Consider the following 115,299-nt stretch of genomic DNA (forward strand, 5'->3'; position numbering starts at 1 on the left):
AATTGGTTAAACCATCTGTTAAGAGGTGGTAGAAAATGTTGATTGTTTTAGGATCCTGGAGACCCTAAAGGCTTGGGCATTGCAATAGATGGATACCTAAAAGGAAAAAGAGAAATGTTAGGATAAAAAGTTGTATTACAGTAAAGAGCTAGGAGTTAAACTCTGAGGGTACTAGTTCAGTGGATTCCAAGAGGTTGTTGAAAATCTTTTGGGTATACAGCATTGCTTGTTGCATTTCATGCGTTTAAGATAGATTGTCAATGCTGTTGGTGATGTCCACAGTCTTGGTTGCATCTCATCTAAGGGTATGCTTGACCCAGGAATTCCTGGAATTCACTGGAATTCCTTAGTGGTCCAGACAATGCATTGTCCAGGGAGAAATCCAGCTTACGCATGAGTTGCTGCAGTGGTGGGTTCTTCCAAGTTTATATCAGAACATTGTTTAACTTGCGGGACTTCTTCAGATTCTGTGGAAAGGGTCAACTGCAAGGCAGCCTAAAGTCCCAGAGATTGGGCAGTCAGGTTTAGTTCTCCATGACTCTGAGTCAGGCAAAAGGAAGAAAAATTAGAAACATTAGTTTGAAGGACTATAGCCAGATATTGAAGGAAACCAGAAGAATTAACAATTTGGTAAGGATTAACTATTTGAGCAAGGTAACCAAATTCAGTACAATTTATGGGTAGGTACCAGAACTGGTTTTTTCACAGGGTGAGGGCTGGAAGTCACTTAAGTCTCTGACAGACAAGACAGAGTTTGCCTATCTATCAGTTATCTGGAATTTACAAAGAGACATGAAAAAGACATCAAAGATCATGAACTGGGCGGGAATCTGATAACCAGGAAGGATGTGCTGTAAATGACGCATAGTTTTCCATTGAAACACAAAATTTATCTCTATAGTCACCCATCTTTTGATCAAAAATGTTCCCAAAAAGAAGAATTTTTTTTTTTTTTTTTTTTTTTTTTTTGAGACAGAGTCTGGCTGTGGCCCAGGCTGGAGTACAGTGGCAGAATCTCGGCTCACTGCAATCTTCACCTCCCAAGTTCAACCAATTCTCGTGCTTCAGCCTCCCCAGTAGCTGGGAGTTACAGGCACACACCGCCATGCCCGGCTCATTTATATATATATATATATATATATATATATATATATATATATATATATGTATATATTTTTTTTTTTTTTTTTTTCCTTTGAGACGGAGTCTCGCTCTGTTGCCCAGACTAGAGGGCAGTGGCCGGATCTCGGCTCACTGCAAGCTCCGCCTCCCGGCTCCATTCTCCTGCCTCAGCCTCCCGAGTAGCTGCGAATGCAGGCACCCGCCACCTCGCCCGGCTAGTTTTTTTGTATTTTTTAGTAGAGATGGGGTTTCACCGCGTTAGCCAGGATGGTCTCGATCTCCTGACCTCGTGATCCGCCCGTCTCGGCCTCCCAAAGTGCTGGGATTACAGGCTTGAGTCACCGCGCCCGTCCCATTTTTATGTTTTTAGTAGAGACGGGGTTTCGTCATGTTGGCCAGGCTGGTCTCAAACTCCTGGCCTCAAGTGATCTGCCCAGTTTGGCCTCCCAAAGTGCTGGGATTACAGGCACGAGTCACGGCGACTGATCCCTACCTTTTTTTTTTTTTTTTTTTAGACAGGGTCTCTCACTATGTTGCCCAGGCTGGCCTCAAATTCTTGGACTTAAGTGATCTTCCCAGCGCAGCCTCCTGCGTAGTTACCACTACAGGCATGCACCATCACTGTGCCTGCTAAGATTATACTTTTTTATTCTTTTTTTTTCTTTTCTTTTTCTTTTCTTTCTTTTTTTGAGACAAGCTTTTACACCCAGGCTGGAGTGCCAAGGCATGATCTTGGCTCATTGCAACCTCTGCCTCCTGGGCTCAAGTGATCCTCCCACCTCAGCCTCCCGAGTAGCTGGAACTACAGGCATGCATCACCATGGCCAGCTAATTTTTAAATTTTTTATAGAGATGGGTTTCACCATGTTGCCAGGCCAGTTTCAAACTCGTGGGCTCAAGCAATCCACCTGCCTCGGCAAAATAATAAGATTATTCTTGATTGCAAAATAAAACTGGTTAATTGGATTTGACTTGATTATTTATATAGATGTAGTAATAACAACAACTTACCATTTAGACCTTTCTAAATTTGCTTTACTGAATATTTTCAATAAGGATTTGAGAATTAGATTAGACTTTTAAAAGCTTATTGAAGCTAGAAAGCTAAGCCAAGAAGCTAGATTTCACCTGCAGAGGCTATAAATTTAGGAGAATTCTTCTCTTCTTGGGTTTCCCAAATTATCTTCAGGCTCCTGGGCTTGCTGGGAAATAACTTTTCTCTCTCACCTGTAAGGCTAGAATTACTGTAAGCCAGGAACCAGACCAGTTTCCCAAGAGGGCTATGTAAGCACTGGGTCCACAAAGTCAACCTTAGTTCCTTTAAAGTGCCTAGTGATATTAATAAAAATAGCATCATTCTCAAATATGATGTTCCAGGCCAAGGTCTTGGTTGCATAACCAATGCTTCTAGTTATGTCCTTATAACAAGGAGGACAGACTCATTTTCAACCTATCCAGATAACTGTATTGCCATTAGAACAAGAATACTCAGTAACAGTTTCTGAATTTTGGAGTGGTCGAAATGGAAAAAAAAGATCATTTACAAATGTTTTTATTTTAAAAAGCAGAGCCTATTAAACTGTTATGAGTTATAGATAGCTTAAGAGAAAAGAGCAACTGGTTTCTTATATTTCCGAAAACTAGAACATTAAAGCATCAACAATACTCCAAACAAAAATCATAATCATCTCTCATTAGTGCATTTCTTTCAGTGTAATTCATTCATTCCAGTGTAATTAATTCCCGTGTAAGAATTAATGCCCAGTCTTAGATTAGTAGCCTCATGAGTCCACCTACTTCTTGAGTGGCTTCTGGAAATACCTGAACATACCTGACTCAGTCTGCTGGTATGGTCTGAAAGTTGTTTAAGTGATGCCATCAAAAGTCTGTACCTCAAAACATCTAGCATTATCCTTTTCCACAGCACATGAGACAGTCCCTCTTTGCTGAAGATGAAGAATTTAGGCCTGTAGTTGATCATAAGAGCTTTCAGAGGAGCATTAGAGAAAAACAAAAAAATCTGTCTATTGATGTCCAAAGATTAAAAATGATCATGGTTAAATTATTACTGATAATTTTCAAAAGTGGAAGATCTGATGGGTGTTTTTAACAAGAATAGTGCAAGTGAGAAGAACATTTGGGTATTTCTGTGTTATATAAAACAAGATAATAAAGTCAATCCAAAAAAGTGTTTTAGACAAAATATAAGCATAATGATGAAGCCTACTTTTCAAAAAGAGTGGCTATTACATTTAATTTATACATATGGATATGCATGATCTTTATGAAGAAAAAACTCCAGATATAATAATCCTGACATATACTGTACCATGACTATGCCAAGCACATATTTAGAATACATCAAGAATATCAAGTAAAAGGATTCTGTAAGTCTACAGTATGTCCTAATCAGAAGACGCTAGATTCAAATTAAAGAAGTACAGTTGTAGCCAGCATTTTTTAAATAACCGAAATTATGACTAACAACACTATACTGTTGCTTTTTTAATACGAGGCAAAGCCCAGGACTCTGATAAACAGAAACATACCATGGACAGTAAAGGCACGTACAATTCTCCAGCAACTTCCCATACAGCTTACAATTTCTGAAATATTTGTATTAATAACATTTTACCATTTAATCTAGGGAAGACTAATCATAACTTCCTGCTTAGCAATTGCCCCACCCCAAGTTCCATTTAGCAACTATGGGCCAAATATGAATAAGGGCTCTGGGGACTCAAAGGTGAGCGAGACACAATTCCTTTCTCCAGAGATCCTTGTCGTACAGTGTAGTGGGGAAAATACACTAATAGGAGTTACAAGAAGCGCAGACTAGCCACTCTGTGCCCAAACTCAAAGTAGTGAGGAGAATGAGAAAAGGAAAGGTAATGAAGGTGGGTTATGTATGACTTTTGGAGAAATGATCCCTAAATGATTTTATGTAGTTTGAAGAATGAACAGGAAGAGTGAAAGGGTATCTATGTAGACTTCTCTTAAAAGAGTTTCATGGAGTGAGTAGATAGAAAGGTGATGAAGGTATAGACAAGAGATGACCAAGATCCTTAAAGAGACAGAAATCAAGAGCACAAATTAAGAACACTGAAATACAGGCTGGGCGCGATGGCTTACACCTGTAATCCCAGCACTTTGGGAGGCCAAAGCAGGGAAATCACTTGAGTTCAGGAGTTCATGACCAGCCTGGCCAACATGTTGGAACTCCATCTCTATAAAAAATACAGAAATTAGCCGGGTGTGGTGTTGGGCGCCTGTAATCCCAACTACTCAGGAGGCTGAGGCAGGAGAATCTCTTGAACCCAGGAGGTGGAGGTTGTAGTGAGCAGAGATTGTGCCATTGCACTGCAGTTTGGGTGACAGAATGAGACTCAGTCTCAAAAAAATAAAAATAAAATAAAATAAAAAGTAAAATAAATAAATAATAAAAAGCAACTCTGAAATACAAACGTGAATTTTAATGTAAAATGATAGGTAAATTCCTCCCTAATCAGTAGAATTTTCCCAATAATGATGTCCTCTGCCAAGTGTGATTCATATAGTAATTAGAGATTTGAAGATTGGCTATAAATGTTTGAAATAGTTGCCAAAGAAAACAGGAATGAAAAGAATAGTGTCCAAAGACTGTAAAAGCACTTTCCATTGGCACTGATCCCTACCATGTATTGTAGAGATAATATTTCTGGAGACGCCAATCAGGTTCCACATTGGAACCTTCTCTAGCAGGGCCAAAAAGCTATTGTGTTGAATGGAGAAGGCAGATTATGGATGAGTAAAGATGTGAGACCTGGAGTGGACTAAAGAGACATAAATCTAAAGAGGAATCAAAAGAGTGGAGGGCTCTGTGCAATTAATAGTAAGAATAATGGGACAGCCTAAAATAGCTGGAAGGATAGGACCACCCCAGCTCCTACTCTGAACCTAAACTATTAAACAACTCATTCGTTATATTAAATCACTTAATCCTTGCATCCACCCTCTGAGATGAAGTGACATATTTTAGAAGCCACAGGATCCCTGATCTTGTACGGAAAATATTCTTCCTAGAAATTTTTATTAATTTTTTTTTTCTTTTTTGAGATGGAGTCTCACTCTGTCACCCAGGCTAGTGTGCAGTGGCGTGACTCAGCTCACTGTAACCTCCGCCTCCTGGGTTCAAGCGATTCGCCTGTCTCAGCCTCCCAAGTAGCTGGGATTACAGGCACTCACCACCACGCCCAGCTAATTTTTGTATTTTTAGTAGAAATGGGGTTTTGCCATGTTGGCCAGTCTGGTCTCGATCTCCTGACCTCAGGTGATCTGCCCACTACAGCCTCCCAAAGTGCTGGGATTATAGGCATGAGCCACTGTGCCCGGCCTTATTTTAATTTTGTATTGTAGATGGGTCTGCTTCTACAGTAAAGCCTTTTATAGCTAAGGATTAGGGTAATTTACTCAAACATGATTTAAAAAGTTTATTCATTCTCCAGCAAAGTCTTGGTAGAAAAAAAGTTTATTCAGTACAACAACTGATGAATAAATAAATAAAAGGTGGTATAACCAATGAAATATTATTTGGGGACAAAAAATAGTGAAGTACTGATGCATGCTGTAGCACAGAAAAACTTTGGGAAAAAAGCAGCACGTGAAGTAAAAGAAGCCAGACACAAAAGGCAACATATATATTTAATTTACATGAAATGTCCAGAACAGGCAAATCTATAGAGACACAAAGTAGATTATGGCACCTAGGGCTAGCGGAGAGAGGGAGGAGAATGAAGAGTGACCAGGTTTCTTTTAGGGGAGAAGAAAATGTTCTGCAATTAGATTGTGGTGATGGCTGCACAACCTTGTGAATATACTAAAAAATATTGAATTGTATACCTTAAATGTGTAAATTATATGGTACCTGAATTATATCTCAAAGCTGTTTTTTAAAAATTTACTAATTTCATGTTTAAGAGACCTAAAATGTACTAACAACTCAAAACATGATAGTTATTAACAATTTAGTAACCTGCTAGAAAATATTTCAGAATCTATATCTGTTATTCCAAATAATTGTTATTAGTCATATTACAAGAAGATGGGAAATCGGCCATGTACCTAATTGATTGATAAAGAATATTTATTTAAAAAAAACTATGGTATTTTGGTATAATGTAGACTAGCTTTTTTTCTTGGAATTGTATTACTGTAGGATTGTCTTATAATTGATTTATTTCATGGTACTTATACTTCCATAATTCAAATGATTTAAAACCAATTGTATTGAATTTTGCTCTATACTCATATTTTAATGTGACATTGATATTTTGGTCGTCTTATAAAATCATGGTCCATACTTATAAAATCATGCAGTTATTGGTATTTTAATTATAAAACATTGCTGAATCATTTCATCAAAGATTAACAAAATTCTTCACCATGGATTGCTAAACATTAAATTCAATGTGTGGCACCCTTACATGTTTAGATAGATTATCTCCTTAGTTCTTAAATCAGCCTTACATTCTTCTTAGCAGCCTTTGTTTTTTGTCATTAATTCATTCAACAGCTTGTATTGAGTACCTCTTATGTGCCCAGCACTGGGGACATGCAGCGAACAGACACTATCTCTGGGATGTAGGAGTCCAGGAAAGATGTATAATTGAATGAATAATTGCAATAATAGGCATTGTGGCAGCACTTAGTAAAGAGCCCTTAACAGGTATAGAAATCAGAATAGGCATTTCAAGGAAGGTAATGGCAAGGTCAAGACTTGAAAAATGAATAAAAATTAGGAAGGCAATGAGTAGGGTAGTTCAAAGGGATAATAAGCATATTAAAAAGTGCAGAAACCAGTGACATAATCAAGCTTCAAAGGTAACGTTCAATAGTTCAGAGTGGTTTAAGAATTGAGTGCAAAGGAGGAGATACGGCTACAGAGAACTAGACAGGTTTTGAAATGCCTAATAAGCTGGTTTAAGGAATTTGGATCGTCTAAGGGGAATGGAAATCTTGAAGAGTCTTAAGCTTTAAAACAAGATTAAGACCTGTGTTTTTAGAAAGACTAAATATCTTTAGGTACTCTTCGAATCAAGCAACTTCACAAATCCTTATAATCATGATTCCTATGAACCTCAGCTATTATTTCCAAATGTTTGACATTTTTTCCCACTTGAAAAAGAGCTATCCCAAAGGGATAATCTGTCCCTTCCAGCAGCAACCAATCAAATTGCAAGTGGAGCTCCCTTGGTTGAGAGCTTCCAGGTGCACTAGATCAAGAAGAGTAAGAACAACCATTTTTAAAGCTCCTTTTCATTACGCAATGTTCCCTCTGAAGAGATAATGGTACGTTTGCACTATGAAATATTATGTAATCATTAAAAATAAAGAATTAGAGCTATTGACATAGAAAGGTTTCCAGGAAGTATTTCTGACAAGAAATGCAAAATGCAGGAAAGTGTCTCAGCAATCTTGCAACCATAACATCCCACTATATATGTATGTGTATATTAGCATATGTATTGTACATGTTTATATTTGAGTATGATGAACATTAATCACAGTATCCAAGCTGAGTAAAGTTTCTCATTTCCATTTGTTTTATATGTATGTATAAAATATATATTTATATATATTTTGTGTATATATTATATATATATATATTTTTTTAGATAGGGTCTGACTCTGTCACCCAACCTGGAGTGCAGTGTGGTGTAGTCTCCACTCACTGCAACCTCTGCTTCCCAGACTCAAGCAGTTCTCCTGTCTCAGCCTCCTGAGTAGCTGGAACTTATAGATGTGTGCCAGCACACCCGGCTATTTTTCTTTTTCTTTTCTTTTCTTTCTTTTTTTTTTTTTTTTTGAGACAGAGTCTCACTCTCTAGCCCAGGCTGGAGTGCAGTGGCGCAACCTCAGCTCACTGCAACCTCTGACTCCCAGGTTCAAACTATTCTCATGCCTCAGCCTCCTGAGTAGCCGGGATTACAGGCGCGCACCACAACGTGCAGCCAATTTTTTGTATTTTTAGCAGAGGCGGGGTTTCCCCACGTTGCCCAGGCTGGTCTTGAACTCCTGAGCTCAGGCAATCTGCCTGCCTCGGCCTCCCAAACTGCTGGGATTACAGGTGTGAGCCACAACACTGGCCCCGTTATACTGTTATGTAGAAACATGTGCAATTGCACAAAGCAAAACCAAAAGAAGCTAGTAAAAAGAACCCCATCAACCAACTCCTACTAGGAACCTCAGCTTAGTCTTAATTTTTTTTTTTTTTTTTTTTTTTTTTGAGAGGGAGTCTCGCTCTGTCGCGGGCTGGAGTGCAGTGGTGTGATCTCGGCTCACTGCAACCTCCGCTTCCTGTGTTCAAGCGATTCTCCTGCCTCAGCCTCCCGAGTAGCTGGGACTATAGGCGCCCACCACCACGCCCGGCTAATTTTTTGTATTTTTAGTAGAGACGGGGTTTCACCGTGTTAGTCAGGATGGTCTCGATCTCCTGACCTCGTGATCCGCCCGCCTCGGCCTCCCCAAAGTGCTGGGATTATAGGCGTGAACCACCGTGCCCGGCCTAGTCTTGATTTTTAACAAACACACATACACACTGAAGTTTTCTCAGTGTTGCAGTTTGGCCTCCCTGGGAAGCTGACTCTGAGTTGGAGGGTGCAGGGAGTTCATTGAGAAATGCTTTGGGAACCAACCACTGTGGGATATTCTTGCAGAATTGTGCTGAACTGAAACAAAAGGACATTTATATTGACACAGTAGTCAGTCATCGATGTGGGCTTCCTCCTCCCCACACACTTTCACTTTGCAGACGGCAGGTCTACAATCTTCTGAGGGAGAATGCAGCTGGAATAGGAACTGTAAGTTACCAGCAGTCAAAAGGACTTAGTGCTTCAGTCGTGAAGTGGGAAATGAGTAGAACACATATCACAGCATCTACTACAAGTCATTAGCATTTTATAAGGAATCATGATTTAATATACTTATTTGTCCTATTTAGTGCTTTTATCTTAAATTCCAACTTGCTTCATATTAATCACATTTATTACTATTATTAAGATTCAGATCATTTTATAGACCTAGTAGTTAAATATATATATTGTGGTAGCCGGCCTCCATGATAGCCCCCAGTGATCCCTGTCTCCCAGTTCTCTCACCTATGTATAGTTCCCACCACACTGCACTAGGAGTAGTCTGTGTGACCACTGGAATACAGCTGAAGTGATGGCATCTCAGTAATGACATTGAGTTGTAAAAGACACTGCAGCTTTCATCACTCTGTTTTCAGATCCCTTGTTCTGGGTGATGATGCTAGCTACGATAGGCAGGCTCACTGTTGAGGACCTGTGGCTTGCTAATAACATTAATAAGTTTGGAAGTTGATCCTCCAGTCCTACTTGAGTCTTGAGATGACTGCAGCCTCAGCTAAAAACTGGAGAACCCCTGATGCAGAACCACACAGCTAAGTCATTCCCAGATTCCTGATTCTCAGAAATGGTGCGAAATAATAAACATTTTTTGCTTTAACCTGCCTGATTTGGTGGGTAACTTGTTGTGTGGCAATAGATAACTAATACATATATATTTTTAATTATTGAAATATTTCTACCAAATTTCTAGAACTCATGAAGGTATAATTTAAACCAGCTAAAATAAATAAAAGAAGATAAACAATGGAAGATAATTAGGATACTAGAACATTTATGACTATCATACATTTTACTTTGCTAGAATCTAGGTACCTGTGCAGGCAAAGGAATAGTAAGTTTACTGTAGAAACAACATGCATTATATACACCTTTTCTTGTGTCCTATATTAACCCAAGATGATTAAGCTGGTTTAAACATCTGAAGGTTTCTCCTTTTTTTCTTTGTTTTTTAATTTTTTAAAAAGTTAATAATCCTGTAGAAACTCATCTGGAGCTGACTGTCTTCTAGCTTACAATTTATAGAACACAGAACATCAACTTTTATGATGCTCAACAGTCTTCGGGAATCAGTCTTAACAGGTGTGCTACAAATGTCTATTTCCAAGACAACAACGATAACTACATCAATTTCAAACAGGAACGTGTTAAAATAGGACTGTGTGTCAATATTTGTTGAAAACTTAAAATAATCATGAATCAACAACCAAAAAGATAAGATTTAAAGGAAACGGGCCTAACGGATACTATCTAATACTATTACATAATTTTTCCTAAGTACACTAAAACTTTTATTTTGAGTTTATATCACTTAAAAAATTAATTTTTAAATTATTTGATTATTCTTACATCATTGGAGGGCAGTTTTAAAATATTTAAGCAACAAACAGAACTATAATAACTTTTTTTTTTTTTTTTTTGAGACGGAGTCTCGCTCTGTCGGCCAGGCTGGAGTGCAGTGGCTAGATCTCAGCTCACTGCAAGCTCTGCCTCCCGGGTTCACGCCATTCTCCTGCCTCAGCCTCCCGAGTAGCTGGGACTATAGGCGCCCGCCACCTCGCCCAGCTAGTTTTTTGAATTTTTTAGTAGAGACGGGGTTTCATCGGGTTAGCCAGGATGGTCTCGATCTCCTGACCTCGTGATCCGCCCGTCTCAGCCTCCCAAAGTGCTGGGATTACAGGCGTGAGCCACCGCGCCCGGCCAGAACTATAATAACTTTATAAAACTTGGAATAACTCTAAAGAGTTTGCAACAGAGCCCACCTAAACACAACTTTTTTCAGGTTCTAAGAGTCATTCAACCTAATGTTTTTATTTACATATGAGAAAATGAAAGTAATAATAATGATAATATTTTACTGAGGGCTCATATATGTCAAGCAAAGCTCCCACCTAAGCATACACCCCCTCTCCTGATCTTTTCAATTTTGCCTTACCCTTTCCTTTCCAAAGGCAATGATCACTTTCTAATATACCACATAATCTATATCATTTATTAGTCTGGTGTTAGGTTAAGTAATTTACCTACTCCCATGGAGCTTGAGCTGGGTTTAGATTCTAGATTTCCTTACACCTATTTGAGCCTGTTTGAGACCGTCAACAAATGTGTGCCTACTACGCACCACAACACAATCTATCCGTAGGCCAAATTCCTTCTTTTTTTTTTTTTTTTTTTGAGACAGAGTGTTGGTCTGTCATGAAATCCTCCCAGGTTCAAGCAATTCTGCCTCATCTTCCCGAGTAGCTAGGATTACAGGCACCCGCCACCACGCCCAGCTAATTTTTGTTTTTTTAGTAGAGATGGGTTTTCACCATGTTGGCCAGGCTGGTCTCAAATTCCTGATCTCAAGTGATCCCCCTGCCTTGGCCTCCCAAAGTGCTGGGACTATAGGCACGAACCACCATGCCCTGCCTCCAATTGACCCTATCTTACTGGAAATATAAAAAATTTTAAGGAGAAATGTGCTTTAGAAATGATTCTAAAATTTTTTTATTTCCTTAAAGAGAGTATATTTAGAATATGAACCCGTGTTAAGTATTAACTATTTCACGACTAAAATACATATTTTATTGTTTGGCTACTCTAGATATACAGAAATGTGTGAAATAAATGCCCCTTTTAGGATTAGTTCTTTTATCTTAAAATGTTACGTTCACAGTTAACTTGTGATTAGGGACTGGAATTCAGGCAGAGTAAAGACCTGTTTTGGTTTGTGACTCATACTATATAGATTTTGGGTGGTTTGGTGCCTGTGGCACTTCAGGCCTGTAATGGCAAATCATTGCTGGAATGATGATTTTTTTTCCCCTCACTTTTGAAATCCTTCATCAAATGGATAAATGCACTTAAATAACATAACTTATGTAAGCCAAATATTACAAAAATAGATATGGGGTTATGCTGTTAATATGCATTTCCCAGAATTTTTACAAAAGATTTACGTTTAACCAATTACATTTTGATCTCTGTTCTTCCTTATAATTTAATCCCCAAACTCAGCCCTAAATATCAAAGGTGTTTGTATACCAAATTGTTCAAAGTACGTTTATACATTTCCAAATTATTTCTCATTTAATCCAGTTAAATTGTGTAAATTTAAGTCTGAACTCAAGTTATTCATTCCTTCGTTCCCAGAATATTTATAGAGCATGTTTCAAAAAAGCATTTCAATAGGCTGTCACAGAGCTTAGAGTCTATGGGGGTGACAGAAAATTATACAAGCAATTATGACACAGTGATAAGGACACACAATAGGAAAACACTGTACTCTCTGAACACTGAGAATGGCTGAGGAAGGACATGAAAGACAATCAGCTGGGTGAAGGTGGGTGGAAATAAACCACCTTCAAAGAAGAGTGCCATTCACCTTCAAAGAAGAGAACGGCATATGTTTAAAGGGTGAGAGTGTTGCATGGAAGAAGCAAAAGTTCAGTATGGATGGAGTTGGTTGGGGAGGGTCATAACTGAACATCACACTAGAGAGAACACAATTAATTTTCCCCAATACAGAGGCTTCCTGCCTATTTGTCGATGCTTCAAATTCCATTACTTTGCTCACTGGTTTGGTGATGATTCAAACTCGAGCCTTTCATCACGTAATTAAAAATTAAATTTAAACTGCAAAGACACATGGCAGAAATAGCTGCTGAAGCATTAATAACAGAGTATGCCTTTAGCTCAGGCATACAGGTGAGTCTAGAAGTTTAAAATTGGGGCACGAATTTATGAGGGCCAGAATGTTAGCAGTTTATTACTTACACCTTAGACAGATAGATTTCACACTCATCTTCATCTCCTTTTCAGAAGACACAGAAACATTCATAACTGAATGTCTATGTGCAGATACTGGTTCCAGTTGGAAAGTCTTATCCCACCTTCTTTGTTTGTCCTATTTCAACGCATCCTTTCAGGACCCAGCTGAATAACCATCTCCTTAATGAGGCATTCTCAATTTACACAGTTAGTTGTATGCCTTTTGTGCTACCAAAGTACGTCATTCATACCTTTGTAATAGCATTTACTCTGTGGTAATATTCTGTTAACAAGTCTGTCTCCTTACTTAATGACAAACTCCTTCTCTACAGGGACTAGATCTTATTGTCTTGGTATCCCTAGCACCTAGCATTGTAACTAGCCTATCAGACATAAAACTGCTGGGCGTGGTGATGAGTGCCTCTATTCCCACCTACTCAGGAGGCTGAGGCAGGAGGATCATTGGAGGCCACAGTCTGCTATGATGGAGCTTGTGAATAGTCACTGCACACCAGCCTGGACAACATAGTGAGGCCATGTCTCAATCAATCTACTGAAACATAAATCAAATCAGTGGCTAGCAGGGACTGGGGAAGGAGGGGAGAAGACTGATGATAAGACAAGAGGATGATATACTACCCTCTTGATATAGATATATGTCTCGGGGATATATCTCAGGGGTGATATATCTCAGGGGCAGTGGTGGTTATATGATCATATATATTTTTCAAAACTCATCAAACTGTTCACCTAAAAAAGGTAAATTTTACTGTATGCATATTATACACCAAAAAGCATGTTTCATTAAAAAAAACTGTATATGAATAAGGGAATAAACATGAATGAATGAAAGACACAATGAAGCATTTAGCTGAGACTTGCTAGGAGCGCTTACTTTTTTTAAAGTAACATCTGAAACCAGGGCAATGCTTAGCACTAACAGAATTTTAATGGTGGGTATTTTAGGTACACCAGTGAGATTTCTGAATAGAGGCACTTCTATAAATTCTTTACATTATTCTAATTTGCCTAAGTATAAAAGTTACCGGCCAATATCTATCATTCTGAGACAACTTTGGTATTACTTCTAATACAGTATAAGTCATTTATAATTCACAAAAATAAGGTATTCCTTTTGGTATAATTAACTCAAAAGTGCTTTTCCAGTAAGTCTCAGAGATATATTAACAGCAGACAACAAGTCTGCTACAGAAATTTCAAATGAAGCCAAACTCTGAACATGTAGAACTTATAAAATATTTTGGACCTGGCGCGTGGTAGCTCACATCTGTAATCCCAGCACTTTGGGAGGCAGAGGCAGGTGGATCACTCGATCTCAGGAGTTTGAGACCAGCTTGGCCAACGTGGTGAAACACCATCTCTACTAAAAATACAAAAATTAGCCTTGCATAGTGACGTATGCCTGTACTCCCAGCTACTAGGGAGACTGAGGCACAAGGATCGCTTGAACCCAGGAGACAGAGGTTCCAGTGAGCCAAGATAGCACCACTGCACTCCAATCTGGGTGAGGGAGTGAGATTCTGTCTCAAAAAAAAAAAAAGAAAAAAATTGCATTAATTTTGTGATCTTTTGACATGTGCCTTAAGATGATCTATTTATCATGTTATCCTTAGACACCTTTAAAATTGTGATAATCTGACAACAAACTAAACCGATGTTGAGTTAGAGTTGTGATGGGTTACTAACCTGTTTCTCCCTCTCTAAAGACTTAGGTTTAAATTTGTCTTAGGACATAAATTGAAATGTTTACTATTCTAATTTAATCACCAGTGAAATGTGGTGTCTATGCAGGCATGCACATACAGCACCCTCACCTCTCATGAATTTCAATCTCTGCACAGCAATGTAAGGATAGTCCCCTACATAAACATAGTACCATTGTTACACCTAAGCATATGAACAATAATTCCATAATGTCATCTAACATAGAAACGTTATTTAAATTCCTCCAATTGTCCCAACAATGTTTTTTTACATTATAAAAATATTTATTTTAGGAATATTTAGAAACTGGAGGCCTGTGTCGAGCATCATGGTACATTACCTGAAGCAATGTCTAGCATTATGTATAATTCACAGTTATTTCATTTCTTCTTCCATAATTTTCAAACCCAGCATTTTCTACAGCACCCTGGGGCAGTTGGAAACAGCTTATGTTTATTTTCCAGTCTTAGTTCCACTTCTTTCTTACTAGCTAAAACATGGGCTAAGTTACTGCCATGTAAACTTTCCAAGAGTCGATTTCTTCATCTATAACTGAAGAAATAACATTGTCATGATTACAGTCAGGGTTTAATGAAATTATAGATGTCTTTTATAAACTTAATATACTCCATTATTTTATCCTGGATTCTTAGGACACGGACAAATCGATAGCTTTGTTGTAACTAGTCATAGCACAAGCCTGTCTACTGGTAAAATGAAGGGTGAATATGGGGAAATTTCAGAGATTGTTGTAGCTAAATCAACATATATTTATTAAGCACTTACTACACAGAAAGATAGAATAGTAGGCACCTGGGAAACAATACAATTCCTGATTTCCTGAACTTATTATAGTAAGTATTTATGTAAGTATTATCCCTGCTTTACAGTGAGGAACCAGGGCTGAGAAAAATATATATATATATGCCAAGTAGTTACTTCATTGGACTCTATTAGGACCATATATGCAATGTATTTGTAAGTGCCCAGCATAGTTCTTGGTCTTACAAAACTACATTAAGGCCAGGTGCAGTGGCTCATGCATGTAATCCCAGCACTGTGGGAGGCTGAGGCGGGTGGATCACCTGAGGTCAGGAGTTTGAGACCAGCCTAGCCAATATGGTGAAACCTTGTCTCTACTAAAAATACAAAAAAAAACCCCAAAATAGCTGGGAGTGGTGGTGGGCGCCTGTAACCCCAGCTACTTCAGAGGCTGAGGCAGGAGAATCACTTGAACCTGGGAGGTGAGGCTGCAGTGAGCTGAGAGCGCACCACTGCACTCCAGCCCGGGCAACAGAGTGAGACAGGGTGAGACTGGGTTTCAAAAAAAAAAAAAAAACTACACTAAAGCATCATCTAGGGAAAAATTAGTGACCTTCAAAGCAGGTCCTCACCACAATGTGGTTATCATGACAGCTTTGTAGGTCTGGAAATCCTGAGTGATGGTTATTATTGTCCAAAGTTTATTTCATCATCTCCCCCAAGGTAGCTCCTCCTCCACTTTTATTTCCTATCTCAGGAGAACCATCATCCACCTACATCGTTGTCCATTCCAGAATTCTCCTCTCCTCATAATCAGTGCCCCCTATGACATCTCAAACTGTCAGCAAATCCCATCAATTCTATTTTAAGAATTTGTTTCCAAATTTATCTTCTTCTCTCCATCTTCATTAGCACTACCCTAGTCTAGATAACTGTCATGTTTCCCTTGGAATATTACAATGGTATTCTCTCTCCACTTTAGGTGGCCTTTGGTCTGTCATTTGTTTGGTTTTTTTTCCAATAAAATTATTTGAAAAGTTGAAAAATAATATGATTGGCTCCCACATATCTCTCAGATTCACCATTTAACATTTTGCTAAATGTGCTTTATGCCCCTTTTTCTCCATATATATATCTGTAAATTTTTTCCCCTAAACTCTTTGGGTTTTTTGTGGGGGAGGGTGTTGTGGTGGTGGTGGTGTTTGTTTGTTTGTTGAGTCACTCTTCACCCAGGCTGGAATGCAGTGGCGCGATCTCAGCTCACTGCAACCTCCGCCCCCGGGGTTCAAGCAATTCTCAAGCCACAGCCTCCCGTGTAGCTGGGATTACAGGCGCATGCCACCATGCCCAGCTAAATTTTTTGTATTTTTAGTAGAGATGGTGTTTCACTGTGTTGACCAGGCTGGTCTCCAACTCCTGACCTCAAATAATCCACCCTCCTTGGCCTCCCAAAGTGCTGGGATTACAGGTGTGAGCCACCGCACCCAGCCTGCTAAACTCTTTGAAAGTAACTTTGGCAATCTCTCTACCCCTAAATGTTTCAACATGAATATCTAGATAAAGACATTCTCTTACATAAGCATAGTACCATCATTACACCTGTGCATATGAACAATAATTCCATAATATCACTTAACATACAAACTATATTTAAATTTCTCCAATTGTCCCAAAAATGTTTTTACATTATAAAAATATCCTCCTTCTCCCATGTAGACTCCAGTAAATGTCTATATATGGTGTTTGGTTATTAGATTTCTTTAATGTCTTTTCATTTAGAATAGCCCTTGCTTCCAACATTTATTTGTTTATGTTTTTCAAACCTTGCCTTGTTTGACAAGTTCAGTTTAGCTGTCATAAAATGTGCCACATTCTGATTTTGTCTTATTCCTTTTCTTTTTCTTTTTGAGACAGGTTCTGGCTCCATCCTGCAGGCTGGAGTGCAATGGCACAATCTTGGCTCACTGCAACCTCTGCCTCCTGTGCTCAAGAGATCTTCCCAGCTCAGCCTCCAAAGTAGCTGGGACTACAGGCACACACCACCACGCCCAGCTAATTTTTGTAATCTTTTTGTAGAGACAAGGTCTTGCTATATTGCCCAGGTTGACCTTGAGTTCCTGGGCTCAAGCGATCCAACAGCCTCAGCCTCCCAAAGTGCCCGGATTACAGGCATGAGCCACTACACCTGGCCTGATTGCTCCTTTATTATGTTATTTAACTTATACTTATATCTCTTGTATTTCCTGTAGATTGGAAGTAAGATAGAGACCTAACTAGGTTATTCAAAATATTTTTGGCAAAAAATTTTACAACAGTCAGTACTTCTGTAGTAGTTTGGTAGAGATGCCCTAACAAAGTTCCACAGATTGGGTGGTTTAAACAGCAAAAACTTACTATCTCACAATTCTGGAGGCCGGAAGCCTAAGATCAAGGGGTTGTCTGGCTTGGCACCTTCTGAGGGCTTCTCTTTGGCTTGTAGATGGAGATCTTCTGGTGGCTTCACATTTCACATGATCTTTCCTCTGGGTAAGTCTGTGTCCTAATTGCCTCCTTTTTTTTTTTTTTTTTTTCCGAGATGGAGTCTTGCTGCATTGCCCAGGCTGGCCTGCAATGGCGTGATCTTGGCTTACTGCAACTTCCACCTCCTGGGTTCAAGCGATTCTCCTGCCTCAGCCTCCCCAGTAGCTGGGACTACAGGTGCATGTCACCATTCCCATCTAAGTTTTAAATTTTTATTAGACGGGGTTTCACCATGTTGGCCAGGCTGGTCTCAAACTCCTGACCTTAAGTGATCTGCCCACCTTGGCCTCTCAAAGTGTTAGGATTACAGGCGTGAGCCACCATGCCCAGCCCCTAATCTCCTCTTCTGATAAGGACACCAATCATATTGAATTAGGGTCTACCCATATGATCTCATTTTTTCTTCATTACCTCTTTAAAGGCACTGCCTCCAAATATAGTCACATTCTGAGGAACTGGGTTAGGACTTCGACATACAGATTTTAGAGATACACACTTCATCCCATAACAACTTGTTGCTGCATTGCATCAGGAGGCATATAATGTCAAGTTTGCTGGATCTCTCCATTGTAAGGATTCTCTTCGTAATTAGTAAATCATCTGTGGGATGAAAACTTGAAGACCTTCGTGTGACTGTCTTGTTCCCCACCATCCTTTCACCCATGAATTTTGCCATCCATTAATGATCCTTGCCCAAATTATTATTTTAAAGGGGCAAAGCAGTGGTTTGCCAATCATTTCTCTCTACATGTGTTAACTGTCATTTTTTCTGTAAAAAGAGGCCTTCAGTTGCTCTGCATTCCAAATTAATATTTGTACAACATTAGTCAACTTAACTATAGCTGCCTAAAAAACTATTGATATTTTCCCCCACCCTGAGGATTAAGTACAAACTCCTTTACATAGCCTCTCTCTCTCTTTTTTTTTTTTTTTTACAGATAAGCAGTTTTTTTTTAATTCATCCTCCTCCTCTTCTTCCTTCTTGTCTTCTTCATCTTCCTCTTCCACCTCTTTCCAGGCAATTTTAGCAGGACCCTTTGCACCATCAAACTTTCCTTTATACTTATAGTCAGCAACATCCTTCTCACATACTTCTCCTTCAGCTTGGCTGCCTTAGTGATGTAAGGCTGCTGTCATTTAAGTTATTCCACATCTCACCCAGCTTTTCTTGCCACATCTCCAATAGAGATGCCAAGGTTTGTGGATTTGATCTTGGGGAGGAATTCTGAACAGAATAGGAAGAACCCAGAAGGTGGCCTTTGGGGGCATTAGGTTCCTTCTCCTTCTTGCCTCTCTTAGCTGGTCCATAATCCTTCATTTTCCAATCATAGCGTTCTTTATCCACCTTGGCCGTTTCATCGAATTTAGACTTCTCTTTCCCAGACATCGTCTTCCACCTCTCGGAGCACTTCTTGGAAAATTCTGCAAAATTGACAAGGACTTCTGGGTTTTTCTTCTTATGTTCTTCTCTGCACGTCTGCCCAAAGAAAGCAAAAGCAGAGATCTTGCCCTTTCGTTTCTTGGGGTCAAGAAACCAAGAATGTATTGTTCGCTAGGCTACATAACCTCTTAAGTACTTCAGCCTCTTCTCTCCTTGTCTCTATTTTACCTTCTCTACTGGTTTACTTCTACTCATCTTTCATAACTCAGCTGTCACTTTTCCCTGGCTGCTTCTACAAAAATTGTAAGAGTGCTCTAGCACTATACTTCCACTATCATAGCATATTTTGTGCTATTTTGTAATTTAAGGTCTTCTCACTGACTGAGCTATCTGAGGAGAGGAATCTCCTAAGTCTTGTTTATTCTTACATGTCTCAGCATCTCTTATAGTCCTTGGCACAGAGTAGGCCCGGAATAAAGATTAAATTAATTAATGGGAGTTAGGCACCATATACAAATCTATGTACACTGTAATTTATAACTGATTTATGAAATTTGCAAGAGTAACTTTTAGTTTTTTAAAAAACTAAAAAAACTTTAGTTTTTAAATTGGCAAAAATTGTATATATTTATGGTATACAACATGATGTTTTGACATATTAATATATTGTGGAATGGCTAATCAAGCTTATTAACATATGCATCACTTCACATATTTAGCATTGCTTTGTGGTAAAAACACTTAAAAATCTACTCTCAACAATTTTCAAGTATACAATATATACAAGGAGAATTTTAATTAAAAGGTTTTTTTTTTCCACTTTATTTGCTTTCTGGGAGCTTAATTCCTAAGTAAGAAAAAATTCCACTCTAAAAATAAGAATTATTTAGGTAGTCCTAGCTATATGCCAGTCCCGGCCCTAAGCATGAATTATTTCAAATTTAATTCACAGAAATCCTTTAGCATAGGTACTATTTTCCCAATATTACAGATGAGGGAATTGAGAGAATATCACACAGCTAGTAGACAGAAGACACGGGATTTGCACTCAGGTATCTCTAATTTCATAATGACTTTGTAATTTAGAAATTACATTTTTTTTTTTTTTTTTTTTTTTTTTTGTGGAGGTGCCAGGGAATGATCGTGGGACCTCACACTGAAATTACTTTCTTAAGAGTTCATTTTCCTCATTATAGCTGACTATAATGTGTCATTTTATGATCATTTGTGGAAGCCCATGTTTTTGATTCAGTAATACTTCCACCTTCAAGAGAACAGACATGTACAACATAAGGCATTTACACTATTAGCAAATACCTAAGTAGGAACAGTCTAGACGACATACATTGTGCAAAAAATGTAAAATGTTAACATGTAACTTATTCCCAGAACTGTGATTTGATTACATCTAAGTAGATATGGCAGTAAGAGAATTTTGAATTACGTTTAATGTTTGTAGAATTTTAAATGACTGGAAAAAGAAATAATTTGTTTTCTCTTGGAATCTTTTTGTAAAGACCATTTCAAGAAGAAAAAATGTATATGTACAGGATTAGGGTGATTACAGTGATCCTGTTTGAGTTAAATATATTGTGAAACCTGACTTTTGCAAAATGACACATATAAGAGGATAATTTTCAAGATAAGGGTTACTACAACAAAGATAAATACTACAAGTACCCATGTGATGAAATTTGGATATAGATATATGAATTTAATGACTCAAAGTATCAAACACGATCCTGACATTGTGGGTACGTACAACAAAATGGTGACTATAAAGGAAGGGCGTGATGGCTCAAGCTCATAATCCTAGTACTTTGGAAGGCTGAGGTGTGCTGATTGCCTGAGCTCAGGTGTTCAAGACCAGCCTGGGCAACATGGCAAAACGCTGTCACTACTAATAATGCAGAAATTAGCTGGGCATGGTGGCATGTACCTGTAGTCCCAGCTACTCAGAAGGCTGAGGCAGAAGAATCGCTTGAACTTGGGAGGCAGAATTGCAGTGAGCCCAGCCGAGATCATGCCATTGCACTCCAGCCTGGGCAGCAGAGCAAGACTGCCTCAAAAAAAAAAAAAAAAAAAAAAAAAAAAAAAAAAAAAAAAAAAAAGTGACTATATAACATAATGAGGAAACTGAATTGCAAGGCCACTAGAAGAGAAAATGTAAAATCCTGTGTATATGTCAGCATGAACTCAACTTGCCAGTTGAGAGTATCCTGAAAATTTAAGATATGCATAAGCAGAAAAAAGAAGGGAAAACATAGGATTTAAAAATCAGGTGAAGAAGAGATACAGGCCAGGCGTGGTGGCTTATGCCTGTAATCCCAGCACTTTGAGAGACCAAGGTGGGCGGATCACAAGGTCGGGAGTTCCAGACAAGCCTGGCCAATATGGTGAAACCTTGTCTCTACCAAAAATACAAAAAGAATTAGCTGGGTGTGGTGGCACATGCCTGTAATCCCAGCTACTCGGGAGGCTGAGGCAGGAGAATTGCTTGAATCTGGGAGGTAGAGGTTGCAGTGAGCCAAGATCACGCCACTGCACCCCAGCCTGGGCGACAGAGTAAGACTCCATTTCAAAAAAAAAAAGAGTTACAATATGGAATTTGTTCTTCAAGTTCTAAAAAATCAAGCATGATGTAATTTATTTAGAATTTAAATCCTACTTTTTTTTAAGAAAACAAATTATGTTAGTTAGCAAAACATGGCAGATAGTTACCAAACCAAAAGTATGAAAATTTTCAGTATTTTTCAGTTTCCTAAATTGGTAATGATAGTTGCTAGAAGTTTTAAGTTTAAGAAGGCACATATGTGGATGTAATCACCATGAATTCTACCAGAGTTATGAGGATTGTGGACATCTTTGTCAGAATTTCTTAATGTGAAGCTCACAGAGCACTAGGGTTCCATGAGCCCCCTGAAATTATGTGCCACCTGTCATGTGCATATGTAGCTTTTTTTTTTTTGGAAGGGGTTTGTGACTTTTAAAAATCTGGGTTCCTAAAAGAGGTTTATAACCATGCCCTCTACCTTCCCAAATTAAGAATCATTACTTAAAGAAGTATTTGCTTACCAATTGGTAATATTTGGCTTACTTTCTTGTTACCAAGGAAGAAAGATTTTTAGTTTTATGACTTGGCATCTTGTCTTTTCCATTTTATATTCACGTGTGGGAGATAAGGTTAGTTTACACAAGTTTCCATTACCAACTAGGTGTGGTTTACATTTCTAAGATATCAAGTTAAGAAAGAATCCAAGTTTACAAATCTCATTTTTAATCTCTGTTGCTGTTCGTTTTTTTGTTTGGTTTCTTAATCAACTCAGTTCAATTTTGGAAGGGCTGCTGCTTCCTCAAACTGCTTCATGGTTTTATTTTGGTAAGTATGAAGCAAAAAGAAATCACAGTAAAATTCCCACAGTCTTTTCTCCTGTTTAAGAAATTTGAGGATTCTATCAAACATTTTCACTGAGCCCATTTAAAACCAACAGGTAATTAATATGATTTTTGCAGCCATACATAAGTATTTTAATTTAAACGGTGAATTCTGTAGGGCATGGTGGTCTATAAGCCCAACACTTTGTATGGTTGAGGTGGGAGGATTGCTTGAGTCCAGGAGTTCAAAGCCAACCAGGGCAGCACAGTGAGACACCATGTCTAGAAAAAAATACAAAAATTAGCTGGGTGTGGTGGTGTGCAACATTAGTCCCAGCTACTCAGGGGGCTGAGATGGGAGGAGCTCCTGAGTCTGGGAAGATCGAGGCTACAGTGAGCCATGATCACTGCACTCCAGCCTGGGTGACAGAGTGAGACCCTGTCTAAAATAATAATAAAAGAACAGAAAAAGAATAAAAGAAAGGTGAATTCTATCCCCATAGGGACCCTTTAAGCAATATTTTATTCTAACCACATTTGAGTTGCCCTGCTGACAAAATTCTGTTTTATGGTCTGTATTTTAGGAAGTTTCTCTTAATGGCCATGTTTAATCCCATAAAGTCCTTTAACAAAAATTAGAAATAATGATGCTTTTCTATGATTCAGTAGCTATTTCTAAAGAAGAGATGCCTTTAATCTCATTTATACTCCTGAGAAAGAAGAATTAGACACTATTGTGGGAAATAATTTTTATGCAAAAGAAGATAAAGTATGAGGACACAAAGTATATTAAAAGATGATTTCTAGACTGAACTACTCAAAACTTGACAAAAAGAGCATAAGATTTTCAGGCAGTTTTTGAGTATGGGGATTTTAAGATAGAAAAAAAGAAAACATTTTAATTTTAACTGGAAGAATTGTTACACTCAAGACAAAAATGTAGAAAATATTTGGATATGTTTCAATTATCTAATACTGCATGACAAACCACTCCCAAAATTTAATGGCTTAGAACAATAGCCATTTTATCCTATCTCATGATTTTGTAAATGAGCCAGGCTTGCTAAGTAATTCCAATTTATACTTTTTTTCTCATTTACTAGTTGGAATACTTTTATAAAAAAACACTTTCCCTTACCTCTTCTTCAATTACCTGGTAGAAGCCTTCAAAGAGTAAAGACAGGATAAAGCTTGATTCTTTCCATCTGTTTATCAGTTTTCATGATAATAAATTGTTTTCCTTTCACCCTCCAAAGTCAACCAGTTTAAAGAAAAAATCAGTAAGAACTCCTGGATTACAACGTATTTGATGGCTTTCAAATCACTGCAATTTTTAATCACATTGAAGCTCAAACTGCCCCATCTTTGGCCCATAGGAACCTCAAGTTGACCTCTGAATCCTTTTGACATGATATTAATGGCCTTTGATAATTTCCTTGCTTTTTGGTATAGGAAGATATTTCAGTCTCACCTTGTGCATTTTCCATTGCATACTGTAATCTGCTCTTTTTCCAAGAAGTCCAGGTTTCTGTTAGCAGTAAATGATATTCAAAGAGTATGATCATGGTGCTAGGGCTGTGTACTGGGCTAGTCACTTCCTAGGGCTTTTCAGTGGACAAAGATGGGAAACAAACACACACTGTGTCTGTGTGTGTATCAAATCTCATAAATTCATATTGATATTTCCAATTTAAATAAAACACCATTCCACTTGCACTCTAGGATGTGTACTATAACCTCTCTATTACATCTCTATTTCCTTTCTTCTACTCTGAGAATTGTGGTTCTCAAAAAAAAAAAAAAAAAGAAAGAATAGAATTAGAATATAATTATTAATTTGCTGTACCCAACAATATACACACACTGGTCTCAGAATAGCAACACTAAATACACTTCAACTGTTTTACTGAAAACCACTTAAACATTTTTTTCATATGTTCCTGTCATTCTTTGCCTTTTAGGAGGTGAACCTTGACAGATCATATAACCATTATAAACTGTATTCTCTTTCTTTTAAACATCATATTATCTTTGTTCTGCAAGTAACTACGTAGTTAATGCTCTATACCTATCCTTACAACATTGTCTCTATAGACATTTCAGTTTGGCGAAGCTTATTCTCTGATAGATACCTCAGTAGTACTCATGGAAACAATATCTGCAGAATTTTACCTGATAGTAGTGTGTGCCTTTATATTTGGAAGGCACTTTTGCTTGATATAAAATTCTTGGATCACATTTTATTATTTTAAATCCTAGATGTCCAAGAAACTTTTTTATTTTCCTTTAAAATCTAAATTTTAATAGAAATGTCTTAGGGTTGGCCATCGTGTTGGTATGCTTAGCTAAATGATGTGTTCTTTCAATATATAGTTTTAAATCCTTATAGTTTTCAGGACTTTTTTTTTGAATTATAGTTTTTAGTTATTCTACTCCTTTGCTTTGGTTTTCTTCTGTAATAACTCCTATTATAATTATATTGGATCTTCTTTGTTTATCTTCAATAATTATTTTTTTCAATCTATTTACCTTTCTATTTCTATTTTTAAAGTATTTTCCCTTTCCACCCTATATTTCTCTAAAGGCATCATCTGTTATGTTTACCTATCTATCTGTTAGGTCTACTTTCATCTCCATTTCTAAAATATATATTTTTTTTCTCTTCCTTTCTTGAGATCTGTCACCTCTTTTCTGAGATTTATGAACTCTGATTTATGTTGTACTTTTGTGACATATATCACTTGAATGGTAGTTTGCCTTACATTTTATTTGTGGTTATCTGTATGCTTATACAATTTATCTAGGTATTAATATCATTAATTCACACAACAAATATTCACTGATCCTCTACTATGTGCAGGTGTTATAGTCTGAAGTTGAGCCACAGTAGCCAATCACTAGATAAATGAGAGATAAAAGCTTATTGCTTTATGCAACTAAAATTTTGTAGTTTGTTATACAACAATAGCTGACTAACACAACATATTTATAATCATTAAGTCATGTGTTTAGTCTCAACAGAATGCTTTCACACCATGAATTCACCATATTGAAATTCTCATTTTGACATTGTCAGCTGGATTTATGTCTTTAGGAATATTTTAAGGAAGATATATTTTCAGGAAATTAAAAGTTTGAATTTTTTTCTTCCACAAATGAATATTTGTGATCTAGAAAATTATTGAGTCACAATCCTTTTCCCCAAATCCTTATAAATGTTGCATCATTACTTTCTGACATTTAACAAAAAAACTTTTGCTTGATTTCTTTCCCTTTGTAGGCTGTAGATTTTTTTCTGAAAAATGCTTGCAAGACATTTTTTAAATTCTTGAAATTAAAACAAATTCTGCAGGATATTTTTATGGTATAGTCTCTTTCAATAGATTCTGCCTTGACTTCATTAAGCTCTTTCACCTGCAGACTAAATGAAAGCCCATGAACATTTTCTATTATGTTTTTCATTATTTCTTTTTTTTTTAGCATGTGTGGATGAGTATGTATGATTGTTTACACCTATTATTCAAAGGTTCACTCTCACTTCTCTGAATCTTATATTTATCATTTCTTTAATTTCATTGACTTCTTTTTTTTTTTTTTTTTTTTTTTTTTTGAGATGGAATCTCGCTCTGTCACCAAGGCTGGAGTGCAGTGGCATAATATGGCTCACTGCAACCTTTGCCTCCTGGGTTCAAGCAATTCTCCTGCCTCAGCCTCCTGAGTAGCTGGGGCTACAGGCACGTGCCACCACACCTGCCTAATTCACCGATTTCATCTATTGTCTGCAACAGATCTTTCCTTCATGACTCTCAGAATAAACTAACTCCACCAACACCTTGAGAGTAGACATCTAGCCTCCAGAACCGTGAGGAAATAAATTTCTGTTATTTCAGTCATCCAGGCTGTTACTATATCAGCACTAGCAAACTAACACATCTCCTTAAACTTTTACTTCACTTTCAAAGAAAACCCGGATCATGAATCATTATAATTCTCCCAGGTCAATGAAGGTTGCAGAAAAATCCTACCCTTAGAACTGGTCAAGAGGGGTCCCTATCCTGGTCTAGTGCTTTAAAGAGCAAAATCTAGTTATTTCCTGCTATGTATTGCCCTAAAGGAATCTTTGGGACCAAGAAGACATGTTCATTCAGAACTTGTGCCTTCACTTTTAGACAATAATTCGAGTACCTGGTCCCTAAAATTCTTTGCTCACACAGCCCCAAGAAGTCTAACAGTGACTTTTCCCGAGGTCCTCCCTACCGAGGGCAAACAGTGCTTTCAGTATCTATAATCCTAGGGCAAAAATGTAGCCAAAAGGCCCCAAGGTCCAAGAGGTGACAAAGGAGTGGGAGAGCAGTAAGTTTGCCAAATAACATACAAGACAACTTGTTAAATTTGCGTTTCAGATAAACAACAAATAATGTCTTAGTATCAATTCCAAGTATTTCATCAGACAAATGTATACTAAGAATATATCCATTGTTTATTTAAAATTCAGATTTAACTGTGCGTCCCTTTTTTAAAAAAACAAATATGGTAACCCTAGTTGGGGGCCAGAGTTGGGTGTCCATATGCTGGGCATCTATATGCATAATCACATGGCCCATTATGATATCATTTCTGATAACATTAGTATCAAATTGAGTATGAAAAGGTGACACTAGGAAGGCAGGATATATGAGCCAACCAGTTCTCTTTCATTAGCCCATATTCTGACACAATAGAAATTCTAAATTCAACTTGGCTTCCCTGGTATTTTCAAAATAGGAAGAACATACGTAACTTTTACATTTTGTTAGCTATATTTATAATGTTTGAATATTTAGGTATTTTTATTTATGTGGTTCATTTTCAATCTTGTCCCAGCTATAATGTCAAGAGGTGGTACTGTTGCAGAAAAGCACTCTAAGAGTCAATATTATTGTTAATCACATTTAAAGAATGATGAAACTAAGACTTAGAAAGGTCATTCAGCTAGAGGAGTCTGTTTTCAATTTCAGATTTCGCTAAATAGAATCAAATTGTCTTCATCACCAAAAATAATTTACTACTTATAAGTAAATACATTATTTTTTTCTTTTCTTTTTCTTTCAATCATGGCTCACTGCAGCCTTGATGCCCCCAACCCACCTCCCCCCACCCCCACCGCCAGGCTAACATGGCAAAATCCCATCTCTACAAAAAATGTAAAAATTAGCCAGGCATGGAGACAAGTACCTGTAGTTACAACTACTTGAGAAGCTGAGATGGGAAGATCGCTTGAGCCTGGGAGGTCAAGGCCACAGTGAGGCGAAATTGAACCACTGAACTCCAGCCTGGGTAACAGACTGAGACCCTGTCTCAAAAAAAAAAAAAAAAAAAAAAGAGAGAGAGACAAAGTCTCCCTTTGTTGCCCAGGCTGGTCTTGAACTCCTGGCCACAAGTGGTCCTCCCACCTCAGTCTCCCAAAGTGCTAAAATTACAGGTATGAGCCGCTGTGCCTGGCCATAAGTAAATATATTCTGATCATATAATTTAATATGCATGCATAAACTAATGCATTTCATGGAATACTAAAGACAGGTATAAAGGAAGTCCTAATTGTTCAGGCTTTGACCCTGAGTTTTATGGGCCCAAACACCGGATTTTACAAATGTGCCCGCACTTGATAAAACTGTGGGTATGTGTTGTAAATATACAATTCACAACACTGACTTATAAAACAGACTGCCAATTTAAGTTTACAATGGCTAATGTATCTGGCAGAATGATCATTTGTAGCAATTCCTCTTTATGGGAAATGCCAACCAGAGGATCAAATTATAACTCAGAAAATTGCTTGTCTAATGTTGGAACAAAGGGAGTGTATCTTAGTTGTTTTTTTGAGACAGGGTCTTGCTCTATCACCCAGGCCAGAGTGCAGTGGTGCAAACATGGCTCGCTGTAGCCTCGACCTCCCAGGCTCAGGTGATCCTCCTGCCTCAGCCCCCAAAGTAGCTGGGACTACAGACGTGTGCCATCATGCCTGGATAAGTTCGTATTTTTTTTAGAGATGGGGTCTCACTATGTTGCCCAGGCTGGTCCCAAACTCTGGGTTCAAGCGATCCACCTGCCTTGGACTCCCAAAGTGCTGAGATTACAGACGTGAGCCACTGCTCTTAGCCCAGGAGTATACTTTTTGTTTGTTTGTTTGTTTTTTCTGAGATGGAGTCTCGCTCTGTTGCCCAGGCTGTAGTGCAGTGGCACGATCTCAGCTCACTGAAAACTCCGCCTCCCGGGTTCACGCCATTCTCCCGTCTCAGCCTCCCCAGTAGCTGCGACTATAGGCACCCCCCACCAGCCCAGCTAATTGTTTGTATTTTCGTATTTTTTGTATTTTTAGTTGAGACGGGGTTTCACCGTCTTAGCCAGGATGGTCGCTATCTCCTGACCTCGTGATCCGCCCGCCTCGGCCTCCCAAAGTGCTGTGATTACAGGCGTGAGCCACTGCGCCCGGCCAGGAGTATATATTTTTAAGGTAATATTTCCATCAAGATCGGTGAATTACATGCAAAAGAAAGGAAATCAGTATATCGAAATGGTATCTGCATTCTCATGTTTGTTGCAGCACTATTCACAACAGCCAAGATTTGGAAGCAACTTAAGTGTCCATTAACAGGTGAATGAGTAAGAAAAATGAGGTGCATATATGCCATTAAAAAAAATGAGATCCTGTCATTTGCAACACGGATGGAACTGGAGGTCATTATATTAAAGGAAATAAGACAGGCACAGAAAACCAAACTTGGTATGTTCTCATTTATTATATTTTGGGAGCTAAAAAAATTAAAACAATTGAAGGCATGAGAAACAGGGTAGAAGATGGCTGGGAAGGGTAGTGTGGGGCGTCGGAGGGCCTCGGTGGTCGGTGAGCATGGTTAAAGGGTACAAAAATACAGTTAGAATGAATAAGATCTAGTATAGCACAACAGCATGACTATAGTCAACAACAATTTATTGTATTTTTATTTTTATTTTTTGAGACGGAGTCTTGCTCTGTTGCTAGTCTGGAGTGCAGTGAAGTGATATCGGCTCACTGCAATCTCCGCATCTCAGGTTCAAGCTATTCTCCTGCCTTAGCCTCCCGAGTAGCTGAGATTACAGGCGCCTGCCACTACGCCCGGCTAATTTTTTGTATATTTAGTAGAGATGTGGTTTCACCATGTTGGCCAGGCTGGTCTCGAACTCCTCACCTTGTGATTCGCCTGCCTCAGCCCCTCAAAGTGCTGGGATTCAGCCGTGAGCCGCCGTTCCCAGTTTATTGTACATTTTTAAATGACTAAAATAACTGGATTGTTTGAAACACAAAGGGTAAACGCTTGTGATGGATACCCCACTCACCCTGATATGATTATTACACATTGCATGCCTGTATCAAAATATCTTATGTACCCCATAAATATGCACCTACTATGTACCCGCAAACATTAAAAATTAAAAATTTTTTTAAAATAAATTAATTAATCGAATTCCACTCTAAGAATAATCAAGCCGAAAGTGAGGAATTACTTCAAATGCTTTGAAGCGGCTTCTTATCCCTCACTAATTACCAATACATTTGCAGGTCTTGGTTTCTTTGCTTTGTAAACAGGCTTCTTGTAAGGAGTGGGATTATACACTTAAAATGCTTGGCACAATATTATTACTATTATGCTATCTACATTATAGATGAAACACTACAGATTATAATACATACAATATATACTAATTGTATTATATATATTTTTTGTCATTATGCTATTTACTATTGTTTTATTTGATAACTCTGTAGCTAACTTAACAGGACAGACAAAGGTACAGATCAATCTGGCCCTTACAAGCCGGCAGAGACGGGTACGAATTACCATGACAACAGCGCGCGCCTAGACATTTTCGGCTCGCGCGTTGTTTGGAGAGAAAAAGCCTAGGCTGCGTGTTGCGTCATCATTACGCGCTCGTAAGGTTTATCCGTGCTGTTTTGGAAGGTCCCGGCACGGCTACCGTCGGCCCACGCCAGGAATTATTTTTTTATTTTCAACCTTTGTTACATAGCTCTGAGGCTACAAGATCGTAAGTACTGAGGGAAGAAAAAACAAGCGAGCGATTGAACATTAAAAAGATGCCTTAGCATACACTCCACCTCTGAACCTTCCTGTGTGCTTTTAATCCTATCAGCTTCCTCTCAGCTGGGATCGCGCCGCGTCAACTTCCGGGCGGGTGCCCGCCAGCACGGCCTCCGCCGCTCCCCTTCTTTGGCCCCTTTGTGTCCCCGCAGTGTCGAGGCGCGGGCCCTGGCAGGTCCTTTCTCGAGGCAGGGGGCACGGTAGCACAGGGAGCCTCTCTTTGTGGGCGGGCGCGAGGCCCGCTAGGGGGTTATACTGGGGAACGTGCCTGCGCGTGCTGGGGTAAGAGGAGGTTGCACGAGGGTCAGCTCGTGGTTTCAGTAAGGAGGGGCGGGCGGGGGAGGCGGACGAAGGGGAGTGAAAAGCAATGGAAATTTTGAAAAGATACCCCTCGTCCACCTTGTAATCGTTGTGGCCTAACAATGAAGCGCAGCCATAATAGTCCTGAGCCACTGGCATGTTTGCGGGCCCTTTATTGCCTTGGGAATAAACTGCTGTGGCATTGTATTTTATATTGTTTTCATGGTCTCTTTTCCTTTCTTTATTTTTCCCCTGCAGATAGTTCATTTAAAGCCCCCATCCCTGCAAGGTGGTTGTTTCTATCAATATGAATCTTTTCAACCTGGACCGTTTTCGCTTTGAGAAAAGGAATAAGATTGAGGAAGCGCCCGAAGCAACCCCTCAACCTTCCCAGCCTGGCCCTTCTTCACCAATTTCTCTTAGTGCTGAAGAAGAGAATGCTGAAGGAGAAGTTAGCAGGGCAAACACTCCTGATTCAGATATAACTGAAAAAACAGGTGAGTTACAATGTTGAAATTGATGTGACATCAAAGACAGTTTTTAAAAGATGAAAAGCAGAGGGGATTAACATTTTTATTCTTGATGTCATATATATTGATGCATTGTCCTGCGGTGTGCCCTTTTAAATTCAGCTTTGGGACTGCCGTAAACACCATGTACCCTCAACTGAGCATCCATCCGTTGTTGCTTCACTTTTATATGAGTTCTTGGAATATGGCCCCATGGTGGAAGTTGAAATTAGAATTTAGGTCATCCATAGGTCAGAATGGTTGCTACTGGAAGAGCCATGTGAGTGATTCAGTTCTATGATAAACTTTGAGGCTATTTGGCCAGACAGTTTCATTCATTCCAGTATTCCCTCAAAATATTGATCATCTACTACGAGCTAGACATTGAGCAAGGTGCCTAAAGACAACCTCTGTACACAAGGGAAGATCAAATCACATCAAGTTATTGCATCCACCTGACTTCCTGGATGTCCTCAGGATGCAAATGAGTAATTGGTATTCTTCATGGTGAATGAACATTTTTAACCTCATCAGCAGATTGTCAGAGACAAAAGGATTTGAGGATAAGCCAAAAATTAAGATTTCCACTGGAATCTATGTTCATTGAACAGTTAACTATTAGAGGAATATATCTGAGCTCTTGTTGTATTATAGGCATAGTGATAAGTGCTTCACATTCTGTCATTTAATTTGCACAATAATCCTACAAGATAGGTATTACTGACATTGAGGTTAATGTGAAATGAGATTCAGAGAGGTTATTAGGAACTTGGTAGAGCCTGAACTCAAGTCCTGGCAGTATGATTCCTGAGCATAAACTCAATAGTTTTATAGTTTCTTATGAAAGGTGAAAGGAATGTTAGAAGTTGTATTTTGATATTTATTTCAGTAATATCTTTTTTATGCAAAACTGTTTCGTAAACAGCTTTTAACCTAATGTAGGCTGAAAGATTGGTAACACCCACGTTTATCCTTAGTATCTTTTTGTTTGCTACTCTTCTCCTTAAATGTAATAATGATGGCAGATCCTCTACAAATTATCATTAGAATAACATTTTTAAATACTTTGGTGTAATTGGAACTTGGCGGAATGATTTGGTAGATTGGGTTAGGAGTCAGATTTACAAAGGCTTTGTCTAAGTAGTTTTGCATTTAAATGCTATAGGGAACAACTGAAGGATTTTAAGCACCAGGATTTTAAACCCTGTATCTACTCTTTGAATAGATATTTGACATCCAGGTATTTTAATGCTTTTCCAATGAATATATTCATCTGTTTCCTCTGTGGTTAGACAGGGCGGACAGGCCAAGGTTTTTACACGGGATTTTGAGTCCATAGAAGCTTATGCTTTTTCATTTTGGTTAAATGTGGGACATTGGACAAGTGACTTGAAATCTGTGATCCACAATTTTTTCTTCTCTGAAAGTAAAAACAGTTTATAAACTGGATTTCAGTGGAATGTTTTAGTTATTTATCAGTATTGGTCATGTGAAATCTTTAATTTCCTTTATTGATCAGAAGATATTTTTCTGTTTTTATTTCTTTCTTATGAGACCACTCATTTTCTCTTTATTGGGACTTTTTTCCGTACATAAATTCTGCTTAGAAACTGAGATTGCTTTAGGAATTACATGGTCAGCCTTGATGGCTTTGGGAAATAAGAAAACTAAGTTTGTTCTAGGAATGTTGAGGACTAATCTTTGTAGGAGTGGAGCACTTTGCTTTAATAAAAGATTGTTGTAAATGATACTATGAACTTTGGAGAATCTTGAAAACTGAGAAGTTTAGATTTTACATAGTAAGTGTTAGGTATCCATTGAAGACCTTACAGATTGAATGAGGAAATGATGAAAAAGTTTTGAAAGTCAGTTTAGCAGTAGTGACTAATACACACTGATTGAGGGTAGGGATTGAAGGGAAAGAAATCATTTAGGCAACTCCCATAATCTGAGGTTAATGATAGCTGTAGAAATGGAGAAGAAGGAGATAGAGAGATTTCAAAGTAGCTAAGGGCAGGGTTTAGATCCCTGATAGGAATGAGATAAGATGAATGGTAAGATTTTTATGCGGGGTGGCTGAAGCCTGTAATCCCAGCACTTTGGGATACAGAGGTGGGCAGATCACCTGAGGTCAGGAGTTCAAGACCAGCCTGACCAAAACCCCGTCTCTACTAACAATACAAAAATTAGCCAGGCATGGTAGAGCGTGCCTGTAATCCCTGCCGCTTGGGAGGCTGAGGCACAAGAATTGCTTCAACCTAGGAGGCAGAGGTTGCAGTGAGCCTAGATCATGCCACTGCACTCCCGCCTGGGGGACAGAGTGAGACTGTATCTCAAAAAAAAAAAAAAAAAAAAAAAGGGTAAATGTCTTTAGGAATTCAAGAATTCAAGTAAGAATCAAAGGTCCTGCCAGGCGTGACCTCGGGAGGCCAAGGCGGGCTGATTACCTGAGGTCAGGAGTTCAAGACCAGCCTGACCAACATGGAGAATCCCAGTCTGTACTAAAAATGCAAAATTAGCCGGGTATGGTGGTGCATGCCTGTAATCCCAGCTACTGGGGAGGCTGAGGCAGGAAAATCGCTTGAACCCTGGAAGCGGAGGTTTTGGTGAGCAGAGATCGTGCCATTGCACTCCAGCCTGGGCGACAAGAGCAAAACTCCGTCTCAAAAAAAAAAAAAAAAAAGTTCCTGCCCCCAGGTGCTAATTTAGCATGGGCTCTAGGGGGAACTGAGGAAGCGGGGATTCAGAATTGAGTGTTGGATCTCTGGAAAGTACAGGATACTGAAGTTAGACTTTAAGGTCGGTACTAGAGATGAAGACTGGTGAATTATGAGTAGGATATGACTGTTGACCTTACTTTAACATGTGGAAACTTTTCATACTGCCATTTTGGGATAATGCTATGTTAGTTTATTTACAGTAAAGTGTCAGGTCAAACTAAGTTAGCTTACAGGACAGAAATTGTATGTAGTAGAAGTTACCTGTAATCACTCTTTTTTGACTAATCCTGTTATTTTATCTAGTGAGTTGACTTCATTTCCTACGACCCTCCTTTAGTTACTGTGCCACCACCACATAGTTTCTTGAATCTGTCCAGCAAGGTCCCATTTTGCTTCTTCCAGTTTGCTCTTTTGCCTGGAAAACTCTTCCTGCTGATATTTGCATATGATTCAGATGCTTTGTTTCATTAAATCTCAGTAAAATGTCACCTTTTTTAGAAGACCTTCTTTGATCACCCTGTGAAATAGCCAGCCACCCACCCCAGCCCATTCTACCTCAGCTTTACTGTGATTTTTCTTTCTAGTGTTTATCACTAGCTAACCTTTCATTTTATAGCTGTGTATCACTAGCTAACATTACATTATATAGTTGTGTCTCCCCTGTTAGAATGTATGATTCATGAGAGCAGGACCTTATCTGTCATGTTCACCTATTTATCTCCATTGTTCAGGGCAATGACTGGCTTGTGGTAGGCCCTCAAGTGCATTGAAGTAAAGATTATTGCATGATGAGTGGGTTATTAGTACTTTATACATTTCTTTAAATTTATTATTTATTTGTTTTTAGACAGTCTCACTGTGTTACCCAGGCTAGAGTGCATTGGCAGAATCTCGGCTCGCTGCAAACTCCACCTCCTGGATTCAAGTGATTCTCATGCCTCAGCTTCCCGAGGAGCTGGGACTACAGGTGCCTGCCACTATGCCCAGCTAATTTTTGTATTTTTTGTATAGATGGGGTTTCACTGTTGGCCAGGCTAGTGTCAAACTCCTGACCTCCAGCGATCCACGTGCCTTGGCCTCCCAAAGTGCTAGGATTATAGGCATGAGCCACCATGCCTAGCCCTATACCTATTTATTTATTATTGTTATTTTTTTGAGATGGAGTCTTGCGCTGTTGCCCAGGCTGGAGTGCAGTGGCACGATCTTGGCTCACTGCAACCTCCGCCTCCTGGGTTCAAACAATTCTCCTGCCTCAGCCTCCCAAATAGCTGTGACTACAGTTGTGCACCACCACACCCGGCTAATTTTTGTATTTTTAGTAGAGACAGGGTTTCACCATGTTAGCCAGGCTAGTCTCGAGCTCCTGACCTCAGGCAATCTGCCTCCTCGCCCTCCCAAAGTGCTGGGATTACAGACGTGAGCCACCACGCCCATATTTTAAAAATACGACCTTAAAATAGTCCCTTTAGCCATCAAGCATTCTTTGGCTATGGTTGCTTGAAGCTTCTTTTGGTACAGGACATCTTCTCTAATGCCCCTCTAAATCCCAACCAGCCTTTGGATTTGAGGGCATACACTTAACCTCTGCCCCCTGATTTATTTTACTCTTCTCGGTGCCCAAAGTTGTCAATGATTGTTATTTACACATTATTTCTCCTTTTTTTCTTTGACTTTTGGGAGTACAGTGAGTTTGGAGGGATTGAAATAATGGCAGGTGAAAGGGAAGAGAGATCCTACTATATTTTATGAATAAAGAATAAAAATGAGTGAAGCCTGATCCTCCAAGAGCACCAGGAGAAAATGGTATGTAAATATATAGTTAAAATAGTATGGTGTGATAAAACCATATAATAGGGCAAAATACTAAGCAAAGTAGAATCACTATCTATAATTCACAAATGATTAAATTATCCATTCTTCAGGGGAGGATCACAAAAAGTCGCGGAGATACGACTTTTGGAGTGGACTCTAAATAATGAAATCATTGTTTCCTGGGGGAACAAATGACAAGAGAGTTAAAAATATATGTTGCCTCGAAGAGTCTAATATGTGTATGGAGGGTCGGGGGGGATTATAGAACAGGAGGTTTTAGACAATATAGATGAAACCGAAAAGATAGAAATGTAAACTGTTGGGTTGTGAGGGGCCTTTATATCCTGTATCAGGGAAGATAGATCTTATTCGGTACACATCATAGAGCATTTCATTATGGAAAGGTTATTAGTGAAGCTGTTGTATTAATTGAAGTCTCAATGTAGGGAAATGATTATAAAGATAACAGAGGAGGCAACTGAGGGGAGTTGTAAATGATATGCATTTGATGATATTAGGTGATCAGTTGAATGTGGAGGATTTACAGATAACTCAAATGTTCCTTGCTTGGACAGCTGGAGGATTGACACCATGGACTGAAATAAGAGGTGAGTTTAGGAGAAAGATACTAAAAAGTATGCTGTGTTTGCATTATCCATCCTGTTTTAGTACCGAGGTAGTGGATGGTTGAATATTAGAGTTTAGAGCTCAGAGAGTGGTCTAAACCTTAGAAGTCAACTTGGGACTCATCGTTATGGTAGTTAACAAAAAGTGTCCTAAGCAGAGTGTACAATAAAAGACATCATTTGACAACGAGCAAAGGCAGGAAAACCGATGAAAAATTTGGAGGATAACTAGAATAGTCATAGAAAATGATAGTGTCCTGGATACCTAAATACATAGTTTGGTATTTAGTTGTCCAGTAACAAATCCTGTAGAGAAGTCAAGTTGAGTGGGGCCTGATATTGACCAGTTTCCTTGGAAATTAAAAGCGTTTAACAGTTTCAGTAGAATGGGTGATGAGATAGAGATTATTCATTCAGGAAGAGAGAAATAGGTAACTTGATTGGGAAGCAACGTCAGGAAAAGATGTTTCAGGATTATTGAAAATTGAGTGTTTTTTTGTTTTGCTTTGTTTTGTTTTTGAGCCAGAGTATCGCTCGTTTCCTTCCTTTTTAAGACGGAATAATATTTCACTGTTTGCCATAGACAAATTTTACATTTTTATGCGGTCAGCTTGTTCATCCTTCCCTGTAAGTCTTCTGCATTCCCCATTACCACACTATAAATATACTCCAGTTTCCCAGGCTGGAGTGGCAGTGGCAGGATCTCGGCTCACTGCAATCTCCGCCTCCCATGTTCACGCCATTCTTCTGCCTCAGCCTCCCAAGAAGCTGGGACTACAGGCGTCCGCCACCACACCTGGCTAATTTTTGTTTTTTGTATTTTTAGTAGAAACGCAGTTTCACCATGTTAGGCAGGATGGGTCTCAATCTCCTGACCTTGTGATCCGCCCACCTCGGCCTCCTAAAGTGGTGGCATTATAGGCATGAGCCACTGCATCTGGCTGAGCGTATTTATTAACCAAGGGCAAGAAGCTAGTGGAAAGGGAAGGACTGAGGGAGGGAGGTATCTGAAGAGAGACATCAAGTCATCCATGGGAACTGAAGAACAGTTGGGCTGTTTAACTGTGCAAAAGAATAAAGACATATTTTACCTGGGGGGGATAATTGAAGGAGATAAAAATAGATGGGTTCATAGATTATTGTGGTGTTGGAGGAATGGAGGAAAGTTTTAGTGTATGTTTGATGAATTTATTTTTTTTTGCTGAAATAGATTTAGTCCTCTAGCGTGGTTGCCTCTTCAAGGTGATTGTCCTACTGAAAGTAGCACTTGTTGGTAAGTGAGAGACATTTTTAAAACTATACCAGTCATCAAAAGGATTTCTTGAGAGTATTGCTGTGCCACATACAGATTGTATGATCGTGAGTAAAAAGTCAACTGTGTTTGGATCTTACTCTCTTTTCCTGGCTATGCTTAGTTTTCTGTATTCCTTGCCCACATTAAAATGGTTATTATCCTTTGAATGATGAAACTGAATGTATCATTTTAGCTTCATAATTCCATGACCATTGCGCAATACTCAGTCTTTTTGTGTGGTATCTGTGACCAAAATGTGAATCATCGTTAAACCTGTAGATAGTCATTCTGGTTTCTTAATGTCTGTTAATGTTAAGCAATACTTGGTTAAAGGGTTAGTGCTGAATTGTTGTAACAGAAAGTACAATAAGTACTCAAACGTAAGTAGAAATCTTAAGTGCATTTTAAATGTACATTTATTTGGCTGGGCACAGTGGCTCATACCTATGGAGTCCCATACTTTGGGAGACCAAGGTGGGAGGATTGCTTGACACCATGAGTTCAAGACCAGCCTGGGCAACGTAGTGAGACCCTGTCTCTACAAAAAATGAAAAAATTAGCCAGGCATGGTGGTGTGCACCTGTAGTCCTAACCGCTCGGGAGGCTGAGACAGGAGAATTGCTTGAGCCCAGGAATTTGAGGTTACAGTGAGCTATGATCACTACACTGCATTCCAGCCCGGGCGACACAGTGAGATCCCCAAAATCTCCCAAAAAGGGGGGCTGGTGGGGGCAGGGGGATATAAGTATTATTTTAGTCATTGCCACTTCACCCTACACAAAAATTTCACTGGTTTGTATCAGACTACATCTTGGTTTTCTGATGTCTGCTTTTTCATACCTGTTTAAAATATTGCAAACCTTTATTATCTTTAATAGGCAGAAGTATGTTATTGTTGCTTTTTCTGTATTTTTAAAGTTAAGTATGTTTTCATAAATTTACTGGCCATTTGGATTTTTTGTGTTTCTTTATGCTTTTCTGTTTTTCTAATAAATGTCTCTTTCTGATAAATTATTTGTAAGTATTTTTTAAATTCCATGTGTCTTAGTCTGTTTGAGCTGCTGTAACTACCATGGACTGGGTAGCTTATAAACAGTAGAAATCTACTCTGACAGTTTTGGAGGCTGGGAAGTCCAAAATCAAGGTGCTGCAAGATTAGGTATCTGAGGGCCGTATTCCTAGACCACGATCTTTTTGCTGTAATCCCATATGGCTGAATGAGTGAGGGGTCTCTTGGGCCTCTTTTATAAGGGCACTAATCCCATTCATGAGTACTCTGCCCCCATCACCTAATGGCCCTTCCTCCTTCCAGCAAATGTCACCCACTAATACCATTACCATAGTGGTTAAGATTTCAACATACCGTTTTGGGGAGTGGGGCACAAACAGACCATAGCTCCCCCTTTGTTATTTGCCATAGAAAAATTTTGCATTTTTTTTACATTTTTTTAAAATGTAAAAATTAAAAAAAATTTTACATTTTTTTACTCGGTCAGCTTGTTCTTCCTTTCCTCTAAGTCTTCTGCATTCCCCATTGCCACACTATAAATATACTCATTCATATTTTCCTCTAGTATGTGTGTTAATTTTAAAAATTGTGATAAAATACACATAAGAAAATTTACTGTCTCAACCGTTTTTAAGTGTACAGTTCAGTGCATTCAGTTCAATACATATACATTGTCATGCAGCCATTCTCCAGAACTCTTTTTATCTTGTGAAACTGAAACTCTATACGCATTGAGCAACTACTCCCCATTTCTGGATTCCGCCAGCCCTTGGCAGCCACCGTTTATGTCGTCTTTTTATGAATTTGACTATTCTAAGTATCTCATTAAAGTGGAATCATCACTTAGCATAACATCCCCAGGATCCATCCATGTTGTAGCATATATCAGAATTTCCTTCCTTTTTAAGACGGAGTAGTATTTCACTGTGTGTATATACACATTTTGTTTGTCCATTCATCCATCAGTGCACACTTGGATTGCTTCCACATCTTGGCTGTTGTGAATTGTATTGCAGTGAACATGAATGTGTAAATATCTCTTTGAAACCCTGCTTTCAGTTCTTTTGGTTGTGTATCCGGAAGTGGTATTGCTGGATCATATGGTAATTCTATTTTTAATTTTTTGCATAACCTCCATACTGTTTTCCATAGTTGCTCCACCATTTTACATTTCTGCCGACGGTGTAGTGGGTTCCAGTTTCTCTACATCCTCTCCAAACTTGTTATTTTCTGTGTTTTTGATAATAGCTAACATAATGGGCATGAAAAGTTATCTCACTGTGGGTTTTGTGTTGAATTTTAACTTTAAATCTCATCTGAATTTTATTTCATTATAGGGACTAAAGAAAAGATGATATTGTTTTCTCCTATGTTCGTTATTCACCGGTTACTAGTCAGTTTTTCATTTATTGAAAAATCCTTTTTCTTGCATTAAAACGTCATCATTATAGTCTAAAATTCCCATGTCTGTTTGCATCTTTGGGTCTGTTAATCTGTTCCTCTAATCTTAATATACCGGATTATTTTAATTTTTATGGTGTTATATATTTGATGTATCTTAGATTTTGATGTGTTTTTGTTGTTGTCGTCGTTTTCTCTTTGACCCGAAAGTTGTTTAGAAACAATTTTTATGGGATTTTGTCCCTCTTTAAAAAATTTCCAACTGGCAGAAATTTTGCTTGCATATTTTTGTTAACATTTACTTCTAATTTCACTGTTTAGTGACCAGAGAATGTGGTCTGTAGTATATCTTCTTTGGGGGAAATCAGATTTTCTTTGTGGCCTAATATTAATTTCTGTAAAAATTCAAGGTGCTTGGAAAGAAGACATAATCTAAGTACAGATTTAATTATATGTCAAATAATAGATGAGTTTTATTATATCTTTGTTTTTCAAACTGTGGATCATTAACGTTTATTGTGTCATAAGATCAATTTCTTGGGTCCTGACTAAATATGTATAACTACAATTTTTAATGGAGTAGAACAAACAGAAAATTACCAAAGTGTATTACTTATAGTAAGAGCTTCTCACATTTTCTTTCAGTTACACTTGCAAATCTAACAATCTGTGTGCTTAGGATCATAATCTGAAATATGTCCCTTACAGTGGGTTTCAGTCAAAAATGTTTGAAAAACACTGTTCTATATCTTGTTTATTTTTGTGGTCTTGCTTTATTAAGAGCATGGAGAAAAGTTAATGCTTCGTATTTGTCTCTTGACTCTTTGCCTTATATATCCTGCAATGTTTATGCATTTCGTTACTAGTATGGAGTTGAGATAACGTCAGTTATATTTTTATTGTAGGTATAAAGTCTGTTTGGGTTTTACAGTTTTGCCTTGTTCAATATTAATTGCATGACTTTCTTTTCCTTTACGTTTTAATTAATTTTTTTTTTTTTTTTTTTTGAGACAGAGTCTTACTCTGTCCGCCACGCTGGAGTGCAGTGGGGTGATCTCTCTTACTGCAACCGCCACCTGGGCTCAACTGATCCTCCTGCCTCAGCCTCCTGAGTAGCTGGGACCACAGGCGTGCACCATGCCCAGCTAATTTTTGTATTTTTGGTGGAGACAGGGTTTCACCATGTTACCCAGGCTGGTCTCAAACTCCTGACCTCAAGTGATCCACCTGCCTTGGCCTCCCGAAGTGTTGGGATTACCGCGCCCAGCCTCCTTTATGTTTCACCCTTTCTTTTGGCTTAAATTTGAAATGGGATTTTTTTCCCTCATTTCATCTTAGAACAATGTATTAGAAACTACTCTTTAATCTTATATTTAGTGTATTACTTTTCTAGAGTATTTATTAGAGAGTTTGATTCATCTTTTGTTAGGATAGTGAAGGTATTTTCCTGTCTACTATGATATGCAAATTAAGACTACAGATTTTACAGTCTATTGTTTTGGTAATAACTCTTTTGAGACAGTGTCTCACTCTGTCACCCAGACTGGAGTGTGGTGGTAGGATCACGGCTCACGGCAACCTCTGCCTCCTGGGTTCAAGCAGTTCTCGTGCCTCAGCCTCCCAGGTAGCTGGAATTACAGATGTGCGCCACCATGCCTGGCTGATTTTTGTGTTTTTAGTAGAGACAGGGTTTCACCATGTTGACCAGGCTGGTCTTGAACTCCTGACCTCAAGTGGTCTCCCCACGTCGGCCTCCCAAATTGCTGGGATTACAGGTGTGAGCCATTGTGCCTGGCCGTATTTTGATAATCTTCTAGGAGGGCAAATATATGATGTGTTTTAGTTGGTATTTGAAGGAATTGTCTTGAAAATCAATTGCCATGTAAAGGATTGAACAGGGTAGAGCAATACATGATTTGAATATCGGAAATGGCAGGGATTTATAATTCTGTAGGACAGGTGTAAAGGTTTAGATGTTTTTTTATTTTGGGAGATTGCCTTTGTTTATGGATTATCAGATTAATTTAAACTATTTCTATGTGAATTCATAATCTCCCACTAGTGATTTTTTGTTTGAAGGAACCTTGATCTTGGACCATTGAAAACGTAAAACCAGTGGCAAGCTTGAGTGCTTGTTTTATGGTAGACTTAGATACGAGAATGGGTAAAGGGTACTGGATAAACTTGGGATATAAGATTGTCTTCTTTTATGCATACTACTCATACCACTAGTGGGAAATTTCATTTAGAATTACTCCCTAGGGCTATGGAGTCTTCCTGCGTATGCTGATGATGTAGGTTCCCATTACCTTTGGTAATAAGAAAGTATCTTTAAAACAAGTTAGCCTTTCCTATTGTTTTTATATGAAAGGACAGGCTGTTTTCTCTCCTGTTGATTTAGCATTTTGTGTATTCTCTCATTGCACAAATTACGCTTATAACATAGTTACTCATGTACAGGGCTACTTCACTCCTATTTCAAAAGGGCAAGTTGAACTGTAACTTGCCATTGTTTTCCTTTAATATCCCCCACCTCTTGGTACAATGCCTTAAACACAGACCATATTCAGCATATGTCAGAATTGAATAGTAGCAGGTGTCTTTTCTTTATAACTGTTTCTGCTTTTCCCTGTTCTTTCCTCTGTTTTTGTAGTTTTCTTTTTTGCTTCCTGTCTCCTTTATGGTACTACTTAAAAGTGCTTATTTGCTTTGAATTAAAAAGCATCATTGCAGCAGAAATATCTTTTTGGCCATTAACTCTTAGCTATTTTGCTATTGCTTACTTCTAAAAATAGTTCAAATAAACAAATCTTGTGTTCAGCACTATTCTAATTCTGATTATTGACTATATCAGTAAGTTCATATAAACAGCTTTTACTGTATCCCGTCAGTTTCCTTTATTTATTTATTTATTTTTATTTTTATATTTTTGAGACGGAGTCTTTCTCTATTGCCCAGGCTAGAGTGCAGTGGCGTGATCTCAGCTCGCTGCAGCCTCCGTCTCCCAGGTTGAAGCAATTCTCCCACCTCAGCCTCCCAAGTAGCTGGGGCTACAGGCATGTGCCACCACACCTGGCTAATTTTTGTATTTTTAGTAGAGACAGGGTTTCACCATGTTGGCCAGATTGCTCTCGAACTCCTGACCTGAAGTGATTTGCCCGTCTTGGCCTCCCAAAGTGCTGGGATTATAGGCATGAGCCACTGCACCTGGCCCTCATCAGTTTTCAGAGTGTGGTCTGTGAACTTTTCAGTGTTCCCTGAGGCCTTCTGAGGGTGTCCACAAGGTCAAAACTACTGTCATAATAATATTAAGACACTGCTTGCCTTTTTCACTAGATTGATATTTGCACTCATGGTGCAGAAGCAATCATAGGTAAAATTACTGGTGCCTTAGCACCAGAGATCAAGGTGAGGCTCTAGACTGTTCTAGTAGTCAGTTTTTCTTAAAATTGTGTAAATGCTGGTTTCACTTAAAGAGTCTTGATGAAGCAGTAAAAATTAGTAATTTTTTTTAAATCTCAACTTAAGAGATGTCTTTTTAGTATTTTGTGAAACAAAATGTGAAGTACACGTTACCGTATACTGTACAGCAGTGATCTCAAGGGAAGACATTTGAGCAGTTGCTTTGCACTAACCAGTCACTTTTCTTTCCCAGAACACTGATTCACAAAGTATAGTTCTACAAACCTAGGAATTTGGCAGATGTTTTCTCAAAATGAACAAAGTGGTACAAAGAAAACAACACAGTATGTATTGCCAGTGATAAAACCCCAGTTTTCAAAGGAAAGTTTGAATTTTGGAAAACTAGTGTCCACAGCTGTGAGTTTGACAGCTTCCAGATACTTAGACATTTCTGATAAGATCAATGGTGATACTAACCAAAGTAATTTTTTAATATAATATCATGAAATATGTCAACATTTGGAAAATGAAAGATGTGTATTACTCAGTGAACCGGTATTTTCCAAATGACCAAAGCACAGTGTTGGGAAATAATACATGGTTAACGGTTTTAATGTAGTAGAATGCAAAATGTTTTTTCTTATGGTTCCTGATTCCACATTGCAACTAACTCTAAGAAGTTACCACTTGTCAAGTTTGGGTTTAGTATCAAAGAAAAATATTCACAATAATCTAAAAAGGCTATGAAAGTACCCCCTCCCTTCTCCAACTACTTTGTGAGGCATATTTTTTTCATAAAATGAAATGAAAATAATATATTGCAACAGATTAAAGGTAGAAACAGATACGAGAATCCAACCATCTTGTATTAAACCTGAGATTTTGATAAATATAGTGTCACTCATCTGACTAAATAAATTACTTGTGGTGGGGATATATAGTTTTCATGAAGATGTTGTAGGGGAGCCAGAGATCACTTCCAATTCCCCTTTAGCTCTTATATGGGCTCTTTTGGCTGAATCTAGAAACCAGATCAACACCAGGAAGATTACAAAAGAAAAGCATACCATTTTATTAGGTTTATATGTACATGGAGATCTACCCGAGAGAAATCAGAAGAACTGACCAAAACAAATGCTTTTTTACTTTTTAGACAAAGAACAATAAATTTGAGAAGAAATGATAGGCCAAAGGGGATCTGGCAATGGGCAGCAAACTTTTAGGGGAGTCACTAGGAGACATGTGGGGGGTGTGAAACTGTTGGAAAGTAAGTGTTACTTTGGTAAATATATTTAATCAGGTCTGTTGCAACCCCGAATTCTCAGTCAGTGGTGATAAGGGCTATAGTTTCGCCTTGGTACAGGGAGGGTACCCCTCCCAGAGAAGCCTCCTTGACTTGCTGCATGCAAGAAGAGACGAGTCAGCTACCCATTTCTGCAACTACAATTTCTCAGGTGTTGTCAATTCATATCAATGGTTGGGCATATTTCAAAATGACATCTTTCATGACTTCAGTATATTATGTTAATATGTGAAATGTTTGGTTTTAGATAAATAAATATTTAAACGTTCACTTTTAATTTTATTTTCAAGTATGGTAAGTATCAGAAATACAACTGACTTAAGGAAAAATTCTTTGGGACTTAGAGTACGAAGGGGTTCTGAGTTGAAGAAATGTTGTATCATAGCTTTCCCTCACCGCCCCCCCCCCCCCCCCCCAGTTATACTATTTCTTCTGTTAATCACTTGCCAAGCAGGCTGTGAGGATGGCACTTGGTTCAGTACAGTGTACATGTTTAATGTATATATTTTGAGACTATATTATTACATATCTGATAAGTGCTAAGTAGTTAAATACATAATGGGAAGTAAGCCAAATTTATTTTTTTTCTGTGTTCTTTTTCTGTTCTGTTAACTAAGCATATTAAAGGTTAATTTTAAAAATGAGGGCTGGGCATGGTGGCTCACGCCTGTAATCCCAACATTTCAGGAGGCTGAGGTGGGCGGATCACCTGATGTCAGGAGTTTGACACTAGCCTGGCAAACATGGTGAAACCCTGTCTCTACAAAAAACACAAAAATGAGCCAGGCGTGGTGGCAGGCGCCTGTAATCCCAGCTACTAGGGAGGCCGAAGCAGGAGAATCACTTGAACTCAGGAGGCAGAGATTGCAGTGAGCTGAGATCATGCCACTGCATTCCAGCCTGGGCGACAGAGCAAGACTCCATCTCAAAAAAAATAAAATAAAAATGTGTATGTCTTCACCATGTATTTTGTACTATAGTCTGTGTAAGGGAGAAAAACAAAGAAAAGGTCAATAAAAAATCATGTTCAGAATGTTCTAGTTCTCCTAATCCTCACTAATAAAATATTAGGCCCCCCCACAGGTGAAAAGATTGTTCTTCATTTTTGGTCTGCAGTCCAATGCTCTACTCCCTCCTGTCTTCATTTTTAATAAAGAGGACGTGGTGGCTCACATCTGTAATCCCAGCACTTTGGGAGGCTGAGGCGTGTGGATCACAAGGTCAGGGGTTTGAGACCAGCCTGGCAAATACGATGAAACTCCATCTCTCCTAAAAATACAAAAATTAGCTGGATGTGGGGGCGGGCACCGGTAGCCCCAGCCACTCAGGAGGCTGAGGCAGAAGAATCTCACTTGAGCCCAGGAGGTGGAGGTTGCAGTGAGCTGAGATCACGCCACTGCAGTCTAGCCTGGATGACAGAGCGAGACTCTGTCTTAAAAATAAATAACCTTTCGAGCCTCTACCCTGTCCGCCGCGCGTTAGAGAGGCCAAGACGGCCGATGAGATTGCCAAGGCTCAGCCTGGTGGCGACACAATCTTCGGGAAGATCATGCGCAAGGAAATACCAGACAAAATCATTTTTGAGGATGACCGGTGCCTTGCTTTCCACAACGTTTCCCCTCAAGCACCAACACATTTTCTGGTGATACCCCAGAAACATATATCCCAGATTTCTGCAGCAGAAGATGATGATGAAAGTCTTGGACACTTAATAATTGTTGGCAAGAAATGTGCTGCTGATCTGGGCCTCAAGGGTTATCGAATGGTGGTGAATGAAGGTTCAGTTGGTGGACGGTCTGTCTATCACGTTCATCTCCGTGTTCTTGGAGGTCGGCAGATGCATTGGCCTGGTTAAGCACATTTTGGGGATAATTTTCTCTTCTCTAGGCAATAATGAAGTTAGGCAAGTTGCAGTGTGTTAAGTAACACACTTATTTTTGCCTGTGTATGGAGCGATTCAAGAAATAACTTTAAACCACATACATAATAAAAGACATTGTTGCATGGCTAAATAAGTAAAAATAGAGTTTTTAAGGAAAACTGGACAATTCATTTTCTCGTTGCCTTTTTTTTTTTTTTTTTTTTTAAGACAGAGTTAAGCTCTTGTTGTCCAGGCTGGAGTGCAATGCTGCCATCCTGGCTCACTGCAGTCTCTGCCTCCCGGGTTCAGGTGATTCTCCTGCTTCAGCCTCCCAAGTAGCTGGAACTGCAGACGCACACCACTACTCCCGGCTAATTTTTTTTTTTTTTTTTAGTGGAGACAAGGTTTCACCACCTTGGCCGGGTTGATCTTGAACTCCTGACCTCAGGTGATCCACCCACCTCGGCCTCCTAAAGTGCTGGGATTACAGGCGTGAGCCACCGCACCCGGCCTCTCATAGCCTTTCTAAAGTGTCAGAAAGTAGGACTTTGTCATTTAAGTGTTCAATTGACATGCATTAGCTTTAGTTCCCATTTTTGATACAGTAAAGATCTAAATTTTTAGTTATATGTATTTTTAGATTTGTGATTATCAGGAACACTTTGTAAAATCAGAGTCTAAAGTACCTCTATACTTACTGTATAGGAGTTTGGACTGTAATTTTGTTACTTTGTATGTGATGATTATATGTAGGTTTCTTCATGTTTGTCGCAATTAACATGGCTGTGACTTATTCCAATACAGAGTTGTTTGCTCAACTTGCATGCAATGTTTATAAAATTGTTCCTTTGGGAAAAAGTATGATTTGCTTTTTGCTATTGTTCCTAGGACTTCTTTGTAGGAAATAGAGAAATGTTTGTGTTTTGGTTTTCTCCAGAGCAAATAGTAGTTGTGTAGTACTTGGTTATTGTTACAGGTTGAGTATCCCTTATCTGAAGTTCTTGGGACCAGAAATGTTTCTCATTTTAGATTTTGGAATATTTGCATATACATAATGAGATTGGGAATGGAACCCAAGTCTAAACACAACTGATCTGTATTTCACATACACCAAGTTTGTGCATGAAACGAAGTTTTTACAGCATTTTTGATTATATGAGATCAGATGTGGAATTTTCCACTCTTGGAGTCATGTCAGTTCTCAAAAGATTTCAGATTTTAGAACATTTTTTATTTTGGGTTTTTGGATCAGAATGTTCAGTCTGTATTTACAGATATGGCTCGTGAGCCTCAGTAATGATCATTATAATTTAGTGTTACAATTTAATGGAGGTGACTAAGAGTTTTAGGGTATAACAGTTCAGACTTTTGGACTTGGATTTCAGATCTGCTTTCTCCTGTATGACTTTGGGCAAGTTGCTTTTTCTCTCAGGGTTTATTTCTCTCACGAGGGATATGTGTCCCTCGTGATTATTGTAAAGATTAAATGTTTGTTATATTTGAAGATTTGCTAATGACCTATGAGAGAGTTAATGACAGCTATCATTTTTAACCTTTGCACTAAAGATTCAACTGATTATTGCTTTTTAAAATTAATTTCCCAGACTAGGCACTATGTTTACTTTAATATGACTCCCTTCAATCTGATCCTTTCCTCCTAAAATATGTAAGGGTAAATGGTGGTTTTATTGGGAAAAGGGAAAGTAATATTGGAATTCACCCCTTGGAGAGAAGAGATCTTGGTGTAATACTTTATTGACCTGTTTTGAACAGACAGATGATACCAGTCACACTAGTTTTCTAGAACTTCCATAACAAAATGCTACAGATTCGGCGACTTAAATTTATTTTTCACAATTCTGGAGCTTAGAAGTCCAAGATCAACTTGGCATGTGTTTTCTTCTTAGGCTTCTTGGCTTGTAAAGTGATCTCTTGACTGCCTTGTCTTCAAATGGCCTTTCCTTCTTTTGCATCCCTGGTGTATCTCCCTTTTCTTAAAAGGACATCAATCATATTGGACTCAAGAGCTCATCCTGTAGGCCTCATTTTAACGTAATCCTTTTGAGGGTCCAATCTCCAAATACAGTCACAAAGAATAGGGCCCACGTGACCTCAATTAAACCTTAATTACCTTTTTAGAGGCCTTATCTCCAAATACAGTTACATTTTGAGGTATGGTGATTGGGACTTATGAATGATGAGGAGGAGTACACAGTTCAGCCCCTACACCACGTAAACATAAGAGCTAATGTTAGTGGGATGCTGGCTATGTGCCAATTACTGAACTAAATGCTTTGCATATATAATCTGATTTTATATGCATATTAACTTTGTGATTATTAGTATCTGTTTTACAGAGGAGGAAATCAAGGCTTAGAGAAATTAATAAGATGAAGAGCTGGGATTGAAATTTTTGGGCTATGGTGTTCATGCTGTCTCAAGCAAAACCTAAGTGCTACAAAAGCACAAGAGAAAAGGATTAGAATATAAAACACAAACCTATGTTTATTTTGCAATTTCCAGTGAAGTCTTGTTAGTAAACAACCTGTGAAACAGAAAATTTAACACCAGCCCTGGTTGGCGATTAAGTTTTTTCTTTAAAAGGTGGTGGGAATTTTGGTTTTTAGGTTGGAAACAATGAATGAAATTTGAGATTTTAGCACATGATTGTAATTAACAACAGATTTGTTTTCCAGTTGCTGAAAACATTTTTCTCCTTTTTATTCTCTTGCAGAAGATTCTAGTGTTCCAGAAACTCCAGATAATGAGAGAAAAGCAAGTATATCATATTTCAAAAATCAAAGAGGAATACAGTATATTGATTTGTCTTCTGATAGTGAAGATGTCGTTTCCCCAAATTGCTCCAATACAGTTCAAGAGAAAGCATTCAGCAAAGATACAGTGATTATTGTGTAAGCTGATTAATAGATTTATTGTATTTGCATGTGTACAAGATTTTCCAAGGAAAACCCTACCTAATTTGAGATATTTTGGTGACTTCCCTTTTTTTTTTTTTTTTTTGCCCTACCTGCCTTTCTTGGCCACATCTTGGTTATTTTCTCTAACTTATAGATGTGGAGAGGTACAATGTGTGTGTTTTCTGGATAACAGTGATTTTTTTGGGGGGGTGGAGGAGGTGGGGTTAACAGTGATTTTGAGAGCAGATACTTAATTTCCTTATTATAGAAGTTTAAAAGAATTATTTAATCAGTACCTTTGATCACATATAACTGCTTTATGATTTATTCTTCAGTCCATGAATCAAGTCATTTTAACATGTTTATTGGAAACACTCTGAGCTAGACACTGTTTTATGATTAGGAATATAACAGTGAACAAACCATCCCCAGCTTCCTTTCTGCCCTCACACAGCTTATATTCTAGTCAGATAGAAAAGTAATAAATGAAAGCTATAGTATGTCAAAAGGTAAGTATTATGGGCAAAGGGAAGAGGAATAGGGAGCTAGGGTCAGGGAATGGTTTCTTTTTTTTTCTTTTTTTCTAGACATGCGGTCTTGCCGTGTTGACCAGGCTGCTCTTGGACTCCTGGCCTCAAGCACTCATGCCATCTCGGCCTCCCAAAGTGCTGGGATTACAGGCGTTAGACACTACACCTGGCTCAAGGGTCAGGGAATGGTTTCTAAAGAGCATGGTCAGAAAAGCCTCAATTGAGAAGACAGTGCTTGATTAAGAAGATAGTGCCAGAACAAAGACATAAAGGGAGTGAGAAAGTGAACCATGTAGATGTAGGGGAAAGAGTATTCCAGGCATTGGGAATATCATGTTCAGTGACTGTATTATGCCTAGTGTTTTGAGGGAGAGACATGATGCAGAGTGAAGGATCTGAAGTCATATCGTAAATGATGAAATGAAGGATGGGCTTCATCACATTAGTTCCATAGGCTGTTTGGTTTTCATTCTGACTGAGATGGGAATTCCTGGGAGAATGTTGAACCGAGAGGTAAAATTATCTGAGTTAGTTGTTTAAAAGGTCTTAATGACTGTAAGGGAGCGGTAGTAAAAGCATAAATATTGTTGTGATAAGCCATCAAAAAATGATGGAGACTTAGATGAGGCTAGTGCCTGTGGTAGGGATAATAAGTGGTTAGATTCTGGAATATACTTTGAAGGTGAAGCAAGAGAGGATTTGTTGCTGGGGATCATGTGGATTGGGAGATAAAGGAGTCAAGGATCATCCTAAGATTTTTGGACTGAGCGTACTGGAAGGATGGAGTTACTAGGTACTGAGATAAAGGTGGCTTTCTGGTGTGGGTGGGCAAACACCTTTTGAAGGAAAGTTAGCAATTCATTCTTGAACATGCTGTGATTGGGAACACTCCTAGACATCTGAATAGAGATGTCAAGTAGGTATAATTAGGTTTGGGACATTTGAGTTCTGGGGAGAGATTACATGTCTGAATTTACTAGTTGACAGAGTATTGGTTTGCTATTTAAAGCCATATGATTAGATGAAATCAGTGTAAGGGACACTAGTACAGTATGGCTGAAGAAGGGAAGTCCTCTTGGTTGAAATACTGAGGCTAGGGGAACTCTGGATTTTTAGGGTCAGGGAGATGAGAAGAAACTTGTAGAAGGTTCTAAGAAGGAGCAGCCATTGAGGTAAAAGGCTACACGGTCTTGTAGAAGTTAAGTGAAGATAAAGTGTTGTAAGAAAGAGCAAGAGATCAGGACTGTCTACTTCTGATAAGATGAGGACTTCATCTTAAAATGAACTTTTCACATGAAGCTGTGATAAACATGCCTCATTCTGAAATTTACTCCAAGATAAAATGTAGGGAAGATCCTGCATGGTTAACCCTGAGGAAAATTGGCATATTTTGGGAAAATTGTAGAAAAATTGCAAAAAAGTAATGCATTATCAACTCCCACAGTCTTTTCAGAATTACCCATTGTTAGCATTTTCCGACAATTGCATTGTCACTTTCTTCGTAAACAGCAATTATTACTGAACACTTTGCCTGTAGTATTTTCTCATTTATCTCCTAAAAACAAGGTCATTCATTCATTTGCATATTAACAGTAATATTTCAAACCCAGAAATACCAGTTAACACTAATACAATACTATTATCTTATACACATTTCATATTTCATTTTGCCAGTTGTACCAATAATGTCCTTTGAGCATTGCTACTCAAAATACTGATTTATAAATGAGGAATATGTCTTAGAATGCAAATCAGGTACTGATTCCTTCACCAAGAATATTTGCAGTGAAAAAAAAAAAGACAACTGAAGTAAGCAATGTGCTCAGTAACGTAGTTGTTTACGTTCTGTTGCTTGTTCCTTATGTTGTCATGGACAGACTACAGTTGGAGAACTAGCAGTCAGTCCCTGGACCGTATTTTCAGTAGTACTTTGTAGTAATTTTTTTTTTTTTTTTACATTGGATTTAGTTTGTCATGTCTCTTTAAACTCATTTACTCTGAAACTATTTCTCAGTCTTTTTTTGTTTCTCAGGATACTGACCCTTGAAGATAATAGGCCAGGCTTTTTTAGGATCTTTCTAAATTTGGGTTTAATGTTTCTTCATGGTTAAATTTAGGTTAAGTGGAAAGGATAGTACATACTATTAACTAAATGATCTTGTGTCCTCAGTGTGTCATAGCACCCTGAGGCATGTGTCAGGAGGCACATGATATCCATTTGTCCCATTATTGCTGAACTTTGATGACTCAATTAACGTGGCCCCTGCTAGGTTTCGTCTATCAAGTTACCATTTTTCCCTTTGTAATAGATAAGTTATCTGTGGAGAGATATTTTGAGACTGGGTAATAGTCCTATTCCCTAGCCAGCTTTCACTCAGTAGTTTTAGTATTTATTGATTTTTGCCTGATTAATTTATGATAATGATGGTTGCAAAATGATGGTATACTAACCAGTGTTCTAGACCTTATACTTGTATTTGGTAGTCTGTAAAGAAATGTTCCCTTTTCTCCCCATTTACACATTTATTTATGTGGTGCAATAAATATCAAAATGAAATTATATATGTGTACTTATTCAGTGGTTTATAATTTATTACTGTTATTCTTCATTTTGGTGCACAAATTTCTCAGTTTTGACAGATGAGGGCCCCTTCAAACAGGCTGTTGTGTTTGTGTGAGGGATTCCTATCATTTTCCTTTCTGGAAGAAGGTATTCCAGACTTGTACTTCTCCTACCTCAAGCCTGAAATTAAAATTAGCTATTTCTCCAAGTAGTTCTGGTTCTTTTTAGTAGGAAATGATACTCGGAAATCGAGAAACTTGTTTTGTGTTCTTTCTTTGCTGCCGATGAGGTAGGAATTAATGTCACTGCCCTTTCTGCGGAAGGACCTAGGAAATACTGGGGTGTAGGGGGTTGGAGTTAGGGAGAGAGAAAAAGAAATATGTGAAAATATGTGTGTGTGTGTGTTTTTTAATCATTTGTTTATAATGATACTGATAATTCTAATCTGTCACTACAGGGCTTTTCTTTGCCTCTCATTCTGTGTTGTCTTCTGACAGTGAGAACCCTGACGTCTACCAGTGTCAGTGTATTTACTAATCTGCTCAGTCATCAAGTATGCATAAAATAGTTTTAGAATAGCTACACCCATACTACTTGACCATTAAGCCCACTAAGTAGAGTTTAAGATTTGTTTATAAGTTTTATTTTTGTCTTTAGATTGAGGGTATACAGTCAGTGCACTTGGATTATTAATTAATTTAAATGTTTTGTTATTCATTTGAAATACCCTTAATTAGTTTGTATTCCTTTTAGGGTTTTTTCCTTGTTCTTTTCTTTTAAATTTTACTTTCAAATTTTTAAAATATGAATAAGATTCCAAAAATCAAAACTTTACAAAGAATATACTCAAGAAAAGTATCACTCCCTCACTCTCTTTCCTATCCCTTCTCCTTTCAAACCTTAGAACTAATCAGTTTGTTTAGTTTATTGTCATACTTTCGTGTATTTTTTTCTTGTTTCTTACACAAAAGATAGCATACTACTTGTGTGTATATTCATTTGTTCTTTATTTACTTAGCATTTATGTATGTATCTCCTGGAAATCATATCAGTTCTAGAAATTTTTACTATTTTTTGCAGCTCCATAGTTCTACATCGTGTGAACGTTCCTTATTTTACTCATTCATTCCCCATGTATGGGCATTTTGGTTATCAGTTTCTTAACCTCGACATTTATTGACATTTGGAGTCAGATAATTCGTTGTTGTGAGGCGCTGTCCTGTACGTTTAGGATGATTAGTTAAGAATCTCTGACATCACCCCACCAGATGCCAGTAGCATTTCCCTAGTCGAGACAATCAGAAATATCTCCAGACATTGCCATATATCCTCTTGCAGCAAAACTACCCCCTGCCCAACTTTGAGAACCCACTGATGTAGATGCTAGAAACTCTGGCAGTAGATAAAATCTCCTAGGAAGCATTCATAGACAAGAAAGAACTGAAGACAGAATCGTAGGCAGCTTCAGCAATTGAAGGTGAACAAAGGAAGAAGAGTCTGTTAAGGAGATTCAGAAGGACAGACTGAAAGGTGAAAGGAAAATTAGAAGTAACGTTGCAGAATCCATGAGGTGGGGGTGGGGCCAAATATTCAAGGGTATATTTGTCAACAATGTACAGGACAACAAAGGAAAACTTAGATAAGCTATGAAAAGTTTTTATTCCATTCAGCAGTTTAGAAGACATTATTGTCCTTAGAGCAGTTTCACTAAGTAGTTGTGCGAAAGAAATAAAAACAGTAAGTTTGACAACTCCATAAGAAAGGAGGTAGAAGATCAGTCTAATAAAATCTGTGAAGTAGAGGAGAATTGGCTTTTTTTTTTTTTTTTTCCTGCTGTGTCCATAGTGCCTGGAAACCCTGGCACATGGAATTAATTTGAATTAATTAATGCAGTTTTGAGCAGATTGCCGGCTGGGGAGGAAGAGCTTATGAAGAGAGAGAAGATTCAGGAGAAAGATAGTAGATAGTTAAAGCAGAGTCTTGTAGATGTAGAAAGGATTCAGGAGAAAGATAGTAGATAGTTAAAGCAGAGTCTTGTAGATGTAGAAAGGATTCAGGAGAAAGATAGTAGATAGTTAAAGCAGAGTCTTGTAGATGTAGAAAGGACTAGAATGCCTTAGTAGTGAGAGGGGACTTTGTCTTTAACAGGAAGGTACTTCTTTATCTTAGACTGGAAAAAAGAACAAGTGGTCAACTCTGTTGTTTTTACAGGTTTTTTTCTTTTAAAGTTTCAAGCATATAAGAAAATGAAGTAGTATATAATGAACACCTGTGTACCTTCCACCGGGATTTAACAGTTGTTTTCCATATTTGTTTATTGTGTCGTCTGTTACTATTTTTAGCTGAAGTGTTTTAAATTACGGACATCCCAGCATTTCTCCCTTATTACTGGTTATGTATCTGCCATCTATCAGTGAACAATTCTCTAGTATCATTTAATTTGCACCTTATGTTCAGATTCCATGTATTTTATAGCTGATTTTTTTTTAAAACCAAGACCTAAATTACATTTGGCTATTAGGCTTCAACTGTGTTAATCTAGAATGGGCCACTCCCCTTTTCTACTTCTCTAAAGAGATCAACTCTTTCCTCAGAAAAAATAGGTTTTTCTTTTTCTTTTCTTTCTTTTTTTTTTTTTTAAAGACAGAGTCTTGCTCTGTTGCCCAGGCTATAGTGCAGTGTTGTGATCTCGGCTCACTGCAACCTCTGCTTCCCGGGTTCAAGCGATTCTTGTGTCTCAGCGTCCCTAGTAGCTGGGATTACAAGCACTGCCACCCCGCCCAGCTAATTTTTTTAATTTTTAGTGGGTGGAGTTTCGCCATATTGGCCAGGCAGGTCTTGAACTCCATACCTCAGGTAATCCACCCGCATCAGCCTCCCAAAGTGCTGGGATTACAGGTGTGAGCCACCGCACCCGGCTGGTTTTTCTTTTTCTTCATGACATTATTTTCTATCACTTGTATTTCTTGTAATCTGGAAGATAAATCCAAGCCATGATGATCCTCATGGTCAACATCAATATTTAATACAACATGAGGCACGTGAATTTGTTAGATCAGTGAGTCTGATCACTGGGTAAGCCAGAAGAGTAAGTATCTTTGGTAAGCCAAAAGAGTAAATATCTTTGAAAGTGGTTATCCAGGGCAGGAATTATAAAGGAATTTCAACCTGAATGCCTTCATTTTCTCAGTCAGCTAAGAGGCAAAGTCAAGTAGGGAGCAGGGAATATAGAGAGGCATAATGAAAATTCAAAGTTGAGTACATCAGGAATGAGAAGTCTAGGTATAATAATGCAAAGGAAATACATGTGATTGTCTTCAAATTTTGAAGGACAGGCATAGTGATGAAGAGGTGATTGTCTTCAAATTTTGAAGGACAGGCATAGTGATGAAGGGGTGTATTTGCCTCGTTACTTTAGAGCAGTTTCTCAGAGCTGATCTCAGGAAGTCAACCTAGAAGCTTTTGAAATACATACTCTGGCTAGGCGCAGTGGCTCACACCTATTAGTCCAGCACTTTGGAAGGCCAAGGCGGGCGGATCACTTGAGCCTAGGAGTTCGAGACAAGCCTGGGAAACATGGAGAAACCCTGTCTGTACAAAAAACACAGAAAAATTAGCCAGGTGTGGTAGCAAGCACCTGTGGTCCTAGCGACTCAAGAGACTGAGGTGGGAGGATTGCTAGAGCCTGGGAGGCACAGGTTGCCATGAGCCAAGATGGCACCACTGCACAACAGCCTGGGTGACAGAGAGTGGAACCCTGTCTCAAAAAAAAAAAAAAGGCCACATATATTCCTGATCTTTGGGAATTTGCTTTTAGATGTTCTTAAGCATCACATATTGTGCCATAAAGGACACAACAGAAATAATGTAAGTACATATAGAGAAATTGCATATTCTGGTTATGTGTCTGAGAGAGCTATTCAGAAATAGAATTAGCAGCATAGCAAAGTCTGAGTTTGCTGATGTTAAGAATATACCTGAGTATAGACCCATCTTGCTTTCATTCTCTGGTCTCTAGCACTTATATTCATTTGTTACTATTCTAGTTCTGATCTCTAGAATGCCTACCATGTTTGAAAACCAAAATTTCAAAATGAGATTTTTTCGTCTAGGAAATAAATGAGTAAAATTTGACTCAAAATACCTTTTATAAAGGATAAACATATAAAGTTAAATCGAACAGGAATAAAGTTAGTTGTTGTAGAATAAATCCTTATATGAAATAAATGTTCTTTGTTTGCTCAGGAAATGTTTTGTTTCTGGCAGAGATTCCCTTATTGAATGGAACCATTCTGATTTTAGCAGTTAGATCCTGATCACACCTAGGTAGGCCTGAAAATTACTTTATCTTTGTATCTGTTCAATCTTCATAATTTCTCAGGAGCACCATAACTTCGTCTGATATGGAGAGTATTGGTGAAAGAAGATGAATAAAGAGGAAGTGGGCATGCAATAAATGTGTGCGAATCCTAACAAAATAAATACTAGAAGTTCCTTTTGTTCTTTTCCATCCCAGCTCAGGGTTGAGATTTTTTTCAGTGTATACTGACGTTGGTAATGTAGGTTTTTCACATAACTACACTGAAATGGAAAAAAAAGTTCCCTTTCTGACAAGTATAGATTACATTTACTATTGAAAAGAACTGCAGATGTGTTGTACTATGTATAGACATAGACAGTATAATGAAATAACATTAGTGATACGTTAAAAATGTTTTTTCCTCCTCTAAAAATATTTTTAGTTCTGAGCCATCCGAAGATGAAGAGTCCCAAGGCCTTCCCTCCATGGCACGTAGAAATGATGATATTTCAGAATTGGAAGACCTTTCGGAATTGGAAGATCTTAAAGATGCTAAACTTCAGACTTTGAAGGAACTTTTTCCACAAAGAAGTGACAGTGATTTACTTAAGGTTATATTCTTTTATAGTAATTGGTTGTTGTAGCTGTAATGATGATAAAATCTCTCCTGCATCCAGTGCTATAGTTAGTAGTGGATAGTCATTTTTCTAAAGATATCTTATGTTTGAAGATAACTATTAAATTTAAAGGAAGTAAATGCTAGAAATTTATTGAAAGTCTTAACTTTTTGATAGATGAGGTTATTCATTTGTAAATAATGCAGTAACTATAGCCTTAGTAGCAAACATAGGTTGTGAGTTTTTTTGTTTGAGTGTTTCTAAAATGCATAACCTCCCCATTTCCATTAGAAATACTCAGAAATGTCAGGAACCACTCCATAAAACTGTGACAAGCGTTTGCAGTGACATTTAGTGCCCTGAAGCCAGCAATGCTAAACACCCTACAGTACAAAGGACAGTTCTGCGTAACTAAGGATAGTCCTGCCAGTAGCACTCTTGCTGAGAAATACTGATTTAACTACAGAAACAAAGTAAAGGAGTATGGTTGAACTGTAAAGTGATGTTAAGGTATCTCTAATTATAAGAGTAAAAAAAAATTTGACCAGTTAAGTTTTAGGTAGAGAATAAATTTCTGAAGATTAATAAACAATCTATTCCTAGCTCTGTCACTTATTTGTTGAATTATCTTAGGGGAATCATTTAATTGCAGGTCCTTTGTATTTTCATCTTTGTATCTGTCATCGCTACTACCACTACCAGTTCTCCTCCCCACAATATGAGACTTAGGAGTTACCATATCTGTATGGACTAGGCACATAACTTTTAAGTGGTAACTATAGAGTACATACTCTTTTAGAAAGAGGTAGCTGCTGTCTGGCTCCAGCAGGACATGGCCATGTGAACTATCAGTGATAGCCCATTTTTACTGGATGCTCAGATTTTTCAAATAAAGCCATAAGGCTGGATTTTTGTTGAGGGTTGGTCACCACTTTAACAGCTATATTCCTATGCCTAAAATCAGCCATTTAAAATGTACAATTTAGTGGTTTTTACTATATTTATGAAATAATGCAACTGTCACCATAATCTTAGTACATTTCAATGATACCCAAAAGAAACCTTGTATCCATTAGCAGTCACTCTCCAGTTTCGTCACTCTCCAGTTTTCCTCTCTCTCCCAGCTCCAGGCAACCACCAATCTATTTTTTTTTTCCTTCCTATTATTGATATTTCTTATAAATGGGACCAAATATCTGATATTTTGTGACTGGCTGCTTTCACCTAGTGGAAGAGATTCATCGCTGTTGCAGCATGTACTTTGTTCCTTTTAATGCTAACTAATTTAAAAAAAGATAAAAATAAACATGCAGTTCAAGCCAAACAAAACATGTCTATGAACCATAGGTGGTCCTCTGCCTGCCAGTTTGAACTCTTAAGTGTAGATTACATTATTTTTATTCTATGTTATTTTTGACATGAGTCCACTGGATTTTTCCCCCACACCATTTTGATAACCGTCTTACTATTAGCTAAATGAAACTTTAGTGATATCTTGAGTCTGCATTTTCTGTGACAGCAGTGTTACTTGTCTGCTAATGTGATTCTTTTTATTTTTTTTAATGGAAACAAATGTAGACCCAAGGGCTAACATATTTTAAAGCATTAATAAAGAAAGAGCTTCCAATAGAATAAACATGGAGTATTAAAATATTTAACATAAAGGGCCAAATCTCAGTTTAAAAATACTTTCACTTGATTGCCAATTTTTAATGTAGTTCAAAGAGTTGTTTTTTCTTGTAAAAATATCTCTAATTTTGTAATTTTATTGGAAAAATAAGACTGATATGTATAATTTCCCTGCATGTTTCATTAATCAGTATCTGAAATTGGGAAATTTAGCATATCACACACTCCAAAGCAGAGCACTCTCTTGAGGTAATCTGTATTTCAAGTGATCCCCTTCAGTTCTAGAGATTTAAAGGTAATGTTTATAAATTACTCAACAAAAGGTTTTAAATCCATATAAAAGAATTCAAGAGGTTGTGAAATAGTTCTAGGCTTGCTAAGAATATGCTTTGGCTATTTTGAAAATGAAGAGGGGCCAGTAGGATATATCTGAGCCTCCAAGATTAGGAAAAATTAATATGGAAGAGAGCACTTTAATTTGAGGCTACTTGATTTAATACAAAAAGTACCTTGTTTAAAAGTAAGATCTTTTTAAAACTAACTCATTTGAAATATGGGAAACTATAACAGGAGAAAAATAGGGGATTTTAGTTTCTTCTGAAATCTAAAATTACTGAACAGTGTGTTAGAATAATGTCGTGCAAGTAATATATGCGTATGTTCTTGAAAAATTCAAACAATTCGGAAATAGAGTAAAATTTAAGAGCCCTTATCCCGTTTATCTTGAGCAGTGTTAGATTTTTTTAAAAGAGTAGAATTGTCCTTTTTCCCCTAGAAATTTAAAAATTTAAAAAAATATAAATAGATGTCAGTCTCCTCTTTCCCCTTTCTGTCTCCATCTGACACACACACGTACACAAATGTGAGCATGCACACACACGCACAGAGTGCCTACATGTTAAGTGTTAAGTAGGACATTTTGTGTAAAACTTTGTAATTAAAATAGAAAAAACCTGGAATATACTGTATATATGTGATTATATTTTAATTTTTCCTTTATAGTAAGGATGAGTCAACCTGATACATTGTAAAATACACTTAAAGTTCAGATCTTTTACGTAAAACAGATTTTCTGAAAATTTATCATAGGACTTAATGAACTTAAACTGTGACACACATACTTTCCTAACATGTTTATATTTAATATATTTGTTTTTGAATATTTCAGTAACAAACAGTTCTTAAAGTGCTGATTTAAAACATTAATCTTTTCTCGTTCTGTTAGTTGATTGAATCAACAAGCACTATGGATGGGGCAATTGCTGCTGCCTTGCTGATGTTTGGTGATGCAGGTATGCCTGACTTAATTTTAAGCCTTGTCGATTTATTGTTACATCATCATAATAGTACCTTCTCATTAATATTGCTCCACAGTTTATCAAACACTTTTATGAATTGTTATAGGAACCTGTGAGGTATTAATAGTTTCAGATTTTTTCCCTAGAAAGGAAAGAAGTTTCTCATTGATAATTTTACTGCTTTTCTACCAAATGTCATAACAGTGAAGTTTTGACAGGATATATTTTCTTTCTTTTTAAAGTATAATTTCTAGTTGCATTGTGGTTTTATTATAGGTTTACAAATCTTAGTAGGAACATAATGTCTTAGGGAAAGTTGTAGCTGGTAATCAGCATTTCTTCATTTAGTAAATATTTTTTCGTGTTTTGGGGCTTGGGATACAAAAATAAATGTATTTGAATGAGCTTGCAATATAGAAGCATGTCCAATTTTTTAATAATTTTTTTTTTAACTTGCACCTACCAAAAAAAAAAAAGTAAAAATCACCTGACCCTACTAAAAAAGTATTTAAAGTAAATAGTTAAAGCAAACCCACACTTCATTAACCACCCTTAAATTATAATCACCTTTTATGTCATTCTCAACTTTTTTCCTGCTTGTATACACTGGTATACAACACACATACATTAGGTTACAAAATGTAAATATATTGGTTTGCATCTTTTAAAAAATCATTTAATAATTTGTCATGGATAGCTTCACATTCTTCTGTGACTACCCACAGGATTAGTTTATTAACTGTTTCCCTATTAATTAGCACTTACATTTTCATTATTGTAGTACTAAAGTAAATGTCCTTATACGTAAATAGAACAAAGATTTATGTTATTTATGTAGGCTAAATTTCAAATTAGGATGCTAAAGCAAAGTGTATGCACATTTTAAATTTTAATATGTATTTCCATGTCCTTTTGTTAAAGGTTATGCCAGTTTATGCTTTTATCAACAGTATGTTTGTGAATGCTCATTTTTTCTAAGTGGATTCTTTCTACTTTTAATTTTTTTTAAGTTTAAAATATGTACAAAAATAGAAAACAGTATGTGTTCCCATGGACCCATCCATTCTTCAATAATTATCTACCTAATTTTTCTTCCACTAAGTGGATTGTATTTGAGTAGACGTCTACATAAGATTTTATTTTATCCATATGAAATATTTTAAATCTTTAATTTCCTCCAGTTTGAGCAAGGAGACAGTATTTTGTGGGTGCTACCTACGCAAAGTATCAAGATTCTTTTTTGTCTTCTATTTATTATTATTAGCTGTGTGACCATCAGCAGTGTTGCTGACTCTTCTGTCTTTGTTTCCTTAGCAGTAAAATAGTATATAATGCCAAACTCAGAGGTTGTTGTGAAGAACTAACAATGTATACTTCTTATTAGGGTGCCTGGTACATAGTGAGTACATACCAAGTGTTAGCAGCTATTTGTTTAAGGGTCATCTGATGATTAAAGAAAAGTTACAGGAGAATGTTACATTACTGCGTCCCTAGCACTTATTTTAAAAGCCTCTGAGCTAGGATTATGCCACTGCACTCCAGCCTGGGTGACAGAGCAAGACCTTGTCTCAAAAAAAAATAACCTCCTGAAAAATTACAGGCTCAGTGAACATTTGTTGAGCTACAAAATGCTTGGGAAGTTTTGCAGCTTCCCAATACATTCTTGCTCTCAGATTATCTCGTTAGTCCATAAACATTTCATTACAAACAGGTTGTGGAATTACTTTATTCCACAGTAGCATCTAATCTTTTTTCTCTTGAGCAATTCATCTTATTCAACTTGTTCATTAATTTCACAAATATTTATTATGCTGCTTTACTAGGTAGCACAGGCTGTAGCTGTGGCTTAGGTACTGAGGCTACATGAGGAAACAAAGTGGATACAACCTCTGCCCTCACAGAGTTTACAATCCTCACTAAATTTATTTGGCTTCAGCTGAGTTTTTTCTTACTCTTCCATTGTACTTCAGATTATTTCATTTAAAAAAAAATTGTTAAGTGGCAAATTACAAGGAAACAAAAATTTAGGATTTTCTTGTTTTTTAATTAAACTTCCATGCTGTGTCATGGAACAGACAGAACAATCTCATCAGACATCTTCATTTTCAGTGCAGTGTACTTTGTGGTAGTATATAGAATGACAGCTTTGTCTAACCTTGAAGATAAGGTTAATCTTCAATATACTATGTCTTTAAGACAGGAAACTATACTTGCCATTTTAGGACAGTTTTCAACAAAAGACCTTTTCAAATACCTGTAAGTGATCTTTAACAGATCTGCAAATTGTGACAGTTCACATTTTTTTTTTTTTTTTTTAACTACAAATTGCAGTCTTAATAGACAGCTATCAGCCTGCATATTAAACACTAGGGATGTTTTTGTGCTGTTTCTTTTGAAGTTTTTGTTTTTGAATATGAAATTACAGAAACAAAAAAATGTATATCCAAAGTTTTTTCACAAAGAGTATGAATTTATTGATATTGTCAGGAGTCTCTCTAGCTGTTCTGTTGTGTTCTTTTTTTATTTTTTATTTTGAGACAGGACCTCACTCTGTCACCCAGACTGGAGTGCAGTGGTGCAGTCTCAGCTCACTACAACTTCTGCCTCCCAGGCTGAAGTGATCCTCACACCTCAGCCTTCCAAGTAGCTGGGACTACAGGCATGCACCACCACGCCCAGCTAATTTTTGTTGTTTTAGTAGAGGTGGGGTTTCACCATATTGCCAAGGCTGATCTTGAACTTCTGAGCCCCAGCGATCCGCCCACCTCAGCCTCCCAAAGTACTGGGATTACAAGCATGAGCTCTGCACCTGGCTTCTGTTCTGTTCTTTTTAGGAAAGAATTCAGCATGTCTAGGTGATGTGGCAAAATTATCTGATTTGAAGCTTTTTTTTTCAGAATTAAAATATTACATTTAGAATATTGTGGTTAGTATTTGTACTGACAAGAATACTGTGCTTTAAAATGTTAATAACATTCCATTTTATTTTGTAATAGCCATGTTAATGAAATTTTTAAGCTGACACGTATGTATTTATTTCAACTTCATAGTTAGGGCTCTGATATAATTAATGCTGAAATCTTAAACCTTTGTAGTCTTTAGCAGGTGCTTTCATAGTAGCACAGCAATATGTCTGACAAATTTGTTCTCTGAAAGCAAAAGTATTTAAGAAATAGGTAAATGTATACAAAATGTATACGAGCATACATAAGTAGCATATGTAGCTCAAGTTTGTTGTCTTCCAGTCATGACAATGTGCAAATTTCCTGTTACTGCTGTACCCTGTGTTATATTCTCTTGTTTTTACATTAAAAGCATTTGTTGCTTAAGCTCTCTGTATCTCTATCCTCATTTGTGAAATAAAAATGTTACCTACTTTGTAGGTTTGTTTGTGAAAAGTAAATGAAACAATAGTTTATAAAAGACCTTGCGCAAAGCCTGGTATATAGTAGACACAGAAATTACTGGTTTCTGTGATGGTATTCAGATAACTTAAACTTGGTGGGGGTCAACTTTATTTCACTGCTCAACACTCAGCCACTGGGAAGAAACCCTCCCTCCTAATGTTGCTCTGTAGAATTACTCATTAATTTAGAAATATGTATTTTTAGATTAAATAATGTGATGGTTTATGAATATAGTATTACAGTGATTTCTACTTCTGAAAGACTGCAAAGAATGTTGACTTTTTTTTTTTCAATTCGGTCATATGTAGAACAACAAACACTGGGACTGATATCAAGAGAACTGTCTAGTAATTCATTATAATACATTTTTGCCTTTGTTTTACATTAAATTGATTTTTTTGCTGTTTCTGTGCAAAGTTTGAGTGTGCTGCTCTGCTTTAAAAGGTGGTGGGCCCAGGAAAAGAAAATTATCTTCTTCTTCAGAGCCATATGAGGAAGATGAATTTAATGATGATCAATCTATAAAAAAGACAAGACTGGATCATGTAAGTTTACATTTGAATTACAGTATCAAAATTGGCTGCTTAACTTTAGAATATGTTGAGTTTGTGGATATTATTAGACCTGAAAATCCACCTAAATGAATTCCTTTCTTTCACAACTAAGGGAATTTATGTCTACATTTAATTTGTGACTGTTTTTGCTTTTTAATTTATCCAGTATGAAGCCTGTTTAAGCACAGACTATTTTGTGTCTGTGGATATCAGACCTGAAAATTTGTCTAAATGAATCATTCTTTTCTTTCACAACTAAGCCAGATAATTTATGCTTCTATATAATTTGTGACTGTTTTTGCTTTCTTTTAAATTTATCCAGTATTAATTGCTTATCTCTGCCCTCTTCATTACATTGGGTTCTCTGAACTGTGTGTGTATTAATCTCCAAATTTCCCCTTTTTATAAGGACAACAGTCAGATTAGGTCCCGCTCTAATGACCTCATTTTAACTTGAATATCTCACTAATGACCCTGTCTCCAATAAGGTCACATTCTGAAGTACTGGGCAGCAGGACTTCAACATATGAATTTGGAGGGGACACAACCCATAATAGTGGTGTTTCCCGAAGCAGGTAGATAGGGAAGGCAAATTCATACTTAGAGTAGGTTATCTGTTACTGTGTCTTTCATGATGAATTATGAAGGTCTAATCATCCTGCCGTCAGACAGTTGACTGAATCTCCCAAGGAATGGTGCTATAATGGGGACTCATTGTTGGCCTCTGTTCCTTGCAGGTTAAGCACTGACCGTAGCAGTAGCCAGATTAATCTTGGTGTAGAAAGTCTTACCTTGTTGACTTGCATGCACAGACTCAAACCCAGTTGCCATGGCCATTTGTAAATGGGCCTATTGAGCAGGCATTCAAGTGGCTGTGGACTTAACTGGTGTTCACAAAATGGGTGATCTTGTATACCTGATCTTTAAAAATTTTCTCTGCCACATGTGCACCCTTGGTTGAACATTCACATGAATACCATTATCCTTGTATTCTATTCTCAGTTTACCTTCTTTTTTTGTTTTGTTTTTGAGACAGAGTCTCACTCTGGCCCAGGCTGGAGTACAGTGGTGTGATCTTGGCTCACTGCAACCTCTACCTCCTGGGTTCAAGCAATTCTCGTGCCTCAGCCTCCCGAGTAGCTGGGATTACAGGCATGCAGCACCATGCCCAGCTATTTTTTTTTTTTTTTTTTTAATTTTTTTGTAGAGATGGGTTTACACCAAGACCAGGCTGGTCTTGAACTCCTGACTTCAAGTGATCCACCCACCTAAGCCCCCCAAAGCACTGAGATTACAGGTGTGATCCACCACGCCTGGCTGTATTCTCAGAATAACTTATATTCTGAGTTGTTCAACAATGTGCCTCTTCCCCAGACTTCCTGGTTACCAGTTTTTCAGTCTTGTTCTTCTCGTTAGCCTCTGTCCATGATATATTGCTGATCTCTACCCCTGGCCGTCTCTTGGTACACAAAATGGGCAACAAGATGTACTGCCCAAAGTTGTACACAGGGCTACTCTCTGAGTTGGATTTATATTATAGCAGTTGTTCATTTGGCTGGTTCTAAAATTATGCAAATCTTTTGTAAAGTCAGGCCAATTCAGGCTGGGTGCAGTGGCTTATACCTATAATCCCAGCACCTTGGGAGGCCGAGGCAGAAGGATTGTTTGAGCCCGAGTTCAAGACCAGCCTGAGCAATATAGTGGGACTCCCGTCTCTGCAAAAAAAAAAAAAAAAAAAAAAAAATTTAGTTAGCTAGGCATGCTTACAGGCAGCTTGTAATCTCAGCTACTTGGAGGCTGAGGAGGAAGGATTACTTGAGCCCAGAAGGTTGAGGCTTCAGTGAGCCATAATTATGCCACTGCACTCCAGTGCAGTGTTATGAGACCTGTCTCATAACAAACACATGAAGTTTAAAGATTTCTCCCCTCTTTATCAGGTCATAAAGAATTTTCTCTTTTTTTTCCCGAGACATAGTCCCACCCTGTCACCCAGGCATGATCTCGGCTCACTGAAACCTCTGCCTCCTGGGTTCAAGTGATTCTCCTGCCTCAGCCTCCCACGTAGCTGGGATTACAGGCGTCCACCACGCTTAGTTAATTTTTGTGTTTTTAGTAGAGACAGGGTTTCACCATATTAGCCAGGCTGATCTCAAACTCCTGACCTCAAGTGATCCGCCTGCCTTGGCCTCCCAAAGTGCTGGGATTACAGGCGGGAGCCACTGTGCCCAACCTATCGGGTCATAAAGAATTTTTTATAATGCCTCAGGTATTGGTTGAAGAAGGGGCAGCAGTGATGCAGAAGCAGGTACCGTGAGAGTCTGAGACACCTGCACATGCAATTTATTTGTGTCTCTGGAACCTACTCAAGTCCAGTCTCAAGTATACCATTCTACTTGATGGGTTGCTGCTGCCAGTGCTAAGGTTTAGGCTAGGTAAATCAGATACCCGGATCACATAACAACTCAAGTCTCATGGTCATTTGATGTTCTGTGGTCAACTGTTCTGCCTTTTTCAGGATTTATTATAAAGTCATTAGCTATTTCACAAGAATACATCAGTCATTTTTGTTTTTAAAATGTGAATTTATTCCAGTGTTAATACATTAGAGAACAATTTGAGTATAATCCAAAATTTGCCTGTATTTATGTGCAGTTTTGCCCATGAGAAATAGTAGGTGATCATAGAAAATTGCTTCCAGCTGAACCAAGCTACATAGGAAAGCATAAAACACACACGTTTCCAGTATCCACTGGCTGCCTCTTTTTACCATGTATATTATCCTGTTAGGTGGTGATGTGCTATTCTTTGACATTTGTGATCTTTTCTATTTGAAAAAAGCACTCATTCAACATCCCAATCCTATCTCAGCATTCTGGTTCAAAAATGCCACACAGTGCATGCAGAGGGAATGTTTTGAGTATTAAGGAGAAGCTCGAAACAAGAGAACATTTGGAAAGAAATAAGAACATATGATAGATCCCAAGCAAGAGATATAAAGGAATCCACATTATGGACCATCAAAGATAATGCCACAAAAATTAAAGTGTATGTATGGCTGGACCAGGTTCAAGTGCTGGAAAGTCAGTAAGAGCAAGGCCTAAAGAAACAGAAGAAAAGGAAAGATTGTCAAATATTTGGATTCAAGACCAAAGGGTGATAAACTAAGGGACAACCTTTCCCGTATAGATCTTTGTAATTATATACATAGACCTAAAATAGAAGTCGCTGTACCCTGCATAAGTGGCTCCTTTTAGTGCCAGTAGTGGTTGCTTTAATGATTTTAAACAATGCTATAGTTTCCTAAGCCTTTGGCTGTCGGACATAACCATTAGTGTAGATATGAAAGCTGCAAAAGAGTTTTTCAGCAATGATACAGAAGTAAATTGAAGGCAGCTGTGCATGGTGTTAAATTCTTGGTTTTGATTAAACAAATACCTGTTAAGAACGCATGCCTCGAATAACCCAAATATGAAAGACAGAAAACATGCTCTGGGATTTAAGGCTCCTAAAGGTGACATAACTGATATTCGGCACCAGTGCTAAATGGAGATTTGAAGCTGAAGCTGAAGCCAATAATATCACTTACCAAACTGTGAGCCTTTTAAAAGAAATTGTTAAAGTCAGCCTTTGAGGTTCGTGTCAGGTATAGCAAAATGTATGGATGACTGCCCACATTTGCATTTATATTTTTACTTAGTTCTCTGTTAAAGAGGGTGAATGCCCCAAAACTTTAAAAACACACACACACACACACACACACTTTAAAAATTCTTACAGTGTATCAAGCTCTCTCTCTCCAAAAGCAGATTTCAACCTATATTACATTCTTCCTTTTGCCTCCAAAAACTGCCTCTCTGATAATAGCCCCTTTTTAAAGGTGTGATAGCAGTGTTTATAGCTTACTATTTTAAAGTGAACATTTAAGATATTAATTGATGTTATCTAAGGCAGGGATGCAGAAGTGGTTATAGAATGTTGGAAGAGGTTTAACATTGCAATGTCATTGTTGAAGCCTGGAGTAATATACCAAGAGTGTTTGTGTTATGTGTGGCAGAAATTTGCCTTTGACTTGATTCTTTATTTTGAAGAATTTGATCCTTCAGAAAAATTTTAAAAGTTTAAAACAAGCTATATTGATCTAAGAAAGCAGTTTGGACTTGGAGCAGTCAAAAATGAGGATGTTGAAAAGTTTCTGGGGTCCTATCCTGATGATCTAACCGCAGAAAACATTCAGCAACTTGCCGCTGTTGGCTGTGTGAATGCAGAAGATGATGATGACAGTGATGATGAAAGTCAGAAGTCTGTACGCCATGACATAATACAAGTGATCAGTTGTTTTAAATGCTGTGAAAAAAGTCGGACTGCCTTGAAGATAATGGCTTTACTGCTGAAGATATTAGGATAGTCTTGTATGGCATCTGGACGAATTTGGAACCATACAGGCAGCTTTAGTGTAAAAGGAGGAGGCCGGCAACACCACAAAAATTTTATTTATTCTTTATATTTTAAATTAGTACAGCCGATGTAACACAAGGACAGTGAGCTACAACCTTCTGTATCTGGTGTTACACATTTCCATTCATTTTCAGATAACCCATCTTCTACCACTTCACAATAACTCATAAGCTGTAACCTTGCCAATGTCCACAAGCAAACTTCAGCTCATATTTATTGTAGTATTTATGTGTTAACTATTTAGTGTGTGTAAAATTGTGGTATCATTTTTGTTAGATTTCCTTTTCTTTTTATGTGTCACTGATGAAGTTTTTAACATTGTATCTCTAACAGTTTTTCTCCTAACAGCTATTTTTACTTTAACAATTTTACATAGTGTAGTAATTTTTGGAAATGCATGTGTCACAGCAAAAGTGACTCTGGTCAATAGAAGAGGATATGATGATCTTTCTTTAAAACTCTCTGCAACGATTTTCCCATTTGGGCTTGCCAGAGACTTCATATGATATCCTTACCTGCGACAGATTCTTGGATAATCATTGCATCTGCTGGTTTCATGAAACTCAAATGGCAGAGTACCTTGTATTGCACTCTGGACCTGGTACAGAGCCCTCTCTTAACCCAGGCCCCATTCATAACTGACAATCTTTTTTTTTTTTTTTTTTTTTTTTTTTTGAGATAGAATCTCCCACTGTTGCCCAGGCTGGAGTGCAATGGCATAATCTTGGCTCACTGCAACCTCTGCCTCCTGGGTTCAAGCAATTCTCCCACCTCAGCCTCCCGAGTAGCTGGGATTACAGGTGCCTGCCACCATGCCGGGCTAATTTTTTGTATTTTTAGTAGAAACAGTGTTTCACTATGTTGGCCAGACTGGTCTGAAACTCCTGACTTCGTGATCCACCCGCCTCGGCCTCCCAAAGTGCTGGGATTGTAGTCGTGAGCCACCAAGCCCAGCCATAACTGACAATCTTAAGAGGTATTTTATAAAATCAATCAAGCAGTACACACCCGAATGAAGTATATCTTGCCTCCAGTGTGCAGGGAGCTCCCAATGTCCAAACAGTCTAAAGAGGCAGATAGGTGCAGCCTTTCTTTTCTTAAGAGTGGAGTTTGCAACATGCTCCAGACTACACTCCCATAAAAGTGATGGGCCTCAGAGTGAGGATGGTCATTCCTTCACCCTGATACGTGGCATGTACGTATCTGACCAGTACCATTGAAAATACCCACTACCTGTTTATCAAGTCCAGTCAACATGATGTCTTCAGTATAGTGGATCAAGTGATACTCTCTGGACTCTGCAAAACCATCGAAGTCCGTGAGTACTGTATTATTTGAGAGAGCCAGGAAAGTTACTATAACTCTGAAGACTGAAGGTGTATCATTAAACCTGCCAGGATAAAAACAGATTGCTTCCGTTTGATCCAACTGGGAAAGGGGAAAAAGCAAGTGCTTGATTGATAACTGCATAGCCATATTGATTTGCTCCAGCAAAAATACCACATCCTGTAAAGCAGCTGCAGGTGGAGTTTGATTGTTTATGATACTCTTAAATAATTCTCCCAAGACTCATCTACTTTTTGTATAGGTCAAGGAGGCATCTTACATTGGGATGAGATGGTGATGTCAATATCTGCAGTTCCTTTCAGGCTGTAGTACTTGTTTATTATTGTTGTTTTGATTGAGAGGGACAATTCTAGGGACTTGGATTTGGTGTTTCCTGTAATAGTGGCCCATACCTCATGGGTCAGGGAACTAATATAATAGGGGATTTCTGCCAGTGCCAAATATGTCTGTTCCAACTATGATTCTGAAGATGGAAAAATAAGCACTGAGTTGAATCATATCCCTTGGGCCCGCTGAGACAGATAGGGGCCCAAACTTTATCAACTAGCTTTTGTAAAGCGTCTGTGTAACCTCCTGTACCACGTGAGTATATTCAGTCACCAGGAATTAGAGCTGGCAGAAGTGTGGGATCCAAGAGCAAACAGCACATGATAGGCACACCATCTACTAAATATTGTGCTATCATATATTTGATTCCCAAGAGCTGTTTACTCTTTTCCAAATAATTTTATTGAGGTGAAATTCATGTAGCATTAAATTAACCATTTTAGAGTGAACTATTTAATGCTATTTAGTACATTTACAATGTTGTATACCATCATTCCTGTCTAGTTCCAAATGCTGTCATCACCACATAATAGTATGCTATACCCATTAAGCAGTTTCTCCCCATTCCCTCCTCCCCCTAACCCCTGGCAATCACCAATCTGCCTTCAGTCTCTGGATTTACCTGTTCAGAACATTTCACATAGGTGGAATTATATAATATGTAACCTTTTATGTCTAGCCTCTTATTTTTTAATTTCAGAAAAATGTGTTTTGTTTTTATGTTTTATGTTTTCATACTTTTATATATGAAATTGGGGTATATATGCAAGTTTGTTACAGAGGTATATTGCGTGATGCTGAAGTTTGAAGTGTGAATGAATCTATCACCCAGATAGTAAGCATAGTACTCAGTAGGTAGTTTTCCTTAACCCTTCCCCCACATCCTCCCTCCACGTTCTTATGTTCCCCAGTGTCTGTTGTTCTCATTTTTATGAACATGTGTACCCAGTGTTTAGCTCCCATTTATAAGTGAGAAATGTGGTATTTGATTTTCTGATTTCACATTAGCTGGCTTAGGATAATGGTTTCCAGCTACATCCATGTTGCTGTGAAGGACATGATTTTGTTCTTTTTTTATTAGCCTCTTACGTAACATAATGCTTTCAAATATACTACAATGTTCATTCGTGTTGCAGTATGTATCAATACTTCATTCTTTTTTTATGACTTAGTAATATTCCATTTTATGTGTTTACCACAATTTGTTTGTCCATTGATGCACATTTGATATATTAACAAATGAACAACTGAAGTTTAGGAAACACGTAGTGAAAAAGCAGTGGTCTAGAGTTAGATACTTGCATCTGTTCCCTCCTCAGCTGGTTGTTATTCATCTGTGAGCTTTAAAATACTGTTCTTGGAATTTCAGTGTGCCTGGGCTGTAAAAGGTGGCAGTATGAATTTCTGAGGATTTTGAAATGTTTTCTCCAGATGTGTTTCACCAATATGTCTTATTATTCCTCTGCTCAAAATCCTGTTGCTTCTGAAAAAAAGATTAACCTTAGGCTTTATTCCATGTTAGCTCTGTTTTAATTCTTCATCCTTGTAACCTATCTACATTCTCTGCACTGGAGCCCAAGTGGACCAATTGCTATTATGAAACACATGCAGTTTTCTTCTTGAGTCCAAATATCCATAGCATTTTACTGGTCTCTGTTTTATGAAATTTTATTTTACTCCATTGTGCAGAGGAGGTATCAGAATTTAGTTACTTCTATCTAAGGTATTGAAAGAGAAAAATAGCAATTCAGTTGTTGGATAATAAAGGAGGTTGAAGAAGACGACTATATTTTTCTCCATCTTGTGTGTGTAGCATGTGGTACAGTTCTAAGCAGAGTAGACAAATGCTTTTTGATTGACTAGAATTTTTCGTATGCATGAACACAAGGAGTCTTTTCTTTTTGCTTAAATGTGGACTTTAACCATTTTCTTCAAGTGAAGTTAAGTGACAGAGAAGAAGGAAAAGTGAGACTATAGCCACAATTCTCATGTTAATCTGTTTGGTTTATACATTATTTAGTTCCACTTGAATTCCTTTTATCATTCTTTCAGTTTTATGTTGTGACTGAGTAGTTAATATTTAAGCCATTCTGTGAATCTAGAGTGAACTAAAAGTAAACTCTTCTCAGAATTTGAAATTTATAGGTGGGTATATAATAGTGAACATAGATGAGATATTTTTGTATCCTTTTAAAATTTACCATTGTCTTGGAGAAGACATCAGTATACTTGAATTATATTGAGTTAATTTGAGGATCATTCTAGCTTTTAGCAGATTTATCTCATTTTAAGCACTGAGAATAAAGTTTGAGTTACTGCATATGCAGAGTCTTTCAGTGATCTTAAGTTAGCAGTATTTTTTATCCTTAAAGACATAAATTTGTTAATGTTCACAGAAACAAACATTTTGGATTCTTCTGATTGATTGTGATAATTATCAGATTAAGTCAAAATACAATTATAATTGCCTTAAGACCATTGTTATTGATTTCTCTTAAATTTTTTTCTTTTTTCTTCCCCATTAGGGAGAGGAATCAAATGAGTCTGCAGAATCTAGCAGTAATTGGGAAAAGCAGGAAAGTATTGTATTGAAATTGCAAAAGGAATTTCCCAATTTTGATAAACAGGTGAGTAGTCGTGTATGAAAATTTAATCAGCGTATACTAAGTGTTTTTATTATAAAATAGTGTTAGAGTTCAACCACATAAAAGCTTAGGGTGAGTTTTGCATTCCTCTAATTAAATGTTCTTCTTTTATCAATGTTATAAAGTATTTTCATGCTGTTTATTTATGTTGTTTACCTTGTTTACTATAGTATCTATACTATATCCCTAAGTCATTAAAAAATAACCATAATAAAAATTGTGAACTCATTTGTAACATGTAAGTCATCTAGAAAGTCATCTGTAACCCTGCCCCATCAAGTAACTGCTTAGTTTTTTTCATGTTCTCATTCTTGAAATTTCTTATAAGAATTTAAAAAGTATTCCATTTCAGTGTCTTAATATTTCATAAGCTTTCTTCTACTTCCCAGATAGTAAGAATATTTTCAGAGTCATTAAAGACTCATGCCACACATGCTGTTGCTAAAAGGCCCTCTGTTTAATCCCATGATCATATATAGAAGCACATATTTATTTAGCATTTAGAGTACACTAACACTTGCATTGACTTATTTGAGTATATATGCTCAGATAGTACATCTACTAAATTCTGATGAGCTGAATGCAAAATCTTGTTGCCATATTGGTTCATTACCTATGTTGAAACTACATGTTTTGAAGTTGGCAGTTTGTAAAAGCCTAGCTGCATATTGAAATTCCATTTTAATTGAGCAAACACTTCTTGATCCTCTAGTGTACACAGTACTTCATAGTGAGAGTTAGAAATGCAATAAAAATGTCAAGTTTTCTTTCCTTTGAAGACTATTGTGTATTTGTGGAGGTGAAATTACACAGAAAGCATTTGTAAAGGAACGTAGAAACAAGTGCAAAATAATCAGATATGAATTCTCTGTTTTCAAGTGATTAACTTATTTTTAAAAGAGCATAGACATTTTCTGCAAGTTGCTAATTTGAGATTTTTAACAAAAAGATAAATGACTTATTTCTAGGAACTAAGAGAAGTACTCAAGGAACATGAATGGATGTACACAGAAGCTTTAGAATCTCTAAAAGTGTTTGCAGAAGACCAAGGTAATTATTCTGTGTCATAGAAAATACATACTTCTCATTATAGTCTATATTTTGGTGTATAAGAACATGGTATATAAGAAAACCTATTAGCTGTTAATCAGAGGGTGGGATTGCAAAAGATGTTGAAAGTAATGATGTAAAAACATTCTTTAACAACCAGTTTTTAAATGTTTTGACCTGCCTGTTCTTTATTGTAATGTAAAACAAAACAATAAATATCTATTTGTTCAGCCTTTCTTGATAGTTAAGACTACTTTTAAACTGCCATGTTTTATTTAGTGTAAAAGAAACTTCTTAACAACTGTCAGGATGGATCTTGTGATTGGTGGTATCATGTCATTACTGTAATATAGATGTCTTAGCCTATACTTGCACAGATATCAAAAGCACTAGCATCAAAAACTTAAGGATATCATAGGCATGAATGCATTTTAGAACACTCAATTCTAGGAACCAAATGATAGAGAAGAGGTGGTAAGGAAGAGTTGAGTCATACATGTTTAGTAACATACCTAAGGAAGAATCAAGTAGACCAGCTCTTCATAATTGCAAAGCCAGTTTTAAAAGCCCAGCATGGTAGCTTTAGGTGTTTCGGATTTTTTTTTTTTTTAATAAATTGTTTTAAAAGAAAGGCTGTACTGCCAATGGTCTTGATGGCACAGAAAATGATTTTCTGTGGCAAAAAGAAAGCCACCAAATCTAAGTTTGAAAAATGAGTCAAAAGAGCCATGTTATGAATGTGAAAAGATTTGAGGAATACTTTAGCCAATTTATTTTGCTTATTTTTTTATAAATGCACACAAAAAAAGGTATGATAATCTGTAAGTCTAATAGCTGAGTAAGTAAAAATTTCTGAATAAAGTATTGTATTATAGATTGGTACATGTTTTCTCACTGGTACATAAAATAATGGTGTACCTTCATTCACAGGCATCTTAGAATTCTGTAAACTGATAGTGATAAAGTAGTGGGGCTTTTTGGTAATACCATATTTGCATAATTTTTTTTTTTTTTTTTTTGAGACGGAGTTTCGCTCTGTCACCCAGGCTGGAGTGTAATGACACAATCTCGGCTCACTGCAACCTCCACCTCCCAGATGCATGTGATTCTCTGGCCTCAGCCTCCTGAGTAGCTGGGATTACAGGCAAGCAACACCATGCCTGGCTAATTTTTATATTTTTAGTAGAGACGGGGTTTCACCATGTTGGTCAAGCTGGTCTCGAACTCCTGACCTTGTGATCTGCCCACCTCAACCTCCCAAAGTGCTGGGATTACAGGTGTGAGCCACCATGCCCAGACTATTTGAATAATTTTTTAAGTAACGATGAAACTTAGAATATTGAAGGTAGTATTGGAAAATTATGGATAGTTGAAACATACACACTTTTTATTAGTAAGCTTTATAGTAGTGTAAGCATCGTTCTGCTATGTTTAGTGTTGGCATAGTTGAGTGGGGCTGCTAAGAATATCTGAGACATGATACATATATGTAGCTGCCATTTATGTTCTCAGGACCTTTGTCAGAAAAGAGAAATTTATGTTTAATTCATTTAAAAAACAAGTTATCGCCTGCTTTTGAAATGAATTGTTTAACTTCAAATTTTACTTAAGTATTTTTAAAGTGTATCAAATTTAACAATAAATTGTGGTTGAATTCTTCTGTATTCAAAAGGAATAGGTAAATGTTTTAAGTTTTTATTTGAAATCTTTATGTATTTCTAATTTAGTTACTGTTTTGTCTTTTGTATGCAGATATGCAGTATGCATCACAAAGTGAGGTTCCAAATGGAAAAGAAGTTTCTTCAAGAAGTCAAAATTACCCTAAAAATGCAACTAAAACAAAACTAAAACAGAAATTTTCAATGAAAGCACAAAATGGCTTTAACAAGAAACGTAAAAAAAATGTATTTAATCCAAAGAGAGTTGTTGAAGACTCTGAATATGATTCAGGTTCTGATGTCGGTAGTTCATTAGATGAGGACTATAGTAGTGGTGAAGAAGTGATGGAGGATGGCTATAAAGGTAAAATTCTTCACTTCCTTCAAGATGCTTCAATTGGTGAACTTACTTTGATTCCTCAGTGTTCTCAGAAGAAGGCTCAGAAGATAACAGAGCTCCGGCCCTTTAATAGTTGGGAGACTCTGGTAAGGCTTTATTCTTTTTTTCCCCTGTATGTGTGTGTGTATTTAATTCACAGTACCGGTTATAGTCAAGTTGTCTTCAGCCCAGGGAAGCATAGATGGGTGGCCTTATCCTGTGTAAAGTCAAACATTACTTTCATGGTAAGCCAATAGTATTTCAAATAGTGTCATATGACCTAATTTTGAATGAATTAAGGGGTGATTTTCCTGAAAAAACCCAAGCTGATTGGCTGGGAATACTGTCACTCATTCTTTTGCATAGAAACTTGGTTCATTTCACTGCAGAAGAAGAAATTAGAGCTTACATTTAGGAAGGAGTTGTTTGCTAGCCTGTTCTGATCTGTTACTGCTGAGACACCATGCAGAAAGCAAGAATGTGGCAGAAATTTTACTACAACTACTTGAAGAGCAATAGCAACGGCCAGGGGAGCTCCATGATTCAAAATGCCAGCCTAAGTGTTTTATGCTTCACCACAAAAGAAGCAATTGTTTATTTTCTTTTTTTCTTCTAAAAGTGACAGCTCAATCTCTAACATGTTTTTCTTGGTTAAACAACGCGGCCATTTTATGGAGTGTAGCAGGCTGCAGCGTTTTTAATTGGAAAGATAGAAAAATTTCTGGAAGCTTAGAATTCAAGCGTTAGGTGAAGGGAAGGCATAAGCACTGGTAAGTACACTTTGCATGATCATTTTCTGAAATTTGACTTTCTATAAACAGGTTTTATCCAGAATACCTGCATTTTGAGTTTTATGAATACCAATAGTCATCAAATCTTATTCATACAGATAAATATAAGAACTCTTAAATTTTGCTTCAACTCTTGTGTGAGCTTTTATGGCAGGAATTATATATAGGCCTGTTGTAAAAGCAATATGGATGATTTTTTACAGCTTTAAAAGATGCAGCAACTCTTGATGCTTTATAAAATTTTTTAGGAAGTTTTATTCCCTAAATTAGGGAGCAAAGTTGCTTTTGTGATTAATTTTATACTTGTAACACATCTAAATGAGCGTTAAATCCCTTGATAAGTGTCTCGAAGTGGCAGTAGGGGACAGTCCCTGAACAATGGTTGTAAATGCATTTTTTAAAATTAAAATATTTGAGAAATACAGAAACAACATTAATAATATTCCGTAGCTTTAAAAAATAATAATAAAACCATTCGTTTTGCCTGAAGCCTTTGCTTTTCCAGAGAACATCTGTCAAAGCAGGCCCTTTCAAAACTTGTTTGACTTTGCCTGAGTGATTTATTTGTTAAAGTATTTGCTGAAGGGCTTTCTTGTTCTTCTTTTCTTCCTTTTCTTCTTTCTTTTAATCTTTAATGGTCTTCTATGTTGTTGCAGAATTGGGTTGCTCAGGCTTGTTGGGATTCTAATTTATTTAATAAGATATGCAATTATCTGCACTAGTTTGTTTAGTTGCTGTAACTACTTGCCCGCATATCTTATAGTAAAAGTAAATTATACAATTTTACCAGAGGTATATGTGCCAGATGTTTTTAAAAAATATTCGCAACTTAACGTGTAGAAATCTTATTTCCCCTACTAATTAATCAGCAGAGTTTAAATTAGTCTTGACATGAATTTGGAGATTATGCATTACTTGCTTAAACCTCCTAACATCTTGCCCCTTTCTAAAAGTTGAACATAAGGACTATATTGTTTGTTCTAACCATCCGTCCAAATGTGAAATATTTTATGTAACAGTCTAAACATATCTGAAAAGTAAACTTTCTACTTGAATTCAGTGAGTACAGTGGTTTGCCATCCTTAGCAAAGTAGGTGAATGAGCTTTTTCAAATTAATAGTGTAAATTAGCAAGTAAATATGTATATGCTTTAAATTTTAATTTGCTTAGAACTTTGAGCTTCTACTTTAAAAATCTTTAGAATTTTAAATATGACTTATTTATAGGGTACTTTTTTAGCCCAAACCCTACCCTAGAGCAGATTTAATATCTTAATAAAATTATCAAAACAAAAGTCAATATTATGAATATTTTAGTTAAAAGCTATATAATTTGCTGCTTCTCTGTTAATCAGTGAGGTTTGATAATGTACCTGTAAACAACTTCAAAAGGAAACAAAAGCCAAAAAAATTGTTTTGTGTTGGTAGCTGCCATATTTAGAAATTTCTATGAGAATTCGTTGAGGTTTTAATCATATTGCTCAGTCATATTTTAGTGACCAAGATATTAAATACATTAAGAACAACCTGCTAACAACTAGTCTTTTCTTGAAATCATTGTTTAATCTTATTTAGTCTTAAGAATTGGAGAATTTCTATTTACAGACTGTGAAATTCATAAATATTTCATTAAAAAATGCATACTTGAGCCCATGAATAAAGTATATATATACAATAGTAATTTTTGTTAAAAGTGAGGTTTCTTTACCAATGGTGATTATTAAATGATTAAATGTAATTAGTATTTCATTGTCTTATAAAAGTAATTTGAATGTGAAAATTATGTTAGTTGTGACTTTTAAAACAACGTTTGAAAAGTTGTAGATCATTGGGTTGTTTTCAAGGTAGTAGACATATAAATGTAATATAAGTGTAATAGATATGATATATAAAATGTAAGTATAATATACTTATTAATATCACCTACTTGGTAATCTAATTACAGTAATTTTAAATCTAGAGGTTACTACCTTTCTATACTATTATGACTTATTTGTCAGATAATTAATGCTTTTTGAAACTAAAACACTCCAGATATTCTAGTCACCCTCATTTTACATGAGGAAAGTTTGATTTTTTTTTTAAGTATATTACCTAAGAAGATATTTATGCTTGCAGCTTTATAATCATTTTTTTCTATGAGTCAAAATTTAAATATTGTTTTTAAATTTTTCTGCATGATTTTTTCCATTTTACTTAACAATTTTTCTGCATGACAGCAGTAATGTAGGTGCCCATTGTGAGAAAACCTCATCATTAAATCAAGTAGGCTTCAGAAATATAGCAAGCCAAAAATGTCATTAGTTTAAAAACTTGTACTGTTATTGTGTTAAAATTGGAATTTTTATTGCCAAATCTCACACAGTTGATGGCATCAGTTCACCATCCACTTACTGGATTTTTGTCTAGCCTTGCACACAGTAGGGTAGGGAATATTATGTCTGTGAAAAATCTAACTGTGTTGCATCTTTATATGTTAATCAGATTAGTAATGTTTTTATGCTGACCAATGCAACATGCATCAGTAACTCAACCTGAAAACTTTCATATATGCATCTAATTTGTTAACATTTAGATCAGTGTAGATCCAGTCTTCCTTGGCTAATAACCAAGCAGCTCAGGTTTAGTCCATGTCAAACACTATACTCCTCATTGTATTACTCTCATCTGCTAGACTGCGGATTTTCTTTTTTAGTTTTTGTTTTGTTTTGTTTTGAGACAGAGTTTCGCTCTTGTCGCTCAGGCTGGAGTGTAATGGCATGATCTCAGCTCACTGCAACCTCCACCTCCCAGGTTTAAGCGTTTCTGCTGCCTCAGCCTCCCTAGTAGCTGGGATTACAGGTGCCCGCCACCACGCCTGACTGATTTTTGTATTTGTAGTAGAGATGGAGTTTCACCATGTTGGCCGGGCTGGGCTGGAACTGCTGACCTCAGATGATCCACCTATTGTGGCCTCTCCCAAGTGCTGGGATTACAGGCGTGAGCCACCACACCCGACCCTTTGCTTTGTTTTAACTGGTGATTTCTGTAAAATACTTGGCCTAAATTGGCCACTTAATGCATGGTAATAGGTATTTCTTCTTTCTGGATAAGGTGGCACCAGTGAATTTATTTGTAAGATTACTATATATTCAGGCTTTGTTTTAATTTGTGTAAGTTTGATAATTGTATTAAAACTACAAGTGCATTTTGAGTACTTTGTAGGTTGCTGCCAGGTATTTATAATAATGAATAAGCTTAGGACTCTGTCCTCAGGGCTGTCTTTTGGTAAGTAGGGGTTTAATAATTTGAAAATTAAATCTACTTTTAAACAGTTTCCCCCTTCCCATGGAAATTCAAAAATATCTGTGCAGTAAGAGTGACACACTGTGGCAAGAGAGAGATACTTCAGATGCTGACTATTTTTGAAAGAAAAAAGTCCTTTGAATAGTCACTCGAGGTTTTAGAGAAGAGATCATGATCAGGGCCATATTGATGAGTTTTTTTCATGTAATTATTTAGAAAGTAGCAGTTAGCTTTTTTACTTTCTTCCTTCTGAAAAGAGATTTATCATTTTTTGAAAACGATTTGTTTTACCTAAAATTGAAACAGTATTTGTGGAAATGAAAAAGTAAAGTTTACCCCAAATTCTACCAAGGATACCCACCATTTAAGATGTTTTGAGCATCATCTATTTATGTATACATTTGTATACTTCATACCATGTAAGCAGAATCATCTTTTCTGTGCTTTTCAATAACTTCAGATTTACTATTAGATCCCACATTTATAGGGTACTTTGTATTTCTTAAATCTATTTTGGGGGAAAGTTAAGTAACTTACAGGATTAAGTGGTTTTTGTGTTCCGAAAACAGTAACATGGTGGCAGCAGTGTTCTTACACCTTTCCTTAAGAGAGAGCCCCTCTTTCCCCCTCCCCAAATTAATGAAGATATTAACTATTGGATTTCTTTACTTTCTGTTAATGTTTATACTTTTATTATTTACACATACACTTAGATTAGCAATTCTATAGGCTTGTTCTCCCCCCCCAAAAAAATCTATATCCACCCTTTTCCCCAACCTGTTGCCCACGGTGCAGATAACTTTCATGACTTTTTGTCTGATTGTTCTGATCACCTCCATATCTTTATGTAATATAATTATAATGCATTTTTTGTCATTTTGTCTAAAATGACATTAAGTTGATAGATAATTTATCTACTCAACGTTATAGACAGTAGGATTTAGCTCTGTCTACCTCACTTCACATACCCATTTTCTGTTTCCCAGTTCTATTAATATATGTTAACATGGTGATTTTGAAGATCATTTTTAGTGTCTGCATTGTTAAGACTGCAGATTCCTTTCTTAGATGAACCATATAGTATACTACATGTTTTTTTTTCCTCTCTCATTTTTTTTTCTAGTTATTATTTGTCTTGGTTTTTCTGTTTATTTTCTTATATACTTGTCATTATGTCAACTCTAAAGTCTTTTCCAGTTGCCTAAATTTCCTGTCAGATTTTTTTTTTCTTTTCCTTTTTCTTTTTCTTTTTTCGGACAGTCTCGCTCTGTCACCCAGGCTAGAGTGCAGTGATAAGATCTCAGCTCACTGCAATCTCCGCCTCCCAGGTTCAAGCGATTCTCCTGCCTCACCTTGCTGAGTGGTTGGGATTACAGACCACCACGTTCGGCTAATTTTTGTGTTTTTAGTAGAGACAGAGTTTCACCATGTTGGCCAGGCTGGTCTCGAACTCCTGACCTCAAGTGATCCACTCACCACCACCTCCCAGGGTACTGGGATTACAGGCATGAGCCACTGCACCTGGGCCTGAGATTTTAGACACCTCTGGTAATCTGTCAGTTTCATCTTTTTTAGAAAATCAGGAATTTTATCACCTGCTCCGATTTGGACTAGTTACACTGTAGGCCAGCTTATCAGTTGTGGCCTTAGGATTTCATTTTCCTGACTTCCTGGAGAATCCTTTTGTCTCTCTCATTTTGAATCTCTTGTTTCTGAATTCAGTGCATGCCACTTTTTTTATTGCATTGGTTTTGTAAGTGCATACTAGGTGATAGGTGAATAATATAGTGAAGCTAGATTACCTCATTTTGAATTCATGTCTGCCATTTTCTAACAGCTTACATGTCTGTAAGCAAACATCTGTAAGTGGGGTGTAATTATAGTGCCTACCTGTGGGAAAGTCTAAAAATGAAATGCCGTCAGTTGCCTGACTCTTTGAAAACATTAGCTGCAGATATTCACAATAATTTGCACTGCAAATGTCGTATACATTATTAATGAAATGCTGAGAAACTGTTGTTTTCTGTTTGTCCACTAAGTTCTAGCCGTATTGAATCGAACTTTTTAAAATCAAACCATTCTTCTTTTTTTTTGTTAAATCTCCATGCCCACCCTATAGCTTTTTAAATCAGATTTATGGCCAGGCTTATGGACATATTACCCACAATATATTAAGACTGTTTTAGCCTCCCTTGTGATAGTTTGACAAAGCTCATTCCAGTGGGCTATGAGCAGTGGTATGTTACGACTTTTGGAAAGCGTTGTTTCTTCCTGCCGATAGAAGGGTCAGTATGATGGTGGATGTTGAGGTTATTGAAGCAACAGAGTTAAAAGAATCCTTAATTTTGGAACCAACATACCAAATCTGAATCAATTCTTCAGGTCTTTATTTACATGAGAGATGAGTAACTTTCTTTTATTTAAACCCCTCATATTTTGGGTTTACTGTCACAGCTGAATCAAATCATAGTAAATTCATCATTCAATGAAACTCTTTTTCCTTTGAAAAACTGTCTACTTCTGTTTTACATTCCTGGTTAGTGGGTTGTTATTAGATAGATCTAAATTATAAATCAGCAACAGTCATTTTGATCATCTCTAAAGTTGGTTTACTTGTGTGGGAGGGGAGAGGTAGGGAGTGTTAGGGAGTCCTAAGGAGTTGTTCTGAAATTTCAACTTCAAAATAACCAAGAAGTGAAGTTCAGTTAAAAATCTCATAACCAACCCTTGACTGTTAAAGCATCCTGAAGTAAGAATGACCTCGCACTCCCCTTCATTGCCTCTCCCATTTTGTTATTACAAGAAATTTAAGCACACAATGTTATAGTATAATGAACGCCTATGTGTTTCTTCCATACTTTGTCCACTTCCTTCCATCATATTATGTTGAAGCACATCTCAGATGTCATTTTATCCTTACAATTTTGAATATGTATCTCCTGAAGAAACCGTAACATTCTCATATCTAATAAAAATCATCAGTACTTTCTTAATATCAAAATATTCAGAATTCAAATTTCCAGTTGTCTCATAAATGCCATAGTATTGGTTCATTTGTTTTATAGTTTGTTAGTTTGAATTAGGATCCAAGTAAGGTCAACTCCCTGAGATTGCTTGATAGGTCTTTTAAGTCTTTTAATCTATAGGTTCCTCATCCCCCACTCTCTCCCCTTCTCTTTTTCCAGTTTTTGGTAAAGAAAGTGGGTCATTTGTTCTATAACTCCCCTGTCTAAACTTTTCTGATTGTACCTCCCCAGTGTAGTTTAAGATGTTCCACTGGACTAGTACTTTCTGTAAAATGATAATTAGAAGGTTAAATGGACCCACCAATATTATTACATAGTGATGTGTTCTTTCATCAGAAGACAGTAATATCTGATTGTTACTTTTTGTAACATTACCAGCTGTTGATGCTACATGTCTGAATCCATAATTCATTAGCCATTGTAAAATTAATAGTTTTTATTATTTTTTTATTTTATTTTGAGACAGTCTCTCACTCCGTCACTCAGGCTGGAGTGCAGTGGTGTGATCTTGGCTCACCGCAACCTGTGCCTCCCGGGTTCAAGAAATTCTTGTGCCTCAGCTTCCCGAATCGCTGGGATTACAGTCGTGCACCACCACACCCACTTAATTTTTGTATTTTTAGTAGAGGCAGGGTTTCACTGTGTTGGTCTTGAACTCCTGGAGCCTCAGATGATCCACCCACCTTGGCCCCCAAAGTGCTGGGATTACAGGTGTGAGCCATCATGCCGGCCTGCAAAAATAATATTTTAATACTGTTATTGCTACTTCTTTAGGAATTATCTATAAAAGAACTTCCTTATATCTGCTACTCTAAATGTTGCTGTTTGTATACAAAATTCAGAATAAGTGTTTATTCTTTCCTTTAATTTTCCAGCTCTCAAAATAATAATTGGTCACCCCCACCTTTTAACCCTTTCTTGTGACTTCCAAATGACCATAATTAATTTATGCTCTTAAAAAATAAGTAAAAGGAAGAAAATTTTTTTCATAAATAAAAAGACATCAAACTTAAATGTGTAAATGGGACCACTTAAGTGAATTTGTGATTTATGTCTGCTGTAATTTTTTTATATTAGGAAGTTTCAGCTATGAAGGAAATTTTATATTTCAGAAAGCTGTTCAGTGGCAGAAAATAATGATTGTTTTATAATTAAATAATTTTTATATTACAAAAATCATAAGATTAGATCACAATATACTAATTTTTTCAGAGTTACCTCTTGTATAACAAGCTTTTGAAAATATTTGAAGAATAGTATATTCTTTTTTAAGTGAAAAAGAAATGAGACCTATAATTGCTTTATAAAGATTCAGTGTGCTTCAGCTTCACTTTGAATATATTCACTTAGTGTAATCTAACATTGGTTTTCGTAATAATGGTTGTGTGACTTACATGTTAGGACTCTTCACATTTTACTTTTAATCAGTTTCTCAGAAAATATTGGCTGTTACTTACCACTAAACTCATACTATGCTTAGGCACTAACCTTCAGCAATACAGTAACATCTTTAGATATCTACTGAATTATGAATATGTAATTAGATGAGTATTTACCTCTCTGTGTGCTTATGGCACATATCTTCAAAGCATAACTACTGTGAGTAAAATTACACATTTATAACCACTGTGAATTAGCTATATATTTAATTACTCAGAACTGTCCATGAGAAATACTATAGAAATTATTTACCATGTGGTGTATTTTATACAAATTCATTATAATCAGTGAAAGATTAAGTCTGTCTGTTTGTTTGTTTGTTTGTTTGTTTGTTTTTGAGACAAGGTCTCTATCACCCAGGCTGGAGTGCAGTGGCGTCTTGGCTCATGGCAGCCTCTGACTCCCAGGCTCAAGCCATCATCCCACCTCAGCCTCCTGAGTAGCTGGGACCACAGGCACATGCCACCACACCTTGCTAATTTTTGTATTTTTGGTAGAGACGGAGTTCTGCCATGTTGCCAGGGTGGTCTTGAAATCCTGGGCTCAAACCATACTCCTGCCTTGGCCTCCCAACATGCTGGGATTAGATGAGCCACCGCACCCGGCCAGTTTATTGTTTTTTGTCAGTTAAAACTTACACTTTCCTTTTTGAAATTATTTCTTCCTTGGCTTCTCTGATACCACATCCTACATTTCTTCTTGCTTTGTCTATTTTAAAACGCTTTTAAATGTTGATGTTCTTCAGGGTTTTGCTCTCAGTCTTCTAATCTTGAATTTCATGTGCTTTTCCTTAGGTAATCTCATCAGCATCTTTGACTTTAATGGTCACCTGTGTGGCATCTTTTTCTCCAGCTTATATCTCCTCCCTAAGATATAAATCTTTATTTAACCACTGGCTCTCTCTCCAAAATTTGGTAGCTATCCCAACTTTAATATATCCAGAAAGAGACTTCCCTTGCCAACTTGGTAAATTTTAATCTCAATAGATGGTACTACTAATCTGTTAGCGTTGAAGCCAGAAGTCTGGGAGTTAGGCTTAACTCTTTTCACTCATCTCCCTACACTTAATGGATTCTACTTCCTAAAGATCATAAATCTATCAGTTTCTCTGTGTCCAACACAGGCCACTATTGTCTCTCAACTCAAAGCCACCTTAATAGTTTTTTGCTCTCAAACCTCCTTCACATTACTCTCATAGAGTTCTTTCTAAACAGGAACTCTCTAAAACCCTTCAGTAGCCTTTTGATGCCCGTAAGTTCAGTTTAGAACTCATCAACATGATTCATACCCTTACTGCCTTCCTGTTCAGACTTGTCTGTTGCTTCTCTAGGTTCTGACATCTGAATTTATCTTTCCATTAAAACAGTTCTTTTATTATTTCTGGCTTCTTACTCCATAAGGAATTCCTAGGTCTTAGATTTTATTAGTCTTTTTGTGATGAGTGCCCATGAACTTTTGTTATTTCCCTTGTTTATACCAGTGATTATGCTTGAAATTGTTAACTTGTGTTTCCCAACGATCATAGACCACAAGGACAGGGGCTGTGTCTATCTCCCAGATAATTCAACAGTTAGAGTAATTTCTGTTAAAAAAAAAAAAAAAAAGAAGAACTTAATAAATGGTAGTTGGTTACAGAAAAAAAAGTTTATTTTGAACTTTTAAGGTCTTAAATTATTTTATTTAGGGAGGTACTAGTTACAGTGAAAAGAGCATGGACTTTTTCTCTTACCTAGCTTTGTGATGTTAGAAATTGAACCTTAGTTTTTTCATCTAGATTTGGTAGACTACTATTGGTGGTAGTTATGAGGATTTAATGAGTTACTGAATAAAAGATATCTAATAGTTTCTGGCACCTAAATGGCACATAATGTATATTCATTGCTTATTTTCTGATTAATTTGTTGGGTTTCTCTCACATATACATATATTACACACACATACTACAATCAGCATGAGATTGGTTTTTTGGCCTCTAATTTTTGGTTGCATTGAAAAATAAAAGTATTTTAGCTAAAAGTTCTGGTAGAGCATCCTTAAGACACTGATTCTTATCTATAGTGCTGCTTATGTATAGATCTTTCCCCTGAAAAGCACAAAGTAGGGGGAGTGGGAGATCACATTGTGATTATGAATGTTGTCCCTGTGGAAAATGTAGAGTAGTGTGCAAATAAACTTAGTATTTTACAGTGCCATTTTTGAAGTGCTAAGAATAGATTGGATATTTTGTATATTTCCAAGTTATTCTGGGATAAATATGGAAAATGTATATTGTTATAAACTGTGTTTTATTAAATTATCTTAGTATATCCCTAAAGCACTTAATTACTATTGCTTGAGCTTTTCACTCAACTTAGAAATACTGTGATTACTTACAGTTGTTAATGTGATTCTTGTTATAACTTGGAAAAATATGCTAAATAGGATGACATGAATAAAAATCATGTGTGGTATTTTCCTAATAGATGGTTTTATTTTAGTTTCCTGTATTTAGTTCTGGCTTATAGGATTTTCATTTTTGCCCCAGATATTTCAGTTAGCTTTTGGGCTTTCTCATCCTTCCCACTAAAAATATTTCTTGTCATTTTTTTAGGATATACATTTTCAGCTATCTATCTGAAAAATTCTAATTCTGATATAGCTTTTACATATGAAATATTCAGTGCCTCCTTTTGAAAAATAAATACAACTGTGTTTTGAAAGAAGTTCTGTGAGTTTTCACAGAGAACTGTTTGTAGTGTTATGTTGAAACTAGTTTTTAAATACCTTATCTAATTATTGAATTGGTCATAGTTAACTTTTGATTCATGTAATATCTCTACATGTAATAGTCTCTGGTTAGAAGTAAAATATCAAGTGACAAATAATTGGAGTTTTGAAAACTTGAAGGGCTACACTTTGATGATAGATGTGGAAAAATATCTTTTAAGAAGATTAATCTTAATATGTAATAGTCATAGGAAATGACACATAGAGGTGAGAGATCAGATTTGCAGTGACTACATTTGATACTATTACCTTTGGTATTAGGGAAAAGTGAATTTAAGGTTTTGAAATGTTTTTAAAACCTTCATAGGAGATAGTAACAATTACTTGCTAGCATTTCTCCTATAAGAGATTAGCTGCCAGGGTCAAAGTAACGAGTTTGGGATTATGCATTTTTTGAGGTAAGATATATTTTATTTTAACATAATGAGTTTGATATGTGACAGTAGAATATAAAAGTGAAACATGTAGCAATTCAAATATAAACATGAAGAATCAGATTCTCTTAGTAGTTAACTATAAGCTCATTAAGTAAAGGTTTAAATTATCAAGCTTGTTTTCCTTATACAGAAATCAGGATTGCCTTTCTCTATCTGAACTATTCAATTATTTTTCTTTTTATGCCATAGTTCACAAAGATGTCCAAAACTAATGGCTTATCAGAAGATTTGATATGGCATTGTAAAACACTGATCCAAGAAAGAGATGTAGTTATAAGGCTTATGAACAAATGTGAAGACATTTCAAATAAATTGACCAAACAAGTTACCATGCTTACTGGAAATGGAGGTGGATGGAACATAGAACAACCTTCCATTCTAAACCAAAGGTAATCTTTGTTGAATATATTTATTCATATTTTATCTCAATTGTATAAAATATCTGAACTTATTTATTTCTGTATCATGCCTAGAAAGTGATATGGCAACTAGTGGTAGGAGAGAATCCCCAGATTTTCTGTAATGGCACATAAGTGGACTATGAACTGTTTTTCATTCATTTCCCCCACCCCCAAGTAGGGTATTTTATTCTATCATATCATTATAAATTAAAGGGGGGGTGGTATGATGCTCTATGACCAGTGTCTTTTTTTGCCTGATAACAGATAATTGTTTATATAATCACAGAAAATGAAAAAGTGGTTTTAGCTATTCCTATATACAAATTTGATGTCCTAAAAAAATGTCAGCTGCTTAATTGCATCAGCATAAAAATTGCTTTCCTATCCCATTTTCTTTTTAATCATAAATAAAATGAAATGATATCCCATACTGTGATGAAATGTTTTAAATGCTTTGATAAGGCCAGCTTTTTAAGTCTCCTTTTGGGGTAGAAATACATTAGTAAGAGGAAGGACAGATACTTTGATTAAATAGACCATATAAGTCTACATGTTTCCCCAGTTTGCTACTTTCAATAAAATACTTGCCAGAATTCATGCAAAAAAAAAAAAAAATACCGTCTAGTGGCCTGTACATATTAAAATGGTTTTCATAATTGTGATCACCCACATTTTGCATGTTGTTGGTGGATTGGGGTGGGGGAAATTGTGTTGAATTTCCTTTAAAAGTTTGTATATTTTTAAGTAATTTGGAGACTCAGAACTGTTTAGAATACTTCCCTTTTTTTAAAAATAATATAAAACTGTTAATAGTATGATGGTTATAGTGGCAAAACCATGGAAACAAATGGAGTTCCTAAAATTAGGGAATAATTGAAATGAATTATGGTATAGCCATACTTTGCAATGTTACACAACTTTCAAAATGAGTTACATCTGTTCAGAGTATTTCTGATAGTTAAGATTAGCAGTAGGATCTCATTAAAATTAATTGCCTTAGTTGCTGATTTTATTTACTTCTGATATTTTTCTAAGTTAATGATCAAAGCATATTTGCTGATCATTGGTTAATAATTTAAAATCAAGGTATGGAAAAAAAAACAAGATGATTACTGGCCTTTAATAGTAAGCTACAATCTTTTCTGTGCCCTTCTAGGGTGCTATGGGATGATGTAGGGAAACGTGATGCAGTTCCCACAAAGAAGCTCTTTTCTCTGTTGCATAGAAAGAACTATATCAGCAAATTTCATCTCCTAAAAGTGTAGTTGGAGCTGCTGCTTCTTGTTCTCCAGCATTGGATATGGGGAGTTCTTCACTCTACAAGACTTACCCAGTTGAGTCTACTTTATCATAATTTGGATTTTTAAAAATCAAGTGCTTTATTGCATCACTTAAAAAATTTCTCTCTCAAAACCACATTCACAAAGTCCTGTTACTTGTAAATAGTTTGATCAGGTAATAAACTATCCTCCATTAGACTGAGGATTTTTTAAATGAAATACTTAATAGATGAGAAAAATAGTTGTTTTTTTTTAAGTGCTTGTTGGATCTTATCCAAAGTACAACTTCTAAAACCTGTATAGATAGTCTCTTTAGAGTTTATTTAAGTGCACTTTTAGGGGTTACAATTTGTTATCTTAATTTTTGTTCTTCATCCAGGATAAGAGTTGCATAAGCAATTTTTACTTGGTGTACTGGCCAGGCATTGTGGGTACTTAATATGTACACATTTAAAGTTGTTTCCTTGCTTTAGTAAAGGATTTATTAGGACAGGGGAAAATATTAGACTACCCTGATGAATAACCTGTCATGCTTGCATTTTTCTCTAAACAGAACATATTCTTCGTAACAAAGTTTACTTTGCTACAGACTGTTGCAAATTTATGTGAATTGTAGAAGAAAGTTTGCCTTTTAGAAATATAGATATTCCAGAATTTCTCATGAAAAATAAAATCTCTGTAGGGAAAAGTTAAAGTTTTCATATGTACTTCAAAAGCATTACATTCATAATCTTTATTTTAAAATGTCAAAATTTAAATTGCTTAAAATAGTGAGGGAAAATAAAAAAATCCTTAGTATTTCTCCTGTTTTATTCTTACTATAAACGTAGCCATCTCTAAAACTCTAGTTAATTAATCCATAATTTATCAGCCTTAAACTAAAAAGATTTCTCGCATGTTCAAAATACAATATATTTAATCATGTGTGTCTTGCCTTTTGAGCTAAATCTGCCAAGGTTCTTCTGATCTTGTTCATCCTGAACTTGAGAGCATGGTTCCTACCCTGTTCTTACGCAGGAGCTCTGAGACCATTTGACAGTGATGCGAATGCAAATTAACACTGCAGATGTGGTTTCACTAACTCAAAAGTAGTAGGATGTAAATGTTTTAGTTTGAACATTTTTCTGTCAGTACAAACATGTTGTGGTAGTATTTGCAGCAGCCATGTCATACTTACAGGACATAAACTTTTGGTTGGACAGCATCCCTAACCTGTTTTCTATGAACTACTTTAAACAAGTCTCTCTAGCTCTGTATTTCTTTATTTTAAACTCAAATTTAGCACATCATATGTACTCCTGTTATTTCTATTTTATACCTTTCTCACCTTTGAAAATAATTTTGAAACTAGTTTCTCTGGCAGATTTAAACCCAGTTGAATTTTCAGACTGTGAGGAAATCATAGTAACGCTAGAGGGAATTGTGTTTGTTTTTTTCCCCTAACAAAACAATAACTTCAAAATAGCCTGTTGCCTCATTTTCTTTCATCATCTCAGAAAATCTTTAAATCACTTTTTTCCTTAGTGAGAGAGAAAAAATCTTCAGTTTAGAGATATTTTAGTACTCTGTTGAGAAGAAAGCACTTATTCAGAAGACCTGAGCAAATCCTTTTGTTCTTACCTGTAAATTGGTGGTTCAGATTTATATTCAGTCATGAAAATTCTTAGAAAACTGTGAAGTGTCGAAATAAATGGGAAGTATGATTATATAGCATCTAAATAATAGAACCAACTAGAAAAGAATATAGGTATCCTATTTTTAAATGTTATAATAAATGGGTTCAGAGTCTATCAAAATTACATTTTCTTTGGTCCTTTCACATGCTGAGAAAGGATCTGGAATTGGCAGCAGTTCCATGATAGTAAGCAACAAAGCTACTTGTAATTTAGACAAATCTAACAGAACAGCAAACATATATATACATTAATACTTTATATTTTTATAACATATTTCAATATAATAAAACCGTTTCATTTCCTGATCAAAACACCTTACCATCATTTCTTTCTGATTTTGAATAAAGCAATTTTATTTAAATTTTAAAAATCCATGTAGTAGTTTTTTAGATTTCATCATTTTTTAAAATTTCATGTTATAGTGAGTATTTTGACTGATTATAAATAGACTCTTTTCTCAATATATGTTGGTGATGAAGAATTTCAGTAATTTTTGTTTATTAAGATTTTTTCTTGGCCATTTGTGATAGGTCATATGTTGAGATGGCATGTGTGCCCTCGGCTGCATTTATAAGTGATGTATGTCTACCTTATCAAGTTTCATTAGTCTTAAATTGTGAGCCTTATGTGAATAGGATGACTAAAGCATTGGGAAGGATGCATTAAAATAATGGAGAACTCAGTGTTGTGTTGACTGTAGGATGGGTGGGTCAGGATGAAAGAGAATTTTTTCATTTCTGCTATTTACTGGTTAAGTGCTGAGCTCTGGATCACACCTGGATTGGATACTGACACTACCATTGAAGATACAGATTTGGTTAGCTGCATGACCTTGAGCAGGTTATTTAACTTCTGTGAGCCCCAGTGAACTTCTCATCTGTAAAATGCAGATAATTAATATTTCCTATTTTTAATATGGATTAAATGAAATAATAATGTATATAAAGCCCATAGCATAGTCTGAAATATGGTAAATATTCCAGTTTTAGCATTTACTCTCACCGTTATAGTAGAAAGAATTCTTTTGGACCTGGGAATTAAAATATCTATGATAACATGTTATATTTATTATACTTTTATAGTAGTAGCATAGAAATTACATTGATTGGGAAAGCAAAAGACTTTTTATAAAAATTCAGCAAAAGAATTTAAAGACCTTTGAAATACTGCTTTTTCTCCTACCTATACTTTTAATTGTATTAAATGAGAAATGTTTTATAAGTTGCATACCCCACAGTTAAAACATAGATTCTGATTTAAGATGGACATCATTCAAACTACCTGTTCTTCACTCAGTTCTAATTAATCTTGATTTCAGAGTTTGATCTTTTAACAGTGTATTATATTATAGCTATGTCCAGACCCTTTCCTGTGTGCAAACAGGATATATGCAAGAGGAAATTAAGGGGACAGGATACAAGCTGGAGAATGGGAGGCATGGCCTTGTCCTATGTTTTTGCATTAATGCAAGGTGTTCTAGTGAATATGAGAATAGGTTTTGGAGTGAGATCGGCATCCTGATTTAAAATCTTAGCCTTAACACTTTGTAGCTATGCAACCTCAGGCAAATTAAGTTTTTTTAATCTGTTAAAGTGATTTTAGTAACTACTTTATGGGATTTTTAAAGGGTTAAATGAGGTGACGTTTGAAAAATGATATCTGTGCCTATGTATAATAGATGTTCAATAAATGGTAACTGTTAATAGTTTTTAACCATTCGAACTACTGTTTTCATTCCTTTCTTTTTTTTTCTTTTTTTTTTTGATAATTGAGACAGGGTCTGGCTCTGTCACCCAGGCTGAAGTGCAGTGGCATGATCTCAGCTCACTATAACTTCTGCCTCCCGGGCTCAGGCTCAAGTGATCCTTCCACCTCAGTCTCTCCTAAGTAGCTAATTAGCTGGGACTACAAGCATACATCACCACGCCCGACTAATTTTTTTTGTATTTTTGGTAGAGACAGCGTTTTGTCATGTTGCCCAGGCTGGTCTCGAACTCCTGAGCTCAAGCAATCTGCCCACCACAGCCTCGCAAAATGCTGGGATTACTGGCATGAGCCACTGTTTTCATTCCTTATAACTCTGCCATATTACCTTCCAAACAATTGATTCTCAGGGATTAGTCTGTTTTTGTGTTTCCAAATTAAATAAGGTTTTTGACACTTGCATGCTACTTTCTACTCACTGATGTTCACTGTCCTTAAAACATCAGTGAACATCAGTGAGTAGAAAGTAGCATGCAAGTGTCAAATAATTTTGCTAAACATGTGCTGTGTACATTTGTACATAGTATGCACATAATACACACATACATGCGTGCTCCAGAATTACACATACCACTGATATTAGGAGTGATTGGCACACATTCAGAATGTGTTTATTAAACCTACCTGGCCAAAGTAGCAAATTATGTTTGTGTTTTTTTTGTCTAATACTTTTAAGTTTTTTAATGTGCTAAAAATCAGATCAACACAATTCAATTTTCTAGTGTAAATACTAGCTTAGTAATATATTATCATACTTAATATTCTAATCATTTATGGAATTAATTCGGAGGTACTGTATTATGACCAAATATGGAAATGCTTGATTTTCCTTGCCAGAAGAAATAAATAAGAATAGAGAGTAAAGTTTGGGAAGATCTGAAAAATCATTTATGTCTTGGGTTCATTTTTTTAAGTAGGTGTATATTGTGTCTAACAGTTAAAAGGTAAGATTAGACTTAGGCATTTTAGTTTTTATGTGCATTGTAATAACTAATAGAAAAACTAATAGAAATATAAATGTGTAATATTTGGTAACTCTCTCTTTACCAGTTTGTCACTCAAGCCCTATCAGAAGGTTGGTTTGAATTGGCTGGCATTGGTACATAAACATGGACTTAATGGCATTTTGGCAGATGAAATGGTAAGTGTACTTTATTTCTAGGATTTGTTGTTCAAAATGTCATTAAAAGGTATTCTTGCTGTCATTTAAACAAGAAATTTTTTCTTGCTACTGTAGTTAACTCCTGCCACCTCAGTATCTTATATTTTATCTCATCTTTGTTTTTGATGTAGTTCTACCCTCCTAACTCCTCCCCAAGATGAAGATAGATTTATTGTCTTTCTGATTATCAAATTAGTAAATACATGTTACAAACATAAAAATACAAATTAAAAAATCAAAATCAAAGTCACCTATAATTCCACCACTTAAACAAGAACTAGTTTGGTGTCTTCTTTTCTAGATACTACCTTCTGCAGATGTTGTGTATGTACATGTGTATGCGCATACATATATGTAATATATGTGCTTTTTCTACAGCTGCCTTTAAAATTTTAACTTAGATCCCTGTCCTTGTCAATGAATAAATCCACATATATATCAGCGACATCATTTCAGCTGTTTTATTTTTCTTAGAGGTCTCTCTGGGTCTCTGTTCTTTCTCAAATCACATTTCCTTAAAGCTAAGCTCACTAAGTTTGTTATAGCCAGTAGTCCAGGTGTTGTCATGTGGAAACTTGACCTTTAATCTAACATCTCTATTCCTTCAGCTATACTTTTTTGAAGTATATGTTTAAGATGTTCAGCAAAGAAAATGTTACACTATGTGTTGGATTCCTAAAATAAAAATTAACACAGATAATGATATTTGTTCCCTGTTTAGCCTCTAGAAAAGTAATCTGTAGCATTGTAAGATATTTTCCCATACATATTTCATACTGTCATTGAAACAAAGATAACTGTTTATCTAATAGAAAAGTGAATAATATACACAGGATTTCAAAATAATTACAGAAATTACAGAATATATAGCATTTCAGCTGTGTGGCTTCACTTGGAAATCAGACCTGGGTTTGGGGTCCCCAACTTTGCCTTTTAGGAGCTATCTGATCCTTGCCAATTGACCTAATCTCAAAACTAATAATAAAATATAGATAGTTTTTATCATAAGATTGCATTTGCTATCAAATGAGGTATATATTGTGTGAAACTATTTTTGTAACCTGCAAAGCGCAACACAATATTTATAAGTTGATGGCTTAGTCAGCTAGCATTGCCATAACAAAATACCACAGACTGAGTGACTTAAACAACAGAAATTTGTTCTTCACAATCCTGGAGATGGACAGTCCAAGATCAATGTATTTATTGGTAGCTTGGATTTCTCCTGAGGCCTCTCTTTGACTTGAAGACAGCCACTTTCTTACTCTGTCCTTATGTGGTTCTTTCTGTGTATGTACACATGCCTGGTATTTCTTCTTACAAGGACAGTCATATTGGGTTCAGGCCCCACACTTATGAACTCATTTAGCCTTAAATGAGTTTCCCCTGAAAAGCCCTATCTCTAAATACAGTGACAATTGGGGGTTATGACTTCAACATATGGATTGTCAGTGGCAAGGAGGTGGACATAATTCAGTCCACAACAGTTGAGTAGCATTCAGTTCCCCTGAGGAGCTGTATCTCCTAAGTAGCTTTTTAAAACCGGTATTTTAATGATGTCTAATGTAGTTGCAGTAAAATATACAAATGTACAGTTTAGTGACTTTTTACATATATGTACACCCATGTGACTACTACCCAGAGCAACTTTTCCATTATCCTAGAAAGTTTCTCATGCTTTTTCCAGTTGTTGCTGCTACCACTATTCTTATACCTATTGCCATGGAATTTTTTCTGGTTATACAGTATATGCAGTATACTGTATACTATTTGTTTTTGGTTCATTTGGTGCAACATAATGTTACTGAGGTCCATCTGTGTTCCTACGTATATCAGTAGTTTGTTTGTTTTTGTTTTTGTTTTTTTTTAATTGCCATGTGGGATGGTAGTCCATGGTATAAATACACTGCAATTTGTTGATCTTCTTCTGTTGGATATGGGTATTTAGGTTATTTCTTTTTTCTTTTCTTTTCTTTTGTTCTTTCTTTCTTTCTTTCTTCTTTCTTTTTAGGCAGGGACTTGCTCTGTCGTCCAGGCTGGAGTGCAGTGGCGCGCTCTCAGCTCACTGCAGCCTCGACCTCTTGAGCTTAGGCAATCCATCCACCTGAGTACTCCCGAGTATCTGGGGTCACAGACATTCACCACCATGCCTGGCTAATTTTGTAATTTTTGTAGAGATGGAGTTTTTCCATGTTGCCCAGGCTTGTCTCGAACTCCTGGGCTCAAGTGATCCACCCTCCTCAGCCTCCCCAGGTTCTGGGATTACAGGCACGCACCACGGCACCCAGCCTGTTTTGGTTATTTCCAGTGTTTGGCTATTATGATAAAACTATGAACATTCTACCCAAGTCCTTTTGCCAACATTAACTCTCATATCTCATGATTATATTCTTAAGGGTAGAATTGCTGGGATAGATTAGGCATATGTTTCCTCCATTTAGTCATGGGACATTGCCCTCAAACCATTCAGTGGATATTAAACATTCAGTGTGTATAAGCAATAACCAAAATTATATCCTTTCCTTGCAATGCAAAAAGTCTTCCATATTATGATATATGAACTAGCAATGAAGATCTGTCCATCCTGCTCAGTAAAGTAAGTTATAGCCTCATTTGGAGATTATGAACAATTCTGTCATTTGAGAACTAAGAACGTAGTAGAAATTCCTTTAGAGTTGCATTAGGGGAAATCAAAAGTGAATACAGCGTAGAAGTATTGCTTTTTCTTTTGTATTTTTATGTATTTATTTTTTGTTTGTTTTAAAATTTTATATATTGTCTTTTAAACTTTTTAGGGCCTAGGAAAAACTATTCAAGCCATTGCATTTCTGGCATACCTCTATCAGGAGGGTAATAATGGTCCTCATTTGATCGTTGTTCCAGCTTCAACTATAGGTTTGTAATACTGGAGAAAACTGTATTTAACGTTATCATGTTTCATATAGGTAGAAGAGAGTGTGTGTAAGGGTGTGTGTCGGAGGGGTGCTGTGATTTCAGTTGCGTGACTGAAACAAAAGTTTGTAGAGATGAATATTAATTTTATAGTCTCCTTATACTTTTCTGCTTTGTTTATATATATGTTTGATTATATTGACAGTCTTTTAAAAAGAAAATAACTCAAATGTAAGTCAGTTTTAAATTATAGACCAAGTGCCATTTATATTGGTTTCATAATACTTTTAGTTACTTTTTAAAATGACTAAGAGAAAATGAGCACTTTTAAATGTAAAATTAAACATTTATTGGATGAAGGTATGTAATTAATTCCTACTCATATAACTGTTCCATTCTTTCTCAATTTGTTGGATGCAGAAGTTAGAATAAGAGAATATTTGCACATGTGAATGTAACAAAACCCCTTCTCTTTAAATTGGAGTTTAATAATCAACTGTAAATATATTTGGTCCTCTACCCTTCATTTTGATACCTCACAAAACTTCAGGATCATTTTACATAAGTTTCATAAGGAGTAATATTGTAAAGGGTCTGTGATAAAAGCAATCATCATGGTATTTATATTTTAATTTTTAATTTTTATTTATTTTTTTTAAGACAGTCTTGCTCTGTCACCCAGGCTGGAGTGTAGTGGCACAATCTTGGCTCACTGCAACCTCTGCCTCCCGGGTTCTCGTGCCTCAGCCTCCCAAGTAGCTGGGATTACAGGCGCCCACCACCATGCCTAGCTAATTTTGTATTTTAGTGGAGTTGGGGTTTCACCATGTTGGCCAGGCTGGTCTCAAACTCCTGACCTCAGGTGATCCACCCACCTCAGCTTCCCAAAGTGTTGGGATTACAAGTGTGAGCCACCTTGCCCGGCCAGTATTTGCATTTTATAAAAGACTAATTTCTAAGTAGCACTTGTCAAAGTTTAGTGTTCATTTAACCGTGTGAACATACCCTATTGTAGCAGATGCAAATAATATTTCTTCTGTTCCATAGATAACTGGTTAAGGGAAGTTAATTTATGGTGCCCTACTTTGAAGGTGCTCTGTTACTATGGTAAGAATATGTCATTCTGCTTTTAACTTTGGAAATTAAAAATAAAGTACAGCACAATAAATACAGTCAAAATGTGTTTATTGTTTTTAAACTCTAGGTTCTCAAGAAGAACGTAAACAAATTAGATTTAACATTCATAGTAGATATGAAGATTACAATGTAATTGTGACCACGTAAGTATTGAGAAATTTGGGGAGGGTGGATATTTATGCAGCTCCCAAATTTAAAAAAGAAATTGTAGTAGTACTATGTAGGAAAGTTTATGCTGTTAACTGTAATACAAAAGTCATAGAGTGACTTATGTTGAGGTGTAACACTGGTATACGAAGCTTTTGTAGTACATCACCTCATTAATGGTAACTATAAAAAGGTTTTGCCTACTTATTGGAAAAAGTCGTCTTGTAGTAGTAGTTTCTCAGTAAGCTTAATATTACACTCAGTAAGCGTAAAATTTGAGATATCCCACCAAAATTATTTATATTTTTAACTTATAAATAAGTATCAATAATAAATGCAATGAAATTCATGTTCTCAGTGAAAAATTTGAGTTAGGGCAGAAATAAAAATGAAAAATAAAACCTTGGATAAGTTGACTACTACTTGGTAATAATTGATGTAAATATCTTGCACAGAACTTAATGCTCTTGTGTCACATTTATGATTTGATTTATTTATAGTTCTATTTTAACTGTAGTTATTATTTCTCACTACTGGCTTCTTGTGTAGGAGTCTGTCCTTAAAAAATTCATGCAGAATTTTGTTTTTTCTTAATAAAACAGGCTCCATATGTAGTCTCAAGCTGCTAGCTATTAACTATTATTTATTGGATCTACTCTGCTAGTTTAATAAAATATTATTAGGTTTTAAAGAGAAACATGTTTTAGCTTCATGTTCTTTTTCGTGCTTATTAAAGTATAACACTTCATGGAGCAGATTACTTATAAATTATACCCAAATTGACCTCCTCCCAGGTATGTAGAAGTTGTCCGATTGTAACATTAACATTTTCTTTTTTTTTTTTTTCTTCTTTTTTTGAGACTGAGTCTTGCTCTGTCACCCAGGGTAGAGTGCAGTGGCACGATCTTGGCTCACTGCAACTTCCGCCTCCCAGGTTCACGCCATTCTCCTGCCTCAGCCTCCCGAGTAGCTGGGACTACAGGCACCCGCCACCATGCCTAGCTAATTTTTTATATTTTTAGTAGAGACAGGGTTTTATCATATTAGCCTGGATGGTCTCAATCTCCTGACCTTGTGATCCACCCACCTCAGCCTCCCAAAGTGCTGGGATTACAGGCCTGAGCCACTGCTCCTGGCCTTTTAACATTTTTTTTCAGTTGTGTATTGCAGCTTTCATAACTTGGTTGCAATGTACATCAATAATTATTAAATACAAATGCATCAGTATTTATTTGAGTATCACCGTGTCTAGTGCTGTGCTTTAAGTACTGGCTGTTAGAAATGCGTGAATAAAAAATGATTTCATAAGACATTAAATCTCACTAGACTCCAAGCTCTTAAAAGTATAACTTTAGAGATGTTTTTTCTTTTGGTGACAGATATAACTGTGCGATCAGCAGTTCTGATGACCGTAGTCTGTTTCGACGACTGAAACTTAATTATGCAATTTTTGATGAGGGCCATATGCTGAAGAATATGGGCTCCATTCGCTACCAGCACCTTATGACAATTAATGTAAGAGAATGTTTGTAAAGTTTTCCAAATTACCATAAAATTTTAGATTACATAATTTAATATATGTAGTATTCTTTATTAGCAGAATATGTATTATGTAATTATGTAGTATTCTGTGTTAGCAAGTTTTTTCTGTAAAAGGAAAGATAATAAATATTTCACACTTTATAGACTAGATGGCCTCTGTTACATATTCTTTGATTTTGTTTTTTAACAACTCTTTAAAAAATGAAAAAAAATTCTTAGGTCATAATTTATCTGTTCTATATGTTAAACTTTATAAATAATCTTTCAACACCTCATAAAGGTGATATGAGGACACAAGTTATCTACTTATAAAATAGTAGACCAGCGGTTTTCGTATTCATTGCTATTGATATTAGCAGACATCAATTATCTAAATTACTAATCATTTATCACAGAATGTTAAGTTATTAATATTGGTTATAATTTATCTCTTCTCCCTTCACCTTTCACTGGGGAGGTTAGACATGAAAGGAGTGGCTCTTTAAGAAAAAGCTAATGTAAATTTTACCTTCATTCACAGGCAAATAACCGTTTGCTGCTCACAGGCACACCTGTACAGAATAATCTGTTAGAACTCATGTCGCTGTTGAATTTTGTTATGCCACACATGTTTAGTAGTAGCACCAGTGAAATACGAAGAATGTTTTCCTCTAAGACAGTAAGCATAAATGCATATTTTCTCCAAAATATGTTATTTGTGTTTTATCTGGACCATTCTTCTTTTATGTCTCTTTTGTTTTCATAGTGCATATGCTCTATGAAATAACTTTAATAACTCTATATTTGGATCGGGTTGGAAGTCAGCCAAAATTTAATGGAGAAAAAAAAATAGCGATTTCCCTAATCGATAGCCAGAAGTCTTGGTTAATATCCTAATTTTCTGAAGGATGACAATTTTAAATTGATGAAGAGCTCAAATATATAATATGTGAGGAAAATTTGATCATCACATCATCTGTATCAAAATTGGCTACGTAAATTAGTAACATTCTTTTATGGGTAAACTATAAAACTAGACAAAGCTAGAATATCCAGAAAATGCCTATGCTGAGAAATATATTTTGAAATAAATGTTCATAAAACCAAAGCCACAACTAAAAGTGACAGTAAAGAAATCCTCGTCACAAGAAAAGTTTTGTTACTTCTTTATTGTTTAGGAAAAGTAAGGTATAGCCTTCAAGGACTCCCACATTTTTCAGTATCACAGTGTTTACACTGATTCTTGGCTCTCTTCCACATCACTAATCTTTTGCAAGAATTTTCTGTGATATTCATCCACTGCAAATTAACTGCCTTTTTAACATTTACTAATTTGAATTCCCTCTCAGTTAATGTACAGTGTTTTAAATGGCCTAGCAGATTTTATGAATTACTTTCTATTTTTAGTTCATAATATATGGAGGGCTCCTTCATATCCTAGAACAAAATTCTGCCTCTTAATTCTCCAAAATCACCAGTTTTGAGTAGGTGCTATTCCCCATTTTTAGACCACGTGATTTGCATCAGCCTGCGCTAGATTCCTTTTGGGGCCATTTTCCTCAAAGAAATAGTTTTCTACCCGCCACGCTCCTCCTTACCCACACTTAGACACATTTTTAAATGAGAGTTATCTAGGTAATCCATTCATAACTCATCAGTTGGTGACTTCTGAACACCAATCTAGTACAGTTCAAATTGATTACTTCAGTAGAGTACATGATTATGTATCATGAAACTTCAAAATACATATGGAGCTTCAAGAAGTACGTGGCAGCCCAGAATTCAGATGTGAAGTTCCATCTAGAATGAATCATGTTTCTACAGAAAATAACTCAGACTCTAGTGAGGGAGATTTTAATGTTGTGTAATAATACTGTTATTGCAATAATTTAAATGAATAATTCCTAAAAGGATATGTTTTTATTTTGCTCAGAAATCAGCAGATGAGCAGAGTATATATGAGAAGGAGAGAATAGCACATGCAAAACAAATTATAAAGCCATTTATTCTCAGAAGAGTAAAAGAAGAGGTAATGCTTATCTACATGTTTTTTATTTTTATTGTTTTTAAAACTTAGTTTTCCTCTTTACTGGAACAATTGTCTTAAACTGTTTTTTCTTTCTCAGGTTCTCAAGCAGTTACCCCCGAAGAAAGATCGGATTGAGTTGTGTGCAATGTCGGAGAAGCAGGAGCAACTCTATTTGGGTCTTTTCAACAGATTGAAAAAATCTATCAATAACTTGGGTATAATCTGATTTTCACTATTTTATGTGAAAAAGAATCTTATACTGGGGCTGCATTTTGATTAGTTATATCATGGTATTTGTGCATTTTTAAAAATTATCTGGAATTTGAGGAAGTAATTTAAAAACTTAGTTGATATGTTTCAACAAACAGTTACCCGCTTGGTTTTATTTTTTACTGTGTTCTCTTTGGGTCACAGAGAAAAACACAGAAATGTGCAATGTCATGATGCAGTTGAGGAAAATGGCCAATCATCCTTTATTACATCGCCAATATTACACAGCTGAAAAACTCAAGGAAATGTCTCAGCTTATGCTAAAGGTAAGGATTTCATATTATGTTAACACTAAGCTATAATAAGAGGTTAAGTTGGTAGGCTATAAGATTGGTGAACCCAATGGGCATACTAAACCTTTAACTACGTATTTAGGAAAAACTTTTTGTTTTGAGACCAGGTCTAGATTAAGTTCCAGATGATTTGGGGGACATAAGAACAAAGAAGGACTGATAACCTACATCATAGGTTAGCAGACTATGGCCTTATGGCAGTGACTATTTTTATAAATAAGGTTTTACTATAACACAGTCAGGCCTGTTTTTGTTTTCTGGGACTGCTTTCTCACTACAGGGGCAGAGTTGAGTACTTGCCGTACAGGTCATTTTTCCTACAAAGCCTAAAATATGATCTGGCCCTTTACAGAAACAGTTTGCTAACTCCTAGTCTAGACTTCCATAATGCACTTCTTTTTCATTTTATTTCTTCTTTATAGTTTTAGCAATCACTGTTTATTTTTGCCTCTTTCTTTAACATTTTATCCTTATTTATTTATCCTTACTGATCTTTGTGTTGAAAGCAACTTATTTTCTTTCTTTTCTTTTTTTTATCTTTTTTTTTTTTTTTTTGAGATAGACTTCTGCTTTTGTCACCCAGGCTGGAGTACAATGGCACAATCTCTGCTCACTGCAACCTCCACCTCCCAGGTTCAAGTGATTGTCCTGCTTCAGCCTCCTGAGTGGCTGGGATTACAGGCGCCCGCCACTACGCCCAGCTAATTTTTTGTAGTTTTAGTAGAGACAGCGTTTTACCACGTTGGCCAGGCTGGTCTCAAACTCCTGACCTTAGGTGATTTACCCACCTTGGCCTCCCAAAGTGCTGGGATTATAGGCGTGAGCTACTGCACCTGGCCAACCCATTTTCTTTTTTAAATTTTTTTATATTATTTTAAACTTATGGAGAATTTCAAACATTTATAAAAGCAGAATTTCATAATGAAACTGTCTGCCCATATGTTACTTCACCCCTTTGAAAGTTACCATTTGATAATGACACCACTCTTCTTTCATCTATACCACAGACTCTTCTCCCCAGGATTATTTTGAACCAAATTCTAGGCGTTATTTAATCTGTAAATATTTTAGTATGTTATCTCTAAAACAGTAAGGACTTCCCCCCTTTATTATACCTAAAAGATTAACATTAATTTTCCTTACACTAAAAGGTTCTATGATTTAGGTATTTTATCAGGTGTTAATTTTATTAAATTTTTCTGATCATACTATAAATTATTTTTATTTTGAAGTATACTGTGTTCTGTTTTGTTTTAGGAACCTACACATTGTGAGGCTAACCCTGACCTGATCTTTGAAGATATGGAAGTTATGACAGACTTTGAACTACATGTACTTTGTAAACAGTATCGACACATTAATAACTTTCAATTAGACATGGACTTGATTTTAGATTCTGGAAAATTTCGAGTTTTAGGATGCATCTTGTCTGAATTGAAACAGAAGGTATTAAAGAAGAATGGTGTTTCTTTTGTATTTTCTCAATTACTTAAACTTCTTAAAGTAATTCTGGCACACTGACTTGCTTTAATTAGCGTATGTCTCTTCTGCATTCTTCCAGAACTTAGTGTTTTGAACATTTTCTTGACATATTTTCTTGATTACCTCCTTTCCTCTGTTGAACCTCAGACAAAAACAATAGAAAGTTAGTAGACTGTATCTGTATTATGTTTTGAAAAAATCTTAATTGTCGTTATTTCATAGGTGACAATCTGTATGTGTGCTAAGAAATTAGTTTTTAAAGACATTATTCATTAAATAGTTATTTAAGTAATACTGCCGTTTATGTGTGAAATAGCCTAAATTTGTAAAATCACAGTCCAGATAGGACACACATATGCAATTGTTCATATTCTGACATTTTTCTTATGAAAAGGAAGTAATTTAACTGTTCTTAAAATCAAAACTAAGAGCTAGCTTTTAGCCCTGAAGTTTAGAGGCTAAGGCAGTATATTCATATATAGGCTACAATAAGATGTATATCTTCGGTATTATTGATTTCTATTAAAGAAGCAGTTGATCATAGAGAATTTTCTGCAAATTTATCAACATGATATAAGTAACACTTCTGTTTAGACCTGTCAAGGCTTAAGTAAAACAATTTTTTCTATTTCTAATTCGTATATCTATTTTCACAGGGTGATAGAGTTGTATTGTTTAGCCAATTTACCATGATGCTGGATATCTTAGAGGTTCTGTTAAAACATCATCAGCATAGGTACCTCAGATTAGATGGAAAGACTCAGATTTCTGAAAGGTTGGTATACTTCATGTTCAAAAAAAAAAAAAAACCACTCATTTGTTGTTATTGTTAGAATTTTAAATGTCTAGAGTACTTGATAGAATTTTGTTGTTTTCATGTTTGATTACTTCAAATCATTGCCTTAAAATAAGAATAATTTCAGTGATCAGGCCTGGTGGCTCATGCCTGTAATCCCAACACTTTGGGAGGCCGATGACGGTGGATTGCTTGGGCTCAGGAGTTCAAGACTACCCTGAACAACATGACAAAACCCTGTCTCTACTAAAAATACCAATAACAACAACAGCAACAAAAATAGCTAGGTGTGGTGGTGCACGCCTATGGTCCCAACTGGGGAGGCTGGGATGGGAGGATTGAGCCCTGGTGGGCAGAGGTTACAGTGAGCCAAGATCACACCACTGCACTGCAGCCTGGGTGACAAGAGTGGGACCCTGTCTCAAAAAATAAATAAATAATTTTCTTTTAATTTTTCTGTCTGAATTGCATACAAATACCTTTTGAAACAGCTATTAGAATTGTATTTTTTATGATTTTCACCTTTAAAATTTTTTCAAAGTCTAAAACACCTTATCTTTCATCAAGATTGTTTTAAAGTCTTTCATATTCTATGGGTAAAGTTTTTTTTAATTCCCAAAGGTTGTAAAGATTGACCTTAGTAAAGAAGGGATTGTCTTAATAAGGAAGGAATTGTGTAGTATGTTTAAATTGAATTATATATTTTGGTTTTTTTTTTTTCTGTTGTCCAGAGTGGTTTTTTCCCCCCCAGCATTAGAGTAAAGGTAAAAATAATGTTGTGTTTTTGTTTTTTTTTTTTAAAGAGGAGAATCCACTGATACAATGATACACTGATCGTGAGGTCCTTGATTCATCAGGAATGCTGTCTGCCAGTAGGAGCTGATATACTTCTGAGAAGGCTAAAGATTAAAAAGCCATACACAGAATTTAGCTAAGCCACAAGTTAAAAAAGAACAAAATAGTCATTTAGGAATTAATTGAATCTGAATAGTTGAATTGAAGTAAGAGTTGGTAGGGGTAGCAATATCGTAGAAAAGAAGTTGGTGAATTGAGGAGGCTCTTCCATGATATAGCCAGAGGAGAAGTAACTGCAATACCAAGGGATGTATATACATCTTCGGGTTTCCTTTTCATGTGATAATGATTGTTTTCCATTTTAATTACATGATACAACTTTTTAGTGAGATTTAACCTAATTTGTTTATCTTACAGGATTCATCTAATTGATGAGTTTAATACCGATATGGATATCTTTGTGTTTCTGCTATCAACAAAAGCTGGTGGATTAGGAATAAATCTGACTTCAGCAAATGTTGTTATACTTCACGACATTGACTGTAATCCTTATAATGACAAACAAGCAGAAGATAGATGCCATAGAGTAGGCCAGACTAAGTAAGTGTTTTTAGTTGAAATGCATTTTTAATTCAGTGCCACTTTAATTTGTGTAGACCATTAGAATATAGTGTTGGATTATCCTGCCTTAGTTTTTATTTTTTCAGCAAAGCATGGCTACATACGTATTTTATGCCAGCAGTGTTGAACATCAACTGCACTGAGTAACCCTTCCATTTTCTAGTAATTAAAACCATCCACCCGGATTCCAAATAGTTCTGCAGTTCATGAAGTATTAATAATTGTCTACCCCTTTGAAAAAGATGAGTAATTGAAAAGACTTGATTATTAGACCAGTTTAAGACCCAGACAAACTTCGTAATATACAAATTATTGCTGGGCTGTCCTGTTACCCTTTAGGAAGTAAACTGAGTTGTAAATTATTTTAGATGAATGGTAATTTTGACATTGGTCACAGCACTGTAAAGAGGTGAAGATAGTCGGGTGCAGTGGCTCACACACTTTGGGAGGCCAAGGTGGGTGGATCATGAGGTCAGGAGATGAGGCCATCCTGGCTAACACGGTGAAACCCTGTCTCTACTAAAAATACAAAAAAAAAGATTAGCCAGGCATGGTGGTAGGCACCTGTAGGGAGGCTGAGGCAGGAATGACGTGAACCCAGGAGGCGGAGCTTGCAGTGAGCCAAGATCGCGCCACTGCACTCCAGCCTGGGCGACAGTGCGAGACTCCAGCTCAAAAAAAAAAAAGAAAAAAGGTGAAGATAGTTACAACTCTGCTTACATAAATAAAGATCAGACAGTGTCTTCTTTGTGAAGTATTTTAATATATGTCCCAAAGATATTGGGATGTTCATTTATAGACTAAATACTTACCAGTACTTATTGTGAAACTTTGTATCTGACTACACTGCCTTAAGTGTACAGAGACACTGCTTCTCGGGCCAGGCACAGTGGCTCACACCTGTAATTCCAGCACTTTGGGAGGCTGAGGCGGGCAGATCAGGAGGTCAGGAGTTTGAGACCAGCCTGACCAACATGGTGAAACCCCGTCTCTACTAAAAATACAAAAATTAACCGGGCTTGGTGGCATGCGACTGTAATCCCAGTTACTCAGGAGGCTGAGACAGGAGAATCACTTGAACCCAGGAGACAGAGTTTGCAGTGAGCCAAGATCGCACCACTGCATTCCAGCCTGGGCAACCGAGCGAGACTCCATCTCAAAAAAAAGTAATTTCCATCTGAACACAGAAGTGTTTGTTGTAATGTAGTTTTATCTGTGTGTGTGTGTGTGTTTGTACACACACACATGTTTTGTTTTGTTTTTGAGATAGAGCCTCACTCTGTCACCTGGGCTGGAATGCAGTGGCACCATCTCTGCTCACTGCATCCTCCACCTCCTGGGTTCAAGCAATTCCCATGCCTTAGCCTCCCAACCAGCTAGGATTACAGGTGTGTGCCACCACACCCAGCTAATTTTCATATTTGTCTCTTTTTTTTTTTAAGTGGAGATCAGGTTTTACCGTGTTGGCCAAGCTGATCTTGAACTGCTGGCCTCAAACAGTCCACCCACCTCAGCCTCCCAAAGTGCTGGCATTAGAGATGTGAGCCACTGTGCCCAGCCAGTAATTTACTTTAAATACAAATATCTTTCTCTTTTCTTGCATCTTTAGGAGTGTCTAAAAGTTAAATATTCAGAAAATGTCAGTCTCAAATGGCTTAAATAAAAGAATTTAAGGATATGTTTGTCATAATTTTCAAGGTATTCTTTTTGAACTCTTAAATATAGTTTACATATATCCAAATAACTGTATTTAGTAACCAATGGACATATTTTGTATGTTTTTTTAGAGAAGTACTAGTTATAAAACTAATAAGCCAAGGGACGATTGAAGAATCCATGCTAAAAATTAACCAACAGAAATTGAAACTAGAACAGGATATGACTACAGTAGATGAAGGTAAGTTTTTTGTAAGCAGAAACTTCAGTATTTATTTATATGACCATGCATCTAATTAGTGCAAGAAGGTGACAAAGATGGCTAAAGTCCTTAACTAGCTTACAGTTTAGGGATGATGTGTGATGTGGGAGAAGGTAAGCATATTTACTTCAAAAATACTAAAATAATTTTTTTAAAGTTTCTTAAGTTCAAAATTTTTATTTTTGTATATGTTTTTGAAAAGAATATGTTCAGAACTCAGAAATGAAAGAACAGACACCTGCTAGTCACCCCATCTCCCAACTTCCCCATAGAGGTGGCAAGTGTTAGCCTTTCGTTTTTGTGTATGTGTGACCAATTATTTTATGTGCGTAGAAATAACCACGTATTCTTTCTTTTATGGGAGTAAGGGTGCATGTCAACTACGATACACTCTTCTGCACCTTTTCTTATTTAATGTTAAGTTAATTGGAAATAAGCAAGTTTTTTCATTCTAATAAATAAGGATATTCCTAATATTGATAATGGTTCATTTTAATTTAGCAAATTTCTATTCATGACAGATACTGTTATGTCTGTTATATTAGGCACTCTGTACTATAAAAGTCAATACACTTTAATCTGTCTACAGCGAGAGAGAAATGCATATGATCAAATAATTACTTGTTTTTCTTGCATAACATTTATTTCAGGGTGCTGTGGAAGCTTGGGGAGGCGGGCAGTAGAGAAAGTTTGAGTAAGAAGCAACTGAGAACTTTAAGAATAAGGATAAGTAGGGTGATCATAAGTTAAACAGTTAACACTAATTACTAGGCTTTTTGTGCATGTGGCAACTTGCCAGTTTCAGGTTGTCCAGTAAATACAGTAAAGTGAGTGCGTAAGGCAGATTCTCTTTGGGCAATGTTTTCCTTATTATTTCGCTATGGCAGCTTTTAGAATTTAGTAAAGCATTTAAATTCTTTTTTACCCATACTAGCAAATATCTAGATATATGGATTTTATTCTAATAATAAGTTTCTAAATATAGTAGAACCATAATAGTTGATAAAATTAACTATAAGTCTTTTCTTATGGGCTAGTTCATTTCCTCAGAGGTAAATTTTTCAACCTCCTGTGAAGTGAAGAGAGGTGGGGAGAGGTGGTATGAGCCAATGGCCCTGAGAACTGAAGGAGGGAGGTTTGTTCTCATATTTAAATATTAATAGTTAATCTGCCTGTTTTCAGCAGCCTCTCTGTTCTCTACTATGACAAGTCCAGTGTTCCTCAGACTCATGTTCTCCAAAGAGAATAAACCTTCATTTTTATACATCTGGGGCAAATGGCTGGCTTACTTGGGCAAGCTGTAGTCATCTTACCTGTTCAAGCTGATTATAGCTTCATGTTTCCCATTTACCCCCATTTCCTGAGCTTTGAGGGTAGAAGGGTAAGGATTCTTGGTATGAAGTAGCCTTGCATTTCCCACCTGCAGACACTTAAGCTTTTACTTTATTGTGCGAAAATCAGTTTCCATGCTTTCATCTATTGTTTTCTTTCAAAATTTGTGAACAACTCTCTCTCTGCTGTTGTCTTTTTTGCCTGTTCTTTCTCCTTTGTCTAATCCCCTTACACTTTTTTCTCCCATCGTATTTTAATGGTATTACGGATGATGGGAACAGAGGTGATGTGTATATTCAGTCATTTTCAGTCATAATTAATGTAAATTATTTGTATTTGTATAAATTTGGTCAGTCTAAAATTTTGCCTGTTATGTTCACCTGCGTTGTCTGTTAAAATAGCAGTGTATTTTTAGCTGTGCTCTCAAGCCAGTACCTTTGAAATGTTTAGTTATGAAGAATCCTGCCCTCTCCTTACCACTTTTCCTAGAAGTTTTTCTCTGTCTTGTTAAAGCTGTTTATATGTTTTTTTCCCAGTGTGTATTTTATTTGCTAGACCAAGGATGTAATGGTGTCTTATTTACTCATTTAGCTGTAATCATTTGTCTTCAGCTGCGTCCCTGGTTTCATTTAGGTAATTTTGACACTGAACTAATGACAATATATGTATGCCCTTCTTTCCATCTCTCACAATGAGGTCCTTTTCCTCTGTAAACAAAAAGTATATTTGTAATTGAGTATGTATTGCTTTTTGTTAACAGTCTGTTTGCCCCCCCTTACATGAAACTATGAAAGGTAAAGACCATGATTCCTCTCAAATATGCTTATCATTTTTTTGTGTTTCTAGAACTTGCCTTAGTGGTTATCAAAGTAGCAACAGCAGGAGCAGCATCTCCTAAGAAATTGGCAATTTGAAATGCAAATTCCCAGGCCCCGTTGTATACCTACTGGTCATAAACTCTGGCAGTGAGACCTAATAATATTTGGTTTAACAAGCTGTCCAGGTGATTCTGAGAAAGCTAAAATCAGAGAGCCTCTGCTTTAAAATAAAGATTGTGTTTGGATTTTTTTCATTAACTTCCCTTAATGTGATTAATTGTATTACTATATTTTTTACCTTTTGGAACTTTTAAAAAAATACATATTACCACAATCATGACTACATACTTTTTGAATTTTTTTATTACAGAAATAGTCATACAAAAATGAAAGCAGTAGCTGGGTATGTGGTTCATGTTTATAATGCCAGCACTTGGGGAGACAGGTGGGAAGATCGTTTGAGCCCAGGAGTTCAAAACCAGCCTGGGCAACATAGCAAGACTCCATATCTCTCTCTCTCCATACACACACACACACACACACACACACACACACACACACACATTGTTGAAAGTATAGTATGAATGAAAAATACAGTGATTTAACAGCTGTGACATTTGCAGTGTTTGTTTTTTCTGCTTCTTTTTTCCCATTGATCCATAATAAAGTCAATTACAAACATGGCAATTTATTTTCAGTATCGCAGCATATTCCTCTAAGTTGGTACAATACCATTATAGCATCTAATAAAATAAATAGTAATTTTCAGATATTTTCATATGTTGTTCTTATCTAGATTTCTCTCATTTGTCCCCTTAATGTCTTCTATAGCTTTCCTTAAAACACCAGGGTCCAAAGTTCACACACAGCATTTTATTGTATTCTATCTTTAGTATCTTTTAAGTTTAAAAGAATCTCCTTATTCCTTTCCTTCTTTCCTCTTCTCCCTGCATTCTTCCTAACATGGTGTCAGTTTATTTAGTAATTTATGAAGTGTCAATTTGGATTTTATGGGCTATTTTCAAGTCTATGGATGAGCTTGGAAGCAAGGATGTCTGTGAACTCCCTAAGAGTTGATGGACTATTTTGTGTTCCTGTGGATGTGTGTGTATGTGTTTAACAGAGAAAAGAAGAGTAGATAAAAGTACTCATGATTTTAGATTTTAACTGAGGTGTATATTTGTGAGAGGGGAGGAGGAGAGAAGTGGTTAGTTTTGCTACATTTCAGCCACATCTAATTTATAAAATTATTCATAGTTACAGATCTATCACAGCTCAGCAAATATTTGTGAATTGCCAGCTGTTCTGTTGCACTAACTGGTAAATTAATAAATCAGCTCATCTCAAAATATTCTGAGTGCCTAATTGAATTAATCAGGGATGGCTAGATTATCTGCCACTGTGACACAAAGGGATTTAGAAAATCTCAAATAATTCCTGTAAGTACTTATAAATATGGGGCCTCAATTAATATATAGGGCAAACATTGGATAAACAAGGTAATTTAAAGTGGCTAATTTAATTTAATCATCAGCTGGTATGCTGTGCTCAGAATGTTGTTTATATGTATACAGTGTGGGTCTGAGTCAGTGATTATATCTTTAGATGAAAAATAAGAAAATAGATTAAATAAGTTTTGGTTGGTTTAGGTTTGGCTTTGTTTTTGTTTTCCCTACTCCGTTTCTTACATAAATGTTTTTTATTTAGCAAATGTGAGAAGTTAAGTACCAAGAATTATATATGATCCAGTGTATTACTGTGTATCTTTATATAGCTTTATAAAATTGGAAACATAACCTTAGATTGCTATGTTGGCAATATGAACAAGAACACAGAGGAAATAGCCCTAATCTAAGTAGAAATTAGGAAAGGTTTCTAACATGGGTGACACTGAAGCAAACTAGCCCTTGAAAGATGAGTAAGAATTCACTAAAGAAAAAAAAATTGAGACAGTGTTTTATAAAATAAAATAGTTTTATAAAGCTTTTAATGCTACTTTCTGACCTACAGGTGATGAAGGGAGTATGCCAGCAGATATAGCCACATTACTAAAAACATCAATGGGCCTGTGAAATAAGAACTGTGAACTCTCAATTGATGAGGAAATATCAACTTGGTGCACTCAAGGACATTTACATTATGATGACCATGGGGTTTATGAACATTTATAACTTTTTATAATTTCCATATTACATTTCTCATAGTATGGACAACTTTTTGCCACTAACTGAATTCTCCAAATACTCACACATGAAATTTCAAAAAAGAAGCCACAAATATGTAGTCCTGAAGATGTTGAATAATCATTTTACAAAGCAGTTTTCTGAATGGGGATTAGTTGGTGATTGTTTGTAACAAATATGCTAATGCTTTAGAAATGTCAGTATTTTTGTAATTATTTCTACCTCCAAATATATATATATTGTCTTTCACTGGATAATGTGTGTAGATTTTTACATGTGCCTTATTTGACAATGCTTATGTCTTGTTTTTGCTTGTCTCATTTGAAGTTCTTTTTTATTATGTTAAAGAATGCAGCTGTATAGATTATATAGCTTTCATTTTATTGCTATTTGAAGCAGATGTTCACCAATGTCAGCAAGAACTCAACCTGAATTTAAAGGTGGCATTCCATATACTAACATCCCCCAGGTCCTCTCAAGTACTTCTGCTGAAACAAATTTGTTTGGCTAGGCACTAAGTTGTTTTCCAGTGAATAGTAACTAAAGAAGCCCTTACCTTGCTCCATGGATTAATTCCTTCTGTTCATTTTCCAACTGCACTAATAGTGCATATTACTCTGCCTAAACTTGTGCATGTTTTCATTGATTTCCCTCTCCTGGCTTTTGCTTCTCTTGAAACTGTTGCCCAGTCACTTCTGCTCCAATTCTCTTCCTCTCTAAATAGTAGTTTATTACTGCCACATCTCCATGCATCAGCAAAATGTTGGTGACATTTTTCTAGCCTGGCAGAACAGATTACTTAAAGCTATTTCACTTCAAAGCAGACTGAATGTGACTTCATCTAAAGGCAGCATTAGGTACTGCATGGAAATAGGTCATTAACTTGAAACGCTTATCAAAATATATTTTACCAGTTTCCAGAATTTCCAGTACAGGACCGCCTGAAGAGAGAGCCATTGTTCAATTCCAATTCAGTGTGAGTGACAAAGTGAAATTTAGAAGTGAAGTTGTCTATTTGATATTTAACTCTTTATTAAATCTTTCTTTAAATTTCTGCCTGTCAGTCTATATTGCTGTTTTTATTATACTTTCAGTTTCTTTGTATAACTTGTGAGTTCCATGTGTTTTGTTTTTATTGTGTAAATATCATTATAAATAAACTTATTTATAAATCAAAGATTTGTTAATTTTTGGAAATCATAACTTTCAAAGCATCCTAACTTGCTAAGATGCTAAGGTAATATGACCCTCTGGATTTGGAAGGCAAATAAAACTCTTAAACAGTGATTATTTAGATATTAAAGACTCTGAGAACTCATGGCATAACCCCAGTCTTGATGGTATATTGAACAGACTGAATATATTTTACCATTACAGGGCTAAAAGGAGTCTTCATATGTTAATACTACCTCCTTGTACATCACCGTACCCAAATCAGTTATTCAAATTGTTAGGAATTTTACCTTTTAAAATCTCATAATGGATTTCTCATAAGTTTTCTGTATTAATGTATTTTCAATGATAGGCTGTTTCTTTTTTTGTTGTTATTGTTGTTGTTGTTATATCCATACTTTTATCTCTAATGAAATGTAGTTGGGTTCTTCCTGTAATGCGCTATTATGTCTTGGGCTTAATAAAAATATTTGTGATCATAAGTTGTATTTTCACACCCTTTTTAATAGTTTCTAACCCTCCTCTTACTCTTAAAAATATATAATCTTGGGCACAAGTGAGATTATCTTATATGCTTAATATTGCCTGTTTGTCAGTAAATTGGAACTTACTACTTAGGATGTATTCTCATTGGTTCCTTCATTGGACTGATGTCAGTAAATACTGTAACCCATTATCACTACAGAGCAAATGAAGCAAGAGTTGGAGTAATATTGTGACCAACTGAAGCATTTTTTTAAATGCAGGCTACATGAGACATGCCTTATGCATTTTTATAACTGTTTGGGACCCCCATCGACTTTTAACTTTATGCCAGTAGATACTTATTTTGAAACATTACTGTTGTTCCTAACAGTTGGTATTATCATGTAGTGGAGAGACGGGGGTATGAGGAGATTTGGTTTCCATTTGTGTGACCTTATGTGTGATACTTCACAGTCCATAAATTTAAGGAATTGACTTCAAATCCTCAAAAATGTGTTTTTGAAATAATAAATTTAATATGCAGTTCACTTTCTGCTTGACTTCACTCTCGCTTAGCCACCCTCTCTTTGTATAGAAGCAAGGAGACATCTCACTTGGATACACAATGGGATAATGGAATGTGTTGTCCTTCAGTGCAAAAAGATTACCTAAAGGTTATGATAATGCCAAATACTTCCTTATGAAACTTGCTGTGGTTATACTTTGAATTATGATTTGTATCAGTATGTAGGACTGATTCTCTTATTTTGAATTTTCATAATTTTGTATAAGCATTGGATTATCACTTAGTTCTGTCTTCATTAAAA

The 115,299-nt window shown here is 36.4% G+C and overlaps 1 protein-coding gene and 2 pseudogenes across 2 annotated transcripts; 2 read left to right on the forward strand and 1 right to left on the reverse strand.

The window, feature by feature from the left end:
• Positions 1-18,668: 18,668 nt before the first annotated feature.
• Positions 18,669-24,107, reverse strand: LOC103236692 (high mobility group protein B3 pseudogene; annotated as a pseudogene).
• Positions 24,108-30,478: 6,371 nt separating this feature from the next.
• Positions 30,479-114,489, forward strand: SMARCAD1 (SNF2 related chromatin remodeling ATPase with DExD box 1). Of its 2 annotated transcripts, none has more exons than XM_007999287.3 (24): positions 30,479-30,606; positions 31,218-31,456; positions 49,631-49,808; positions 57,650-57,818; positions 60,679-60,745; positions 64,603-64,703; positions 73,367-73,468; positions 74,455-74,536; positions 76,289-76,680; positions 88,507-88,706; positions 94,489-94,579; positions 97,396-97,495; positions 98,540-98,599; positions 98,697-98,772; positions 100,156-100,291; positions 100,839-100,976; positions 102,231-102,326; positions 102,424-102,541; positions 102,741-102,862; positions 104,147-104,335; positions 105,028-105,146; positions 106,380-106,562; positions 108,371-108,480; positions 112,662-114,489. In XM_007999287.3, exons 2-24 carry the CDS (start codon positions 31,267-31,269, stop codon positions 112,721-112,723), a joined length of 3,081 nt encoding a protein of 1,026 aa, XP_007997478.3. In that variant the 5' UTR covers positions 30,479-30,606; positions 31,218-31,266; the 3' UTR covers positions 112,724-114,489. The 2 variants fall into 2 exon arrangements, with proteins under 2 accessions (XP_007997478.3, XP_007997479.3); XM_007999288.3 differs by lacking the exon at positions 30,479-30,606 and adding an exon at positions 30,735-30,941.
• LOC103236676 (adenosine 5'-monophosphoramidase HINT1 pseudogene) lies at positions 46,486-49,624 on the forward strand (annotated as a pseudogene).
• Positions 114,490-115,299: the final 810 nt, after the last annotated feature.

Source organism: Chlorocebus sabaeus, chromosome 7 (genome assembly GCF_047675955.1).
Source record: "Chlorocebus sabaeus isolate Y175 chromosome 7, mChlSab1.0.hap1, whole genome shotgun sequence".
NCBI lineage: Eukaryota > Metazoa > Chordata > Mammalia > Primates > Cercopithecidae > Chlorocebus > Chlorocebus sabaeus.

Bases quoted from the DNA above. Each gene is read 5' to 3' on its own strand.
- SMARCAD1 (XM_007999287.3), top strand. From the start codon at position 31,267: ATGAATCTTTTCAACCTGGACCGTTTTCGCTTTGAGAAAAGGAATAAG. The intron at 64,704-73,366 runs GTAAGTTTACAT...CTTCCCCATTAG, and splicing joins AAAAGACAAGACTGGATCAT to GGAGAGGAATCAAATGAGTC. The intron at 98,600-98,696 runs GTAAGAATATGT...TTTAAACTCTAG, and splicing joins GAAGGTGCTCTGTTACTATG to GTTCTCAAGAAGAACGTAAA.